Here is a 144,179-nt window from a genome sequence, read left to right on the forward strand (position 1 = left end):
AGATGGAAACGCGCTCATTACTTCTTGACTGTTAGAGATGATCTTGTGGAGTCTGAGGTTTGATGTGGATAGCATTTCCTGTGTCCTGGAGAGTAGGTCAATTGCCTCTTCACTTGTGGGCAAGGACTTGAGCCCGTCGTCTACGTAGAAGTTCTTCTCTACGAATTGATGAGCATCGGATCCGTACTCTCTCTCACCTTCCTGGGCTGTCCGTCTCAGTCCGTAGATCGCCACAGCATGTGAAGGACTGTTGCCGAAGACATGGACCTTCATCCGGAAGTCTATGACTTGATTGTTGACATTGTTGTCTTTGTGCCATAGGAACCTAAGATAGTTTCTGCTGTCTTCCTTCATGATGAAGCAATGAAACATCTGCTGGATGTCGGCCATTATAGCAACAGGTTCTTGTCTGAAGCGGATCAATACTCCAAGGAGGCTGTTGTTCAGGTTGGGTCCAGTTAGTAGCAGGTTGTTGAGAGAGGCCTTCATACTGAGTACTGGAGTCAAACACCACTCTGATCTGGTTAGGCTTGCGAGGATGATAGACACCAAAGGATGGAAGGTACCAACATTCTTCTCCTTCCTTCAGTGGTGGCGCAGGTTCAGCATGATCTTTGTCAAAGATGTTCTGCATAAAGTCAATGAAATGCTTCTCCATCTCTGGTTTCCTCTTTAGGGTACGTTTTAAGGATGAGAACCTTGCAGTTGCTTGCTGCAGGTTGTTTGGCAACCTCGCTCTTGGGAAACGAAAGGGTAAAGGAGCTAACTGTTGGAGTCATCTTGAACAAATTCTTTGTCCATAACCTTTATGAATTCTTTATCTTCCCTTGTGGGTGCTAACTTGTTGTCTTCACTTGTGGAATCGAACACTGTTGACCCGAGGTTTTCGTCCCAGGGCTGGAGCATGTTCATGTTGTTGAAGGATTCCTGTTGCCTCTTGGTGTTGCTCACTTTCTCTTTCACCCAGTAATGATGTGGGCATGGCTGAAAATGAGTGCTGCGACCATTTGGCAAGATGTGTGTTTTGTAAGAGGAGATGTTATTAGATCTCTTCATCTTGTGTATGCAAACATCGCCTATAATTACCCAGCCTAGATCAAAGCGTTGGGCAAATGGTGCGTCGTGTGGTCCGTTAATTTGCTGACGTACCTTGTGCAGCCGGAGAATGTCTCTGCCAAGCAGAATCAGGATATCTGCGCTGTTGTTGAGGGCTGGTATCTTGTTTGCTATCCCCTTGAGATGTGGGTGATGAAGAGCAGCCTCTGGCGTTGGGATCTCTTCTCGATTGGATGGAATCTGGTTGCACTCGACAAGTGTAGGTAAGGGTATCTCCACAGTGTTGTCGAGGGATGTCGCTATGAGACTACTGGCCCTTCTCCCAGAGACCTCTGTAACACCGCTGCAGGTACCTATGGTGTAAGGGTAAGCATTTCCCTTTAAGTTAAACATATCAAAGAGTTCTGACCTTGCAAGTGATCGGTTGCTCTGATCATCCAAGAGGACGTACACCTTCACGGCTTTCTCTGGGTGACCGTTGGGATATACGTTCACCAGGCAAATCTTCGCACAGGACTTGTCCCAGAGATCTTCTCCGCAGACTTCTGTGCATGAAGAAGATATTGTGGTATGACTTGCAGTTTGAGCTGCGTCCTCCCCGCCATGGCTATTGGTGGGGGAAGGAGTACGTGTAGAGTCAGGACGGTATGGGTGGAGTGCTTGTACGTGATCCTCACTGTCACACTCCATACACTTAATTGTAGTTTTACAGTCTTTAGCAAGGTGTTCAGTAGAAGCACAACATCTGTAGCATACTCCGAACTTCTTTAGAAGTTCCTTGCGTTCTTGGAGCGGTTTCTTCCTGAAGCCTATGCACTTTTTTAAGGGATGTGGCTTCTTGTGGATGGGACACTCATGATTTGGGTTCTCTATCTTTTCAGCCTTGTTGCTCTTGCCTGGGGCTGATGTTGGTAAGGGAAGAATATCCGTCTTCTTCACTGACACTGGACCGCTGCGGTTTCTGTCATTCGAGCGTGTGCTCACGTATTTAGAGGGAGGTGAAGCTGGGCCACTGGATTCTCCGTAGGAGAAGCTTGGGTCGTTCTTACGCTCTGCAATGTCTTTTATAAACTCACAGAAGTAGGAGAACGGAGGAAATGACACTTGACGGTCTTTCTTGTATTTTGACCCTATTGCTGTCCACTTCTCTTGTACATTGTATGGTAGCTTGGAGATAATGGGGTTTACTCCACGAGCAGTGTCCAGGTAGCTAAGGCCAGGTAGGTGGGTGTCTGCCTTGGCCAGCTGGAGCTCTAACAGCAGGTCACTGAGCTCTAGGAACTTTGAACTGTCCTTGCTTGATATCTTTGGAAAACTCTGTAGTCGCTTGAACAGTGCATCCTCTATGGCTTCTGGACTGCCAAAGTTTCTCTCTAGTCTTTCCCATGCAGCCATGAGACCAGCCGTTGGATTACTGATATGTACAGACCTGAGTCTCTTGACACGCTCTGTGGATTGTGGTCCTAACCATCTGATCAGCAGGTCCAGCTCTTCCACAGCAGTGATGCCGAGGTCACCAGTTACGGTTCTAAAGGCACTTTTCCAACCTCTGTAATTTTCAGGTTGGTCGTCGAACCTTGTGAGACCGGTTTTAGTAAGTTCACGGCGAATCATGTACCTTGCGAAGTCGGACATGTCTGTTCTTTCTGACTTAGGATGCACAATTGTAGGCTGAGCGGCGTTGTACATAGGGGTGGAGACGTCTTGGCCTTGAAACATGGGGAAGTATGGAGTGGCATATGCATTTAGTCCAGCAACTGGTTTGGTGGGTATAGTTTCTGCTACATGTGGAGGTGGCACTGTGTGGTTGTCGAGGGTATAATGACCTTGAATGCAGGATTCTGTAAGTGGATCGGCATCCTGGTGCTCTAGAGAAGCGTCAACACCATCAAGAGTGTTAGTGATGATCTGCGGTTCGCCATCTTGGCTTAGCACGTAGTCTCTTGTGCGTTCAATAGGGTCTTCTGCCTCCATTTCACACAAACTGACGCTGTCTCTTTGACTCCCACTGACAGCCTGCTCCAGTACCTTTAATTCTGCCATGGCTGTTGCATGCTCACATTCCTTCTCTAGAGCTTCCTTTTCCGCTTTCACGCGTGCCGCTTCTGCATCCATTTCTGCTCTCTTTTGTGCAAAGGCAGCTTGTACCTTAGTAGTTTCAGCCTTAGCACGTGCTCTTATAAGCTGCTCAGTAAGAGTAGAATATTTTGATGAACTTGACCTAGATGAACGTTTTGAGTGCTTACACGATTTGGATGAGCGAGTTGATGCATCTGGTGTCCGTGCGATTCTAGCCTCTATCTTGGCTTTAATGTCACGTACAGTGCAGTCTCTTTCAGAATTAAGCTGCTGGAAACCTTGCAATTCGTTTAAAGTCTCTGGGAGATTCAGTTTCTTCAGGAGAATAATGTATTGGTCACTCTTTTGCATATACATTTGGTATGCTGTGCATAATTGTTCTAGGACTCCCTCTGGTGGTAACTCATGAGAAGCAGGCCTTGATACAGTGTCTATGTGACTCAGCACTTTCTTCCATACTGAAGACACATCACTATATAATTCACATTTTGCAGTCTCTAAATTCTCCATGACTTTCCATGTGGGTTTGACTGTACATTTTCCCCTTTCGCTAGATGGTGGATGGGGGTCTGGGTCTCTTTCCTGTGCTTGTAAGTCTGGTAGGGACATTGTATTCCTTGCTTCAGACATGATTAGATTGCAGGCAGGAAGAGTTGATGATGGGGGTTATACTTCCTACTGTTCAGCAACAGGAAATACACAGAGACTCTGCACAGAGTTGATACTTTGTATCTAATGCTGGAGCAGCTGCAGGGTCCTGTGTAATGATGGGAGTTATATTCCTCTCTGTTCAGCTGCCGTGTGTAGCTTCTATGCATGCTGGGGTCTGGCTGGAACTGGGTTACAGTCTATCTGGGAAATGTCCTTTTCCACTGAGATTTAGCACAGACCTTGAGTTACTGTCTCTGAAGGCAGGTTATTCCTTTTTACTATTCTGACTCATGGATATGTAGAACGTATGGTGCCTGGATAGACCTCTCTTTCTGGGCCCCTTCCGTATCGACCTGTACTCACGTTCATACCGATTAATCAGACAGCTTAACTCAGCCACGATCTCATGTAAGAAGACTCCAGGAAAAGAGGGATGGTTTAACTGAAATTCTTGTATTATGATGAAAGCAGCAGGTAAAAAGGAATATTCTTCAGAGGACATGTAACAGGATGCATACAGATGGAGAGACGATCACAAATTGGAGAATAAAGGAGGGAACAAACATACATCACAGGACTACAGGGAGAGAGTTGGAACAAAATACAGGGAAAGGCAGACTTCTGCCTAGCAACAGAGATGCAACACAAACAATGCAAATATTAAATGATTTCCCAAGTCGTGGGACATGACAGTTCCATTTATATACTCTGTTCGTAGAATAGTCGTCTGAATCACATTGAAATTTCTGCCTTTTCCGTTCCTGTAGGGATTTTTGGTACTCGGACAGGATTTTCTCAGTTTTGGTTTTCAGAGAGGTCCACTCCGTAGAGGAAATAGAGGTAGATAATTGTGCTTCAATGGCCTGTATATTCTGCTTAGTTTCCACTATAGCTTTTTGGAGATACTCTACAGTTAGTATAATAATATCTAGAGAACATTTATTGAGCATTTTTTTGCATTTCTCGCAATACTCTGGATTATCAGAGAAGAGAGTAGGGCGGAGATTGCTCCTGAGCCCTCTTGGAATCTTATTCTGTCTATGATATTCTGCTAACGTAGTGCAATGCAGATCGTAAGAAATCAATATGCGTTTTGTTTTCTCGTAATCTCGAGTCCTCAGTTCCTGGACTCCGCCCCCTGGACTCTTCTATATGTTTAGCCTAACATACCCTTATTAAACCCAATTATATATGTGCCAATAACTATTCTGTTCATACACATACTCTTATTTACAGGTTGCCCGGTATATCTATCTGTCCCATATGAGCCATGACATTCCAACAACCATTGTTGTTGCTCCACCCCCTGGACTCTTCTATATGTTTAGTCTAACTTTTATTAAACCCAATTATCTATATACATACTGTCCCACATGAGCCATGACAGTCCAATAACCATGCCGCTACCTTGGTTTTTTATAACATACGTACTTATTCAATCCAGGGAGACGCTGCCCTGTTTATACACACTCACACAGTTTAACAACTAAGTCCCTGAGTCTGCGCAGTGGAGACACAGCGCTAGCCTGCACATAACACTGGCGCGACGTCACTTCCGGTCCGGACACCTCACTTCCGGCCAGATACTGCTACTGACGCACATATAAAAATCGCCCAACGCTAGGAACAGATGTATACCGCCATTGCAGCCAGGCACGAGAGCGCCACTTTACACTATAAAGAATCAGGTACTTTGCATTCTGTGGGCGGATACCTTGTTAAGCAGCGCTAGACTGGTAAAGTGGAGAGGACTGCTCCACATATGCATGATATACACAACAGTGCCCTACTGGGTAGACTTTGGGCAGTTATCCTATTTGGCAACACTAAACTGAATGGAAGCAGTGCTCCTTTGCACTGTATTTACTTCACCTATCAGTGCTATTTTGACTACATGTACACACATGACTATGGCAACTCTATTATATGTCTATTTTTGGACCACAATAATAGTATAATATATAGCCCAACATAGCGCTGCAATATTATAATAATCCATATGGGATAGAGATATATATAACCATGGTACATATAGCACATATAAGCTAAACTATAATTCTGACCATTCCTTTCAGCCACCCTTTTTGGGCATTCTCTTGGGGAGTTCTACTCTTCCTTCTGCATCTTATCCGACTCTGAATTAAGGTAATCCCTTCTTTCTCATTTTCAAAATGGTGCTTGCTCACTAGGCTGTTATTGTATAAAAATGGAACATTTGTGTGTATATATATATATATATATATACTGTATATATATATGTTTTTATCACTGTTATACACCGGGACAGTTGTCATAATTTTTTTTATGCTGGTCTTTCTATTATCTTATTTTTGGTCTGTTGATTATTTATTTTTCTTTTGTTCACAGCGATAAAGTGAAAAAGGCTCTGGCAGAGCCGAAACGTCTGTTTATATCGCTTCACTATATATTCTTGTTTGGCTCCCATATTTTGTTTATAATAAAATGGACACGTTCTTGCATGTAATCCATTTGAGTGTGCGGTGAATTAGATTGCTCTCCCTGAAACACAGCGTCACTGGTGACTTTCATTTCAGGGGCAGGGCTAGTCCCTGCTCTGTAACTGTACAATGCACACAATGACAGTGCACCCTCTTGCTGGCTCAGATCAGGAGAAACGGTATGGCAAAACAGCGGACTGCGTTGTAAAGCGAATACTCGGCATTCAAAGACCAGCACTGCAAGCGACCTCCCTTTTTTAGTGCCTGTTCTATTTTTGAAGATTTCTTAAAGGGGTTATTCGGGACTATTTTATTTTTTTACTATGGGCCTAGGAACTAAAAGGCAGGTAGTTGCTAAGTACGTATCTGTTCTGCCATTCGCCGATCACCATCGGTTCAGAGCTTCTGCTGATGTCACGTCGACATAGCATCTGCTTCTCTTCCGTTCTGCTCTGTTGGTGGGGCGTGACTGCTGATGTCATACTGATTGATAGCCTGCTCCTAGCTGCAGAAAGCCGGCACAATTTTCACATTGTTAGTACCATGATGACAGATGCGCTCTCCGCTGCAGTGCTATGGTGTCCATGCCGGTGTGGCTCTCGCCACTTTATTTTCTATGGGAGTTCCAAAATAGCCTAAATGTATAGAGACAGGTGCAGCATATCCTGTCAATGTGACATAAATGTCCAAAGGTGTGCATCCCCCCCACCCCCGGTACCAGAAAAGCATCCCTGCCACCTTGTGGCCTGCTCTTGCTGCTGCTTCTTTCCTAATTCAAAGGCCTTTCTAACCTGTCCCTTCCAAACATAAAATAATGAGCGTTATACCTGTATTATCACTAATGGATGTTTGATGGGGCAGTGCAGGTCTACGATTATTTTCTTATGCTGATTCGGCACAATAGAAAAATCTCAGCATGCCACTATTGCACCCAATATTCAGGTCACATGCACCCATTAAAGTCTATGGAGGCATGTGAAACATCGGACTGCACCCGGATGACATCTGAGAGCATACCAAATAGTAGAAAAGACAGCTCCTCAAACGTTGGATCGAAACGTTGCCACAGGAGGCAGAATAAAATGTGAATTCTTTTTCACCAACGTTTGAGGCGCTGTCTTTTCTACTATTTGGTATGGACTTTTTTCCGGGATGAACTCCCTGGATGTGACGTGCGTCTTTATTAGTGTCCTGTAGGACCTTGGCTATATGAGGTGCAGTTTAACTTATAATTTTTGATTGACATCTGAGAGCAGTCTGATGTGTTGTGAGTTCATTTTCCCCTCCGTCACTGAGGCCTGGTGAACTCCCTATTCTAGTGAAGGAAGGTAGTGAGCCTGATTATCAGACACTTGGGACTAATGAAGACGATTGGCTGAGTGGAGTCACTGACTGAATTTAAGGCAGCCTACGCCCTTTCTGCCCTGTGGGTGATTTCTCTGTGGACTCTTGGACTCCAGTCTGATTCCTGCTCTCCTAAAGCTAAGTTTTCTGTTTTGCCTTTTGCATTTAAGATTTGTTTTTGTTTTTCTTGCTTTTTGGATTCTGCCACTCCCTGCTGGAGTGTGCAGTGTTCCTTGAGCTCTGTCTTCTGAAAGTCCCTGAGCGCTGATTTAGTTTTTGAAGCTTAGTTGCTTCAGGGCCATTTTTATATCAGCTTGTTGGCTTTTGTCTCTGATAGGGTTTTGGCAGATTGCAGACAGCAGCCTTCCTATCCGTTCCTATCTAGGTAGTTTTTGGGCCCCGTCTTTGCTCAGCCTGTCTTTCTGTCTGTGTAAGTGTTTTCATCTTGCTTCACCGTCATTATATGTGGGGGGCTGCCTATTGCTTTGGGGTCTGCTTTGGGGCAGTTAGATTTCCCCTTTCCTTCTTTAGGCCTATATATCTCTCCGGCTGTGATCGAGGGGTCTAGGTCATCGTAGGAACCCCCCACGGCTACTGCTAGTTGTGTTGATAGGTTCAGGGGTCTGCAATCTGATAGTTGCCAACTTCTCTGGTTTTCAGGACTTAGCTAGCATTTCTGTTTTTGCCTCCTACGGTGACTCAATCATAACACTGATGTATGTGCACACTGACAATTGAGAAGATGGAGATATTACATTCTTAGTCTTCTCAGCTGTGACAGACAATCAGAGCACACTCAGAAGACACTCGGATGGACAGAGTTTGAGTCGAGTATAATTAGTATAATCGTCCCTTTTCTCTTGTTTAAAAGTAAATATGCTCGTGTGACCGTACCCTAACACTCAAGAGGAATGGCAAATGAAGCATAAGGTGGGAATAATTTATTTTTCTTATTTTAGAACCTCCTGTGTATTTGTATTTATTTTTTAATCCATGGGCAGAAAGCCCCTGTAACTTATGACCTTCGATTTGCAATTGCAATCATATATATAATGTCAGTTAAAGTGGTAAGTCACCAGTCTTTACACAGTGACTCAGGACATAGTCTCTTCAAATGTGAAGCTAGACGAGATTACTGAAGTATTTGCAGTAGGTGTACTTACATCACTCATTTTCTTGCATTTTTTTATAGTACCATTAGTGGCAAATCTACCTGTAGCATTTAGCTGCTGAAGACAAGCTGGCGGGCCGCTACTCACAATATTTTAAGATGGGCAAATATATCTCCAGGGTCAGTACAAATCTTTTGACAAACACAGGATGTGATCCACATCATTTTCCAAGAGAAAGAACCCTCATGTGGACACTGGAAATGGATAGTAATCATTTTGGATTTGTTGGGGATGCAGCATCTCCGATCTGTGCACATTCCGCAGTATGAGGGCCGATAGCTTCGGACTGTAGAACACTCAGATAAAGTCAGTTTAACAGGCTGGGGGTCTTGAAACGTAGGCTGGCAGGTTTTTCCTTTCGGAATCTATAAAATGACAAAAGTTTGATAACTTTTTAGCATTGCACACATTTACATTCCCCATGTGGTTTTATATTTCAATAATAATAATTTGCTAATACTGATTGTTAAAATGTTGTAGCATAAACAATAACATCATTTTCCGTATTTGATGCAGGTTTGTGGTGAAGTTTTTGCTCCCAGATTTGAATTAATTTTGACTATAATTTAAGTGAACGGGGGTTTCAAGACTCCACACGTTGAGGATTTGCTTGCAGATGTGATCATGCCGTGTATATTTTTCAATCTGCAACTTGCACAATATTTTGCAGATCATATGGATTAATATGAATTTTTTTTACTCCATAACAGAATCCGCATCTAATCTTTTACAAAATTAGCAAATGTAGCATGTAGATTTACACTACCGTTCAAAAGTTTAGGGTCACTTAGAAATTTCCTTATTTTTGAAAGAAAAGGGCAGTTTTTTCCAATGAAGCTAACATTAAATGATTCAGAAATACACTCTATACATTGCTAATGTGGTAAATGACTATTCTAGCTGCAAACGTCTGGTTTGTAATGCAATATCTTCATAGGTGTATAGAGGCCCATTTCCAACAACCATCACTCCAGTGTTCTTATGGTACTTTGTGTTTGCTAACTGTGTAAGAAAGCTAATGGATGGTTAGAATACCCTTGAAAACCGTTGTGCAAATATGTTATCACAGCTGAAAACAGTTTGGCTGATTAGAGAAGCTATAAACCTGATCTACATTTGAGCTAGTTGAGAATCTGTTGGTTCCATTAAACTCTCAAAATGGCCAGAAAAAAAGAACTTTCATGTGAAACTCGACAGTCTATTCTTATTCTTAGAAATGAAGGTTATTCCATGCGAGAAATTGCCGAGAAACTGAAGATTTCCTACAATGGTGTGTACTACTCCATTCAAAGAAGAAAACAAACAGGCCCTAACCAGAGTAGAAAGAGGAGTGGGAGGCCCCTCTGCACAACTGAGCAACAAGACAAGTACATTAGAGTCTGTAGTTTGAGAAATCGACACCTCACAGGTCCTCAACTGGCAGCTTCATTAAATAGTACACGCAAAACGCCAGTATCAACGTCTACAGTGAAGAGACGACTCCGGGTTGCTGGCCTTCAGGGCAGAGTGGCAAAGAAAAAGCCATATCTGAGACTGCCTAATAAAAGGAAAAGACTAATATGGGCAAAAGAACACAGACATTGGACAAAGGAAGAATGCAAAAAAGTGTTATAGACAGACGAATCCAAGTTTGAGGTGTTTGGATCACACAGAAGCACATTTGTGAGATGCAGAACAACTGAAAAGATGCTGGAAGAGTGCCTGACGCCATCTGTCAAGCATGGTGGAGGTAATGTGATGGTCTGGGGTTGCTTTGGTGCTGGTAAAGTGGGAGATTTGTACAAGGCAAAAGGGATTTGGAGTAAGGAAGACTATCACTCTATTTTGCAACGCCATGCCATACCCTGTGGACAGTGCTTGATTGGAGCCAATTTCATACTACAACAGGACAATGACCCAAAGCACACCTCCAATTATACAAGAAATATTCTATCTGTAATGGAGTGGCCAGCACAATCAACAGATCTCAACCCCATTGAGCTGTTGTAGGAGTAGCTTAGCCGTATGGTATGCAAAAAGTGCCCATCAAGCCAAACCAACTTGTGGGAGGGGCTTCTGGAAGCAAGGGGTGAAATTTCTCCAGATTACCTCAGCAAATTAACTGCCAGAATGCCAAAGGTCTGCAATGCTGTAATTGCTGCAAAGGGAGCATTCTTTGACGAAAGCAAAGTTTGAAGGAGAAAATTATTTTCAAATAAAAATCTTTTTTTCGAACCTCGTCAATGTCTGGACTAGATTTTAAATTCATTTGGCCACTCATTTGATTAATAAAAGTGTGAGTTTTCATGGAAAACACAAAATTGTCTGGGTGACCCCAAAATTTTGAACAGTAGAGTAGGTGGAGATAATCTGGAACTGATTATTTTCAGCAGCATATAATTAGCCCTCATAACATTGTTCGGATTTTTGGCATTTAACAGTTAGCATTTAATAGCAAGCTTCAGTAACTTATAGAATGTTGGAGTTGTAAGCGACCTCCAGGGTCATCGTGTCCAAACCCCCTGCTCCATGCAGAGCAGGATTCACTAAATTATCTCAGACAGATGTCTGCGTTAGCAATGTGCTCGGTAGTGGGAGTGAATGGCAACGTTAACGGATTGCATTACATCGCGTTATGCCGCGGTGTAACGCAATCCGTTAAACGGACTAGATTAACGCAGTATGAACCCAGCCTAATATCTAATCTGTATATTCTTCCTTTCAGTTTTATTCCACAGATTCTTGTATTTCCATGTGCAAATGAGAATAAGGATGATCCCTCTACAGTAGACCGGAGCAAAGTGTGGCCTGTGGGCCACATCCGGCCCTCTGGCTGTTCCAGTCCGGCCTGCGGACAGAGACCACCAAGGAGCTGAAAACACCGTGCCTGCTCTTTGTCTTCGCCTGCCCGCTGTCTCCGCAGTGAGTCTCCATCCACGCTGACTGCACTGGTGGAGGAGGGGACTCCAGAGTTTCCTCCCAATCAGCATGTGAAACAGCTGATGCGATGAAGTAATGTCATTGCGTCAGCTGTGTACTGCGGTGAGTCAGTGCACCGGAGACAGAAGCAGAGGCAGAGTGCCGGGGGAACGGTAGAAAGGTTAGTATGTGTTTTTTTTAATTATGTGGATGGGCAGGGGTGGACTCTGACAGCTTGGGGCCCCTGTGCAAAAAATGTGTCTGGGCCCCCTTCCTTTTATGGTGACAAAGCTATATATATAGATATATATACAGTATATATATATATATATATATATATATAGCCACACGCACATACAGTACATATGTATATATTACATAGTCTCCTTTTTATTGCTGTCCTTTAAACAGTGCCCTCTCTTGTTAGGTACAGCACCGTCCCATATATGCGGGATTATATAGAGCCCTGTTTTGTATTACATACCATCCTGTCTTGTTAGCTGTATAATGCAGTGATGGCTGATGGAGCATGGGAAAGTTTCCTTTCTAATGGAGAAGCTGATGGACTGGTAGTCTGGTCACCGGCTGCCCCATCAGCAGTCATTTTATATCTAAAAAGAGAGGGGACTATGTAATAAAAGAGGGCGCTGTGAATAACAAAATTATCAAAAATACACTATGTAAGAGACAGCACAATACATAACAGCAGAGGAAGCTATATAATGGGGGACGGTACCATATATAACTAGAGAGGATAGTACGTGATAAGGGACAGTGTTATACATAATAAAAGAGGAAACTATGTAACTAAGGATGGTGTTATACATAAGTGAGTACACCATATTCTAAGGAACTGTGTTAGAACTCTGCAAAGGAATACGTTGATTTCGTCCGCGCTGCCCAAATGATGAAATTCCAGAAGGTTGATAAAGTTTGACAGTGGTTTATTCTACGCGTTTCAAGGTTTTTTGCAACCAGGTGGTATTTCCTGAATAAGAGGTTGCAAAAAACCTTGAAACGCGTAGAATAAACCACTGTCAAACTTTATCAACCTTCTGGAATTTCATCATTTGGGCAGCGCGGACGAAATCCACGTATTCCTTTGCAGAGTTCTGTTTCAGATAGTCGGTGACCGACTTGTGGATCTGCAGCAGCCCTTATCTATACATGCTTTGAATACCTACTACCAGGTGAGCAGTTTTTTGTCAAACCGCTTACTTTATTTGTGGGATAAGTCCCTATATTGCGCTTGTGTCTCCCTCTTTCCTCACAATACTAAGGGACTGTGTTAGACATAATAAGTGAGTACACTATATACTAAGGGACTGTGTTATACATAATAAGTACGTACACTATATACTAAGGGACTGTGCTAGACATAATAAGCGATAATAATGTCTTCCTCCACCTCCCCCTGTTCCTAAGACCATTATAAGTCTTCCTTCCTCCCATCCAAATACCCCACACTCCTCATTGTCCACTTCCCCCGCATCCCATTATTCTCCTTTCCCCCACCCCAACATTGCCCTATTCACCACCTCCATCATTGCCTTCTCCCCACCACTATCACTGCTTTGTCCCCTGCCACCCCATCATTGCCCATTCTACCATCTCCATCATTTCCTCCTCCCCCACCACCCCCATCTTGTCTCTTCCCCCACCACTCCCATCATTGCCCATTCCACCGCCTCCATCATTTCCTCCTCCCTCACACCCCCATTATTGCCCTTTCCACCACCTCATCATTGCCTTCTCCTCCACCACCCCCATCATTGTCTCTTTCCCCATCACTCCCATCATTGTCTTTTCCACTACCACCATCATTTCCTTCTCCCCCACCCCCATCGTCCTTTCCACCACCTCCATCATTGCCTTCTCCACATCACCTCCATCATTGCCTCCTTCCCATCACCCCCATCATTGCCTTCTCCGCATCACCCCATCACTGCCTTCTCCCCATCACCCCCATCATTGCCTTCTCCCCATCATCCCCATCATTGCCTCCTCCTCATCATCCCCATCATTACCTTCTCCGCATCACCCCATCACTGCCTTCTCATCACCCCGATCATTGCCTTCTCCCCATCATCCCCAATATTGCATTCTCCCCATCATCCCCATCATTACCTTCTCCCCATCACCCCCATCATTGCCTTCTCCATCACCCTATCATTGCCTTCTCATCACCCCATCATTGCCTTCCCCATCACCCCATCATTGTCTTCTCCATCACCCCCATCATAACCTTCTCTCCATCACCCCCATCATTGCCTTCTCCCCATCACCCCCATCATTGGCTTCTACATCACCCCATCATTGCCTTCTCCCCATCACCCCCAATATTGCCTTCTCCCCATCACCCCCAATATTGCCTTCTCCCCATCTCACGTACATACAAAATACACACACTCACACACACACACAGCACCTTTCACTTGTCTGCAGCCGCAGCATCGCCATCGCCAGCTGCTTCCTCACTCTGGCGCAACCGGCCACTGAATGATAACATCATCCAGCGGCACTGCTGTCTGTGTCAGAGACAGGAAGCGTGGGCGCTGAGCAGGAAGCAGGACGGATCCCTGCAGCTCCGCTCCTGCTATTTTCTCTTGTAGGCAGTGGATCTGCTGAGATCGCTCCCTGCCTACCGCACATGAGGGCAATCTGACCAGGGGCCCCTCAAGCCCAGAGAAACAGGCCAGATTGCCCTCATTATTAGCCACCCTGCAGGGGCCCCCCTCCACCTCTGGGCTCCGATGCAGCCGCACAGGCGGTATGTCCGCCTATCTGGATGGGATGATTGACTGCACGTGGAGAGGCTATGGAGTCTTATCATGGACATGGGGAGGCTATATGGGTCTTTCATGGACATGGGGAGGCTATATGGGTCTCATCATAGACATGGGCATGCTATGGCTGTGTGGGCCTCATATGGTGGGAGGCTGTGAGTCTCATGCTGGACATGGGACAGAGGGAGGCTTTGTGAGTCTCAGATGCTGGACAGGGGGAGGCTGTGTGGGCCTCAGAGGTTGGAATTAGGGAGGTGGTGTGCGCCTCAAACACTGGACATGAGGAGGCTGTGTGGGCCTCAGATGCTTGACATGGGGAGGCTCCGTTGGCCTCAGATGCTGACCCTGGTGAGGATGTGTGGGCCTCAGATGCTGGCTCTGGGGAGGCTGTGTGGGCCTCAGATGCTGGCCCTGGGGAGGCTGTGTGGGCCTCAGGTGCTGGCCCTGGGAAGGCTGTGTGGGCCTCAGGTGCTGGCCCTGGGAAGGCTGTTTAAGTGTCAGGTGCTGGTCCTGGAGAGGTTGTGTGGGCCTCAGGTGCTGGCCCTGGGGAGGTTGTGTGGGCCACAGGTGCTGGTCCTGGGGAGGCTATGTGGGCCTCATACGATATATTAAAGGAGCTGTATTCGAGTTCAAACGGTATATAGACGGATGTCAGCATACTTAATTCTGCTCAACATTAATATAATTAACATTAATATAATAATTATAATTAACATGATGATATTCATATTGAGCCTAATTAATTTCAGCCTATTGGTTCGGCCCTCCACAACAGTCACTGTCTCTCACGTGGCCCTTTGGTAAAAACTAATTGCCCACCCTTGCTCTACAGTGTGACATCCCTTCAGATATTTGTAGACCGCTATTAAGTCTCCCGTGCAAGGAGAGCTCCATGATAACTGATTAGTCTGAAAGAGTTTCAAAAAACAAAAAAATTGTGCCCGCACATCTTTAGTATTAAATTAATGTACAGGTACACAAATATGCTATGTGGCCAATATACAAACAAATGTAGTGGGTGAAATAAGTTTTGAACACATCAACAATTTTTGAAGCAAATATATTTTTAACAGTACTGTTGACATAAAATTCTCACCAGAAATCAAACCATGGATGTCTATAAATCATATATACATATAAATTATGTGTAATAACGAGAATTGACACATGGAAAAAGTATTGAACACATGAAGAAAGAGATGTGCTAAAATCCATGGAAAGCCATGACAACAGCTAAAATCTATCAGTAATGAGAAAGCATTCATGCCACTTAGTGAAAAATAATATCATCTGGTTCGACTGATGGCCTACAAACAGGTGTCTCATTACCAAGGTGCCAAACAAACATAAACACCCATAAATTAGGCTCTCATCACTACAGAAATGCCAAACATGTGGATGATATATGTGGTCTAGGTACACTGTGGGGCTCAGAAGGGAGGGGGGTATTTGAATTTGGGAGTGCAGAATTTCTTTTGGCGGGTGAGAACCCATTTCTCGTTTCCAGAGCCTTTGTGCTACCAGTAACTTCGAAGCCCCCTATATTTCTGTTAACAGATGATGGAACTGAGTGAGAACTTGCTTTTTTTTGTGGAATGAGTTGAAGTTTTTATTGGGAACATTTTACAAAACGTTTGGGATCACATTTATCCGGCGCTCTATGCTGAGCACTTACTTTGAGGTTTCTATCTAAATCTCTGAATGACGTGACAGATGAAACCCCCAATCCTTTCACTATCATGAGGCAGCAGAGTTACTCTGGACTCCATCTGTCCTCTGTTCAGCTGTGTCCTTCTTTTCAGAGGTGCCCAAAACTGGCTGACTGCACTTTTATGTATGACTAAAAAGGCAGACACAGCCAGATCACAGGTCTTATGGAGTCCACAGTGTCTCCATCTGCCTCATTATAGAGAATCTTCCACCGGGGTTACATCTGAATCACCTATTTCAGAGATTTACAAGGAAACCCGGTGTAAGTGCTCAGCACAGAGCGCAGGATAAATGTGTGCCGAGCCTTACTGCGATCTTTGGGAGGCAGAATGAAAAAAACAGCAGCATGTGTAGAATTAGTTTTATTTTTTACGCCGTTCCTCGTGCAGTATAAGTGATTAGGTGACTTTGTTGTTCGGGTCGATGCGATTACAGTGATACCAGATTTATTTCGGGTTTTTATGTTTGTCTGCTGTCACACTTAAAGACGCTTTTCATTGCAAAAACAAGTTTTTGCATCCCTATATTTTGAGAGCTATAATTTTTCCATATTTCGTCCGACAGAGTTAAGTGACAGTTTGTTTTTTGTGGGTTGAGCTGACTTTTTCATTGGTACCATTTTCGGGCACATGAAAATTTTTGAACGCTTTCTATTCCGATTTTTGGGAGACAGAATGATCAAACACAAGGAATTCAGGGGTTTTTTTTTAATGACGTTCCGTGTGTAGTAAAATTAATAAGGCAGCTTTATTCTTCAGGTCAGTACGATGACAGTGATACCACATTTATATTTTTTTTACATTTTGCCGCTTTTCACAATAAAAACTATTTTATAGACAATAGAATTGTTTTTGCATCACTTTATTCTGAAAGCTATAACTTTTTTATTTTTCCTCTGTTGGAGCTGTATGGCAGCTTGTCTTTTGCGCAACAAGATGACATTTTCATCGCTACCATTTTGACTTTTTGCTCATGTTTTATTCTACTTTTTGTGTGGCAACATGATGAAAAAGCAAAGGTTTTTGCTTTTTTTTTTTTTTAAATTTTTTTAACGGTGTGCACCAAAGGAGTGAGCAAGTGTGACCGTTTTATAGGTTGGCTTGTTCCAGACGCGGCGATACCAAATATGTGAACTTGGCGACGTTTCAGATATGGCAATCCTTTCTCAAGCCATATCAAGGCGCCGCGAAACCACCCACCGTAGACAAACGTCGGCGCTGCACAAAGCCCTGCTAGCGCCGGCATATATCTACTATGGGTGATCACAAAGAGGTTAATGTAGTGGCAGCAAACCTATGGCATGCGAAGCCATGCATACCAGGACAGGGATAAGGAGCCATCCAGACAAGGATGGGATGAGGAGCCATGCATACAAGGATGATGATGAGGAACCATGCATACCAGAATAGGGATTAGGGGATACCCGGCTTATACTCGAGTCAATAAGTTTGCCCAGTTTTTTGTGTCAAAATTAGGTGCCTCGGCTTATACTGAGGTTGGCTTATACATGAGTATATACTTTTTTATGTGAGGCCATGATACTGTATGGAGCATTATGTGGGCACATTATACAATAATGCCACTTAGTGAAAAATAATATCATCTGGTTCGACTGATGGCCTACAAACAGGTGTCTCATTACCAAGGTGCCAAACAAACATAAACACCCATAAATTAGGCTCTCATCACTACAGAAATGCCAAACATGTGGATGATATATGTGGTCTAGGTACACTGTGGGGCTCAGAAGGGAGGGGGGTATTTGAATTTGGGAGTGCAGAATTTCTTTTGGCGGGTGAGAACCCATTTCTCGTTTCCAGAGCCTTTGTGCTACCAGTAACTTCGAAGCCCCCTATATTTCTGTTAACAGATGATGGAACTGAGTGAGAACTTGCTTTTTTTTGTGGAATGAGTTGAAGTTTTTATTGGGAACATTTTACAAAACGTTTGGGATCACATTTATCCGGCGCTCTATGCTGAGCACTTACTTTGAGGTTTCTATCTAAATCTCTGAATGACGTGACAGATGAAACCCCCAATCCTTTCACTATCATGAGGCAGCAGAGTTACTCTGGACTCCATCTGTCCTCTGTTCAGCTGTGTCCTTCTTTTCAGAGGTGCCCAAAACTGGCTGACTGCACTTTTATGTATGACTAAAAAGGCAGACACAGCCAGATCACAGGTCTTATGGAGTCCACAGTGTCTCCATCTGCCTCATTATAGAGAATCTTCCACCGGGGTTACATCTGAATCACCTATTTCAGAGATTTACAAGGAAACCCGGTGTAAGTGCTCAGCACAGAGCGCAGGATAAATGTGTGCCGAGCCTTACTGCGATCTTTGGGAGGCAGAATGAAAAAAACAGCAGCATGTGTAGAATTAGTTTTATTTTTTACGCCGTTCCTCGTGCAGTATAAGTGATTAGGTGACTTTGTTGTTCGGGTCGATGCGATTACAGTGATACCAGATTTATTTCGGGTTTTTATGTTTGTCTGCTGTCACACTTAAAGACGCTTTTCATTGCAAAAACAAGTTTTTGCATCCCTATATTTTGAGAGCTATAATTTTTCCATATTTCGTCCGACAGAGTTAAGTGACAGTTTGTTTTTTGTGGGTTGAGCTGACTTTTTCATTGGTACCATTTTCGGGCACATGAAAATTTTTGAACGCTTTCTATTCCGATTTTTGGGAGACAGAATGATCAAACACAAGGAATTCAGGGGGTTTTTTTTAATGACGTTCCGTGTGTAGTAAAATTAATAAGGCAGCTTTATTCTTCAGGTCAGTACGATGACAGTGATACCACATTTATATTTTTTTTTACATTTTGCCGCTTTTCACAATAAAAACTATTTTATAGACAATAGAATTGTTTTTGCATCACTTTATTCTGAAAGCTATAACTTTTTTATTTTTCCTCTGTTGGAGCTGTATGGCAGCTTGTCTTTTGCGCAACAAGATGACATTTTCATCGCTACCATTTTGACTTTTTGCTCATGTTTTATTCTACTTTTTGTGTGGCAACATGATGAAAAAGCAAAGGTTTTTGCATTTTTTTTTTTTTAAATTTTTTTAACGGTGTGCACCAAAGGAGTGAGCAAGTGTGACCGTTTTATAGGTTGGCTTGTTCCAGACGCGGCGATACCAAATATGTGAACTTGGCGACGTTTCAGATATGGCAATCCTTTCTCAAGCCATATCAAGGCTTGAGAAAGGATTGCCATATCTGAAACATCGCCACGCCACTAGGCTATTAAGCAGTTCACACCACTACTATTTTGGTGCTGCTTTTTTTTTATATATAGAGTATATACATATGTATTTATTGGTTTAATATTTTTTATTTTTTTATTTACTTTGTTATTTTTTATTAATAGTTTTAAAACTTTTTTTTACTTTAACTTTTTTACTTAGTCCATGTATGGGACTTCAATTTTTATTTGGCTGATCACTGGTCCTTTACAATGCAATGCACATGTACTGCATTGTATGAGACCTGTGAGTGTTACACAGGCAGATCGCTTGTTAGGCCGGGGTCACACTGGCGAGGAATACGGCCGAGTGAGAGGCGCAAAAAGCACGCATTAGACACGGACCAATGATTCTCTATGGGGTCCCTCGCACCAGCCGTATATTTCTCATCTGTATTCTATGGTCCGTGCCAATCGCAGCATGCTGCGATTGTCAGCGTACTACAGCCGTAGTACGCCAATGCAAGTCTATGGGTGCGCAAAAAATACGGATTACACACGGACCAGACGTGTGACCTGCGATCAATATGCAGGTCTTTTGGCTGGTGACAGGAAATGGGCCAATCCATCATCAGGAAGCCTAGACATGCAAATAAGCACAAAAAGCGCTCCAGACATCCAGGAAGTACGCCTCCACGGAGTACAGCAGCATCATGGCGTCCACTTACATTAATGTGGAAATGTTAATAGTCCTGGTGCAGGAGCGTCCTGAACTCTGGGACCAACGTGATGCCCATTATTCCAACCGGGCAAGAAAGGAGGCGTCATGGAGGCGCATCTGTCGCCAGATGTACCATGACTTTGGTGATCGGCCACGTGAGGAGCAGCATAAAATTCGTAAGTACAAGCCAAAACATGAGTAACCTTAGCGCACAACAAAAAAGGAATATAGAATCAGCACCCCCCTTCCTGTGCTTGTACTTTTTTCCTCATGAGGCCGTTAGATTTGGATGTGACACGTGGATTCACACAGCCATAATTTGGGTTTAGGCCACAAGCTCCTCATCCTCCTAGACAAACCAATTATTAAGTGTAGCTATTTAATACGTCAACTAAAGAGACCCTGTGTATCTGCCTAATTAGATATGCCACCATGGGTAGAAAGCACACCCCAGAAGGCCCCATGCCTAGACTACTGGTGGCAAATGTGACCTATCAAATATGTGATTTTGACAATATTTCCTGTCACATTGCAGTGGAAGATGTGATGAGACGCTGGCGAAGCATCCGGGACCAATACCGCCGGGAACGCCAGCAGCGGTCCAGGAGTGGGGATGCTGGCTACGTTAAAAGAAAATATATATATTACGACCGCCTCTCCTTCCTCGCCCCAATTCTGGATCTGAGACCGTAAGTAGATACCTCACACCACATTACACAGATACTTTACAGGGCCAAAAATAGGTATTTATTTTTGGCTCTGTTCTATTTCTTCACAGAACTCAGTCCAACCTTACGGACAGAGGCACTGGCTCGGATACAGAGGCCATCATTGATCCTGGGTCTGCAGGGGAAGAGGTGGCTGGCCCATCTTCTCCCCCTACTAGGAGCAGGGGTGAAGACTCGAGTCAGGATGTGCCATTGCCTGCGCCCCAAAGTCCACCACCAGGACCATCTGGTGCTGCTGCTGCATCAGCACCAGCAGAGGATCAGGGCAATATCAGCAGCAGCCCAACTGGCCACATCCGGGGCTCCCCTCAGCCTGCTGCCACATCCCGGCGAGGAAGAAGCCGAAGACGGTAAATACCTGCCCCTGATACCCGCACTAATGTGGACACTGGGGTCCTGAATTATCTAGCCAGAGTTAACACTGATGATGGGGAGGAGGCATACTCTCGCAGCCTGGCCAATTATCTCCGTGCCCTTTCCCGTGAGGTCAGGCTCCGTATTAGAGGATGCTTTCAGATCCTGCTTGATGCCTGAACATACCCCAATATGCCCTACGAACTATTTGAATACATTGAGAGGTGGCAGCTTTCAACACAAAATCTCATGCGCCTTAGGCACCCCCCACAAATGCAAACTCAAGCAGGATCTGAGGATCCTCAAATACGTGGGCCTACACCTCACCCCCTTCCTCCCACTACCCAACCTTCTATTCAGCAGCCACAAATGTCAGCCTCTAGCCAACCCCACCAATGTGGCCACTTGTACCCACCCAGTGTTGGAGGCTGGTCCCAACCTGGTTGGGGACGATATGGCTATCTTGGTGGGTATGAGCCACGTGCCTACCACAGCCAACAAGATGCCCCTCCCCATCATTACTCTGGCCAGTACCCCCAAGATTCCCAGGAGGCAGGACAATTCCCACATCATGGGCAACAGTATGGCCCCACACAGGGCGATGTTGGCCACAGTGTCCAGCAGCACCCACAGGCTGCTCTTCCATGTTCCCCTTCCCCAACCTATGAGGATTTATAAGTCTGATGGCCGTAGATGTTCAGTGCGGTTTCACTGGTGCTACAAATACAAAGGAAAAAACAGGTGGTCTCCATCTCCAAACTTTGTTTAAAAATTTAACATTCAAATTTTTGAACAATGTTTTCCAATCATATTAAGAATCCATCATAACAGGCAAGGTTACCTCACGCCTTTCAGACAGATATTACATGTCTGTACAAAAGAGAATATTTAAACAACCCTATACTGTAAAGTCAAAGGATGAAAAGACACTACTCACTTGCTAATGCCTAGGAAAGGCATGCTGGCCTTAGTGAAGTAGTCACCTTTTTTGCTAGCAATCTATAGTAACAAATCAAGGCGACCAGCCTTCAGAATATCACGCTCTCTCTATGTCTTAACAAGTGATTTTTGTTTTTTCATCCTTTCCAGTATAGCATGGTTAAATATTCTCTGTTCTACAAACAGGTAATATCTGTCTGAAAGCCTTGAGGTAGCCTTGCCTGTCATGGTGGAATATTTCTATGATTGGAAAACATTCTGAAGAAATGTGAGTGTTATCTTTTAGCATTAATTTTGTTTATGGTGATCACCTATTTTTTGCCTTTGTATTTAAATATTCTCATGCAGCAATGTTGTTATTGCCTAATGTTTTTTCAGGTTATGTTATATAATGTTACTTTTCAAAAAAGTTTAATAATGCAAAAAGGGCAATTTTGCCCATTGCCAAAATTTTCATATGGCAATATTATGTTTGCCTTTAAGATATAAAAAAAAGCAAAAAGGCAAAACTAAAAATTTGTCTACTACAGTTAACGTCTCTGTATGATTTCTCAAAAACCCTGTCAATATACTAACATACACTAACCAATGCAATGAAACAGTCATAGAATCATAAGGGGTTGAGTAATATATATTTAGACACACTTAAAGAAACAAATTATAACATGACACGGCATGGTCTTGCCAAGAAGTTGCCCCCTCAGGTGAGATAAAGTAATTAGTGAAAATATCACGCACTTTGAGGCCAGAGAGCGGTCTATGTTGAGGGTTCATAGGTGGTCTCACCCTGAGCACATTGTCTGGCCTACGCACAACACCAGCAGAGGAGGAACAATCATGTATTCTGGTGTAGTTATGAAGAACCACACAGGCTTTCACAACTTCATTAACATTCTGTTCACTCAACTGAATGGCAGACTGGAGTACCCGCCATTTGGCACAAAGAATGCCAAAGGAACACTCCACCAGTCGCCTAGCACGTGATAGGCGCAAGTTAAAAATTCTGCGCCTGTGGTCAAGGTTGCGCCGGGGATATGGCCTCATGACATTGCGCCATAACTGAAACGCCTCATCTGCCACAAGGACATAAGGGACTGATTCCTGGTAGCTGGCGTGGTGTTGGTAGATCCAACTGGTTGGTGCGTAGCCGTCGAGCCATTATGGAAGTATTGAAGACTCTAGAGTCTCCCGTCCTTCCATAGGCCCCAATGTCAACAATTATAAACTTGTATTGAGGGTCTACCAGAGCCACCAATACAACAGAAAAGTATTGTTTATAATTGAAGAATTGGGAGCCAGAGTTCGACGGCTTACGCACCCGGATATGTTTGCCATCCAGGGCCCCAATACAATTAGGAAACTGGCAGTCCTCCTCAAAGTCCCTTGATATCCTCAACCAGTCTTCCATCCTGGGCTCGGGCATGACCACTTGATGGAGTCTTGTCCAGATTTCTGTACATGTAGACCTCACTATGCCTGAAATGGTTGATCTTCCAATGAGAAACTCATGGTGGAGGGCGGCATAAGACAGGCCAGTGGACAGGAAGCTGTAGAACAACAGAAATTGATAATTTTAGAATGCATAAAGTCCAAAAACATCAGTTACATGCCGACCAAACTTGGTAGGAATTGAGATAGAATAACACACACATATTTGGTTGCACAATGACTAAGTGATATGCAGTACATATTAGAGCTAACATTCTGGTGTGTAAGTTGAACCATATTTTGAGTAAGATGAGGGCATTAAACTTAGTCCAAGAAGGCAAAAAACATACTATAGGCCACACATTATGAACATAGAGAATGTGGCTGTGTAGTACATACCGTATTGTGAGTAGAAGTCGCTCCTCTGCAGATATAGCTTTGCGCATCCTTGTGCCCTGAAAGGTTATCCCAGGGCGCACTGTCTCCAAGAGTCGATCAAATGTGGAAATGCTCATGCGACAGTATTGGTAAAACTTCAGTGGATGCTCCGGCAGAGAAGAATAGAGGCATGAAAATGACCTCTTGTGAGTCGTTGCCTCAAAAGTGGATGTACCCACATGCGTCTCCTCCTCCGCGGATCCACTATCACTGGGTATGGTTGCCCAAAGCGCCGTGACAAAAGCCAGTTGAAGAGAACCTGCTCAGTTGTATTGAAACTCAGACCCTCTGCCATGTTGCACATACAACACCAACACACCTAGTGAAGGCAAGGTCACAAATGGACAGAATGGAGGCAGCCACCTGTTCCTGAGCCAATAAATAGGGTGGAGGCTAATGATTTAAATTGTTAGCAGGCCTCAAAACCGTTAAATGTCCATTTTGCAAGGCTGCGAGAAAATCTCGCCATACGGATTGCATACGGATGCCATACGGATTACATACGGATGCTCACATGCGCAAAATACGCGACCGCACTTTGCTTACGGATGACCTACGGACCACTATTTAGAGGTCATTCATCCGCATTACGCCTGTAAACTACGGACCGTATTTTGCGCAGGTTAGTGTGACCCCGGCCTTAGACTCCGCTGCAGGCTGAGCCTAACAAGTCACCATAGCAGTAGACCCCGAGCTCATCACGTAACTTCCTGCTGCCAGGACAACGCTGATCTCATCACGGGGGGGGGCGTCAAAGAGGTGAGTATAGCAGGCGTCTCCTCCTACTATCTTCTAAATGCCGTGATCGCGGCATCTAGAAGATAGCAAAGGGTTAACATCATTGGGACCTGATCTAATCAGGTCCATGATGTCTCCTGTCAGAGCAACCGCTCTGCACAGGAATCGCAGTGCTTGCAGGACCCTGGGGGTCCTGAGCGCCGCGAAACCACCCACCGTAGACAAACGTCGGCGCTGCACAAAGCCCTGCTAGCGCCGGCATATATCTACTATGGGTGATCACAAAGAGGTTAATGTAGTGGCAGCAAACCTATGGCATGCGAAGCCATGCATACCAGGACAGGGATAAGGAGCCATCCAGACAAGGATGGGATGAGGAGCCATGCATACAAGGATGATGATGAGGAACCATGCATACCAGAATAGGGATTAGGGGATACCCGGCTTATACTCGAGTCAATAAGTTTGCCCAGTTTTTTGTGTCAAAATTAGGTGCCTCGGCTTATACTGAGGTTGGCTTATACATGAGTATATACTTTTTTATGTGAGGCCATGATACTGTATGGAGCATTATGTGGGCACATTATACAATATGGAGCATCATGTGGGGCCATTATACAGTATGGAGCATTGTTTGGGGCCATTATACAGTATGGAGGATCGTGTGGGGCCATTATACAGTATGGAGGACTATGTGAGGCCATTATACAATATGTAGCACTATATGGGGCCATTTTATAGTATGGAGCATCGTGTGGGGCCATTATACTGCATGGAGCACTATGTGGGGCCCATTATACTTTATGCAGGACTATGTGGGGGCGATTACACTGTATGGAGGACTATATGGAGCCATTATACTTTATGGAGATCTATGTGGAGCCATTGTACTGTATGGTGGACTTTATGTGCCCATTATACTGTATGAAGGGCTGTGTGGTGATTACAGTTGGAGAATTTTACTATGATGGTGTCACCATTCTTTCTTGGGGTAACTGAGGGAGGGGGGTACAGTAGGGTCATCATACTGTTTGTGTGGAGGAGTTCACTGTGAGGGCATCATACTGTGTTTGGGGGCACTTTTGTTTCCATCATACTTTATTATCTGTTTTATTCAAGGTTTTTTATCCTTTGTTATTACATATGTAAATTAGGCCATTGGGACATATGCTTTTTACTGCTGTTACATAATATATATTATTGCACTATAATTCCAAAAGCTAATAGTTTTATTTGATAAGGAAAAACGTCCTCACTTGTAGACATTTTTTTTTATCAAAGAACAAGGTTGGCCTGCAACTTTCTGCAAGCTTTTAATTTTGACCCTCTGTGTATTTGAGTTTGATATCCCTGCCTTATAGGTTTTGTTCTCATCATGATAAAGGGTTACAATTGCATACAGGTTGTGAAAACAAACAACTTTGCAATTTTATTTTTGATTAAAAATCATCTCCATTCTCAAAAACAGACCTTCACTACAATTGGTGGCTAGTATCTTAGGCTTGGAGTGCAGCGCTTACAAGCTCTTTGATATTGACTATAGCGCGCTAATGTACGAGTTGTCTTTCTAATCTAAAACCTTTTTTTGGGTTTTGGATTGCAGTTTGGACACTCGATCTCTAAAAGGTTCGCCATCACTGACTTAATGTATGGACATCTATAGTTTGATTTATTTTACTGTGTGGATTGGATGGGTGGATATCAACACCTGATAAGAATTTGATGAAAATAGCACCTTTACAAATATATTTACTTAATTTACCTGCTGTACATGCACAATGTAAAGTGCGAGTATATGAACTTCACTATTACTATAGATGTTAAAAATGTAACATACTTAAAGGGAATCCGTCAAGAAATTTTTTTGCTTACCATACTAATATATAGTATCCTGAAATAGGGCTTGGGTAGCCCTTTCAGGATATGCACCTTTTATTGCTGCAAGTTGCCCCCTTGTGTCCTGGAAATTTGTAGTCAGACACTGACTGTATGATCTCATAGTAACATAGTAACATGGTTAGTAAGGCCGAAAAAAGACATTAGTCCTTCCAGTTCAGCCTATAAAATTCTGTCAGAATAAATCCCCAGATCTACGTCCTTCTAAAGAACCTAACAATAACTGTAAGATACAATATTGTTACGCTCCAGAAAGACATCCAGGCCTCTCTTGAACCCTTTGACTGAGTTCGCCATCACCACCTCCTCAGGCAGGGAATTCCAGATTCTCACTGCCCTAACAGTAAAGAATCCTCTTCTACGTTGGTGGAAAAACCTTTTCTCCTCCAGACGCAGAGAATGCTCCCTTGTGACCGTCACTTTCCTTGGTATAAACAGATCCTCGGAGAGATATTTGTATTGTCCCCTTATATACTTATACATGGTTATTAGATCGCCCCTCAGTCGTCTTTTTTCTAGACTAAATAATGATAATTTTGCTAATCTCTCTGGGTATTGTAGTTCCCCCCATCCCCTTTATTAAATTTGTTGCCCTCCTTTCTACCCGCTCTAGTTCCATTATATCCTTCCTGAGCACCGGTGCCCAAAACTGTACACAGTACCAAGTGCAGTCTAACCAGAGATTTGTACAGAAGCAGTATAATGCTCTCATCATGTGTATCCAGACCTCTTTTAATGCACCCCATGATCCTGTTTGCCTTGGCAGCCGCTGCCTGGCACTGGCTGCTCCAGGTAAGTTTATCATTAACTAGGATCCCCAAGTCCTTCTCCATGTCAGATTTACCCAGTGGTTTACCGTTCAGTGTGTAATAGTGATATTGATTCCTTCTTCCCATGTGTATAACCTTACATTTATCATTGTTAAACTGCATCTGCCACCTTTTGGCCCAAGTTCCCAACTTATCCAGATCCATCTGTAGCAGAATACTATCTTCTCTTGTATTGACTGCTTTACATAGTTTTGTATCATCTGCAAATATCGATATTTTACTGTGCAAACCTTCTACCAGATCGTTAATAAATATGTTGAAGAGAATAAGTCCCAACACCGACCCATGCGGTACCCCACTAGTCACAGCGACCCAGTTAGAGAATATACGATTTATAACCACCCTCTGCTTTCTATCACTAAGCCAGTTACTTACCCATTTACACACATTTTCCCCCAGACCCAGCATTCTCATTTTGTGTACCAACCTCTTGTGTGGCACTGTATCAAACGCTTTGGAAAAATCAAGATATACCACATCCAATGACTCACCTTGGTCCAATCTATAGTTTACCTCTTCATAAAAACTGATTAGATTGGTTTGACAGGAGCGATTCCTCATAAACCCATGCTGATATGGCGTTAAACAGTTATTCTCATTGAGATAATCCAGAATAACATCCCTCAGAAACCCTTCAAATATTTTACCAACACTAGAGGTTAGAATTAATGGCCTATAATTTCCAGGTTCACTTTTAGAGCCCTTTTTGAATATTGGTACCACATTTGCTATGCGGCTGTGGAACAGACCCCGTCGCTATAGAGTCTCTAAATATTAGAAATAATGGTTTGTCTATTACATTACTTAGTTCTCTTAGTACTCGTGGGTGAATGCCATCCGGACCCGGAGATTTATCTATTTTAATCTTATTTAGCCGGTTTTGCACCTCTTCTTGGGTTAGATTGGTGACCCTTAATATAGGGTTTTCTTTGTCTCTCGACATTTCACCTAGCATTTCATTTTTCACCGTGAATACCGTGGAGAAGAAGGTGTTTAATATATTAGCTTTTTCCTCATCATCTACAACCATACTTTCCTCACAATTTTTTAATGGGCCTACACTTTCACTTTTGATTCTTTTACTATTGATATAGTTGAAGAACAGATTGGGATTAGTTTTTCTCTCCTTAGCAATGTGCTTCTCTGTTTCCTTTTTGGCAGCTTTAATTATTTTTTTAGATAAAGAATTTTTCTCCTTATAGTTTTTTAGTGCTTCAACGGTGCCATCCTGCTTTAGTAGTTTAAATGCTTTCTTTTTACTGCCAATTGCCCCTCTTACTTTTTTGTCTAGCCACATTGGGTTTTTCCTATTTCTTGTCCTTTTATTCCCACAAGGTATAAACCTCTTAAAGTGCCTATTAAGGATGTTCTTAAACATTTCACATTTATTTTCTGTATTCTTATTTCTGAGGACATTGTCCCAGTCAACCAGATTATGGGCATCTCTAAGCTGGTCAAACTTTGCCTTCCTAAAGTTCAGTGTTTTTGTGACTCCCTGACATGTCCCCCTAGTGAAAGACAAGTGAAACTGTACAATATTGTGGTCGCTATTTCCTAGATGCCCAACAACCTGCAGATTTGTTATTCTGTCAGGTCTGTTAGATAGTATTAGGTCTAAAAGTGCTGCTCCTCTGGTTGGATTCTGCACCAATTGTGAAAGATAATTATTCTTGGCTATTAGCAGAAACCTGCTGCCTTTATGGGTTTCGCAGATCTCTGTTTCCCAGTTAATATCCGGATAGTTAAAATCTCCCATAACACGGACCTCATTATGGGTTGCAGCTTCATCTATCTGCCTTAGTAGTAAACTTGCCATGATTTCTGTTATATTTGGGGGTTTGTAACAGACCCCAAAGAGAATTTTGTTACTATTTTTCCCTCCATGTATTTCGACCCATATGGACTCGACATCCTCATTCCCTTCGCTAATATCTTCCCTTAAAGTGGACTTTAGACAAGACTTTACATAAAGACAAACCCCTCCTCCACTCCGATTTTTACGATCCTTTCTAAACAGACTGTAACCCTGTAAGTTAACTGCCCAGTCATAGCTTTCATCTAACCATGTCTCGGTCATTCCCACTATGTCATAGTTACCTGTAGATATTTCTGCTTCTAGTTCTTCCATCTTGTTTGTTAGAGAATTTTGCTTTGTTCCAATCTCCTCCCTGTTGATTGTTTTAGAAATTTTCTTACCTCCCTTCTGAGTATGTTCTCTTGGATCTTCTTTGCCACACCTCATATCATTCATCAGTATAATATCTGGTTTCATGTTCGTGTCTAATGTTTTTCTTCCCATCCCCTCTTCTTCTAGTTTAACGCTCTCCTGATGAGTGTAGCGAGTCTTCTGGCAAATGTGTCTTTCCCAGGTTTGTTGAGGTGTAGTCCGTCTCTGGCGAGGAGTCCATCGTACAGGTAATTCGCACCGTGGTCCAGGAATCCGAATCCTTGTTGTCTGCACCATCGTCTTAGGCAGTTGTTCGAGTCAAGGATCCTGTTCCATCTCCTGGTGCCATGCCCGTCTACTGGAAGGATAGAAGAAAAAACTACCTGTGCATCCAGTTCCTTTACTTTCTTCCCCAACTCTTCAAAGTCCTTGCAGATTGTCGGTAGGTCCTTCCTTGCCGTGTCATTGGTGCCTACATGTATCAGAAGAAATGGGTGGACATCCTTGGAACTGATGAGCTTTGGTATCCTTTCGGTCACATCCTTGATCTTCGCACCTGGGAGGCAGCATACTTCTCTTGCGGTTATATCCGGTCTGCAGATGGCTGCTTCTGTGCCTCTCAGTAGTGAGTCTCCCACCACTACCACTCTTCTTCACTTCTTGGCTGTACTTTTTGTTGTCACTTCTGGGTGTTGCTGTGTGCCCTTTTCTTTTTTGCTTGCAGGTTGTGCCTCATCCTTAGGTGTATCATTGTCATCCTCCGCAAGGCCTTGGTATCGGTTTGTCAGTTGTGTGGTTGGTGATGTCTCTATGGTCTTCTTGCTTCTTTTGGTCACATGCTTCCACTCGTCTGCTTTTGGAGGTTCTCTGACACTTTCTTCACCTTCTGTGACAAGTAGAGATGCTTCTGTTCTGTCTAGGAAGTCTTCATTTTTTTTGATGAGTTTCAAAGTTGCAATTCTTTTTTCCAGACCACGCACCTTTTCTTCTAAAAGGGCCACTAATCTACACTTCTGGCAGGTGAAGTTGGATTCTTCTTCTGGTCGATCTGTGAACATGTAGCACATGTTGCAGCTCACCATGTAGGTTGTCACATCTGCCATGTTGCTCCTACAGTTGTGGCCAAAAGTATTCACACCCCTGCAATTCTGTCAGATAATACTCAGTTTCTTCCTGAAAATGATTGCAAACACAAATTCTTTGGTATTATTATCTTCATTTAATTTGTCTTAAATGAAAACACACAAAAAGAATTGTCCTAAAGCCAAATTGGATATAATTCCACACCAAACATAAAAAAGAGGGTGGACAAAAGTATTGGCACTGTTCGAAAAATCATGTGATGCTTCTCTAATTTGTGTAATTATCAGCACCTGTAACTTACCTGTGGCACCTAACAGGTGTTGGCAATAACTAAATCACACTTGCAGCCAGTTGACATGGATTAAAGTTGACTCAACCTCTGTCCTGTGTCCTTGTGTGTACCACATTGAGCATGGAGAAAAGAAAGAAGACCAAAGAACTGTCTGAGGACTTGAGAAACCAAATTGTGAGGAAGCATGAGCAATCTCAAGGCTACAAGTCCATCTCCAAAGACCTGAATGTTCCTGTGTCTACCATGCACAGTGTCATCAAAAAGTTTAAAGCCCATGGCACAGTGGCTAACCTCCCTAGATGTGGACGGAAAAGAAAAATTGACAAGAGATTTCAACGCAAGATTGTGCGGATGTTGGATAAAGAACCTCGACTAACATCCAAGCAAGTTCAAGCTGCCCTGCAGTCCGAGGGTACAACAGTGTCAACCCGTACTATCCGTCGGCATCTGAATGAAAAGGAACTGTATGGTAGGAGACCCAGGAAGACCCCACTTCTTACCCCGAGACATAAAAAAGCCAGGCTGGAGTTTGCCAAAACTTACCTGAAAAAGCCTAAAACATTTTGGAAGAATGTTCTCTGGTCAGATGAGGCAAAAGTAGAGCTTTTTGGGCAAAGGCATCAACATAGAGTTTACAGGAGAAAAAAAGAGGCATTCAAAGAAAAGAACACGGTCCCTACTGTCAAACATGGCAGAGGTTCCCTGATGTTTTGGGGTTGCTTTGCTGCCTCTGGCACTGGACTGCTTGACCGTATGCATGGCATTATGAAGTCTGAAGACTACCAACAAGTTTTGCAGCATAATGTAGGGCCTAGTGTGAGAAAGCTGGGTCTCCCTCAGAGGTCATGGGTCTTCCAGCAGGACAATGACCCAAAACACACTTCAAAAAGCACTAGAAAATGGTTTGAGAGAAAGCACTGGAGACTTCTAAGGTGGCCAGCAATGAGTCCAGACCTGAATCCCATAGAACACCTGTAGAGAGATCTAAAAATGGCAGTTTGGAGAAGGCATCCTTCAAATATCAGGGACCTGGAGCAGTTTGCTAAAGAAGAATGGTCTAAAATTAAAGCAGAGCATTGTAAGAAACTCATTGATGGTTACCGGAAGCGGTTGGTCGCAGTTATTTTGGCTAAAGGTTGTGCAACCAAGTATTAGGCTGAGGGTGCCAATACTTTTGTCTGGACCATTTTTGGAGTTTTGTGTGAAATGATCAATGTTTTGCTTTTTGCTTCATTCTCTTTTGTGTTTTTTCATTTAAGACAAATTAAATGAAGATAATAATACCAAAGAATTTGTGTTTGCAATCATTTTCAGGAAGAAACTGAGTATTATCTGACAGAATTGCAGGGGTGTCAATACTTTTGGCCACAACTTTAGATCCTGCTGACTTGCTGAGTGTCTTCCTTCTTGTGTAATCTACTCAATCAGGCAAGCTTTCTTGCAATTATGTCCTAGAGGCGCGCGGTTCGGCGATGCTTTCCAAGCAGCTGGTCCCGGCTGTATCCAACGATCCTCTTGCTTAGGGAGTCTCTTCGCTTTTCCCAGAAGGCACCTGGAATATGCAAATTATCTTCCTCAAGCTTCAATCCCTTCAATTTCAATTAGGTATGTTTGACCCTGACATGCAATGGCGTTTCCGAGACAAACATTTTTTAAAAGTCTGCCTATGCACATACAGTATAGGCAGAGACCTGTCAATCCAGGGAAGCAAGGAGGGAGAAGCCCCTGGGAATCCACCTGTCCAAATAGTCTATATAGACAGCACTAGGATATCCACTTCCCAAATTGTATAACCAGCCAATGGATAGAATAATTAAAATATACCTTTTATTAGTTTATATAAAATAAAGTGCAAGGTGCTCAAGTAACGTTAAACACAACAAAGAAGAACGCATAAATGAAAAAAGCTAGTATTGCCCATCGTTACTAAGTATCCCACTTATCAAGCATATTTTTTGGGTGCTTGGGATAAATCAAAGACAGCCAGCCTCTTCTAAAGACATAGAATACATAGTTCTCAAAATAGTCTCTAGGCTTATCATATCATAGCATTGGCCGTCTTTTATTGGAAACCGGTGTCATGTATTTATGCGTTCTTCTTTGTTGTGTTTAACGTTACTTGAGCACCTTGCACTTTATTTTATATAAACTAATAAAAGGTATATTTTAATTAGCCTGTCCAAATAGTCTCCAGCATGGTTCAGTCTCCGTTGGCTTTTAAAGTATGTTTTTATCTTAAGGCTGAGTTCACGCGTGGCGTTTTTTTCGCATTTCCGCTGCGGTTTTAACCGCGCGATTTTGCCACGAAAACGCGAAAAATAAGCATCCCATGGATTCCTATGGGATTCCGCAATGCTGTGCTAATGCTTCGGTTTTTACCGCTGTGGAATCGCTTCGTGGTAAAAAACGCAGCATGCTCATTAATTTCGCGGAATCGCGGTGATCCTGCACCCATAAGAATGCATTGTTCTGCTTACTTTCCGCATGTGGCTGTGCACACCATGCGAAAAGTAAGCAGAACATTTGCGGATGGTACCCACGTTCCGGAGGAGAGGAGACTGTCCTCCGGGCTTTGGGTACCATATCCCTGTAAAAAATAGAATTTAAAATAAAAAATATTGTTATTCTCACCTTCCGACGTCCCGCGCAGCCTTCCCGCCTCTCTCCACGCTCCCGGTCCCAGTAAGCCTTTGCGAGCGATGACGTCCGTTCTCGCGGGATCGCGAAGTCTTGCGGTCATTCGTGAGACATCATCGCGAATGCCCGCGAGACGTCGCGATCCCGCGAGAACAGACGTCATCGCGGTAATTGTCGCAAAGGATTACTGGGACCGGGAGCGTGGAGAGAGGCGGGAAGGCTGCGTGGGACGTCGGAAGGTGAGAATAACAATATCTTTTTTTTATTATTATTATTTTTTACATTCTATCTTTTACTATTGATGCCGCATAGGCAGCCTCAATAGTAAAAAGTTGGTCACACTCGTCAAACACTATGTTTGACGAGTGTGACCAACCTGTCAATCAGTTCTCCAAGCGATGCTCCAGATCGCTTGGAAAATGCTAGCAATTCTGCAATCTAATTACGCTTGCAAAATGCTAGTTTTTTCGTGGGAAAATCACAGGAATTTAAAATGCGATTTTCCCGCGGAATGGAATTCCGGAATTCTCGCTGTAATTTCCGCGAGAGTTCCGCTGCATATGAACCCAGCCTAAATGCCCAAGCATTTCAAAGTCAAACATACATGACAGAGATCATGATTGAGTTCTGGATGCATGCTGTCCGTGGACTGGGCAGCACTTTACAGCCATCAGGACTTTACAGCTATCAGGTTCACTTTAATAACTCAAAATTCTTCGGTGAAAAGTGTGCTTTCCAGAATGAACAGCCAATAATAGCCAATGCCAAAGTGGATAAACATTGATAACTATACCATTATAGCCATTATAATATTTAAGTAAAGGAACAGGTGAGGTTATGCACACATGAACACAATGACTGTATCCACAAGTGGCATAGACATCTGGACCACATATATTCAGAAAGCATTAAATTGAAACTGCCAGAAGGATCAACCCTCCTAAGCCATCTTTATCGGCTTGTAGGTCATAGGAAGCTGAATAAAATGATACCTTGATATCTGTGATGTGCTGAATTATTGAAAATGAGCTGTTCAGTGCTATGGGCCGGACACTGATCTGCATGAGACTGTGCCTCCAGAGCTTAATTTTATTAAAAGGGAGCATTATCAGTGTGAGTCATGAATAGTAGAACTGAACTTTGTCTCCTTACAAACACTTTAGCTGCAAGCTTTCTGAGCTCTACTCTATTGCAACTCTGGCTGCCTATGAGCTTGAAACTAAAGCACTAAGGCTGGTTTCACACTTGCGTTTTTTTTCGCGGTATTTTAGCGCTAAATAGCGCATGCGTTTTTTTTTCCTATACTTTGCATGGGATGCGCTTATGTGCGCATACACATGCGTTTGTACGCGTTTTACCGCGCATGCGTTTTTTTGCGGTATGCGCTCGGGCGCACAAAATGCATCCTGTTGCATTTTTTTTTTGCGTCCGACTTGCCTCAAAAAAACGCATGCGCGCGCAATGCGTTTTTTTACAGCAAGACACCCATTATAGTCTATGGGTGCGCATATGTGCGCATTGGCATGCTTATGTATGTGTTTTTTTGCACATGCGTTTTTTTTTGTTAACCATGGAATTTAGGGGTTTGGGTTAGAGCTAGGGTTAGTTAAGGGGGTTTAGGGTTAGGGTCAGGGTTAGGGTTAGGTTTAGGGTCAGGGTTAGGGTTAGTTAGGGTTTAGGGTTTGGGTTAGGGTTAAGTATGGTTTGGTTAAGGGTTAGGGTCAGGGTTAGGGTTAGGTTTAGGGTCAGGGTTAGGGTTAGCTAGGGTTTGGGTTAGGGTTAAGTATGGTTTGGTTAAGGGTTAGGGTCAGGGTTAGGGTTAGGTTTAGGGTCAGGGTTAGGGTTAGTTAGGGTTTGGGTTAGGGTTAAGTATGGTTTGGTTAAGGGTTAGGGTTAGGCTCAGGGTTAGGGTTAGTTAGGGTTTGGGTTAGGGTTAAGTATGGTTTGGTTAAGGGTTAGGGTCAGGGTTAGGGTCAGGGTTAGGGTTAGGGTCACGGTTAGGGTTAGTTAGGGTTTAGGGTTTGGGTTAGGGTTAAGTATGGTTTGGTTAAGGGTCAGGGTTAGGGTTAGGGTCAGGGTTAGGGTTAGTAAAGTCATGGTTTGGGTTAGTGTGAGGGGTCACCTAATGTTTGGAAAAAACGCAAACGCGGTAAAAACGCATACAAACGCATAAAAACGCTGCGTTTTTTTCATGCATGCTCATAAAAATGCTTGAAAAAAACGCAGCAGTTGTATGCTTTTGTATGCGTTTTTTCAATGCGTTTTTTTGCGGGAAAAACGCGCTGCAAAAAAAAGCAAGTGTGAAACCAGCCTAAGAGGAACCTGAAAATGTGTCAGTTATAATCACACACACAGATCTGCAGTGAGAGCAGAGAGCGGCCAATGCACACCACACCGGTAAGACCACCTTCAATTTAAAACAAGTTCAGGAGGCAAATTCTCATGCAAATCATTAGCCTGCCCACATAGCCAGCCTTACTTATTTGAGACCACTGGGGTTACACTGGGCACCGGCCAACAAACATCAGAGGGGAGCCCACAGGGAGACAGAAACTCAGTTTAATTTGCTGCTCTTGCTCTCTGGAAGGCAGACTGCAGTGAGCAACTTCCCCCCTCACTCTGTGCTCTGCTATCTGTCCTGGACTCTCAACAGCCTGCAACAGAGAGAGGGGGAAGTGCTGCCTGCACTGCTATGGCTGGAAAAACTGGTGCCAAACACTGCATTCATGAAGTCCCATGAAGGGAAAGGCTTCCAAATAGGTAATTATAATGTGGTGTGTGTGCTTGTTATGTTATCTTTATGTGTCATGTCTAAGATATATTTGTGCTATGCAACTATGGGCCTTTGATAGGCCCCTGGATGTAGAGTATGTGCAGGGCATGTGTATGTAGTAATATATGCAGCTCCTTTGACTGTATGTTGTGGGTTCACAGCAACAGCTTCCAAATGCAAATGCCACACATGGAATCTGTTAGACGTTGGGTTCCTGTCGCTGCACAGCGGGAATCCCGAGCCTTGCTTCCGGCGGTCTCCCATTCCTCTCCAGCCGCAGAGGAGGTTGCTCAGCAGACTCGTCGGTCCCGGCGCTCTGCCCAGACTATCTCCATGGGTTTGGTTGCTGCTGCCACCTCTGGTCCAGCTATAGCAATGCATGCTGGTCAGCAGCGAGCTACTCCAGGGACTAAGTCCTCCTTTTGGTCCACTGAGCATGCCCTTGGGACGATCTCATTGGAGATCGGAGGTCACATGCTCAGGTCCTTCTCCAGCTCGTATTTGACCGTCAGGAAGGTCCCGGAAGGACGCTGCTATAAAAGGTTCGCATGGCCGCTCGGCCATGCGCTAGTATAGACTGCATTACCAGACTATGAGGAGTGAGTGTTGTATTCAAGTATGAATGTCTCTGGTGACTAACTCATTTGAAACCCCCACCCTTGGTAGGCATGTGTTGTGCAGCCTAACCTGTTAAGCGCCCAGGCTTAGGTGTAGGTAGAGGCAGAGATTGAGACTAACATCAGTGTCCACCGGTGGCTCTGCACGCCACGGTGCACGTGCTCGACACTCCACTTTAGTAAGTAGCTATAGTGGCTCAGTAGGTCTAGAGGGACTCAGACCTCATGTCCTTGGGGCTGAGTTCTGTGACCGCATACTGAGCGCTCTCTTGCCGAGTGCTGTGATTTTAACATGCTCCGGCATTTATGTTCAGTGGTGGCGCAGCTCTGTGTCGTAACAGAGTTCGCTTCTGTTCACACTGGGTGACGTTAACCCACGTGTGACCCCTTGTATACCGCTTTATACTTCCGCCATTACTAAGCAACAGTTTACCACCCCTGCACAGTGGACCCCGGGCTGCGAACGCACCTTACTTTTATTTTATTATTTGGTGCATTCCGCCAGCCCTAACGGAATCAGCTGCAGACCTTTTACCTGCTTAATTGACGATGGATGAGGGAAAAGCCCATGCAGCCCATTAACCCCCTTCGCACCCGAGCCTGTTTTTGCCTTCGTGACCGGGCCAATTTTTTCCATTCTGACCAGTGTCACTTTATGAGGTCATAACTCTAGAACGCTTCAATGGATCCTACTGATTCTGACATTGTTTTCTCATGACATATTGTACTTCATGATGGTGGTAAAAATTTTTAGATATGATCTGCGCTTATTTGTTAAAAAAATCAAAATTTGGCGAAAATTAAGAAAATTTTGCAATTTTCAAACTTTTAATTTTTATGCCCTTAAATCAGAGAGTGATATCGCACAAAATAGTTAATAAATAACATTTCCCACATGTCTACTTACATCTGCACAATTTTGGAAACATAATTTTTTTTTTTAGGAAGTTATAAGGGTTAAAATTTGACCAGCAATTTCTCATTTTTACAACAAAATTTGCAACACCATTTTTTTTAGGGACCACCTCACATTTGAAGTGAGTTTGGGGGGTCAATATGACAGAAAATACCCAAAAGTGACACCATTCTAAAAACTGCACCTCTCAATGTACTCAAAACCACATTCAAGAAGTTTATTAACCCTTCAGGTGCTTCACATGAATGAATGGAATATGGAAGGAAAAAATAAACATTTAACTTTTTTTCACAAACATTTTACTTCAAAACCATTTTTTTTTATTTTCACAAGTGTAAAAAGAGAAAATGAACCACAAAATTTTTTGTGCAATTTCTCCCGAATACGCCAATACCCCGTATGTGGGGCTAAACCACTGTTTGAGCACACGGCAGAGCTCAGAACGGAAGGAGTGCCGTTTGACTTTTTCAATGCAGAATTGGCTGGAATTGAGATCGGATGCCATGTCGCATTTGGAGAGCCCCTGATGTACCTAAACAGTGGAAACCCCCCACAAGTGACCCCATTTTGGAAATTAGACCCCCCCCAAGGGACTTATCTAGATGTGTGGTGAGCACTTTGAACCCCCAAGTGTTTCACTAAAGTTTATAATGTAGAGCCGTGAAAATTTAAAAAATCATTTTTTTTCCACAAAAATGATCTTTTAGCCTCCAATTTTTATTTTCCTAAGGGTAACAGGAGAAATTGGACCCCAAAAGTTGTTGTCCAATTTGTCCTGAGTACGTTGGTACCCTATATGTGGGAGAAAACTACTGTTTGGGCACACGGTGGGGCTCGGAAGGGAAGTAGTGACGTTCTGAAATGCAGACTTTGATGGAATGGTCTGCGGGTGTCATGTCACGTTTGCAGAGCCCCTGATGTACCTAAACAGTGGAAACCCCCCACAAGTGACCCCATTTTGGAAACTAGACACCCCAAGGAACTTATCTAGATGTGTGGTGAGCACTTTAAACCCCCAAGTGTTTCAGTAAAGTTTATAATGTAGAGGCGTGAAAATAAAAAAATAATTTTTTTTCCACAAAAATGATCTTTTAGCCCCCAATTTTTATTTTCACAAGGGTAACAGGAGAAATTGGACCCTAAGAGTTGTTGTCCAATTTGTCCTGAGTACGCTGGTACCCCACATGTGGGAGAAAACTACTGTTTGGGCACACGGTGGGGCTCGGAAGGGAAGTAGTGACGTTCTGAAATGCAGACTTTCATGGAATGGTCTGCGGGCGTCATATTGCATTTACAGAGCCCCTGATGTACCTAAACAGTGGAAACCCCCAATTCTAATTCCAACCCTAACACCAACACACCCATAACCTTAATCCCAGCCCTAGCCCTAACCCTAGCCCTAACCCTAGCTCTAGCCCTAACCTGTGTACCTGCTTTTTTTTTCTTTACTTTTTTTTATTTTTGTGACAAGATCGCTGCCCTGCGATCTGACTCATAGTAACGCCACTTCTCCTCTGATCTCACACTGACAGATGATCAGAGGTGAAGCAGCGTTACTATGTGACAAGATCGCTGCCTGGCACATAATAACGCGACTTCTCCTCTGATCTCACATTGACAGATGATCAGAGGTGAAGCAGCGTTAGTGTGTGACTAGATCGCTGCCTGGCACAGCTGTGCCAGGCAGCGATCTAGTCACACACTAACGCTGCTTCACCTCTGATCATCTGTCAGTGTGAGATCAGAGGAGAAGCCACGTTACAATGAGTGAGATCGCCGGGAAACAAGCAGCTTTCCCAGCGATCGCTCCCATTGGCTGCTGTGACGCTGACGTCATCAGGACCTGAACCAATCAGGTCTCGATGACGTCGGGGGTCCCAGCATGCATTGTGCACCAGGATCCCCGCGTTGTAAGGTATGTGGGGGTCCCGGGGGGCACAAAACCGCCGACAGTAGATAAACATCCGCGCTGCACAAAGCCCAGCAAGCGCCAACGTTTATCTACAGTGGGCGGTCGGGAAGCGGTTAAAGAACTTTCGAGATAATTGTCCAATTACTTATGGTCCCTCTAAAAAGGCAGCTACATATTAAAGAGCTGTAATTCCTCAACCCTTACTCTAGTTAGAATGTGAATACCCAAGAAGTAAAGCTGAAAGTCTGCAATTTAAGCCCATATTTATTATAGAACTCTATCTTGAATATGTTTTTTAAAAGGTTAAAATGCCAAAACTTGAGTCACTGCCCAAATATTTCAGGGTATAATTAGATATATGTGTCAAGTATAGATTGCAATATGTATGTGTGTAATATATGTGACATTAGCAATCCAAATGCTAAAGGTGGACTCTGTTAGTATTTCAATCTTCTTGCCAATTCGACTGGTCGTCACATGATCACTCAGATACGATTTGCAGACTTGTGGTCATGTACCTACTAACGTCTCCACCTGCTTCTCTCAAACACCTTTAGGATTCGCCATATCAATTTAAACTTGCAGAAGTACATACAGGAGCATCTCATAAAATTAGAATATCATCAAAAAGTTAATTTATTTAATGAAAACCCAAAAGTCATTATCTCAGTAAATTGGAATAATTTAAAAAAACACCTGCAAAGGCTTCCTAAGCATTTAGAAAGGTCCCTTAGTCTGTTTTCGTAGGCTCCACAATCATGGAGAAGACTGTTGACTTGACAGATGCCCGGAAGGCTGTCATTGACACACTCCACAAGGAGGGTAAGCCACAAAGGGACATTGCTAAAGAAGCTGGCTGTTCACAGAGTGCTGTATCCAAGCATATTAATGGAAAGTTGAGTGGAAGGAAAAAGTGTGGTAGAAAAAGGTGCACAAGCAATCTGTGATAACTACAGCCTTGAAGGATTGTTAAGAAAAGGCCATTAAATTTTTGGGAGATTCAAAAGGAGTGGACTACTGCTGGAGTCATTGCTTCAAGAGCTACCACACACAGGTGTATCCAGCACATGGGCTACAAATGTCGCATTCCTTGTGTCAAGCCACTCATGATCAATAGCCAATGCCAGAAGCATTGCAGAGTATTAGATCAGCAATCTGCCAGTATACAGACACTGTCCCATCCTGTAAAAATACATTTATTTATGTAAAAAAACGGAATGACCCGACCCATAAAACTGTCCAGCTAGTTAACCCCTTTAGTGAACATCATAAAAAAAATAACTAAAAAACGAGGCAAAAAACTATGCTTTATCATCATACTGCCCAAGCAAAAAAGTGTAATTAAACTCGATCAAAAAGACGAATGTAAATAATGCTATGTCTGAAAATGTAATCTTGTCCCGCAAAAACACAAACTGCCATACACAGCTTTGTCAGCAAAAAAATAAAAAAGTTATAGGTCTCAATCTAAAGCGATGCAAAAAAATCTTTTTTCCATAAAATATTTTTTATTGTGTAAACGCGCCAAAACATAAAAAGATATATAAATGTGTAATCGTACTGACCTGAAGAATAAAACTGCCTTATCAATATTACCACACATAGAACGGCATAAAAACGAACAACGGTATAAAAAACCACAACATATTGGGCACTACAACATACTGGTGTCTACGACGTACTGGTCACTACAATGGCAGTTTGCAATTTTCACTCAGCAACATCCACTGCTGCTTGTTTCTGGAAAACACCCATGGAGTCAAAGTCATCACTACATCTGTAGATATATTCCCAAAGGAGTATAATTTCCAAAATGGGGTCACATGGTGTCCATATGATCTCTGCACCCGTAAATTAATTCATTGAGAGGTGTAGTTGTAAAATTGGGTCACTTATGGGGGTTTCTACTATTCTGGCACCTCAGGGACTTTACCAGTGAGACATGGCTCCTTCAAACTAGTCCAACAAAATCTGTGTTCCAAAACGTCAAAGATTTTGGGACTTTAGAAATCCTGATTGTGTCACAGCTGCTGTGAACCCAGTAAAGTAAGTGATATATTGATGGAATCAGGATCTCTTTACCTACATTATGCTGCCTTCCAGATGAGATAGCAAAATCCTGGTGACAGATTCCCTTTAAGTACTGTGTAAAAATAAGTGACAGAAACCACACTGGATTACCTTTACATTACTTAGCAGAGTTGCATTACATGGCCTTAGGAAGCAGAGTCGTCTGTCCTTTCTCATTTCACATTTGCTGTTCTCATTGGTAACCCGTATAGATATTCCCATTCCACACGTCTTAGAACATGGACTCCAACCAGTTGCCTGTACAAGACATTTTCTTTTCCAAACAAGGGGTAGAATCCTTGACACTGAAATACAGTGTGACATGGTTATTACAGACATCAATGCACTGTGATGATGCACAGAATTTCTAGACTTTCCTCTCGGTGCAGTGGTTAATAAGAGGTTATATTACCACATGGTTGCGCTAAAATGCCAAGCAGCATGAATGGTTTCTTTGCGCATGCAAACTCCAGCGCATCGACATACATGATTAGCAGTAATTATACAATTAAAAGCATCTCAAATACCCTCTCATTGTGGAGGACAAGATTAACGTCTCTGTAAAAGTGCTTTTGTAAGTTAACACAACATCTAAAGCAACGATGGGCGGCAAACATGATTCAATGTTTTTGTTCAGAGAGCACAAGTAAACCTATCATGATCACTGCACATAAAAATCTGAAGATCATGAATAGCACTATTCAAAAAAGTTTTCTATCTGTGAGGTCTGAGAGTGGAGATGTTCTGGGCTCCAGGCAGTGTATGCTTACTCAGGCCATCATAGCAAATAAATTGCTGATATTTTTTAAAGTCCATAATTATATCTAGCGTTTTTTTAAAGATTTTGGTCTTTAAACTCTTTTTTGTCAATCATTGATGACTTTTACCTTGCCTTACATTTTACCTGTTTATTACAAAAATGTATCCCCAAGAACTACCGTACATTGCACCAAATTCCTTGGGAGTCAGGACAGCAAAGTAACAAGACCCAATGCACATCCTTGTTAATGATGACGTGTATATTATCCATAATAAAAAAAAGTGAATGAGGCTATAAAGCCCTTATGCACAACTGTTTGTCATCTACTGATTTGGGAAGAATCAATATCCATCTCATGTGAATAGGGGCTTTCCAACTAATGTTGGGGGAGATAAAGATTAGGTTGATTAAACTCAAGCAATGATCATTTTGGCTTACACTACTCTCCCTATAGACAATTTTTGAACAATTGTCCAAGAAAATCCAGAGAGACAGTTATTTTCCGAAAGACAAGTTTGGCCAACAGCTACTGTAAGTAAGGTGGACTCCTTACATAAATAGCAATATGCAAACAGATCTAATACATGTCATATAGCAATATCAATAAAGTGCTAGTCTGAAAACCTTTCATTTAAAAGCAAAATTCAGTAAAAAGACAATGGCTACTCAATATTACAATAAAACGATATAGAACTGATTCAAGAAATGACTTGATGCATTTTGGCCAAATCTATTGTGTACCTGAAAGGGAGACATAGGTGTAAAGCTGTCAGAGCAGGAAGCGGGTTAAAAGCCAGATATATCTGCAATACACAAAGGCATGTTATATTATTGCATATGTAACAGAGTATTTGCCCATGCCAGCAGCATACAAAGCGAAAGCTGTCATATGACAATGCTGACAAAATACTATAGGTGATAAAATATACATAAAGGTAAGAGTGATGGCTGATACGCTACTCAATCTAAAGTTCATTTTAGTAAGATGCACCAAACTTATTCTGAGACAATGGGGCATATTTATCAATGCTGTATAATCCTTATACGGTGCACACTGTGACTAGACGGTCTTTGAATGTGTCAAATTTATCTAGTTTGAAAAATTGAGGACACCTTTACATTTTCTAGTCTAGGTTTACATCACATATTCGTTGACTAGAAAATTTGGAGCACAAAGTCTGACATAAACCATGCCACCTTTAGAGAGGCCACACCTCCATGTTAGACTAAAACACGAAAAAGTACATAAACATATGATAAATATGGTGCAAGCCATGAAAGATAGTTTTTGGGACAAATTGCTCCAGAATTGTGATGCATTTAGCTTGAACTTATCTTCCATGCTGCGATTTGTTTCTTATACAGCTGAGAAAAAAATGCACAGATCTGAACTACTTCATAGAATAACATTATTCATTAGTGTAATCTAATTTTTTTTATCAGATTGCACTGGTCTGACTTATACGCAAGAGTGAGTGAACCCTTAGTGTAAGCATGGTCACATGGGCCAGAAGAGGATTGGAGCTGCGCTGGAAACTGGGGACGTTGGTGATTGGTTAGTATTTTAATACACTATATTACATACTTAATTAGGGATGATTAGGGAACCAAAGTTGCTGAGAAATCATCTTTAGAGAGAATCTGCAGCCTAGTAATTACTGTTCTCTTTATGGCGGCATCCAGTATTAATATCCCACAGTAACCAGCGTCAAATGTAGCACCAAGGACCCACCAGTAACATTGACTCTGGGGGAACAATGTTCAGCTACATGCAAGTGTTCCTGTTAGGCGTCAAATTCCTGCCACTGCACAGCAGGAATCCAGAGCCTTGCACTCGGCGGTCTCCCATTCTCCTTTGGCCGCAGAGGAGCCTGCTCAGCAGACTCATAGTTCCCAGCGCTCTGCTCAGACCAGCACTGTGGGCTTGCTGGCTGCTGCCACTCCTGGTCCACATATAGCAATGCAGGCTGGACAGCAGTGAGTCTCTCCAGGGGCTAAGTCCTCCTTTCGGTCCACTGAGCATGCCCGTGGAGTGATCTCCCATAGGAGACCGAAGGTCACGTGCTCAGGTCCTTCTCCAGCTCATATTGGTCCATCCGAAGGGCCAGGAAGGTCCCAGAAGCACGCGGCTATAAAAGGTTCGCATGGCCTATTGGCCATGCGCTAGTATAGACTGCATTATCAGACTATGAGGAGTGAGTTTTGTATGCATGTATGAATGTCTCTGGTGAATGACTCATTAAGAAACCCCTACCCTTGGTACGTAAGTGTTGTGCAGCCTAGCCTGTTAAGCACCCAGGCTTAGGTGTAGGTAGAACAGAGTCTGAGACAGGCATCAGACTCCACCAGTGACTCGACACGCCTCAGTGCACATGCTCTACATTCCGTAGTCAGTGTCTATAGCGGCGTCCGCAGTTGCGACGCCGCGCACTCAGAAGGTCTAGAGGGACTCTGACCCCGTGTCCTTGGGTCAGAGTTCTGTGACCGATTTCTGTACGCTCCTTGGCCGGGCCCTGTGAGCTAAACAGGCTCCAGCATTTATGTTCAGTGGTAGTGCGGCTCTGTGAGTTAACAGAGTTCGCTGCTGTTCACACTGGGTGACGTTAACCCACATGTGACCTTTCCACACCGCTTTATACTCCCGCCATTACCTAGCAGCAGTGTACCACCTCTGCACGGTGGACCCTGGGCTGCGAACGCACCTACTATTATTTTATAATTTGGTGCGTTCCGTCAGCCCTAACAGTTCTATGACTCTCGTTCACAAATTTACCTATGTTTTTATATAATAATACACTGGATAATTTGTTATGTGAATGATGAGATGTCACCTTTGTCTGTACATAGAGAATCAAGTGTATTGTGTCAACTATTGCTTGTATAGGGGGTGGGAGACCCACTTTTGTACAAGGACCCACAGGGGAAGTCACGTATTTGCCTGTCAGCCAGTGTGTAGCTCATGTAGAAATTTGCTGTATTTTGCCTAAATGCACATCATTACTAGAGATAAGCGACTTTGCCTTTTTTAGGGTCGAGTCGGGTTTCATGAAACCCGACTTTCTCAAAAGTCGAGTCGAACGAAATCGGCCGACTATAGGGAAAAGTCTGAGGTCCGACTGAAACACGAAATCTCTCTCTCTTTCTCTCTCTCTCTCGTTGCTCACAGTGTACGTCTTGCTCATTGGCTGAAAAAAAAGTCATGTGCAAGCACTCTGTGAAATCCGACTTTGGCGCTTGGGTCGACGACCGCATGGCCGACCTTACGCTTTGGCGAAAGTCGGCGACTTTTGAATCTGACCAACCTGTTTCGCTCAACTCTACTAGTTACAACACTCTGTGATTACTCGAAATTGGCATATTCATGGGATGAGAACTTTCTTTGCCCACTCACTGATGCTTGACTGCTTTCTTTCTTTTGCTGTGAATAGGGATAACTTATCTAATTACACACAATGGTTAATTCATTATTCCTATTATTTTCCTAGATTGGCAAATAGCCAATCTCAAAACTCGTAATACATTTTGCCAATGCATTTTTGTGCCCAGCGGATGTTAAACTAGACAGGTACATAAATACTGGAGATTAGTGAATCGAATGAATGTAAATCAAATTTGTATTAAATTTGTGGAAAATCACCTGGCAAATTTGAACAATTTGTGATTCGATTCACGCAAATTGCCAAAAATGCCCACCACTATTCTAACACAATATAGAAGATTACATCAGCAAAAAAAGGCTTCACATGACCTAGGGTGAGAAAGAGAGGGCATCACAATACTTCCTTTCAACTACCACATCACATTTTATAGCACAGCCTACTGTAGCCAGTATAAAAGCCAAGGCAAGGAATGCAACAAAGCAACCATTTTAGGGTGAATCTGATTAGTGAGAGGATGTCACAGCTCACAGTTTACCAATTGAAACAAAGAGAAAAAGCCTATAAACTGTGAATAACCTTTGTGATAGTGTTTGAAAAGGATTCAGTACATCCAAGGAAACCTCAGAGTTGTTATATACATCTTTCAAGTGATTGGAGTACCTGCAATTTGGAAAAATGTGCCAAAGCTGACAAATTTGAATTCCAAAAGATTGCAGCTAGATAGATAATAAAAATTGACAGATAATATAGAGAGATAGCATAAATTAGATTATTCGTACCTGGTATGAATGTGTAGTCTGTCGTATCTGGGTTCTTTTCCAATGCACAGTTTGTTAGTTCAGTCTTTTTTTTCATGAGTTGTGTGGCATCTGTACAGCGGCTATCGGACTGCTTGGAATTAGGTATAGGGGTGCATCCGATGGTGTCACTTATACAAAGACATGCGTAAAAAGGACTGGGCTGGAAGGACTGGCCATTTTGATAAAGCACCCCATTGAGTTCACATCCAACAGCAAATATATCTAAAGTTTAAGAAAAATCTATGAATAATAACTGGTATTTAGTAGCAACCTACAATAACATACACTGGTGACTTCAATTAAAAGTGCACCTTTATCTAAAGAAGCTATCTATCTAACGCTACCCTATTAAAGTGTTTCAGGTGACATAAAGACTTGTATGTACACAATTGAGAAAGATTTCCTTCACACAAGGTTGTGTAATGAATTCAGAAATGAGCTGAAGATGGCAAGCCATTTGGCAGTTCTACATCTGGACAATGCTGAGAGGCAGCTATGGAAAGTTGTAACCAATAAGTAAACTCATGATTTTACAAAAATGGATTGAAAAATGACATACGGTAAATGGCATTTGATCAACCATGATGAAAATCAGTTAAATCTCAGGTGTTAGTACCATACAATAGATCTCCACCAGTCATGTTCATAAATCTCTTTTTGTGAAAGATATAAAATATACCCCTCAACCCATTCATGACCGTAGGTATTTTTTGTTTTTGCATTTTCATTCATGACCAGAAATATTTTTAGTTTTGCATTTTCGTTTTTTGTTCCCCTTCTTCTCAGAGCCATATCTTTTTTATTTTTTTAGTCAATATGGCCGTGTGATGGCTTGTTTTTTGCAGGACGAGTTATACTTTTGAACAACGCCATTGGTTTTACTTTGTCATGTACTAGAAAACGGGAAAAAAATTCCAAGTGTGGTGAAACTGCAAAAAAAGTGCAATCCCACACTTGTTTTTTGCTTGGCTTTTTTTTTACTAGGTTCACTAAACGCTAAAACTGACCTGCCATTATGATTTTCCAGGTCATTACAAGTTCATAGACACCAAACATGTCTAGGTTCTTTTTAATCTAAGTGCTGAAAAAAATTCCAAAGTTTGTTTTAAAAAAGCACCATATTCCGATACCCATAACGTCTCCATTTTTCATGATCTTGAGTTGTGTGAGTGCTTATTTTTTGAGCACCAAGCTGACGTTTTTATTATTACCATTTTGGTGCAGATGTGATCTTGGTGCCCGTTATTGCATTTTAATTCAATGTTGTAGCGACCAAAAAAATATAATTCTGGCGTCTTGACTTTTTTTCTCATTACGCCGTTTAGCAATTGGGTTAATTATTTTCTTATATTGATAGATCGGGCGATTCTGAATGCGGCAATACCAAATGCAGTATGTGTATGTTTTGATTTTTTTTATTGTTTTATTTTGAATGTGGTGAAAGAGGGGTGATTTGAAATTTTATATTTGTGAAAATATTGGTAATTACTAAAAAATGTTGAAAATTATTCAGTTTCAAATGTTTGATTGTTATGTCACACAAAATAGTTAAACATTTCCCACATGTTTATTTTATATTGGCACAATTTCTGAACTATATATTTTTTTTGTTCGGAAGTTAGAAGGGTTAAAAGTTAATCAAAATTTCTCATTTTTCCAACAAAATTTACAAATTTACATTTTTTTAGGGATCATATCACATTTGAAGTGACTTTGGGGGATCTATATGAAAGAAAATATCCAAAAGTGACACCATTCTAAAAACTGCACCTCTCAAAACCACATTCAAGAAGTTTAAAACCTTCACAGGAACTGAAGCAATATGGAAGGAAAAAATAAGCATTTAACTTTTTTTACAGAAATTTTACTTTAACCCCAAATTTTTTGTTTTCCCAAGGGCAAAAGGAGAAAATGGAAATCAAAGTTCGGTTCCCCCCTTCCTGAGTATACCCCATATGTGGGGGTATAAATACTGTTTGAACGCATGGCAGGGCTCGTAAAGGAAAGACCACCATTTGACTTTTTAAATGCAAAAATGCCTGAAATCAAGTGCGGATGCCATGTTGCGTTAGGAGAACCCCTGATTTGCCTAAAAAGTGGAAACCCCCTAAAAGTTACCTCATTTTGGAAACTAGACTCCTCATGGAATATATCTAGATGTGTGGTGAGCACCTCGAACAGCCAGGTGCTTCACAGAAGTTTATAACGTAGAGCTGTGAAAATAAAAAATCAAATTTTTTTCCCCAAAAATGTACTTTTAGCACAATTTTTTTTATTTTCATAAGGATAAAAGGAGAAAATTGACCCTAAAATTTGTTGTTTAATTTCTCTTAAGAACGCTGATAGCACATATGTGGGGGAAAACTGCTGTTTTGGTGCATGGCAGGGCTCGGAAGGGATAGAGCACCATTTGACTTTTTGAACGCAGAAATGGCTGGAATTGACAGCTGACGCCATGTTACATTTGGAGAGCCCCTGATGTGCCTAAACAGGGTAACCCTACCCACAAGTGACCCCATTTGCTAAACTATACTGTGACGACTCCTGGAGTGGACCCTCTGGGTCGTGACACCAACCCTCCCAGGGCGAGCTGACCTAGTGAAGACCACCCCCTATACAGGGAGTGTCAGGGGGGTGAGGCACCACGACTGCTGGCACCAGGCGGCCGGCTCACAGGAGACATGAGTGGGTGAGTGTGTCTGCAGGAACGTGTAAAGCGTGGACACGGGAACACGTGGTATACAGAGACTTCGTTCGTCCCGGTGTGAGTGAAGCAGGCGTGCCAGGAGGTGTAACAGAGTACAGGAGCAGGGTGTGTGCCAGAGAGCACAGCTGAGCATAAGACAGAGCGCAGGATTGGTACGTGTGCCAGGAGGCACAACAGAGTAAGAGACTGAGTACAGGGTAAGAGCGTGTGCCAGGAGGCACAACCGAGTACGAGACAGAGCACAGGGTCAGAGTGTGTGCCAAGAGGCACAACCAAGTACAAAGTAGAGTGCAGATTCAGAGCGTGTGCCAAGAGGCACAACAGAGTGCAAGGCAGGGGACCTGAATACAGCGCACAGCCAGGCAGGGACACGGCAGACCAAGCCAGGAAGCACAACAATAATCAGGCACCTCCCCTTGGGGGAGGTCGTCTGATATAGCACATGACTACTACTGGTTCCGGGTCAGGACCTAGCCAGAAGGCACATGACCACTACAGGTTCCGGGTCAGGTCCTCCATTACCATAGAGAGGACCGAGCCCTATACAGCACTGACAGGAGTGCGCAAGCACAAACGTGACATGTAGGGGGAGACCCGGGGACGAGAGCTGCGCGTGCGCACCCGACGGGACCCCCGGAGTGACCGCGGCTCCGGAAGAGATGACGTCGGGACCGAGGTCCCTCCCCCAGGTGAGCACAGCGTGACAGTACCCTCCCTTTACGCCCCCTCTTTCTAAAACTGGAGAGGAACTTAGACAAAATCTGGGGTGCATGGATATTCTCCCTGGGTTCCCATAACCTCTCCTCGGGCCAAAACCCTTCCAATCGACCAAGAACATGGTTCCCCCTTACCTTCTTCATGGCCAAAATGTCATTCACCTCAAACTCATCCCCCAAGCCAACAGGCTGGGGTGTGTGGCCTGGAGAAGGATGAAATCGGTTAAGAACCACAGGTTTTAGGAGAGATACATGAAAGGAATTGGGGATACGGAGTGAAGGAGGCAGCTTCAATTTGTAAGCAACATCATTAATCCGCCTGAGGACCTCAAAAGGACCAATGTAATGGGGACCCAGTTTGTAAGATGGTACCTTAAGGCGGACGTATTTGGTGGAGAGCCACACCTTGTCACCAGGGAGAAATGGAGGAACGTCCAGGCGCCTCTTGTCAGCGTGTAATTTCATTCTGTCCCGTGCTTTCTCGAGAGCGGTTTTGGTCTCCTGCCATACCCTGGAGAACTCCACAGACAGAGAATCGGCAGCAGGTACCCCCGAGACAGGAAGTACCGGTAGAGGCACATTGGGATGCTGTCCAAAGACGATGAAGAAAGGAGACTTGGTAGACGATTCACTGGAGTGATTATTGTAGGCGAACTCAGCCCAAGGAAGTAGACCGACCCAGTCATTCTGATGAGCATTAGAAAAATGCCGGAGGTAGGATGTAAGGATCTGGTTGGTACGTTCCACCTGCCCATTGGTTTGGGGGTGATAGGCGGAAGAGAAATCCAATGACACTTTCATGAGTCCGCATAGAGCTCTCCAGAATCGGGAGGTGAATTGGACCCCTCTGTCTGACACGATGTGCTGGGGAAGCCGTGAATCCTGAAGATATGGGAAATGAAGATCTTCGCCAAGTCAGGAGCAGAGGGTAGTCCGGGAAGAGGAATGAAGTGGGCCATCTTTGAAAATCGGTCTACAACCACCAAGACCACAGTACAACCGGAAGAACAAGGCAGATCAGTAATGAAATCCATGGCTATGTGCTGCCATGGAGCCGACGGAACGGGAAGCGGGAACAGAAGACCGGAGGGTGGTTGTCTGGGTATCTTGTTCTGGGCACAGGACGGGCAAGATGCTACAAAGTCTTTAACATCCTGGGAGAGTGAAGCCACCAATAATGGCGAGAAATTAAGTCCAAAGTATTTTTGACACCAACGTGGCCGGCAATCTTGGAAGAATGTCCCCAATTTAGCACTCGTTTTCGGTTATTCTCAGCCACAAAGGTTCTTCCCGGAGGTAACGTGGTTAACTTGACAGGAGCCACAGTAATTACTTTGGATATATCAATGATATGAGAGGGTTCTTCCTCTGCATCAGACGACAGGAATGATCTTGACAACGCATCCGCTCTAACGTTCTTATCGCCGGGCCGAAAATGTAGCTCAAAGTCAAAGCGGGCGAAGAATAGGGACCACCTGGCTTGCCGAGGATTGAGCCTCTGTGCGGACTGGATGTATGCCAGGTTCTTATGGTCCGTGAAGATCTTGAATGGATGTATGGCACCTTCCAGTAAGAACCTCCACTCCTCCAAGGCCAACTTAATGGCCAATAGCTCTTTGTCGCCAATGGAGTAGTTCTGTTCAGTGGAGGAAAATACTTTAGAAAAGAAGCCACAGGTGACAAAACGTCCAGAAGACGATTTCTGCAGAAGGACTGCGCCAGCCCCAGTAGAGGATGCATCCACCTCGAGAGTGAAAGGTCTACTAACCTCAGGTCGGTGAAGCGCCGGAGCAGCGGCGAGGGCTTGTTTCAACGACTGGAAGGCCTCTTCAGCCTCAGAGGGCCAAGCCTTTGGGTTAGCTCCCTTGCAGATAAGGGACGAGATGGGGCGAACCAACGAGGAAAAATGAGGAACGAACTGTCGGTAGTAGTTCGCAAAACCAAGGAAGCGTTGGATTGCCTTCACCCCATGGGGTTGTGGCCAATCGAGGACGGCGGACACCTTTGCCGGATCCATGCGTAGACCTGATTCTGAGATAATGTACCCCAAGAATGGCAGGGACGTTAGCTCGAAGGCACATTTCTCGAGCTTGGCATAAAGGCGGTTCTCCCTCAAGCGCTGGAGGACTTGACGCACGTTCATTCTGTGGGCGGAGAGGTCTGGAGAAAAAACGAGGATGTCATCCAGATAGACTACCACGCAGGAGTACAGCATATCCCGGAAGACGTCATTTACGAACTCCTGGAACACCGCTGGGGCATTGCAGAGGCCGAAGGGCATGACCAAGTACTCATAGTGACCGTCTCTGGTGTTAAAGGCGGTCTTCCACTCATCCCCGGAACGAATGCGGATCAAGTTGTAGGCCCCACGAAGATCCAGTTTGGTGAAAATTCGAGCTCCTCTAAGTCGGTCAAAGAGCTCCGGGATCAATGGCAATGGGTACTTGTTCTTGACCGTGATATCGTTCAGGCCTCGGTAGTCTATGCAAGGACGGAGGGAGCCGTCCTTCTTTTTTACAAAGAAAAATCCCGCTCCCGCGGGCGAGGAGGACTTACGGTTAAAACCTCTTGCAAGGTTCTCCTGGATATAGTCAGACATAGCTTGGGTCTCAGCAGGGGATAGCGGGTATATCCTACCCCTGGGTGGCGTAGAACCAGGAATGAGGTCAATCGGACAGTCATATGGCCGATGGAGGGGCAGAGTCTCGGCCTCCTTCTTGTCGAAGACATCTGCAAAGGACCAGTAAGCCGACGGCAGACCTGTAGGTGCCGGGGATGGACCGGCAGAGTTCATCGGACGGGCAGCAGGCACTTCTCCTGACAGAATGGTCCCCACCGGAGTATCTCGCCCGACCGCCAGTCCAGGCTTGGCTCATGAGTCCGTAGCCAAGGAAGGCCTAGAAGAAGTGTGTAAGACATGGTAGACAAGACGAGGAAGGAGATCTTCTCCAGGTGCAGGGCTCCGATCTGCAGCTCGATCTCTTCGGTGGCCTGGGTAACGGTTTCCTGCATGGACGTACCATTGACCGAAACAATCGACCGAGGAGTCTCCAGGGATCTGACAGGAATCCGGTATTTTTAAACCGCCTCGAGTGTGATAAAATTCCCCTCCGCGCCAGAATCCAGAAAAGCCTCCTCAGAATAACGCTTGGCACCGAGATTCAATAATACAGACACGAGCAGGGGAGGAGAGGAATCACATACACCTAGGGAGGCCTCTCCTATCAACCCTAGGCGGAGAAGTTTCCCGGCTTCTTGAAGTAGGAACGGAGGAGGTGAGAGGAGCTCCTCTCTCTGGCTAATTCACGGGCACGTTCCTGAAATCGCAGGTCAATGCGTGTCGCCAGAGAGATCAGATCCTCTAAAGAGGTGGGGGTATCCCGACCTGCCAGTACGTCTTTGATCCGACCGGACAGGCCACGCCAAAAGATCCCTACGAGAGCCTCGTTGTTCCAACCGAGTTCGGAGGCCAAGGTACGAAAACGGATGGCATACTGTCCCACCGGTAGCGTACCCTGATGGAGGTTAAAGAGGGACTCGGTGATAGAGGCCAGCCGACCCGGCTCGTCGAACACCTTGCGGAAAGTGTCCAAAAAGGTGGAAAGCTGAGAGACGAGTGGGTCATTGCGCTCCCAGAGGGGGTTCACCCATGCTAACACCTCCCCCTCTAAGTGTGAAACAAGAAACAATAAAGGCAATTTGGGCGCGCTCAGTGGGATAGTGCTGCGGCAAAAGCTCAAAATGTAACCGGCATTGGTTCAGAAATCCTCGACAAAACTTAGAGTCCCCGCTATATCGGGGTGGCTTGCCGAGGCGCGGCATCAGGTGCGGGGCCGAGGACTGGGCAGAAACGGATTGTATGGCCGACAAACAGGACTCCATGGATTTCAAAAAGGCCATAATCCTGGTCTGACTCTCCCGTAGGAACACCAGTTCCTTTTGGATGGAGGTGGTGGTACCAGCGGGGTCCATGGCCTGATTATACTGTGACGACTCCTGGAGTGGACCCTCTGGGTCGTGACACCAACCCTCCCAGGGCGAGCTGACCTAGTGAAGACCACCCCCTATACAGGGAGTGTCAGGGGCAAGCCCCAGGGGGTGAGGCACCACGACTGCTGGCACCAGGCGGCCGGCTCACAGGAGACACGAGTGGGTGAGTGTGTCTGCAGGAACGTGTAAAGCGTGGACACGGGAACACGTGGTATACAGAGACTTCGTTCGTCCCGGTGTGAGTGAAGCAGGCGTGCCAGGAGGTGTAACAGAGTACAGGAGCAGGGTGTGTGCCAGAGAGCACAGCTGAGCATAAGACAGAGCGCAGGATTGGTACGTGTGCCAGGAGGCACAACAGAGTAAGAGACTGAGTACAGGGTAAGAGCGTGTGCCAGGAGGCACAACCGAGTACGAGACAGAGCACAGGGTCAGACTGTGTGCCAAGAGGCACAACCAAGTACAAAGTAGAGTGCAGATTCAGAGTGTGTGTCAAGAGGCACAACAGAGTGCAAGGCAGGGGACCTGAATACAGCACACAGCCAGGCAGGGACACGGCAGACCAAGCCAGGAAGCACAACAATAATCAGACACCTCCCCTAGGGGGAGGTCGTCTGATATAGCACATGACTACTACTGGTTCCGGGTCAGGACCTAGCCAGAAGGCACATGACCACTACAGGTTCCAGGTCAGGTCCTCCATTACCATAGAGAGGACCGAGCCCTATACAGCACTGACAGGAGTGCGCAAGCGCAAACGTGACATGTAGGGGGAGACCCGGGGACGAGAGCTGCGCGTGCGCACCCGACGGGACCCCCGGAGTGACCGCGGCTCCGGAAGAGATGACGTCGGGACCGAGGTCCCGCCCCCAGGTGAGCACAGCGTGACATATACCCCTCATGGAATGTGTCTACATGTGTGATGAGCAGCTAAAAACCCCAGGTGCTTCACTGAAGTTTAGAACATAGAGCCATGAAAGTAAAAAAAAAATCACATTGTTCTCACAAAAATGTACTTTTAGCTCCTTTTTTAATTTCACAAGGATAACAGGAGGAAAATGGACCATAAAATGTGTTGTGCAATTTCTGCTGAGTACGCCGATACCCCATATGTGTGGGAAAAGTGCTACTCCCTGTACTCTCTCCTCTGAACAGGTCACAGAATATGTCTAGAAAATTCTGCTATAAAAGATAATGAGTAATCTCTAAAGTACTGTCATCTATGGTGTTTGTAGCTCCGGTAAAGGGTATCTTTAGATACTATTACAGACACCCTAATTCTAGCACTGTGTAACCCATGTGTTTTCTTACAGAAGTTTTTATACCATAATATTACTGTATGTCATGTTCATAATTTTTCATGTGTTGCAGCTCACCACATGCCACTGCTTAATGAGAGCATTTACCTTATGCAAAGTTCCAGGTGAAAACTGTCAATCGGTGTCAGGTGGGCGGAGGAGCTGCAGTTTATAAATACTTAGGACTCCACAGATACAGCTGAAAATTCACTAGGTATTACGATATTTAATTAAATAACTTGTCTAAAATACTATATTTGGGATTGTTAAATTCTAAATATAATACTATCATCATAACAGTACATGTGACGAGACATTGTATATGTACAATCTAATTGTCACGATCCCAGTGCAGGTTTTTGAGCTGCACGTCAGGGGTTAATGTCTGGAGCTCAGTGCAGGTTTTGACCTGCACACCTGGGGTTAATGATTGTGACCTCTTTTTAGTTCTGGGAGAGCTTCTTAAACCCCTGGGAAGCTCCAATCCCTGACAGTTATACTTTTGCCTTTCTCCGAGTGTGGTGACCTCTGTGTGCCTGTTCGTTGTTATAGCTTGTTTATATGGTTCTGACCCGGTTCTGTTTCCCATTGTGAGTTTGCCTGTTGATTCTGTACTGTGCTATCCTCTCTGTGTATGACTCATTGCCTGTGATCTGACAACTCTCTGCTCACCCCTCTTGTACCTTGCAGCTATCGCTGTGTATGACTCATTGGCTACGTCCTGACTATCCTCCCTGTATATGCCCCTTGGTAACTTTGTCTCGCAGTTACCCTGCTAGGAGTTCTCTTGCAGCTCCTAGCTCTCTGGAGTTTAGGCCACGCCCCTAGCAGTCACGTGCTTCAGGTCCTGCTGTTCTGAAGTACGCATCTACTCGGCTGCTGCCCTCTCCACAGGTATCTTTGAGCACAGTTCGCTTTACTCAGGACACGCGCACTGGCTCAGTGAGCAAGTTCAGTGCAGTGTTTCTGACACTAATGTTATTTATTTTTTTTGCACAATGTCTTTGATAACATTTTATATCTGCCTGACAACATTTTTCTAAATTATTACAAATTGTAAAAATATCTTACAATTTAATAAAATCATCACATGTACCAAAAACAGGATATCATAAACTGACGTTAAAGGGAACTGACAGTGGATGCATGTTGCACAATCCGGGGGAAGCATATATCAGGCACTGGCTGTATGATTTCAGCCGGGTATGTTTGACTCTGAAACGGCGCAGCATTCGAGAGAGAAACATACCTTAAAAACTTCTCCATTTTGCTAATATAAATATACAATTTGATTAATAGTTACTCAATTCACTAATGAGACTGAACCTATAGTTGAAAGGGGTTCTCTGAGAAATAATGCAAAGTGGCCTATTTCCGTTTGCAGTCCATCCTAGGCAAGAATTAGAATGGGTTGCAACATGAGGAAAGGTATTTTTGAGCTACTATATAACAGAGTAAGTTCTTTTCATTTTGAAGAGCAGAATCATGGACGATAACTGGATACCTCCCAACTGCCCCAAATGCAGCAAGACAGTCCCGAATTTGGAGAGCTGTCCTGCTATCCCAGGACGTCCTTGACTTCAATTCCTGAGGACACACATAGAGTTAAATATGGTGAAGAAGACATCAGATTCTTGCCCCACCATTCTAACTGGGTAGCGACCAAAGGAACCTTCAGATCAAGTGATATTCTCAGACTAGATGACTGGGCAGCAGAGCCCAGCTTAGTAGCAGGGGAGCAGGAATATGACAGGACTTCCAGGCGTTTGGGATTCTGGTATGGGGGCCACTGTGATATCACTGTGTGCGAGCATCATACTGTGTGTTGGTGGTCTGCAACGGCATTACACTAGGTAGGGGACTATGAGGGTATCATATTATTTGAGGAAAGGGCACAGTGGCGGCATTATATTGTGCATAGATACACCTTGTGAGCATTACATGTGTGGGTGGTTTTGTGGCCTGCTCTGCTTAGTGCGTTTCCATGCTCTGCTGTAAGCTGCCATATTGACAGTGGTTTGTGGTAGAATAAAATTGAGTTTACAGCAGATCATTGGGGCTCACTGAATAGAGTGGGCTATTTTCCTCTTGGTTGTATCTTGTTGTGACCCTATCAAGGTGAGTGAGAAGGTAAGCTGTGCTCGTTCACAAAGCTGCTCTACAGCTGCCCAGAACTTACCCTACTATACAGTACAGTACAGAACTTACCCTACTATACAGTACAGTGCAAAACTTACCCTACTATACAGTACAGTACAGAACTTACCCTACTATACAGTACAGTGCAAAACTTACCGTACTATACAGTACAGTACAGAACTTACCCTACTATACAGTACAGTGCAAAACCTACCCTACTATACAGTACAGTACAGAACTTACCCTACTATACAGTACAGTACAGAACTTACCCTACTATACAGTACAATGCAGAACATACCCTACTATAAAGTACAGTACAGAACCTACCCTACTATACAGTACAGTGGTGCAAAACTTACCCTACTATACAGTACAGTACTTACCCTACTATACAGTACAGAACAAAACTTACCCTACTCTGCAGTACAGAACTTACCCTACTATACAGTACAGTACAGAACTTACCCTACTATACAGTACAGTACTTACCCTACTATACAGTACAAAACTTACCCTACTATACAGTACAGAACTTACCCTACTATACAGTACAGAACTTACCCTACTATACAGTACAGTACAGAACTTACCCTACTATACAGTACAGTACTTACCCTACTATGCAGTACAGTACAAAACTTACCCCACTATACAGTACAGAACTTATCCTACTATACAGTAGAGTACAGAACTTACCCTACCATACAGTACAGAACTTACCCTACTATACAGTACAGTACAGAACTTAACCTACTATACAGTACAGAACTTACCCTACTATACAGTACAGTACAGAACTTACCCTACTATACAGTACAGTGCAGAACTTACCCTACTATACAGTACAGTACAGAACTTACCCTACTATACAGTACAGTGCAGAACTTACCCTACTATACAGTACAGTACAGAACTTACCCTACTATACAGTACAGTGCAAAACCTACTATACAGTACAGTACAGAACTTACCCTACTATACAGTACAGTACAGAACTTACCCTACTATACGGTACAGTACAGAACTTACCCTACTATACAGTACAGTACAGAACTTACCCTACTATACAGTACAATGCAGAATATACCCTACTATAAAGTACAGTACAGAACCTACCCTACTATACAGTACAGTGGTGCAAAACTTACCCTACTATACAGTACAGTACTTACCCTACTATACAGTACAGTACAAAACTTACCCTACTATACAGTACAAAACTTACCCTACTATGCAGTACAGAACTTACCCTACTATACAGTACAGTACAGAACTTACCCTACTATACAGTACAGTGCAGAACTTAACCTACTATACGGTACAGTACAGAACTTACCCTACTATATAGTACAGTACAGAACTTACCCTACTATACAGAACAGCACAGAACTTACCCTACTATACAGTACAGTGCAGAACTTACCCTACTATGCGGTACAGTACAGAACTTACCCTACTATACAGTACAGAACTTACCCTACTATACAGTACAGTGCAGAACTTACCCTACTATAAGGTACAGTACAGAACTTACCCTACTATACAGTACAGAACTTACCCTACTATACAGTACAGTTCAGAACTTACCCTACTATACGGTACAGTACAGAAATTACCCTACTATACAGTACAGTGCAGAACTTACCCTACTATACAGTACAGTACAGAACTTACCCTACTATACAGTACAGTACAGAACTTACCCTACTATACGGTACAGTACAGAACTTACCCTACTATACAGTACAGTACAGAACTTACCCTACTATACAGTATAATGCAGAACATACCCTACTATAAAGTACAGTACAGAACCTACCCTACTATACAGTACAGTGGTGCAAAACTTACCCTACTGTACAGTACAGTACTTACCCTACTATACAGTACAGTACAAAACTTACCCTACTATACAGTACAAAACTTACCCTACTATGCAGTACAGAACTTACCCTACTATACAGTACAGTACAGAACTTACCCTACTATACAGTACAGTACAGAACTTACCCTACTATACAGTACAGTGCAGAACTTAACCTACTATACGGTACAGTACATAACTTACCCTACTATATAGTACATTACAGAACTTACCCTACTATACAGTACAGAACTTACCCTACTATACAGAACAGCACAGAACTTACCCTACTATACAGTACAGTGCAGAACTTACCCTACTATACGGTACAGTACAGAACTTACCCTACTATACAGTACAGAACTTACCCTACTATACAGTACAGTGCAGAACTTACCCTACTATAAGGTACAGTACAGAACTTACCCTACTATACAGTACAGAACTTACCCTACTATACAGTACAGTGCAGAACTTACCCTACTATACGGTACAGTACAGAACTTACCCTACTATACAGTACAGAACTTACCCGACTATACAGTACAGTGCAGAACTTATCCTACTATAAGGTACAGTACAGAACTTACCCTACTATACAGTACAGAACTTACCCTACTATACGGTACAGTACAGAACTTACCCTACTATACAGTACAGAACTTACCTGACTATACAGTACAGTGCAGAACTTACCCTACTATAAGGTACTGTACAGAACTTACCCTACTATACAGTAGAGAACTTACCCTAATATACGGTACAGTACAGAACTTACCCTACTATACAGTAGCTCAGAGACACCTGTCCCCAGCAGCTTTTCCTTTTCTTCTGTCACCTGTGCTAATATGTGCCTAGGAGGGGTAGCAGCCTGAAATAAATGATGGCAGTCATCTTGGATTACTTCTCAGAGATTCCCTTGAAGCATTTGATACAAAGAGCCATTGGGATATTTTGTAAAATAGCCACTTACATTTGCATATCCCAACTTCATACTTGGGTGCATCAGCAGAGTAGTCACAATACAGACCTCTGTGGTGATCACATACTTCTGCTTCATTACAACTTTCCCCCAATTGTTTAGCGCAAATTTTACAGCATCCACAGCCATCTTTGACTAGGCTTACACCCAATGGGCATGAACGCTTATGTGAGCATTTGCATGGCCAGTGACAAAATTCCCTCCTCTGGAAGACATCTGACTCTGCTGGTTTGTCCATTGTCATAACTGAATTTGCAGTTTCTTCAATGCTGCAAACAAACTGCAAAGAAACTTAAATAAATTAACTGAAATGATGCAAACAACATGGATTAGCAATGTGTTTTTTCAGAGTTTTTGTTAACAGAACCTTGGAGTATTGCTGTTTTTTTGGAGCAGTGTACATTATATACAAAATGATTCCAGAAGTATTTGGACAGGGACATCATTTTCATAATTTAGCCTCTTAAATCAGTACAAATCCGTTAAGATATAACTGAAGTGTAGACTTTATATTTTTAAATTAAGGGATTTTACAAAATATAGCATTAGCCATTAGTTTTTTGCAGCCACTCACTCCATTTGGTCCCTCCATTTTTACAGGCTCATACGTAATTGGACTATTGACAAACCTATCAGAGATAGCAGAGACTTTAATAATGTTAAATCAAGAATGTGGCACATTCTTAAAAAAGAAGAAATGCACTAGTTAATCACCAACACCAAAAGGACAGGAAGAGAACAGACAACAACTAAAGTTGAATATTGCAAGAATTCTTTCCTTGTTAAAAAAAAATCTTCACATCTAACCAAATTAAAGAAACCCTCTCATGATTTATTTTTACTACTACTACTGTGCATATGTGCATGTACTGTAGTGTATGTATCTGTTAATATCTTCACCTGCCGCCACCTTTTCTGGGATCCAGCGCCGTTCTGCTCCTCTTAGTGACATCACTGCTCTTCAGAGTCTGCTGGTCACACTGTACTCTGCATAACCTGGAAGTTGCTTTTGCAATGTAAGTCTATGAACTTGCAGATCAAGACTCCATGACTTATATTGAAAAGAGACTTCCTGCTCACGCATAGACTGTGCCAGAGGATCTGAAGAAGAGTGACTTCACTGAGAAGAGAAGTAGAACAATGCTGGATCCCAGAGAAAGCTCCGGCAGGTGAGTATATTAATACACTCACACTACATTACTTACACATCTACACAGATTTAATGAAAAAATATTCATGGGATGGCTTCTTTAATGGATAATGACTCAAATCATACATCAATATAAAGCAACACTAAAACTTCTAAACTAACCTAATTGAAAAACTCTTGAATGCAGGAGTCAATCAACTGACCTCAACCTTGTTGAGCATGCTTACTGAAGGCGAAAGATATAGAGAGCCTAAAACAAACAGAAACTATAGGCAACTACAATAAAGGCGTGGTAAAGCATTCCCATGAGAATAAATCCTCAGTATTTAGTGATATCCATGAGGTGCTGTCACCAAGCAGCCACTGGCTGCAAAGTATTTTCATCCAAGTATTAAAATACTTCTAATTAAGATAGTGTCAAGCTGGGTGAGGGAGAAGCAAGGTTTACAACAGCACAACAAGAAGAAGAGGGAGAGGAAACCAAAACACTAGGGAAGGGGGGAGTGGAAATCTAACAACACCATGTCTTCCTTAAACATCCTTAAATAGATTCTGCACCTATTGCCGAGAAGGAACCTAATCCCTGCCTGACCCTATCGATAGGCCCTAGCTAGGGAGAGGACGGGGTGAGCGCTAGTCAGCCTCCACTAAACTAAAGAGAAAGAGGGTGAACAAATGAGGGGATACACTTAGCTAGACAAGACCACTGCGATATCACACCAGCAATCCTCCAAGAGTACTCCAAGGAGACACTAGCTGACTGCTAGTATTTCCAACCAGAGAGAGGGAAATTGAGCTAACACCAGCACCCTGCTGCAGAAACTGAATGTATTTAAACTTTCAGCAAAGGTGTGTTAATTAGCAGCAGAAGGTGGAGATAACTGCTGGGTCCTAGAGGGAGGAGGATATCATTCCATAACAGAGATGCAAAAATGAAACAGGTGCTTGAAGAGCTAAACACAATGACTTTCTACATTCGGATCCAGGATGACTGTCTGTCACATCTGACACACCCGTGACAGATAGTTTGTCTTGTTTTTTCTTTTTAGCATGTGAAAATGGAGGGACTGTGTAATTCCTAAAAGGGGAATTATTGTTACCGGAATAACTACCACGGTTGCGGAGGTCGCCATCAGGTCTGTGTGCAGCAATACACGCTCCCAGCTAATCAGAGACCATCAGCTGACGTCGGAGGGTGTTTGACTGGGGGTGCATGGTAGTGATGTCATGCGCTCATGGATTGCCCACAGTGGGGATACTCAGTATCGGGCCACTTCTTAAAGGGGCAGTGTCACGGCAGCAGTGACCCTGTCCGTGGCCCTGGGCGTCCAATAAAAGGGAATATTTACAGGGGAAAAATAAGAGTTTGTTAAGTATTTCTGACGCCACTCGTGGTTTCTGGTCAGGGGTGACCAGCGCTGCAGGGCAGGTCCTCTGGGAGTGATGGTGATGCAGCATGAGCAGAGCTTTGTCCCAGGGCAGTTGTGGTAGTAAAGATGTTGTGTTTGATGATGATAGATGTAGCAGAGTTGGATAGGTGACGCAGGAATAATTAGAGGACACAGCAGGGTGAAGTTTCCTTTACCTTTTACTGAGCTGTGCAGGTACAGTCCAGGGCTCAGGTTACAGATGGTTCTGGAGTCGGTCAGCCCAGAAGCAATTTGGGAATCTCCTCATTCAGCGGGGTTGTGAAGCCTCCTTTCTAGGGCTATTTTCTGAAGTACTTGCTGTTGTGAACTTTATTCAAGTCCCTCTCTCTGTTTGCTATTTAGGTAGAACTCCACTCGCATGACAGGCAGCTGTAGCCTGCTTCAAGGATCGCTCCTGTTTGGCGTCTCCGGCTCACACGTACTGCTGTGTCGTCGAGTATCAGTTGGGGGACAGAGGATCTTTGGTCTTCTGTCCTCCGGATTCTGCTTCTGGGGCTTTAGTACCCAGACAGCTTCGGAACCCGGGGTCCGGTCTCTGGCACTCAAGCCTGAGGGTGAGCTCAGCTATAGCTCCTGTCCCCAGCTTCTCTCCGCACATCCTGTCTCAACCCTGCTCAGGTACTAACTACTACTAACTTTCTTCTCCTGACCAGAGAGAGCAGCTCCCCTGAAGTCGGGTTTAGAGCTCCCCCTGCTGGCCTGGAGCAGGAACTGTGTTGTATGCTGGAACTACTTGATAAGGGAATTCTTTCTTTGCTTCCAGGTATGACATCACTCCCCCTGGAGGGAGGCAAGGCCACTGTGGCAACCGAACTCCTGGGGTGCCACACTCTCATTGCTTGCATGCTGAAATTAGCTGCTGGCTTCAGAAGAGGGCGCTGTGCGGCAGGAAAGCAGAGAAAAGGTAAGTATTTACTTTCTATTTTTTTAAATCAGTGACCATATGGTGGCCATACGACTACATGGATGACTATGGGCTGTGCGTTATACTACATCAATGACTATGGGCTGTGTGTTATAATACATGGATGACTAAGGGCTGTGCATTTTATTGTATAAAGGATATGGGCTGTGTATTATACTAATATGGAGGACTATCTGCTGTGATTTATATTATATGAAGGATATGGGCTGTGTATTTTACTAATATGGCTGTGCATTATGTAACGGGAGTGGTGGAACCAATGTGCTGTGGTTTGAGGACAGTCCGGGGGGGCATGATTAGGTGAGCACCTGACTTCAGTAGCTTACATGTGACTATCTGGAAATGGAGAGTAAAGTTGAAGAGGGCAAAGAACAGAGAGCACCTTTCCTTTTGTGGATTAAGCTGCTGCAGATAGGCTAGATTCTTTTGGTCGATGTAGGTAACCACCGGATGCATCGCTCCTTCAAGCAAAAATCGCCACTTCTCCAGAGCCAGTTTTATTGCTCTCAGTTCTCGATCACCTGTCCAGTAGTTGCATTCTGGAGCTGTGAAGATTTTGGAAAAGAAGCCACAGGTCACCATGCAGCCAGAAGGAGTCTTCTGGGTAAGAAAGGTACTGGCTCAAGAGGAACAAGCATCTACTTCCAAGAAGAACTGCTTATTATTGTCTGGTCGATGCAGCACCAGAGCTGAGGAGAAGGCGTGTTTCAAAGACAAAGAGGCGTTCTCTGCTTCAGGAGACGATACCTTAGGGTTGCCCCCTTGCGGGTCAAGGCAGAAATAAGAGCGGTCCGAGATGAAAAATGCGGGATGAACTGGCGGAAGTAGTTCATGGATCCAAAAAACCTCTGGATAGCTTTAAGTCCTTCTGGACAGGGCCACTTCAAGACAGAGGACACTTTCTCAAAATTTATTTTCAGACCGGACTCAGAGATGATGGTACAGAAACAGAAGAGAAGTTTGCTTGAAGGCGCACTTTTCATACTTGGCGTACAGATGTTTTTTCCTTAATCTCTGCAGAACCTGGAAAACATCCCTCTGGTGTGTGGGCAGATGAGGAGAAGACACCAAGATGTCATCTAGGTAAACTACACATGTGTAGCAGAAAATGTCGTTCACAAGTTCTTGAAAGACTGCAGGAGAATTACAGAGTCCAAAGGGAATTACACAATAATCATAGTGGCAAACATGGGTATTAAAAGCCGTCTTTCATTCATCCCCCTGGCATATTTGGATCAGGTTGTACTCCCCCGGAGGTCAAGTTTTGTGAAGATTCAGTGTGAAGAATATTGGAGATATAATTTCATGACAATCATTGGTATCCTATTTGTCCTGGGAATACAAAACTCTCTTTCCTTTGTTCAGCATGGACTCATCAGGTAGTCCAATATTCTCCAAGCTTCAAGGAGAAAGCTGACACCTAGCTCAGCAGGGGACTCAAACCTCCAAAGGCAGTGAGTGACAGATCTCACAACTTGATCCAGCTCTCAGCAGGACAAAGGCTTGCTTGCAATATAGAGTCATGTGAAAGCTGCCAAACAACATTCTAGAAACATAATTCTATGAGGAGTTATGGAGATACTATACGTCCTAGTCATGCATCGTATATATTTCCGAGATCTCCAGAACATGGCGATCATTCTAGCACCATATATTATCAAGAAAGAATATCCTAAAAAGATACTTTATTGATTAAAATGGTTATACACCAAAAACAGTGACAAAAACAATAACAAAAAATGTGTTCAACCGAAACCCATAGAGGGGATAACTAGGAATCCCTGGTGTATCACCTAAGCTTACACCTGCCTGGCCACGGAGGTTGGCACCCTAGGGGGGAACGTTGTGTCGCCCCCCGCTCAATGATGGCTAGCCCTAGGGGCCCTGATATACCCTACTGCCAACCTCTGTGGCCAGGCAGGTGTAAGCTTAGGTGATTCACCAGGGATTCCTAGTTATCTCCACTATGAGTTTCGGTTGAACACATTTTTTGTTATTGTTTTTGTCACGGTTTTTGGTGTGTAACCATTTTGTTTTTTTAATCAATCAAGTATCTATTTAAGGTATTCTTTCATGATAATATATTAAGGCCCTTGTTAATTATAATTTGAGTTTGCGATCATTCTAGCACCCGAGCGAAGGGAGTTATGTAGAATGGCTAGTAGGAACAAGATAGCAAAGATGTGTTTAGCCTCAATGCATAGCAGGGGCCTGGCCTGATCCAATGGCACCAAAACCGCCTCCCTAGGACCGTCCATTAAAGAGTTATGACTCATCTTATGTTTTGGAGTTTTTAGCTACTAGAGGCAAAGGGAAGGGATTTTGGTTCAGCCCAGAGGGCAGGAAGGGAATGACTCAAAGGTGATAAAGGCTAGTGTAAGGCCATGTGATCTCTCTCGCTGTTATGCGTGTGGTCCACTTCAAAAGGGGGGGCACGTGGAATAAAGTGCTGTGCCTGACCTAAAACCCAGATTGCAGCTCATTTCTCCTGTGGCCTAGCACACAAATGGTTGTGTTGGCATATGCAACAGCTGTGGACTTCTTAATGTAAAGGCGGACTTTATGCTGATCTGACAATAGATGGCAATGTTGTGTAAAGTTTCCTTGCTTAATGTACTGTATGAGAAAAGGTCTCTCTTGTTACTTTCAGTTTTGTTTTTGTACTACTTCCTTAGGCCTCTTTCACACTTCAGTTTTTTAGCATCAGTTCAAATCCGCCAAAAAGTCAGAGAAGCGGATCCGTTCTGAACTGATGCGAACGGATGGCACAGGATCCGTTTTCAGACGGATCCTGAAAATGAGGAAATATAAAGGAACTGCTGGAGAGAGAGAGAGAGAGGAGAGAGAGAGAGAGAATCCGTTTTTTTCAAAACCTGGCGGATTGTGACTGATTGTAAAAAACGGAAGTGTGAAAGAGGCCTTATGCAGCATTGTATGACTGTGCATTTTTCCCTTTTCCTCTTGTTCTGGCAGGTAAAAGCTTGTTATCCCATGTAATCTGCTCTGTGAAGTTTTCTACTGCAACTGTGGGTATCCAAGAGCTATACATCAGCCTGGCAATTGACATGATCCATCTGCTTATATATTTTGTCCTAACACTTTTGTATTTGCATATCTGACCATTGTTTATGTATAACCATTGTGTACAGTTGTGGCCAAAAGTATTGACACCCCTGCAATTCTGTCAGATAACACTCAGTTTCTTCCTGAAAATGATTGCAAACACAAATTCTTTGGTATTATTATCTTCATTTAATTTGTCTTAAATGAAAAAACACAAAAGAGAATGAAGCAAAAAGCAAAACATTGATCATTTCACACAAAACTCCAAAAATGGGCCAGACAAAAGTATTGGCACCCTCAGCCTAATACTTGGTTGCACAACCTTTAGCCAAAATAACTGCGACCAATCGCTTCCGGTAACCATCAATGAGTTTCTTACAATGCTCTGCTGGAATTTTAGACCATTCTTCTTTAGCAAACTGCTCCAGGTCCCTGATATTTGAAGGGTGTCTTCTCCAAACTGCCATTTTTAGATCTCTCCACAGGTGTTCTATGGGATTCAGGTCTGGACTCATTGCTGGCCACCTTAGAAGTCTCCAGTGCTTTCTCTCAAACCATTTTCTAGTGCTTTTTGAAGTGTGTTTTGGGTCATTGTCCTGCTGGAAGACCCATGACCTCTGAGGGAGACCCAGCTTTCTCACACTGGGCCCTACATTATGCTGCAAAATTTGTTGGTAGTCTTCAGACTTCATAATGCCATGGACACAGTCAAGCAGTCCAGTGCCAGAGGCAGCAAAGCAACCCCAAAACATCAGGGAACCTCCGCCATGTTTGACTGTAGGGACCGTGTTCTTTTCTTTGAATGCCTCTTTTTTTCTCCTGTAAACTCTATGTTGATGCCTTTGCCCAAAAAGCTCTACTTTTGTCTCATCTGACCAGAGAACATTCTTCCAAAACGTTTTAGGCTTTTTCAGGTAAGTTTTGGCAAACTCCAGCCTGACTTTTTTATGTCTCGGGGTAAGAAGTGGGGTCTTCCTGGGTCTCCTACCATACAGTACCTTTTCATTCAGACGCTGACGGATAGTACGGGTTGACACTGTTGTACCCTCGGACTGCAGGGCAGCTTGAACTTGTTTGAATGTTAGTCGAGGTTCTTTATCCAACATCTGCACAATCTTGTGTTGAAATCTCTTGTCAATTTTTCTTTTCCGTCCACATCTAGGGAGGTTAGCCACAGTGCCATGAGCTTTAAACTTCTTGATGACACTGCGCACGGTAGACACAGGAACATTCAGGTCTTTGGAGATGGACTTGTAGCCTTGAGATTGCTCATGCTTCACTCACAATTTGGTTTCTCAAGTCCTCAGACAGTTCTTTGGTCTTCTTTCTTTTCTCCATGCTCAATGTGGTACACACAAGGACACAGGACAGAGGTTGAGTCAACTTTAATCCATGTCAACTGGCTGCAAGTGTGATTTAGTTATTGCCAACACCTGTTAGGTGCCACAGGTAAGTTACAGGTGCTGTTAATTATACAAATTAGAGAAGCATCACATGATTTTTCGAACAGTGCCAATACTTTTGTCCACCCTCTTTTTTATGTTTGTTGTGGAATTATATCCAATTTGGCTTTAGGACAATTCTTTTTGTGTTTTTTCATTTAAGACAAATTAAATGAAGATAATAATACCAAAGAATTTGTGTTTGCAATCATTTTCAGGAAGAAACTGAGTATTATCTGACAGAATTGCAGGGGTGTCAATACTTTTGGCCACAACTGTATATAGTGTATTGTATAGTGTGCTCTTAAGGCAATTAAAAAGATAATTTAACCTTGGGCTAATCTTTTACCTCGATTCACAAATCAACACGTCCATTTCTCGGTTAAACTTTCCATGCTACCGGTACTGGTTTCTGGCCCGATATAATCCCGGTCTGTTAACAGGATTATATCTAATGAGGAACTGGTAGCAATGCTACCGGACTGGCAGTGCTCTGCTTCACTGGTGCTAGTGAAAGGCGCCTCTCAGCCTGTCAGGGTTGTGAGTGAATGTTGTGCCACATCAGTGACTGTGTGGGCCACATCCTCTCACTCTCTATGCCGCTCTGGGCCTGTGTGGACAGGGGGCATCTGTGTAAAACTGTACCAAGCTGACTTAACATGTCCCCTGGGGGTGCAGAACATCACATTGGTTAAAGTGGGGAGACCACATTATGTGATCTGTCTAACAGAATAGTGATGTCAGGCAGGGTGGAGAGATGAAGGGTTCATAACATGTGGTGGCAGCAGTGGGAGTCTGCGTGATCCTAACAGTCCCATCTAGTCATGAGCGAGTATACTCGTTGCTCGGGTCTCCCTGAGCATGTTCTGTGGTCTCTGAGTATTTTGGTGTGCTTGGAGATTTAGCTTTCGTCACCTCAGCTGCATGATTTGTGACTGCTAGACAGCTTGAATACATGTGTGGAATGCCTGTTTGTTAGGGAATTCCCACATGTATTCAGCCTGTCTACAAGTCGCAAATAATGCAGCTGAGACTACGAAAACTAAGTCTCCGAGCACGACAAAATACTCGGAGATCACCCGAGCATGCTTGGGGAGACCCGAGTAACAATGCTACTCGCCCAACACTAGTGCCATCTTTCACACTTGGGAACCTTTTAGATGATCAAACAGCTTGGAGATGAGAGGCAGAGAATACTTATTTTTGCTCTTTAGTTGATTCAGACCCCTATAGTTGATACAGGATTGAAGTGAGCTGTCCTCTTGCTTCACAAAGAAGAATTCTGCTTTGGCCGGGGAGTGAGACTTTAGGATAAATTCCCGGGATAGATTCTCTTCAATGTGTCATGATCCAGGTTGGATTATGACAGATTTTGCACAAGTAAGGCTGGTTTCACATTCGCGCTTTTTAAGCGCACGCACGGCCGGGGGTAGCTCCGCCCCCGATCCGGCTCTCTGCCCGGCGTGCCCGCCCCTTCCTTGTAGCGCCGCCTCCTAGCGCACAGCGGCGCCTGCGATCGGCGCACCCTATCTTTAGCATAGGGTGCGCAGATCGTGCGCAGGCCGTGCGCTAGTTGCGCTTTGACCTGCGCTGCGCACTTTTGACGGTGCGCCGTGCGCGCCAAAATCAAACTTTTTTTTTTTTCCTTTAAGCTGTTTGCTTAAAGTTAGTTTTGCCCCCGGTGGCCATTAGGGTCATTTCACTCTGGTTACTTTAGTTTTTGTTGCCCCCGGTGGCCACTAGTGTTATTGCACGTGATTATGAAGCAGGTGTGATTCCCTGGCTCCTATCTATAAAGGAGTTGCAGGTGGTCTCACTCACTGTTGGTGATATTGCTCATTTCCAACCAAGTCTGGTGAAGGAACTACAGAGAGGAGTTCCTGGCAGCTCAGGGGAGCTCTGCTGTAATAGCTTCAGGCGGAAGCTGAATTCAGGTGTCGAGCTTCAGGGGTGAAGCTGAACTTTGGTGTTGTACTCTGTTGCTTCGAGCAATAGCAACAGAGCAAAGCTAAGTGGTGTTTTTCCCTGTTTGTGACTTTTCTTTTGTGTGTATTAGTGCAGTGGTGGGATTAGTTTCTGCACCATCCAGTTCACTAGAAAGGGATAGGTGCAGGGTGAGCTAGGGATTTGAGGTATCCAACTCGTCGCCAGGTGCGGAACTGGCCTAGGGATCATCAGGAGTGTGGGGACACTGACTCAGGGGAGTGCAGGAGGTCTCCACATCCCCGTTCACTATTGCAGGGCCCTCCATTGTAACGGTTTCCCCGGTGTTCCCCTTAACTCTGTTTAAATTCACCCTGCTGGAGGCGGTGTATCTAAGGGTCACGGGTGTTATAGAAATTCGCCCTGCTGGAGGCAGTGTATCCAGTCACACGTGATATCACATTATCACCAACCATAACATTTTTCTCTGGTGAGCCATGGGCCAAGTTCAGACCGGTGAGCAGTTGCTGCTGGCCCTCACTAAGATGAGTGAGGAGCTGAATGATGTGTTTAAGCAGCACCTGCAGCGGAATTATGGGTCTGGTCTAAGGCCTACCCTCTGCCTCAACTAGAGGGTCCATTTGCGGCTTTGGTGAAGATGAGCCTTGGAGTCCCTGCTGGGGAGCAGGACTTGCTTATACATGCGGACGTACCCAGACAGGTGAGAGGAGTTGGTGTCCCCATGGTGCTGCCTGGTGTTCCCCAAGGTGAAGGGGTACGTCCCTGTAGTGAGCAGACTAATGATTTAGTCCTTGGCGCTCACGCCGAAACTTCTGTACTGTCAGAGAAGCCGTGTCCCCCTGGTCATGTGGAGAAAGACGACCCGGGAGTGTATATTTCCTCCTCGCCCTCAGATGGTACTATGTCAGCAGAGGTGATGGTTGGCGAGGTACCTGAGGGCATACCGGTGCTTGTTAACAGTGGAGCAGAAGTCAGTCCGGTGGATGCTCAGTTTGTCCAGACTCATGGTCTGAGGTGTGAGATGCCGGACAAACCCATAAGCGTCCAAGCCATTAACTCTGTCCCACGGAGCCAGGGGGGTTAAACCAGGTTGTAGAAGACATTGTGCTGCATAGTGGACATCATGATGATTCCCAGTCATACTACGTCTTGGAGTAAAAGCCAGCGCCTATTGTTGTGGGCCCCCCTTGGTCTAAAAAACACAACCCGGTCTTAGATTGGCGGACTAGGGAAGTAGTCAGCTGGGAGCAGTCGTGTGAGGGCTGCTGCCTAGGGGCTACTGTCTCTGCCGTCTCTCTACAATCGTCCCCTTCCTCTCCAGTGAGAGCAGCGGAGGTACTGCAGAAGAGTAGGGGCAAGGCTTAACCCTCGCCATTAGCCAACCCTGAGAGGCGCAGACCTCGTAGTAGGAGGGGTTGGAGGGTGGTGTGTCCCTTGGTGAATTGCGGGGGTGTGGGTGTGGTGACACAGGGAGATGCCTCTGTTGTCAGTTCCAGAAAGAGTTCACCGTATTGTGACAAACGAATGTATGGCAATAAACGTTCAGGTCCGGACCTGTGTGTGAACGAGCATGTATGGGTGGCCACCAAAAACATCCAGTGGAAGTATGTTGCGGGGGTCTGGAATTCTCAGGTGATCGGGCTGTATCTGGTGTCGGCTATCCAGGGCCCGGAGACTTACCAGCTGGAGTTACCCACAAACTTGCCCGTACACCACTCGTTCCCCATATCGGCGCTTTGGAGATGGGTGGTGCCCCCGGAACATACATTGTCAATACCAGCGGTGCACATTTGTCATAAACCTGAAGTTCAGGTAGTTGTTGGGGTGAACTCTGGATCTGGGCGTCCCCACTGTAGGTGTTTTTTTTTTTTTTTGGTGAAGAGCGGTCTTGAGGATCCAGAGGCCCCTCATTGAGGGAGGGTACTGTCATGATCCAGGTTGGATTATGAGAGATTTTTCACAAGTAACCTTTTTTATCCTTTAAGCTGTTTGCTTAAAGTTAATTTTGCCCCCCGGTGGCCATTAGGGTCATTTCACTCTGGTTACTTTAGTTTAGTTGCCCCCGGTGGCCGCTAGTGTTATTGCACGTGATTATGAAGCAGGTGTGATTCCCTGGCTCCTACCTATAAAAGAGTTGCAGGTGGTCTCACTCACTGTTGGTGATATTGCTCATTTCCAACCAAGTCTGGTGAAGGAAGGAACTACAGAGAGGAGTTCCTGGCAGCTCAGGGGAGCTCTGGTGTAATAGCTTCAGGCGGAAGCTGAATTCAGGTGTTGAGCTTCAGGGGTGAAGCTGAACTTTGGTGTTGTACTCTGTTGCTGGGAGCAATAGCAACAGAGCAAAGCTAAGTGGTCTTTTTCCCTGTTTGTGATTTTCCTTGTGTGTGTATTAGTGCAGTGGTGGGATTAGTTTCTGCACCATCCAGTTCGCTAGAAAGGGATAGGTGCAGGGCGAGCTAGGGATTTGAGGTATCCAGCTCGTCGCCAGGTGCGGTACCTGCCTAGGGATCGTTAGCAGTGTAGGGACACTGACTCAGGGGAGTGCAGAAGGTCTCCATGTCCCCACGTCCCCGTTCCCTATTGCAGGGCCCTCCATTGTAACGGTTTCCCCGGTGTTCCCCTTAACTTAATTCGCCCTGCTGGAGGCGGTGTATCCAGGGTCATGGGTGTTATAGAAATTCGCCCTGCTGGAGGCGGTGTATCCAGTCACACGTGACATCACACAATGTACTTGGACATGGCTTGAGTCTCAGCCTGAAACACGGGGTAGATATGGCTTCATGGAAGAGAGGATCCAGGGAGAAGGTCGATAGGACAGTTATACAGTCTATGAGGTAGTAATGTCTCAGCCACCCTCTTGTTGAAGACATCAGCGTACACCCAATATGCATCAGGCATGCCAGGCAAATTTGATGGAGAATCCAGAGTTCAAGCAGTACGAATGGAAACAAGGCAATTTTTGTGGCATTCCTCTCCCCAATGGAGTACGTCTCTGGATTTCTAATCGAAGACTGGTTCGTGTCTCTGCAGCCATGGCAGACCTAGAAGCAGAGGGTGAGACAGACTTGATAGCACATAGAGAGGAATTTTGGGGATCAACAAGATGTTTTCTGGCAAAACTGAGATAAGACTTTTTGTCCTTATTCCTCAGAAGTGGTTTTCGTTTTGGAACTCTGCCATGTATGCCATTTTTGCCCAGTCTCTTTCTTATGGAGTCAAGAACACTGATCTTAAATGAGGCAAGTAAGGCCTTCACTTCTTTGCATGTTGTTGTGGGGTCTTTGTGACCTCTTGGAGGAATTGTCGCTGAGCTATTGTGGTAATTTTGGTCTGCTAGCCACTCCTGGGAAGGTTCACCACTGTTCCATGCTTTTTGCCATTTGTGGATAGTGGCTCTCACTGTGGTTTGCTGGAGTCCCAAAGCTATAGAAATGGCTTTATATCCTTTTCAAGACTGATAGATCTCAATTGCTTTGTTTCTCATTTGTTCCATAATTTCTTTGGATCGCGGCATGGTGTCTAGCTTTTGAGGACCTTTTGGTCTACTTCACTTTGTCAGGCAGCTCCTATTTAAGTGATTTCTTGATTATGAAAATATGAGGCCGTAATTAGGCATGGGTGTGGCTAGGGAATTTAAGCTCTGCTTCCCATAGATGTGATAAACCATAGTTAATTTTTTCACTTTTTCATACAGTGCCCTGTAGGTTAAGATTTCTTTTTCCCTTAATAATAAACCTTTATTTAAAAAACTGCATTTTGTGTTTACTTGTGTCATCTTTGTCTAATATTAAAATTTGTTTGGTCATCTGAAACATTTAATTGTGACAAACATGCAAAAGATTTAAAATCTGGGAGGGGGCAAATACTTTCTCACACCACTGTGTACAGAAGCTGATTTATGAGAATTTTGTCACTCACTGTCCAAATCCTTCTGGATCCCGCTGTGTGTGTTTGTGTGTTTATATACTTCTTATAAATAGTGTTTAAATATTATCATTTATTAAATAACAAATATAAAAACACATAAGATGTAACTAAAAATGAAAACTCCTCAAGGCAGTGAAAGACAGCACAGTATACAGCTCCTGGCAATAACTTTATACTGGTATTCATAGACACAGCATGTAAGATGCATTTATCGCTATGACTTAATAATATGTTAAGATGTAATATCCATCTCACTCTCAAAAAAACAATAGGTGCAGGATGAATGTCTTAAGAATGATTTTATTCAATGGCGTGTATATGTGGCGCCCCCAGGAGTATGGTCGCCACACTGGCTGCCTTCCTCCAGGGGAGGGTAATGCCAGGCTTGGAGGCAATGATGGGTCTCTCTCGCAGTCAATCCATACATGCAACACAGTTCCACTCCAGGCCAGCAGGGGGAACTCTGAACCGGGATTAAAGGGAGGAGTGGTCTCTGAGGGCCAAGAGAAAGGAGTGGTCAGTTAGTCTGCAGAGGGTGAAGTGTGCAGACGTGTAGAGAGAAGCTAGAGGTTGAGCTAGGAAAGGAGAGCTCCCTCACAGTGAGAGCGCATGAACTGGAGCCTGGTCTCCACGGTTGTACGGATACTAACGGTCCTGCAACAGACACCAGAGGAGTAGGAGGCTGTAAATGCCCTACTCCCATCTAAGACTTGAGGGCACAACAGCAGCTTGGATAGTGAGCCAGGACTCAGGAGAAAGGAGTCCCCAAGAGAAGCTACAGCTATCTGCCGTGCAAGTAAGGTTCTTGTGAACATCTGACAGGAGGAACTTCAGTGTAACTCAGTACTTGGAGTACTTCATTCAACAAGCGCTAGGAAGGAGACTGCACAGCCCATCTGCTGAGAGAGAATCCCTGAATTGCTTCCAGGCTAGCCTGCTCCGTTACCATCTGTAATCAGGACCCTGGACTGCAGTTATAAAGTAAAGGTACAGAAATAGCACCCCGCTGTGTCTTGTCTGCTTCCTACCTTTCCGGCACTGCTACATCCCCATGCCAGCCACATCTACACTGCCCTGGGACTATAGCTTCACCTGTGGGGAGCTTTTACATCTTTGCTGCACCATACCATCAGTCCCAGAGGATCTGTTGCAGCGTCGGCTTAACACCTCCCTTGCCGAACACCACAGGTGGCGTCACGAACTATTCATCTAACTACATTCCACCATTCACATCTCCCTATTACTTGGGTGCCCAGGGCCACGGTCCGGTTCACTGCTGCTGTGACACATCCCACTGATACCGGCCCGGTACCGAGTACCCCACAGCCCTGGGAGGGTGACCCAATTTGGCATCACGACAGTGGCGGGCTGGGCCGGGTGGCAGGGAGGAATTTGCCCCCCGGGCCGGTTAATTGGCAGAAGGACAGGGCCACAGCGCTTGTTGTGTACATAATAGTACTGTCGGCATCATCAGAGGACTGGAGACAGGAGGAGGAGAGCGGCCGCCGCACTAGCAGCTGCAGACACAGGGGGGCCGGGCGGGCTGCCTGCCACACAGACATAGCATAGGCATAGGCTAGCATTAGCTCAGACAGGGTTGCTGGGCGGGTGGCCGGGCACTACTGCAGCCACACACACATAGGCTATGTGTGTGCGGCTCCCCGCCCACTCGCCCTCCCTCCATGTGTCTGCTAAATGATATGTGACATTATCATAGCATTAGCAGACACGGGGGGGCGGGCCGCCGCACACACATAGCACATTAACTGACACAGGAGGGGTGGGCGGGCCACGGCAGCACACATAGGTTGCATCATTCATTATAGTACTGTGTAGCAGTACAGAGACATGGGGAGGGGAGGGGAGGGGCACTCAGTCACTGCACACAGAGTCAGACTGTCACTGCAGGCTGACTGAGACAGTGAGACAGCACAGACGTGGCAGCCTGTGATTGGAGGATCTGGCCGAGGTTCAGAGAGAGGGGGGTGGGTGGGTCATGTGTACAGCGTGCTACGTAAGCACGTCTCTGAACCGTCCCCAGCCATATCTGAGAGAAGAGGCAGAGATCAGCCGCCATTGCTCACACAGTGACAGCCTCAGCCCTCAGCCAGGCCTCAAACTGTCCACTCGAGACTCGCTCCACTGAGTGCACTACTGATCGTGTGTCCTCCAGCCCAGGCAGGCTCCTCCAGCACAGCAAGTATGGGAAAATGTGTTTTAGCCACATTCACAGACTTCAATAATGTGGATGTGGCCCTCTAAAATGTTAATGTGACTGTGACTGATGTGTCCCTCTAAGGCCTGTTTCACACGTCAGTTTTTTCTTGTCAGTTACAATCCGCCAAAATGGCGGAAAGTGGATCCGTTCGTAACTGATGCAAACGGACGGCAGCGGACCGTTTTTTTTTACGGATCCGTTCGCTGAAGAATTTTTAAGGAACCGCAGTTTGGGGAAGAGAAAGAGAGAGAAAGAGAGAGAGAGAGAATTTTTCCGTGCGCCAGAAAGTATTTCAGGGTTAAATTGCCAGCTGAGTTCATGCCTCCGGGCATGCGCAATACAAAAATGCGGATCATTCAGCCAAAAAAACGTTACATGCTCCGTCTGGGCATGTCGGCGGACGGTAAAAAAATGGCGGATCCGCAAAAAAAACGGATTCAACGGATGGCCATCCCCATCCGTCAAGATCCGCCAGTAATGCAAGTCAATGGGAAAAAAAACTGATCTGCCAAACAAAATGGCGGATCCGTTTTTTTAGGAAAACGGCGGATCTTGACTGATGGCAAAAAATTGACATGTGAAACAGGCCTAAGGCAACTTTCAGATTTGCGTTCGGAGGTGCAGGGCCACCGCTAAGCTCTGCCCCCGTCCCACCTCCTCTGCTCGCATGACGCAGCATGTAATCAGCGTACCCTATAGTTAGCGTTGGGTATGCTGGTCATGCGCTGGTACATTTTTGCTGGTGCTTGCGCGTTTTTGGCGCTGCGGCAAGTGCACAAAAATGCGCCGTGTTGCTTTTTTGTGCACTTAGCTGATTTCATCACACCAAGCTGTTTGCCTATTGCAGATTCAGTCTTCCCAGGCTGGTGCAGGGCTACAATTTTGTTTCTGCTGTCCTCCGACAGCTCTTTGGTCTTCACCATAGTGGAGTTTGGAACGTGACTGTTTGAGGTTGTGGACAGGTGTCTTTTATACTGATAACAAGTTCAAACAGCTGCCATTACTACAGGTAATGAGTGGAGGCCAGAGGAGCCTCTTAAAGAAGAAGTTACAGGTCTGTGAGAGCCAGAAATCTTGCATGTTTCTTATGTTCCGCCATAGTTTGCAAAATAAATCTTGCCAAATCAGACAAGGTGATTTTCTGGATTTGTTTTCTCATTTTGACTCTGTGGTCTACCTATGATGTCAATTACAGGCCTCTCTCATCTTTTTAAGTGGGAGAACTTGCACAATTGGTGGCTGACTAAATCCTTTTTTCCCCACTGTATGATACGTATAGGACAGTGAGGACCTTCATACTATATATAGGGGGCAGTGGGGACATCATATTGTATAAAGGGGCTATGTAGCCATTTTACTATATATAGGGAGCTCTGGGGTCCTCAATGTATTATAAAGGGCTTTGGGGAAAATCATATTGTGTATTGAGGGCTGTAGGACTATCATTCTGTATATACAGAGCTGTGTGGGTACTCAAAGGACATTATTTGTTATAAAAGGAGACATTAGTTTTGATAGGGGCACTCAGTTCCCATTATTTATTTTTGTTGGGGTGGCATTATTAACTTTAAGTGGACACTCAAGAGTATTTGTTGCTGGAAGGGGGCACTTGGGATATTATATAGAATTTTTTGGGGAGGGAGTAATCCTAATAATGCCATAATTTTTTAAATATTGGGGTCAGTGCTCCACACCGCAAGTGCACGCAGAGTGGGGAGTTTTTGTAGGTTGGAAATAGATGGCTACGTCGCTTTAAATGTGTTTTTATTGTAATCTGTGCAGACAAGCTGTGGCTGGAGAAGTGGTAATGGAGGTCTGGAGGTCTGGAGATCCAGTCTTTTCCAGATGGAAAAGACTGGAAAAGTGAACAACCCGAATCAGAAAGAACGTCATGTGTAACTTAAACTGTACTGTAATCATGTGTATGTTCTGTGGGGCTGGTATATACCAATATACAGTTACTGTAAGGTGGTAAGATTGCTCTTTTTAGTAGTGTTTTTATTTTTTTTATTTAGTAACAGGTTAATGTGTTTCAGTCATTATGTAGTAGAAGGTGTATGGTGGTATCATTGGTCTTTGTATAGAGTGTTTTGTTATGTAGAGATAATGGTCATATTATTATGTATTCTCTGTGTATTGGTGATGATAGTGGACATTGTGTAGCCGTATTGTTTGGTCTTTTGTAGTAGTCATTTTGATAATATTGGTCTTTGCATTGTGTGTTGTTGGCTAGCAACAGTGATATACTGTAATTACAGATGCTATTTTATATGGATATAGGGCGGTCATATGGGGAAACATGCACTTTGGGGCTTGGACCCCTGGTCTTTTAGGACCCTAGCAACACCCCTGTGTACTGTGTGTTTACATGTCCGTGTTTCCGGAGTTGTATGTTTGAAGGTAAGCTCAGTTATGGTACCATATCTAAGCAGTAAGCTTGGTTCTGGTACTGTATCGATGTAGTAATCTAGATTCTGGTACCATATGTATGCCATAAGCTTGGTATTGTTCCCGCATTTATGTAGTAGACTTAGTAATCTCGGTTCAGCTCCCATATCTCTGGAGTAAGCTCTGTTCTGCTCCCATATCTCTGTAGTAAACTCTGTTCTGCTCCCATATCTCGGTAGTAAGCTCATTTCTGCTCCCATATCTCTCTAGTAAGCTCGGATCTGCTCCCATAACTCTGTAGTAAGCTCAGTTCTACTCGCTTATCTCTGTAGTATGCTTGGTTCTGCTCCCTTATCGCTGTAGTAAGCTCGTTTCAGTTCCCTTATCTAAGTAGTATTCTTGGTTCCGTTCTTGTGTCTATGTAGTTAGCTTGCTTCTGTTACTGTATCTATGTAGGCAGTAAGCTTGGTTCTACTCCCATATCTATGCAGCAAGCTTTGTTCTGTTCGCATATCTATGTACCAGCCTGTCTTTAAAGCTTGTCATTGCTGCTGCTTTAATGCAGCGGCCAGAGATAAGCAGGGCAGAGGTGGGCCACCACAATTCGAGGGCCACTGCCTTGTGATTGCCCCCCAGGCTGAAAAGTGCCAGCCAGCCCCTGCATCACGAACAGGATTACGGAGCCCGGTATCCCCAGGTCCTGTGTGCCATAGACTGTGTTTGTGAAAAAGACTGTGTGTTTGTTTAAAGTATTTCCTCTGTCTGAAAGCCAGAAAGTGAATATCCTGATTGAACAGCTAACGGGTGCAGCACAGAGAGAGGTGAAAGCCTGGCAGGACACTTATAAAGAGACTGTTGCAAAGATCCTGGCCAAGCTGAGAAGCACCTTTGACACACGCACTGTAGCTGAAATCAAGATGAGGTTCTTTGGCTGTAAACAGAAGGCGCAGGATAGTATCAGGGACTATGCTCTCAACCTGCAGGAGGCGCTGCGAGCAGTTAAGCAAGTTGATCCTGACAGTGTGAAAGAGGAAGATAAACTGTTAAAGGAGCAGTTCATTGAAGGACTCCTGTCCAGTACCCACAGAGGACAGTTGCGTATTATAACCCTGCAAAACCCTGATCTTGACTTTGCTGATTTTAAGGACAGGGCTATTCGGGTACTGCAGGAGTCCACTGACAGCCATTCAGCACCCCCAAGGCGCCCAGCAATCACCTACCATCAGGAAGCAACATCTTTCCCTTCGCTCCCGGTAGAGGCTGATGCACAGACCCTGGATAAAGATCCAACTGAGGAGCTGCGTCTTCAGGTCCAGGAGTTGACCAAAGGGATGGCTGCACTTACCAAAACCGTGCAGTCCCTGCAGGTGTCCACCAAAGAAAAGATCCAGCTTGCTTCAAGTCCAGAGGATGTCCCGTGGCTCCGGAGGAGGAGAGCCCCCGCCACTTCGAGGGAGGAACAACGATCGCTATGACCAGGACGGACGTCCCATCTGTCGTCGCTGCTACAAGGCCGGTCATCTTGCAAGATTTTGTCCTTTAAAAGAGCAACCCCTGGGGCAGAGGGCCAACCCCCAGGAGTAGGACCACAACGCCCAAGGAACTGGCGAGCCAAGTATGTGGGAGGGAGACCGATCCTTCCTGTGGTGATTCACGGCATCCCCATGAACGTTTTGCTGGACACTGGCTTCCAGGTGACCACTATGCCGTACATTCTTTACAAGAGGTATTGGGCTGATTCAGAACTTACCCGTGGCCGAACTGACAGTAGATGCTAGTAATGGTCAGTCTTTACCGCAGATAGCATGTAAAGAAGTTACTGTTAAAGTGGGGCGGGTAGAGCTAAAGTCTCAAGGTTTAATAGTTGTTGATATTGATTGACGTGAATGTAATCCCATGATGACTCTTAGTACAAATGTAGTTGAAAACTGTCTGTCCAAGGTTATTGTCTTGTTGCAACAGGTGGCTGAGACTGCTGGTTCCAGTGAACAACGAGTCCTGCAGAAGGAGATCAGAGCCCTGATGCAAAGACAACAGGTAGAACTCTGGCGGAGAAATTGGCAGTGTCAGGTAAGTCACCCCTTCCCCATTGCAATACCCCCTAGATGTGAAATGTTGCTTTGGTGTCGGGCAGCTATAGGTCTTAGAGGGAGAGATCACCAGGCGTTGTAGAACCAGTATACTCCAAGAGCAGGCCCACTGTCCTGACAGCCAGAGGGGTGGTTGACATACGAAAGGGGAGAGTACCTGTACGCCTTTTGAATTGTGGGGAAGAGGAGGCCACGATACCTCGGTACGTCACAGTTGCTAAGCTGCTCACTGTCAATAACAACTCTTTGCAGGCAGCAGAGCCCTTGGTCTCATCCGATCAGGTGGAGGACGATGGCTCTGTGAAGCAGCCGGAGGAGTGGTGCCAGCAACTGCAGGTGGGGACTGACTCTACACCTTCATACCAGAAATATGGGGTTTACAGAGTGACAGAAGAGTATGAGTGGGTATTCAGCAAACACCCACTAGATTTTGGGCAAGCAAAAGGGGTTCAACATCATATCCCTACTGGAGACCATCCACCCATAAAGGAGAGGTACAGACCCATACCCCCAACACAATACCAATGTGCTAAGAGTATGTTGAGAGAGATGAAGGACGCTGGGGTTATCAGAGACAGTTGTAGCCCATGGACAACTCCAATAGTTTTTGTAAAGAAAAAGGATGGTACCATGAGAATGTGTGTTGATTACAGAAAAATTAACAGTATTACACATAAAGATGCCTACCCACTACCTAGAATTGAGGAATCATTAGCTGCACTTAAAACTGCTAATTACTTTTCCACCTTGGATCTCACCAGTGGGTATTGGCAGGTTCCCGTGGCAGAGGCAGACAAGGAGAAAACAGCATTTACCACTCCAATGGGTCTCTGTGAGTTCAATTATATGCCATTTGGGCTCTGCACTGCTCCAGGAACATTTCAACGGCTGATGGAGTGCTGCCTGGGACACATGAACTTTGAGACAGTCCTGTTGTACCTGGATGATGTCATTGTTTTCTCCAAAACCTATGAAGATCATCTGGAACACCTGGCTGAAGTGTTTGAAGCTTTGTCCAATTTTGGCCTGAAGGTGAAGCCTTCCAAGTGCCACCTTCTGAAGCCCAAGGTGCAGTACCTCGGTCATGTGGTCAGTGCAGAAGGTGTGGCACCAGATCCGGATAAGGTCACAGTCATCCGGGACTGGCCGAAGCCCAGCAACCTTCATGAAGTGTGCCAATTCCTTGGACTGGTAGGCTACTACTGAAGATTCATCAAGGGCTTTACTGAAATAGCCACCCCTATGCAAAATCTTCTGGTGGGGCAGTCCAAGAAGACCAAACAGAAAAATTCCACCTTTGAATGGACTGAAGAGTTGGAGAGATCCTTCACCAGACTGAAGATGGATCTCACAGGAGATGAAGTTCTGACCTACCCAGATTATGATAAACACTGATGCCAGCAACGTGGGACTAGGAGCAGTACTGTCGCAGGTACAGAATGGAAAGGAAAGAGTGATCTCCTACGCCAGCAGGAAGCTGCACCCCACTGAAAGGAACCCTGATAACTACAGTTCTTTCAAGCTGGAGTTCCTTGCCATAGTCTGGGCTGTCACCAAATGGTTCAAACATTACCTAGCCTCCACCAAGTTCACTATCTTCACGGACAACAACCCGTTAACGCACTTGGTGCACTGGAACAGCGATGGATGGCTCGGCTATCTAACTATGAGTTTACTATCAAGTACCGGGCAGGGCACAAGAATGCCAATGCTGATGCGCTGTCCAGAATGCCTAACCTACCAGATGCAGGAGAAGACCCTGAGGCTCTTGAAGAAATAGAGTTACCGCCCTTCCATCGGCCACTTGCGGCCCAGTGTGCTCAAGGAGTGAGAAACAGATGGTCTGGCTTGAAGGAGGTCACCCTGAATCCATTGCCCCATCATGATTGGGCAGAAACGCAAGATAGTGACCCTGCAGTCCGCCTGGTGAAGGAGCTGCTGACACGAGCTGACTCACGTCCAGAGTCGGATGCTCCTGAAGAAACTCAGCAGTTGTGGAAGGAGAGAGGCCGGCTGTTCATTTATGAATGGAAGCTGTGTCGGAGAAGTATCAATGCCCGCACTCATGAGCTGGTTTGGCAGGTGATAGTCCCAAAGAGAGAGGCATCAATGGTCCTGGAAGCATACCACAATGGAGCTGGACATTTCGGATGGAAGAAGTTGGAAGCATTGCTCCGAGAGAGGTTCTACTGGGCTGGTATGAGGAAAGCAATTGAGAGGTGGTGCCGGGAGTGTGGACAATGTAACCTGCGCAGAAAGGATCGAGACAGCCAGGGAGCTCCCCTCCAGCCCATAATAACCAAACAGCCACTTGAGTTGGCAGCCCTGGACCATGTGAAGCTGGTTCCAAGCCGGTCAGGCTACATCTATGCTCTTACCATTGCGGACCACTACTCAAGATTCCTGGTAGTTGTGCCGGTCAAAGATCTAACTGCCAGGACAGCAGCCAGAGCATTCCAACAACATTTTTGTAGACCACATGGGTATCCTGAGAGAGTGCTTACTGATCAAGGTCCAGCTTTCGAGGCAGAAGTGTTCCAAGAATTCTGTAACTTGTATGGTTGTAAGAAGATCCGGACAACACCGTACCACCCACAGACCAATGGCATGTGCGAGAAGATGAACCAGGTAGTGATTGACCTCCTGAAGACTTTGCCCTTGGAGGAGAGGAATCTGTGGCCAGAGAAGTTGCCAGATCTGGTAGACCTCTACAACCATATTCCAGTGAACTCTACCAACTGTACCCCAGCCTACTTAATGAGAGCAAGACCTGGTAAACTGCCTATTGACTTGGACATGGGAGTCCTTACGCCCGAAGTAACGTCACCAGATGCTGACTGGGACACAGAGAGGCAGCAACAGTACAGAAGAGTTCAAGAATGCGAGGAGAGGAGTCTGGCTCAGGCAAGACAAACGCAGGAGAAGCTTTACAATCAAAATGCACCTGACATTCCTTTGTCGCCGGGAGAGCAAGTCTTGAAAAGGAAGAGAAGATTGCACAAATTGGATGATCAATGGGAAGCTGAACCTTATACCATTCTGCCCTCGAACTTTGATAATACTAAGGTATGCCTTGTTAGCAAAGATGGAGGAGAGACCTCAACAGCGGTATCGAGAGATCATTTGAAGTTATGCCCTGACCAGTTAAAAGAAAGAAAAGAAGAACCAGATAACATCCAGCCCATAGTGGAAGAAGAGAAGGTCAGCACAGTGCTTGGGGAATTCCCTGCGAATTGGACTAAAGTAAATAATGCTATATTGGTGCCCGTGTTGATATTTCCCCAATTGGTAGCACAGGAAGACGTGACTCAAGGAAATCCTGAGGATCAGGAAAATCAGGCAGCAGATGCCGCACCAGCAGTGGAGTCAGAGAACCCTCACCCTGCCAGTGGTGAACCTGTTATGCCCTTTGTGAGTCTAGGAGTTCACAGACAATCTGGGATCCCTGTACCATACAGAAACCCCAGTAGTGTATGCAGTACATTACCCACTACACCAGTGTTACGTAGGTCTACCCGCATTACACAAGGGATATCACCCATCAGATATATAGACAAATGTTAATGTTGAAATTGTATGTGTAAATATGTAACTGTTTTTCAAGTTTTGTGTCTACAGGTAACCTGTAAGAGTTTCCTTTGGAATTGCTAGTTTTATTTTATGGATATTGTACCACAGGACCTGTGTGGTCAAAAACTTTCCCTGTAAATATTTCACCATTTGCCCAGGAATGGACCATGGACATTAATGCTGGACTTATCATCATAGTACCATTTTTGAAGCACTTGGTTTTTGTAACTTTTTCATTTTTAACCCTTGTAAAATTATTATTTTTTAACTGTTTATATGTTTCATGTTTTTTGTTCAGCCCAGGAGTGCTGACTTGCACTAGGGGGGAATGTGGCACCCCCAGGAGTATGGTCGCCACACTGGCTGCCTTCCTCCAGGGGAGGGTAATGCCAGGCTTGGAGGCAATGATGGGTCTCTCTCGCAGTCAATCCATACATGCAACACAGTTCCACTCCAGGCCAGCAGGGGGAACTCTGAACCAGGATAAAGGGGAGGAGTGCTCTCTGAGGGCCAAGAGGAAGGAGTGGTCAGCTAGTCTGCGGAGGGTGAAGTGTGCAGACGTGTAGAGAGAAGCTAGAGGTTGAGCTAGGAATGGAGAGCTCCCTCACAGTGAGAGTGCATGAACTGGAGCCTGGTCTCCACGGTTGTACGGATACTAACGGTCCTGCAACAGACACCAGAGGAGTAGGAGGCTGTAAATGCCCTACTCCCATCTAAGACTTGAGGGCACAACAGCAGCTTGGATAGAGAGCCAGGACTCAGGAGAAAGGAATCCCCGAGAGAGGCTACAGCTGTCTGCCGTGCAAGTAAGGTTCTTGGGAACATCTGACAGGAGGAACTTCAGTGTAACTCAGTACTTGGAGTACTTCATTCAAACAAGCGCTAGGAAGGACACTGCACAGCCCATCTGCTGAGAGAGAATCCCTGAATTGCTTCCAGGCTAGCCTGCTCCGTTACCATCTGTAATCAGGACCCTGGACTGCAGTTATCAAGTAAAGGTACAGAAATTGCACCCCGCTGTGTCTTGTCTGCTTCCTACCTTTCCGGCACTGCTACATCCCCGTGCCAGCCACATCTACACTGCCCTGGGACTATAGCTTCACCTGTGGGGAGCTTTTACATCTTTGCTGCACCATACCATCAGTCCCAGAGGATCTCTTGCAACGTCGGCTTAGCACCTCCCTTGCCGAACACCACAGGTGGCGTCACGAACTATTCATCTAACTACATTCCACCATTCACATCTCCCTATTACTTGGGCGCCCAGGGCAACGGTCCGGGTCACTGCTGCTGTGACACATCCCACTGATACCGGCCCGGTACCGAGTACCCCACAGCCCTGGGAGGGCGACCCATATACATTAAGGAAAGGTGAATCAGATGAGATAAAAAATAACGGGATGCGCCTGCGTGACTACACATTGCTTCTCAGCTGAACTGTCCATATCCAGTATTGTACCACACAAGTCTAAATCTCCAAACTCTACATTTATGCAAATGTATGGAAAGCGAAGTCGAGTCCACTGGCCTGGTGTATGTATTAATCATATGTACCCTCAATTCCCCAGTCTGAAACTGGCGATTCCCCGCAGCGCACAGTGCGTGTGCTGGGGGGACTCATACGTCACACAGAGTGACTGCAGACTCGGTTTTGACCAGAAAACCCCTTTAATGTATATACATAATTGAATAAAATCATTTTGAAGAATGCAATACTGCAGCAATTGTTTTTTTCGAGAGTGCAGTTTATATTGAATCTTAGACGTTTTGGGACCACAGCCCTCTCCTCCAACATCTTTGTTGAGTGCAGACCATTCCTCTGTATTTAATAATATGTTATGCATTGCTACTTAAAAAAGAACCTCTGTCCCTGTTCAAAGGGCTTAAATGAAATCTGTCACCAGGTATTTGCCACCCAAACTGAGAGAAGCGTAATGTAGAGACCCTAATTCCAGTGGTGTGTCAGTTACTGGGCTGTCTGCTGTAGTTGTGATATAATTACTATTTTGTCAGTAGGAGATTATTACTAGAGGACTAGTAAATATGCTGCCATGTAGTCCCCCATATTCATAAGTTCTGTATAACCCAGCCCACATTACTGATTGGCAGCTTTTTGCCTATGCCCAGTGTACACAGAAAGCTGTCAATAAGTTTGTGGGCTGGGTTATTCATAGCTCAGCATTTAGAAAACTGGTAAATTTGCAGATATAGCAAACAAAGGTCTGCGCTATTGAAATAAATGGTACCATGACTAAGTACAGTTCTATGTCCAAAATGTGTCAGTTTTTGCCTTGATACAACATTTTTAATGTGCTGGAACCTTTTAAGCTGTCTTAAAATTGCTGAAGCTTTATATTCAAATGGCTGGATACTTCCATTTGTTTTGTCTGAATCTCAAGTCAAGCAGGGACTTTTACTTTCCTTGCCCAAGATCTTTACAGCCAATTTATGGGAGCTGGAGAACTTTGCATTTTGTGCTTTTCAATTGTTGGGTCTGCTGTAGAAAACAGTGATTTTATCAAAACTGCAGCAAGCAGCCCAGTAAGTGACACATTGCTGGAATCAGGGTCTCTGCCCCTTTATAATGCTGAGCTTAGTCATATGGGGTAAGAGAAACTTGATGATATATTCTTTTTAAAGGGAACGTTTCATATGAAAAAACGTTATTAACCTGCAGATATGGGATTAATCTGCAGGTTAACCTGCCCGGCGTCCGCAATTAGAGCCTCGCTGGCAGAAGGAAATGACCTTTCTTGTTCCCAGCAGCGTTCAAGTTTCAGTCATGGCACAGGCACAGCTTCAGTCACAGCTCTGTTTAAAGACTCACAATGACTGACAGCCAGCCCTAATACTGAGCTGCTGTCAGTCAGTGCTGGGGGCGTGTTTACAGCTGCTGCTCTCTATATACTGAGCGGTGACTGATCCCGCTTCGGCACCATCCCTGTGATTGGAAGCTGAACTCTTCCAGGGTAAATAACGATAATTTCCTAATGACAACGGGGCTCTTAACGCTGGCGCCGGGCAGGTTCAGAACACTATTGAACTGCAGATTAACCCCATATCTGCAGGTTAGTGTTTTATCACATGACAGGTTACCTTTAAGAAAAAATGAACAGCATTCCATCCAGGTGAAGATAAAGTATCTTATGACATCTTTATTCTGCCAAATGCAACGTTTCGACCCTTTAAGGTCAGAGACATAGACATAGTATCTAATATCTCTGATAATTTAGAATTTTGACATTATTATGTGATTTATAAATACATTCCTTGTTTATTAGGGAACATTTGTAATAATATTGGATACAGGCAGCATGAATCTTTCTGCAATTTAAGCCTATTTTGTGATCCCGACAGCAGTGATGAAGAGCTAAGGCTGGTTTCACATTAGCGTTAAAACAACGCTGCGCACTGCGTCGGTAAGCCCCGCCCCGATCCGGCTCCCTGCCCGCCCCATCCGGGATCACCGCCTGCAGCATGTTGCATTTCGGCGCGCACGGCGCACCGTCAAAAGTGCGCAGCACGCTACTTTCACACTGGCAGCGCATGATCTGCGCACCCTATGCTAAAGATAGGGTGCGCCGATCGCATGCGTGCAAATGCGATAGTAGGCGGTGATCCCGGATGGGGCGGGCAGGGAGCCGGATCGGGGCGGGGCTTACCGACGCAGTGCGCAGCGTTGTTTTAACGCTAATGTGAAACCAGCCTTACAGTCATATTAAGCAACATATGTACTTGACATTACAGGAATTGACACCACAATGATACTTATACCCCCCACCCCCGCCTCACCTTCTCCCAAACCTAAAACATATTGCAACACATGCTGGAAAGTGAGCGTTTAGAATATGGACTCAAAACGCATACACAATAAACTGAATTGGCTTGTGGTCACACTTCCTCAGCTGTCAAAATAATGATTTGTCAAAAGTCATAACTCCCCCAGTACAGATCGGCATAAGTTTTAGGCCGGGCTCACACATGGCTGAGTCTCACATGTTAATACCCGGAAGTGCCGCCGGCACTCAGGAGCAGAGCGTGTGGCTCCATGTATTGCTATGTGGCCGCACGCTCTGCTCCTGAGTGCCGGCAGCCCGGTATTAACATGTGAGACTTGGCCGTATTTCTCGCATGTGTGAACCCAGCCTTATACTGGATCTCTAACATGTAAAATAATGTCCACTCGATAGTCACCGCCATACTGGCCTGTGACGGTGCAGGTTGGTAAAATCTTCAGAAACAAGCCGTGCTCTTCTGTGCAAGCAATGTTGATGCGAATGTACATGATTACGTTAACAACTATTCAAAAAAAAGCAGAAAGAAAGAAGCAAAGAGGCATAGTAAAGGAAAGTCTGAGCGAGAGCGCACTGTGGAAACACTAAGCCGTTACAAAAGGCCTTTTCAAGGTTGTTCAGTACTTTTGTAAGCGCTTAGTTCAGTCTAAACCTACCGAGATATAGAAAAATAATGACTTGTGGGGCCACTTACCTGCTGATACAATGTGGCTAGGAGAGTAATGAGAAGCCACTGCATGTTCCTAAAGCTTGAAATAGAACTGAGAGATAGAAACTGTGCAGGAGGGATGTGAGCGAGCACACAAAGCTCCCCTCTGTCTCCTCCGCCAGTCTTACCTTTCCCTAAGCACACATAGACTCTCACACACTTACATTCTGGAATACAGTCATCTGCGTCATTAACCCGCAGCCTCAGGGGCCTTCACACTAAACTCTTTGCTTTTCCTTTATTTTTGTATTTTACCGCAATATGTTTACCCAAACATCCAGAATTCAACAAATAAGTAAGCAAACAGTATGATACTCTCCGAATAAGGATATTTATTATATTTATTTATTCATTTATTTGTTGCTGCTTTTACTATGATTTTGATTCATTTATCGGATGGATCTATATATTGTGAATATTGGATTATTATAACTACATTATTGAAACATTAGAAAATTATATACTGGTGAAAGCCTCGGTAGACACATTCTTTACACAAGTGGTTTAAGAATAGAAGATGTAGAGTAGAGGCTGAGATCATACATAACACTTTTCTCTAGGAAAACCCAAAATGACACAGACTTTGCAGCTGAACTATTGTTAAGGGTTTTCCGCTATTATATCACTATAATTATTTCCTTCCCTGTCCCTAACGCTAGGGGCGCCTTAGCTCGCCCTGTTCCCCGGATTACTTCTGATGGCGAAGACCCCGGGGCCATGTACCTTGCCTTAGCTCCTGAATCTGCCCTCTGTCTGTACCCTTCCCCCACTGTTTAAAAGTACCTCACATCAAAAAAGGCATTTAGAATCAGCCCCCCCTTCCTGTGCTTGGACTTTTTGCCTCATGAGGAGGGTAGATTTTTATGTGACCCATGGTTTTACACTGCCATAATTTGCCATAATTTGGCCCAGGCCACAAGCTCCTCATCCTCCTAGTCAACCAAGTTATTAAGTGTAGTTACTTGATACCTGAACTAATTGTGACCCAGTGTATCTGGCCTGGATGCCCCAATTATATATGCCACCCTGGATAGAAAGCACACCCTAGAAGGCCACATGCCTAGGCTACTGGTAGCAAATTTTACCTAGCAAATATGTGAAATTGAGAATATTTCCTGTCACATTGCAGTGGAAGATGTGATGAGACGCTGGCGCAGCATCCGCGATCAATACAGGAGGGAACGTCAGCAATACAGGCGGGAACGTCAGCAGCGGTCCAGGAGTGGTGATGCAGGCCACCTAAAGAGGAAATATATTTATTATGACCGCCTCTCCTTCCTCGAACCAATTCTGGATCTGAGACCGTAAGTAAATACCTCACACCACATTACACAGATACTTTACAGGGCCAAAAAAAAATATTTATTTTTGGCTGTGTTCTATTTCATAACAGAACTCAGTCCAACCTTATGGAGAGAGAAACTGGCTCAGATACGAGCCCATCATAGATTCTGGGTCTGTAGGTGAAGAGGTGGCTGGCCCATCTTCTCCCCCTCCAAGAAGCATGGGTGAAGATTCCTCTCAGGAAAACTCAGTGCCTGCACCACATACCCCACCACCAGGACCACATCCACAAGCAGGACCATCTGCTGCTGCACCATCAGCCATACAGGAGGAGCAGGGCAACATCAGCAGCAGCCCAACTGCCCAGATCCGGGGCTCCCCACAGCCTGCTGGACCATCCCGGCGAGGAAGAAGGTGCCAGATCCCTGCCCAAGATACCCGTACCATTGTTGACACAGGGGTACTGAACTATCTGGCTAGAGTCAATAATGATGGCGAGGAGGCATACTCACGCAGCCTGGCCCTTTATCTTCGTGCCCTTTCCCCTGAGGTGAGGCTACGTATTCGAGGATGTTTTCAGATCCTGCTTGATGCAAGCACACACCCCAATACCCCATATGAGTTATTTGAATATCTGGAGAGGTGGCAGCTTTCCCCCAGGAATCTGATGCGCCTTAGACACCCCACATACATGCTTGCTCAAGCAGGCTCTGAGGATCCTCAAATACGTGGGCCTACACCTCACCCCCTTTCTCCCCCTACCCAACCTTTCCTACAGCAGCCACATATGTCTGGCTCTAGCCAACCTCACCAATATGGCCACTTGTTGCCACCTAGTGTTGGAGGCTGGTCCCAACCTGGTTGGGGACGACATGGCTATTTTGATGGGTATGAGACACGGGCCTACCAGCCCCAACAAGAGGCCCCTCTCCAGTATCACTCTGGCCAGTACCAACCACAATCACAGGAGGCAGTACACTACCCACATCATGGGCAGCAGTATGCCCCCACACAGGGCGCTGGCCTTCTCCTCCCCCGACCTACCAAAATTTATAATGTTGCCATTTTGGTATTGCCTAATGGTTATGTGGTTGTTTTGTTTGTCCGAAAATGTTATTTGTACCCAATTTTCACATCTGCACAAAAGCCAATATGGCCCATTGCCACATTTTTCATATGGCAATAATATGTTTTTCTTAAAAAAAAAACAAAAAACGCAAAAGTAAACATTTGTCTACTACATTTTACGTCTCTGTCTCAATTCTAAAAAAAAAAGGTGTCAGCATACTAACATACGCTTACCAATGCAATTAAACAGTTAAAGAATCATAAGGGGTTTAATTATATATATTTAGACAGGCATAAAACAAAAAATTATAACATAGACACAGCATGCTCTTGCCAAGAAGTTTCCCCCTCAGGTGACAAAGTAATTTGTGAAAATATCACGCACTTTGAGCCCAGAGAGCGGTCTACGTTCAGGGTTGATAGGTGGTCTCGCCCTACGCACATTGTCCAACCCACGCACAACACCAGCAGAGGAGGAACAATCATGTATCCTGGTGAAGTTATGAAGAACCACACAGGCTTTAACAACTTCATTAACATTTTGTTCACTCAGCTGAATGGCAGACTGGAGTACCCGCCATTTGGCACAAAGAATGCCAAAGGAACACTCCACCAGTCGCCGAGCACGTGATAGGCACAAGTTAAAAATTCTGCGCCGGTGGTCCAGGTTGCGACGGGGATATGGCCTCATGACATTGCGCGTTAACTGAAACGCCTCATCTGCCACAAGGACATAAGGGACTGATTCTTGAGTGGAGCCTTGTAGCTGGCGTGGTGGTGGTAGATCCAACTGGTTTGTGCGTAGCCGCCGACCCATAATGGAAGTATTGAAGACTCTAGAGTCTCGCGTCCTTCCATAGGCCCCAATGTCAACAATTATAAACTTGTATTGAGGGTCGGCCAGAGCCAACAATACAACAGAAAAGTATTGTTTATAATTGAAGAATTGGGAGCCAGAGTTCGGCGGCTTATGCAGCCGGATATGTTTGCCATCAAGGGCCCCAATACAATTAGGAAACTGGCATTCCTCCTCAAAGTCCCTTATTATCCTTAACCAGTCTTCCATCCTGGGCTCGGGCATGACGAGTTGATGTAGTCTTGACCATATTTCACTACATATCGACCTGACTATGCCAGAAATGGTAGATCTTCCAATGAGAAACTCATGGTGGAGGGCGGCAGAAGACAGGCCAGTGGACAGGAAGCTGAAGAACAACAGAAATGGAACATTTTAGAATGTACAAATTAACAAAAGACCAGGTACATACATACCAAACTTGTTAGTGATTCAGATATACTAACACACATATATTTGGTCGCACAATGACTAAGTGATATTCAGTACATATTACACATAACATTCTGGTCTGTAAGTTTAAACATATCTGGAATAAGATGAGGGCATTAAACTTAGTCCAAAAAGCAAAAAATACATACCTTGGGCAACACATCATGTGGTTGTAGTTGTATAGTACATACCGTAATGTGAGTAGAAGTCGCTCCTCTGCAGATATAGCTTTGCGCATCCTTGTGTCCTGAAAGGTTATCCCAGGGCGCACAAGTAGATCAAATGTTGCAAGGCTCATGGTAAAATTTTTCAGGATGATACCGCAGAGAAGAATAGAGGCAGTGGAAATGACCTCTTGTGAGTCGTTGGTTCAAAAGTGGATGGACCCACATGCGTCTCCTCCTCTGCGGACCCACTATCACTGGGTATGGTTGACCAAAGCGACGTGACAAAAGCCAGTTGAAGAGAACCTGCTCAGTTGTGTTGAAAGTCAGACTGTCTGCCATGTTGCACATAAACTGTGTTCCAAATTATTATGCAAAAAGAGTTTCGGAGTGATAAGGTTAGAGTTTTTTTGTTTGTCATTTACACTCATTGATGGTGATGTGTGTCAGGGCTCTTTATATCACTGAAAGCAATTGCAGATACCTGTGCACATTAGTTTGGCAGGTGTGTCCAAATAAAGGCAAGACTACTTAAGAAGGCTGTTCCACATTATTAAGCAGCCTACATTTTTTGCCAAAATGGGAAAGAAAAAGGATGTGTCGGCTGCTGAGAAGCAACAAATTGTGGAGTATTTAGGTCAAGGCATGACTACAATCAACATTGCCAAGACACTTCATCGTGATCATCGCACAATCAAGAAGTATGTAGCTGATTCCCAGCACACACGTGTGCGTGCTGATAAGGAAAAATTGAGGACTCTTTCCAACAGGCAATTGCGTCAGGTTAAAAGAGCAGCTGCAAAAATGCCTTGTCATAGCAGCAGACAAGTTTTTGAAGCTGCTGGTGCCTCCAACGTCCCCCGAACAACAAGATGCAGGGTCCTTCAGAGGTTTGCAGCTGTGCGTAAGCCATCCTGTCGACCACCTCTATCCACTGCACACAAGCAGAAACGGCTCCAGTGGGCCAAACGATACATGAAGACTGACTTCCAAACTGTTGTGTTCACCGATGAGTGCCGTGCAACGCTCGATGGTCCAGATGAATGGAATGGAGGATGGCTGGTTGATGGACACTCCATGAAAACACGGCTAAGGCGCCAACAAGGAGGAGCTGGAGTAATGTTTTGAGCTGGAATCATGGGGAGAGAGATTGTCGGCCCCTTTAGGATCCCTGAAGGGGTAAAGATGAACTCCATAATCTATGTGGAGTTTCTAAAACAGCACTTCCTGCCATGGTTCAAGAGGAAGAGCCGTGCTTTCCGCACTAAGATCATTTTCATGCCTGATAATGCACCGTCTCATGCTGCAAATAACACATCTGCATCTCTGGCTGCTATGGGCATAAAAGAGGACAAACTTATGGTGTGGCCACCATCTTCCCCTGACCTCAACCCCATTGAGAACCTATGGAGCATCATCAAAAGGAGTGTCTATGATGGCGGGAGGCAGTTCACATCTAAGCAACAGCTCTGGGAGGGTGTTCTGTCCACAGGCAAAACAATTGAAGCACAAACCTTCCAAAAACTGACAAATTCAATGGACGAGAGAGTTCAGAAGCTTCTTTCCAACAAGGGGTCCTATGTGCAAATGTAACATCACCGAGAATAAAGTTTTGACTTGAATACTGTTTGATTTCATTTTGTAATAAGCTGATAATGCTTATAATTTCACAATTGACCATTTTTTTGGTTCAAAATAAAAATAAAAAGGTTGAAAACTCTGCTGTGCATAATAATTTGGAACATGCATTTTGAGTGTTTCTTATTTTTAAAAATATACTGTTTTCATAGGCAGTTTGTTCAAAAACATTGCAATTATACTAGAATAGTAGATGACTGGAAAATAACAATGACTGCAATTCATATAGGTAATTTAGAGAAAATAGGAGGAAATATTTTTTGCATAATAATTTGGAACACAGTGTACAACAACAACAACAACACACCTAGTCAAGGCAAGGTCACAAATGGACAGAATGGAGGCAGCCACCTGTTCCTGAGGCAATAAATAGGGTGCAGGCTAATGATTTAAATAGTTTGCAGGCCTCAAAACCGTTAAATGTCCATTTTGCAAGCCTGCGAGAAAATCTCGCCATACGGATTACATACGGATGCTGACATGCGCAAAATCCGTGACCACACCACACGGAGCACTATTTAGGGGTCATTCATCCGTATTACGCATGTAAAATACGGACTGTATTTTGCGTCGGTTAGTGTGACCCTGGCCTAATATGACTGTGAAAGCTGTGTGAGCAGGTTGCGGGATGCAGTAACGGACAGGAGGCAGAGCAAGGTTAACGTTAATTTTGCTTGAACAAGGGAATACTCCACGCAGGGAGGAGAAAAGGAGAGACAGGGTATGGCAGATGATATGAGCACAATAGGTGTGCTGAGTGAGGTATCAATGACAATATGTATAGCAGCTGTTCATTAAGGGTTAACTTATCAGTCCGACAGCTTCCTGACTGCAGTCCTAGGTTCAAACGGTGATGAACCTAACGCTGTTAGCACGTGATGAATCCAGTGTCGTCCTGTAGGTGTTGTTAATCCGGTTCCTGGCGGTGACAGTGAGTCCTCGACGTATTGTGCAGGGTCTTGGGTCCAGGGTACAGGTTGCAAAGTGAAGTGCAGTCTCCAACACTGCCGGAGCTTCACAAAGCTCGGCAGAAGTATGCGGGTGAGAGAGGGAACAGTTCTCAGTGAGTCACCCGGTCTTTCTTAGGAGGCACGCGTGCAATATTTACTGACCCGGAGCGTAGGGTATCTTCCTCAGCGGGAGCCACCGGACAAAAGGCAGTTCTCTGGTTACAGTCTCTGTAATTGGCAGCGGGAGTTTTATAGCATGGGCCTGCACTTCCCCTGCTGCATGCTGCGTGTTCCAGCCAAGACTAACTCCTTTCTCCTTTTTCACATGCTCTGTCCTTTTTTGCCTAGCTACGCCCCCTGCTGTTGAGTTCAAACGTCGGTCCGGGTTTCTAAGCTTTCCCCCAAACAGCAAAGGTGACAGTTCCGACAGTTCCGGTCCCGACACAAGAGAGGTACCCCCGGTCCGGTCCTTCTTCTTACACTCCCCCTCTCCTTTTGCTCACCATTCCACGAGCGAGAGTTCTTGTATTATGCGTTGACATTCTCCTAGTCCTTGAATGATTTGTTGCCAAATAAATTGGTCTTGATCGTATGTGTTGGGGGGTATCCAGGCTGTGGCCCGTTCAGAGTGCCGTAAGTCAGAAGGAGTAGTTGAGTCAGGTTGGGTAGTCAAGTCGGGCTGAACAGACAAGGGAGGGGACACGCCCATTTCCAACGGAGAAACCACTTCAGAAACTTCAGGAACTTGTCCCTCTCCTGGATTTATAGGTGACAGATTAGGCAACTCTTCTTCTTCACAAATAGCAATGGGATATTTAAGGAGCACTTTGCACCTCTTCAATTTGGTCAGGATCTCTCGACAAACAGGGACGTAGCATATTCCAGTGAACTACTCGAGTGGGAGCATTTTCTCCCCCTTCAGATTAAACTTCATAGATCGGCCCTTCAGAGCTGATTCTCCGCTTCACCCGATACAGGGTTTTTTCCCATCGGTACTCCAGTTTGTCCCTAGGACGCTTATCTCGGACCAACACACGGTCCCCGGCTTGAAGAGCTGTCCCTCACAGAGGGGCTTCTGTGGATGCTCAAGTTACCAAAACTTGGTCTGCACCAGGCGATGTAGTGGCTGCAGACGATGCTGATGTTCTCGGACCCAGGTGGACACCCCCGTCCATGGGTAGTCCTCCTCTGGATCCAACTCCAGCTTGGGAATCTCTCTTCCTGGCCAGCCGAACAGAAGGGTATATGGAGTGTAACCGGTAGAGTGATGTGCTTTGTTGTGTACACCCACACTAGTGATGAGCAAGTATACTCGTTGCTCAAGTCTCTCTGAGCATGCTCGGGTGATCTCCGAGTATTTTGGAGTGCTCGGAGATTTAGTTTTCATCGCCTCAGCTACATGATTTGCGACAGCTTGACAGCTTGAACACATGTGTGGAATGCCTGTTAGTTAGGGAATTCCCACATGTATTCAGCCTGTCTACAAGTCACAAATCATGCAGCTGAGACAACGAAAAATAAATCTCCGAGCACGCCAAAATACTCAGAGGTCACCGAGCATGCTCGGGAAGACCCGAGCAACAATGCTACTCGCCCATCACTAACACACACTAACTCAGCTACAAATTCAGGCCACCCAGCTTTTCAGTCTTCCTCCAGTGTCTTTAACATCTGGATAAGAGTCAGATTTAACCATTCACAGGCTCCATTTCCCTTAGGGTGGTAAGGCGTCGCCCGAGATTTTTCGATCTGATACAGGAGGTGCAGTTCTTCCATCACTCTCCCTAGAAAACAGGCACCTTGATCGGAGTGAATTCTCTTCAGGAAGATGTACACTTGAATGAAATTCTAGCAGATGGCATGTGCTGCTGATTCAGCAGTTTGGTCACGTGTCGGAGTCACAAAAGCGAACTTAGTGAAGTGGTCCGTCATTACCAGACAATGCTCATATCCTTGATGGGAAAGACCTATTCTCAGATAATCTATCATTAATACTTCTAGAGGAGCAGAAGTCACGATGGTCTGTGTGGGTGCTCTCTGCTCCGGAGGTTTAGCTAATTCGCAGCTTCTACATTGCTGACAGGCCTCTTCCCCAGTGGCTCTCAAACGAGCATGGTAAACTAGCTTTTGCAGCCACTGAAAGGTCTTTTCTTGACCGAAGTGAGCTCCTCTTTCATCTGCTTCGGTGGCCACCTTAGGTAGCACCACCTCGGGGATCACCACCTGCCAGGTGACACCCGGTTCCCGTTGTAACTGGACCTTTTGGTACAATAGCCCATTCTTCATTTGTAGTCTTTCCCACTGTTGAAGGATCTGCAGAATCCCTGAAGACAGGGCGTCTCTCTCTCTTTGACTGCGAAGTTGTTTTAGAGTTACTCATTGTCTCATTGTCTTCTTGTTGTAGCCAGACCCACTCATCACGGGACCATCCCAGTATGCATTCCCGAGTCACTGCCTGTACCTGTTCCTGCATAGCTGCCAACGTCCTGGCAGAATCCCGGAACTCAGGGACTTCTTCAGCCTCCAGCTCTTCATCACGGTTAGGCCCAGGCTTTTCTTGTGTCACTCTGGATAAGGCGTCCGCATGAGTATTTTAAGCTCCCCTCTTGTAGGTGATTTTATATTGAAACTTTGCCATTCGAGCCACGCAACGCGCTCCATAAAATCTGGCTCTATCTGTATCTCGACTCCTTCCAGAGGGGTACAAGCTTGGATGGGCAGAGTAAGCACGGTCTTCCCTGGTGGTTGAACCAGGTTGGCTGCAGCTGGAACAATCACTTTCCCCAACATCTTCCCATCACTAGAGGTTTCTTTAGCTTGGGCCGTACGCATTAGCTGCTGGAACACTCTCCTCTGGGGAGTGCGATGGCTCCACTGTTTTAGGAACACATCTGGGGACTCGTTGATGAGAAGACTTCCAAATTCCTTCAATATGTTCATCCCTAGAGTGACAGCATGTCGGTTACCTGCGTCTCCGACAGTCAGCACCACTGCCTTCCGACCCAGGTCTTTACAACAGACGGTGATTGCATCCAGACCACCCCTGCGACCAGGATGGGAAAGTGATTAGCAGCTGTCAACTTTATCACCAGGCCCATTCAGGCCGCATTGCTTCAGGGAAATGTTGTCGGTAGTATGTTTCCGGCATCGTGGTCACCTGTGAGCCGGTGTCAACCAATCATCAGACAGCCAGACCATCCATTTCGGCCTAGACGAGAGGTTCACATGGAAACTAGACTTGTAGGACTTCTGATTCTCCTTCTTGACTGTTCAGGCTCCGGGCGATTTCCCCCAGTCTCGGAGCCTCCTAGTTTCACAGACGGTGCTGCGGGGGTCGCCCTCGCCATATACAACCCCAAGCTAAATGTCCAATCTCACCACAGTTGTAGCAGGTAGGAAGTTCTTCTCTGCGGGACGTTCTCACTTCGCGACGAGGTTCAGAACCAGTTCTACCCCTGAGTGGGTTTGATGCGGCTGGTTTCCTCTTTGAAACAGATAATTCTTGTCGTATTCCCTAGATTTCTTTCCGCAACTCTTCTACCCATCTTGGTTCAGTTGCCATTGTCACAGATTCCTCTTTGCTCCGGACCTTCCCCGCTGGGACTGTCACCCCCTGCTCCTGCTAGAGGGTGCGTGCTTCACTCCCCACTTCAGAAAAGGTAATGAGTGGATTTATCCGCAAGCGCTCGCGCAAGGTCTGTTTCAGCAGTACGTCTCGCAAGCCTTTCGCCAATTGATCTCGCATTGTTATGTCAGTAGATCCTATGCCTATGCCGTCTTTTCTAGTAATGACGTTGTGGATCTCCTGTAGCGCGTTCATGTACTGGGTCACAGTCTCCCCCTCCCATTGAACCAGGCAAAATGAACGCATGCGTAACTCCACTACGTCTGTGGGGTCTCCGTGTGTTTCTTCCAGTATCTGTAATACCTTATTAAAAGTGTCCCGTTCTCGAGGGGAGTGTAGCATAACAGAATCCCTCGCCTCTCCATCTAAAGTCATCATGGCAACCTCCACCTCTAATGCAGGATTCATTGGGTGCATCCTCATCATTCCTCGGATCCGTTCAGTCCAGCTCCATAGCATGGTGTTGTTCCCAGTAAACTTCGGGAGGTTACTCAACATTGCCCTAAGGGCTGGACCTTGGGCCCCCCAACTGCTTGGTCTGCCACCTCTATGCTGTTTGCATCCTGCTGACTACGCCAAGTGTGAGCAGATTGCGGGATGCAGTAACGAACAGGAGGCAGAGCAAGGGTTAACGTTAATTTTATTTGAACAAGGGAATACTTGACGCAGTGAGGAGAAAAGACAGACAGGGGTATGGCAGATAAGAGCACAATAGGTGTGCTGAGTGAGGTAAAAATGACAATAAGTATAGCAACTGTTCATTAAGGGTTAACGTATCAGTCCGACGGCTTCCTGACTGCAGAGTGCTAGGTTCAAACGGTGATGTCAACGCTGTTAGCACATGATGAATCCGATGTCGTCCTGTAGGCGTTGTTGATCCGGTTCCTGGCGGTGACGATGAGTCCTCGACGTCTTGTGCAGGGTCCTGGGTCCAGAGTATGGGTTGCAAAGTGAAGTGCAGTCTCCAACACTGCCGGAGCTTGGTGAAGCTCAGCAGAAGTATGCGGGTGAGAGAGGGAACAGTTCTCGGTGAGTCACCCGGTCTTTCTTAGGAGGCATGCGCACAGTATTTACTGACCCGGAGCATAGGGTACCTTCCGCAGCGGGAGCCGCCAGGCAAAAGGCAGTTCTCTGGTCACAGTCTTTGTAAGTGGCAGCGGGGGTTCTATAGCATGGGCCTGCACTGTTACGGTGCTCAGAAGACGGAGCACCAAACTTCCCCTGCTGCACGCTGCGTATTCCAGCCAAGTCTGACTCCTTTTTCACGCGCTCTGCTCTTTTTAGCCTAGCTACGTCCCCTGCTGTCGAGTGCAAAGGTCGGTCCGGGTTTCTAAGCTTTCCCCCAGACAACAAAGGTGACAGCCCCGACAGTTCCGGACCTGGTGCAAGAGAGGTACCCCCGGTCCGGTCCTTCTTACAGCTGCACATGGGGGCATTATAACTTTCTAGTGTCAAAATGTGGACACTGCTTTCTAGGGCATTTGCACAGGGCAATATTGTTTTCTAGGAGGTAATTTTACCATGTAGAGGGCACAAAGGAGACATTTAACTTTGTAAGGGGCAAAGTGGTGGCATTATTATGTGGGGTGGTAAGAGGAGCCCTGTTTTTATGCCAAACAGAATTTGCGGCAATAGGAACACATATAGCAGCAGCGGCGGCTCAGTATTGGGGTATCAGCAGGATGAGGATTTTTCTTGCAAGTTGGGAATAGATGAGAATGGTGCTGCAAATTGAGAAGTCAAATGTGTCTTTGTCTGTGTCCTGGATGAAAGAAGTTATGTCTGTCTGGACCAGATGTAAAAGACTGGAAAAGTGAACGACTCCATAAGAAAGAATGTCAGCACGTTCTGCAGGACTGGTAGCTACCACCATATGGTCACCATATGGCAGTAATATCTGTGTTCTCTGTAAAGAGATTTATTTTCTATAACACCATAGTCATTTGCTGCAGTTCTTCTATACCCACAATTAGGGTGTGCCACAGAGTTGTAATCAGGGTTACCTGGTTAGGGGCCCAGTCTGATGTCCCCCCCCTTTCCCTGAGCTGAACCTCAAGCTATGCCTCTTCCAGGAATAGCCTCCTGACAATTACCTGGTATTGAAGACAATTGTCTACTATATAGAACATAGCTGAATGTATTTATTACAACTAGCAGCTATTTTTTTGTTGAGGGACAAAATACTGAGGTATGTTTAGTATGTTGTGCCAAATTTGGCAGCATTGAAATGTTAAATGTGGCCTTACTGAATCTAACTTATTATGTAAAAAAATATGATTGCATCCTTATATTTTTCAAGCAGTAAGCATTATAAACAAGTAACATGTTAAGCTGGTGATTGACGGTGTTCAATATCTTATTTAAAAAGCTTCAAGTAATACATTAAGTATCCAAATTATGACTAAGTGCAGTCTGACACCTGCTGGAAATAAATGGAAAGTTATTCTTTTCACACGGTGTAAAGTTTTCTGAAGAAAGCATATGACCTAGGAAATATTATAGGAAGTCTAATAGCACAATTTACAATGCTAAACAAATTTAAAAGATTGATAGGTTTAATAAAAATAAAGATCATGATATACTATATGGAGGAGCATTATATGGGGCCCATGATATACTGTATGGAGGCGTATTCTATGGGGCCCATAATATACTGTATGACTGAGCATTACATGGGGCCCATAATGTACTGTATGGAGGAGCATTACATGGGGCCCGTGATATACTGTATGACTGAGCATTACATGGGGCCCATGATGTAGTGTATGGAGGAGCATTATATGGGGCTTATGATGTACTGTATGAAGGAGCATTATATGGGACTCATGATATACTGTATGACAGAGCATTACATGGGGCCCATGTTGTAGTGTATGGAGGAGCATTACTTGGGGCCCATGATGTACTGTATGAAGGAGCATTATATGTGGCCCATGATGTACTGTATTGAGGAGCATTACATGGGGCCCATGATGTGCTATATGGAGCAGCATTACAAGGAGCCCATCATGTACTATATGGAGGAGCATTACATGGGGTCCATGATGTACTGTATGGAGGAGTATTACATGGGGCCCTTGATATACTGTATGGAGGAGCATTATATGGGGCTTATGATGTACTGTATGGAGGAGCATTATATGTGGCCCATGATGTACTGTATGGAGGAGCATTATATGGGGCCCATGATATACTGTATTGAGGTGCATTCTATGGGGCCCATGATATACTGTATGAATGAGCTTTACATGGGGTCCATGATATGCTGTATCGAGGAGCATTATATGGGGCCCATGATATACTGTATGGAGGTGAATTCTATGGGGCCCATGATATACTGTATGAATGAGCATTATATGGAGTCTATTATATACTGTTGTGAATTCTCTTACTTCTGAGTTGGGGCTCCCTCTGGTGGTTACTGGGGGTAGTGGAGCTGGCCAGATTGACAGAGGTCATGATTGGAGATCTGGGGTTACTGATTGGGAGTATTTAAGTGAGCAGGCTTCCCTCAATTGTTGCTGGTGATTTGTTATTCCTGTGCAACTTGAGGTATGCTGTCTCCTGCCTGATCCTGCATTTTTCAGCTAAGTTGTTCATTTGCTAATCCTTTGCTTCTGATCTGTTTTGCCCCTTTCTGCTTTGCTTTGCGGGTTCAGCGTGCTCCCTGCTGTGGATGTGCTGGACCCTGATCCATATGTTACAGCTTGTGTCAGTTCGTTCAGTCCCCCGATATATTAGCCTCTTTTGCTTTGCTGCCAGTTTACACCAGAATGTTGATATAGTGGGGGAGAGGTCGTGTTGGATTTTTTAGGGTTTTTGCGTGATTTCAGACAGTGTCTTTCCTTTCCTATATAGACAGTTTGGGCCCCATCATTTGCTCAGTCTATTTTCTGCCTGTGTTTGTCCCTCATCTGGTCTCACCGACAATATATGTTTGGGGGTTATCTATTTCTTTAGGGTTCTATTCTGGGACAGTTTAGATTTCACCTTTCTTGCTTTAGGCCTAGTTAGTTCTCCGGCTGTATTGAGGAGTCTAGGGCATCGTAGGTACGCTCCACGGCTACTGTTAGTTGTGTTGTAAGGATTAGGGGTCTGCAATCTGCTAAGTTACCAACCTTTCTGGTTTCCGCATGGCTTAGCCTATTCCTGCCATCCTCCTCGGTGACCTGTTCATAACAATACTGTGCGGAAGAACATTATATTGGGCCCTTGATACACTGTATGAAAGAGCATTATATAGGGCCCATTATATACTGTATGGAGGACTATGTGGTTTCCCATAATACTGTATTGAGGACTATGTGGTGCCCATTATACTGTATGGAAGACTAGGAGGTACCGATAATACTGTAAAGAGGACTATGTGGTGCCCATAATTGTACTATACCTGTATTTCTTATCAGTGCATCAGCAATCGTGGTATGTGTTAAAGGGGCCCACTGAGACTCTTTCAAAAACCTATAGCTGGTCCTGGTGATGATGCCCCTCAAGATAAATGCTGGCTGCAGCTGTGAGAGGCCGTGCGTTGACGTCACATAACAGTTACGTTAAATAGCTAGGAGAAGAAAAAAATTGGGCTATAAGCCCTAGCCAGCTCTCCAACTACTGCCGAAGCATGTAACGTAAGTTACTTCAGCTTTTCAATGTAAGTTACCTGCTTTTCAATTTTTGGACAACACTACAGTCAGCGTTTTGAAATAATTAAATACTATCATAATTTTGATGTTCATTTTACTTTATATAAGGTCATTCTTTGTATTTTTAGGCTAAGTGCACACGTACCGGAACTCTCGCGGTAATTACCGCGAGAATTCCGGAATTCCAGTCCGCAGGAAAATCGCATTTTAAATTCCCGCGATTTTCCCGCGGAAAAACTAGCATTTTGCAAGCGTATTTAGCTTGCAAAATGCTAGCGTTTTCCAAGCGATCTGTAGCATCGCTTGGAGAACTGATTGACAGGTTGGTCACACTCGTCAAACATAGTGTTTGACGAGTGTGACCAACTTTTTACTACTGAGGCCGCCTATGCAGCATCAGTAGTAAAAGATAGAATGTAAAAAAAAATAAAAAATAGTGTTATTCTCACCCTCCGACGTCCCGCGCATCCGTTCCCAGTAATCCTTTGCGAAAATGCCCGCGATGACGTCAGTTCTCGCGGGATCACGACGTCTCGCGGTAATTCGCGATGACGTCGCGCGAATGACCGCGAGACTTCGCGATCCCGCGAGAAGGGACGTAATCGTGAGCATTTTCGCAAAGGACTACTGGGAACGAGAGCGTGAAGAGAAGCGGGAAGGCTGCGTGGGACGCCGGAGGGTGAGAATAACAATATTTTTTATTTTTAAATTCTATTTTTTACAGGGATATGGTACCCAAAGCCCGGAGGACAGTCTTCCCTCCTCCGGACCATGGGTACCATCCGCAATTGTTCTGCTTACTTTCCGCATGGTGTGCACAGCCACATGCGGGAAATAAGCGGAACAATGCATTCCTATGGGTGCGGGATCGCCGCGATTCCGCAAATTAATGAGCATGCTGCGGTTTTTACCGCGAAGCGATTCCGCCGCGGTAAAAACCGCAGCATTAGCACAGCATTGCGGAACCCCATAGGAATGCATGGGATGCTTATTTTTCGCGTTTTCGCGGCAAAATCGCGCGGTTAAAACCGCCGCGGAAACGCGAAAAAAACGCCACGTGTGAACTCAACCTTAGAGTCACAATGCCATTAATGCCAGCTGAAAAGATGAAGAGACGACAGTAGTATAATGCAGGGTGTGCTGTAAATATTTTCATAAGAAATTGGGAAAGTTATGAAATGTCCTATAAATGTCTGTTCTGTTCCTGATCTGAGGATCTCCGCTTTTAATGGAGATGAATCTGTGCTGCACTTTATGGACATGCTCAGTAGTGACCAGTGCTGTGGAGTAGTAGTTGAGATGAATCTGTGCTGCACTTCATGTACCTGCTCAGTAGTGACTAGAGTTGTGGAGTCGGAGGTGAGATGAATCTGTGCTGCACTTTATGTACATGCTCGTTAGTGAGGCAGGGCTCTGGGGTCAGAGTTGAGGTGAATCTGTGCTGCACATTATGTACATGCTCAGTAGTGACCAGGGCTGTGGGGTTGGAGGTGAAATGAATCTGTGCTGCACTTTATGTGCATGCTCAGTAGTGATCAGTGCTGTGGAGTCGAAGGTGAGATGAATGTGTGCTGCACTTTATGTACATGCTTAGTAGTGACCAGGGCTGTGGGGTAGGAGGTGAGATGAATCTGTTCTGCACTTTATGTACATGCTCAGAAGTGATCAGTGCTGTGGAGTCGAAGGTGAGATGAATTTGTGCTGCATTTTATGTACATGCTCAGTAGTGACCAGGGCTGTGGAGTCAGAGGTGAGATGAATCTGTGCTGCACTTTATGTACATGCTCAGTAGTGACCAGGGCTGTGGAGTCAGAGTTGAGATGAATCTGTGCTGCACTTTATGTACATGCTCAGTAGTGAGGCTGGGCTGTGGAGTCGGAGGTGAGGTGAATCTATGCTGCACTTTATGTACATGCTTAGTAGTGACCATGGCTGTGGGGTTGGAGGTGAGATGAATCTGTGCTGCACTTTATGTACATGTGTAACAACCCTTCTGGGTGGCGCCTGAACTCTCTGGTTCTTATGCAGTCAGGGTGCACCTGGCTAATGGGTCCCTGACCAATCACCTAGAGCCCTGGGCTATTTTACCCTGCCACAACCACTGGAACATTGCCTGAGCAATGTCTAATCTCAGTTAGTATCTTGCTGCTGAGGAAGCCAGGCCCCGTTCTGTGTATTTCCTCCTTCTCTGTACTCTGTCCTGCCTTAGTCTCCCTTTCTCCTTGTCCGTGGCTTCCTTCCTTGCTGTGTCTTTCCTTGTGTCCTCCCTATCTGTGCATCTGCACCCTTGCAGCTCTGTCTGTGCATCTGCGCCCTTGCAGCTCTGTCTGTGCATCTGCACCCTTGCAGCTCTGTCTGTGAATCTGCACCCTTGCAGCTCTGCCTGCACGGCTCTCTAGCCGCTCTGCCTGCACGGCTCTCTAGCCGCTCTGCCTGCACGGCTCTCTAGCCGCTCTGCCTGCACGGCTCCCTTGCCGCTCTGCCTGCATGGCTCCCTTGCCGCCCAGCCTACTCCGCACTCCTACCTATATCCATACCTGCACCTCCTGTGTGAACAAGTCCAAATCCTGTTCCAACATACACCACTCCTTCCTGTCTGCACCTGCTGTGTGAACAGGTCCCTACCTGCCCCTTCTCATACCACGCCAGTCTGTCCTGTGTCTCCAAGCCGTGCCCGCCTGTCCTGTGTCTCCAAGCCGTGCCCGCCTGTCCTGTGTCTCCAAGCCGTGCCCGCCTGTCCTGTGTCTCCAAGCCGTGCCCGCCTGTCCTGTGTCTCCAAGCCGTGCCCGCCTGTCCTGTGTCTCCAAGCCGTGCCCGCCTGTCCTGTGTCTCCAAGCCACGCCTGCTTTTTACCAACCCAGAGGAAAAGGTCCAGTTCTCTTCTGATAACGGTCAAAGGATGGATCCAGTGTGGGTACCCTCAACTTCTAGTTGGCCGGCTAATGAAGATACTAAGGAGGAGGTCCAATTTACTTGGGATATCAGGCTGAAGTTGGACTCAGTGGAGGTCTCTTCTGTTTCCAGCTGGCCGGCTGATGTAGGGGTCAAGTCTGAGGCTTCCAGGTCCCTGCTTTCTGCTACCCAGGAGGAAGAAATCCAAGTCCTTATACCCTCTGTGTTGGAAGATGACTCCATCAGGCACCAAGAAGCTTGGCACTCTGGGATTCCTGATGGCACACATATTCCACCCTACCTGAAGGATGTCGTGTCAACCTGGACTGTGTGTGGTCCCGTACTCCTTCTTCTGGTCATTCTTGCAGGCTTGAGGAAGAGGGGCCGTAAAGGGGGGGTACTGTAACAACCCTGCTGGCATCACTGCATGGCCTCCCATCCCCCGCACACCAAATTACTTTCTGCTTCAAGCCATGCTGTGAATTCTGTCTGTTGCCAGCTCTGTGCCTCTGCTCTCCATGTTTCCTGACTGTGTGTATAGGGGGGTGGCGCCTGAACTCTCTGGTTCTTTTGCAGTCAGGGTGCACCTGGCTAATGGGTCCCTGACCAATCACCTAGAGCCCTGGGCTATTTTACCCTGCCACACCCACTGGAACATGGCCTGAGCAATGTCTAATCTCAGTTAGTATCTTGCTGCTGAGGAAGCCAGGCCCCATTCTGTGTATTTCCTCCTTCTCTGGAGGAGTGCTTCTTGTCTTGCCTTGTACCTTGTCGGCCTGCCAGGAGGCTGAGTGTCCTGGCCCTTGAGTCTTGGTTCCAGTGCCTTGTCTGTACTCTGTCCTGCCTTAGTCTCCCTTTCTCCTTGTCCGTGGCTTCCTTCCTTGCTGTGTCTTTCCTTGTGTCCTCCCTATCTGTGCATCTGCACCCTTGCAGCTCTGTCTGTGCATCTGCGCCCTTGCAGCTCTGTCTGTGCATCTGCACCCTTCCAGGTCTGCCTGCACGGCTCCCTAGCCGCTTTGCCTGCACGGCTCCCTAGCCGCTCTGCCTGCACGGCTCCCTAGCCGCTCTGCCTGCACGGCTCCCTAGCCGCTCTGCCTGCCCGGCTCCCTTGCCGCTCTGCCTGCCCGGCTCCCTTGCCGCTCTGCCTACTCCCCACTCCTGCGGCTCTGCCTACGTCACACTCCTGCCTATATCCATACCTGCACCTCCTGTGTGAACAGATCCAAATCCTGTTCCAACATACACCACTCCTTCCTGCCTGCACCTGCTGTGTGAACAGGTCCCTACCTGCCCCTTCTCATACCACGTCAGTCTGTCCTGTGTCTCCAAGCCGTGCCCGCCTGTCCTGTGTCTCCAAGCCGTGCCCGCCTGTCCTGTGTCTCCAAGCCACGCCTGCTTGCCCAGTGTCTCAGCCGTGTCTGTCGTGTCTACCCGCCTGCCTGTCTATAGCTTCTGTCAAAGTGACTTGTCCCCGAGTGGGATCAGCAGCCACAGCCAGACACCACCCTGGAGTGGCACCCGGCAGCTACCTGCCGCACAAACCTGACCTCCCATCAGAGGCTCCAGTGAAGACCGAGGTAGCTGCCGTAGTTTCGCCCCTTCCAGGGTAGTCTGGTTTGTGGCAAAAAGTGGTGTTTTTGCAACACCATTTTATTTTTACGGACCACATCACATTTGAAGCCACTTTGAGGGGTCTATATGATAGAAAATACCCAAAAGTGACACCATTCTAAAAACTGCACCCCTTAAGGTGCTCAAAACCACATTCAAGAAGTTTATTAACCCTTTAGATGCATCACAGGAATTTTTTGAATGAACATCTAACTTTTTTTCACAAAAAAATACTTCAGGTTCAATTTTTTTTATTTTACCAAGGGTAACAGGAGAAATTGGACTGCAAAAGTTATTGTGCAATTTGTCCTGAGTACGCTGATACCTGATATGTTGGGGGGAACCACTGTTTCGGTGCATGGCAGAGCTCAGAAGGGAAGGAGCGCAGTTTGACTTTTTCAATGCAAAATTGGCTGGAATTCAGATCGGACACCATGTCGCGTTTGGAAAGCCCCTGATGTACCAAAACAGTGGAAACCCCCCACAAATGACACCATTTTGGAAACTAGACCCCCCAAGGAACTTATCTAGATGTGTGGTGAGCACTTTGACCCCTCCAGTGCTTCACAGAAGTTTATAACGCCCGTGCGTGAAAATAAATTTGTATTTTTTCCACAAACATGATCTTTTAGTCACCAATTTTTTAATTTTCTCAAGGGTACCAGGAGAAATTGGACCCCAAAAGTTGTTTTCCAATTTGTCCTGAGTACACTGATACCCCATATGTGAGAGAAAACTATTGTATGGGCACACGTCGGGGCTCGGAAGAGAAGTAGTGACGTTTTGGAATGCAGAATTTGATGGAATGGTCTGCGGGTGTCATGTGCGTTTGGAGAGCCCCTGATGTACCTAAAGTATTGAAACTCCCCACAAGTGACCCCATTTTGGACACTAGACCCCCCACGGAACTTATCTAGATGTGTGGTGAGCACTTTGATCCCCCAAGTGCTTCACAGAAGTTTATAACGCCCGGGCGTGAAAATAAAAATATCATTTTTTTCCACAAAAATAATATTTTTGCCCCCAATTTTTTATTTTCCTAACGGTAACAGGAGAAATTAGACCCCAAAAGTTGTTTTGCAATTTGTCCTGAGTAGGCTGATACCCTACATGTGGGGGTAAAACATGTTCCTTTTGGAGAGCACCTGATGTGCCCAAACAGTGGAAACCCCCAATTCTAACTCCAACCACAACGCCAACACACCCCTAACCCTAATCTCAGCCCTAACCCTAGCCCTAGCCCTAACCCTAATGGGAAAATGGAAATAAATACATTTTCTTTTAATTTTATTGTTTTTCCCTATCTTAGGCTGGTTTCACACTTGCGTTTTTTTTCGCGGGATTTTAGCGCTAAAAAACGCATGCGTTTTTTTTCCTATACTTTGCATGGGATGCGCTTATGTGCGTATACACATGCGTTTGTATGCGTTTTTCCGCGCATGCGTTTTTTTGCGGTATGCGCTCGGGCGCACAAAATGCATCCTGTTGCATTTTTTGGGCGTCCGACTTGCCTCAAAAAAACGCATGCGAGCGCAATGTGTTTTTTTTACAGCAGGACACCCATTATAAGTCTATGGGTGCGCATATGTGCGCATTGGCATGCTTATGTATGCGTTTTTTTGCGCATGCGTTTTTTTTTTTACCATTAGTTTGACAATGGAATTTAGGGGTTTGGGTTAGTGTTAGGGTCAGTTAGGGTTAGGGTTAGGGTTAGTATGGTTTGGTTAAGGGTTAGGGTTAGGGTCAGGGTTAGGGTCAGGGTTATGGTTAGTATGGTTTGGTTAAGGGTTAGGGTCAGGGTTAGGGTCAGGGTTAGTATGGTTTGGTTAAGGGTTAGGGTTAGGGTCAGGGTTAGGGTCAGGGTTAGGGTTAGGGTTAGTATGGTTTGGTTAAGGGTTAGGGTTAGGGTCAGGGTTAGGGTCAGGGTTAGGGTTAGTATGGTTTGGTTAAGGGTTAGGGTCAGGGTTAGGGTTAGGGTCAGGGTTAGGGTTAGGGTCAGGGTTAGAGTTAGGGTTAGGGTTAGTAAAGTCATGGTTTGGGTTAGTGTGAGGGGCCACCTAATGTTGGAAAAAAACGCAAACGCGGTAAAAACGCACTAAAAACGCATACAAACGCATAAAAACGCTGCATTTTTTTCATGCATGCTCATAAAAATGCTTGAAAAAAACGCAGCATTTGTATGCGTTTGTATGCGTTTTTTCAATGCGTTTTTTTGCGGAAAAAACGCACTGCAAAAAAAAGCAAGTGTGAAATTAGCCTAAGGGGGTGATAACGGGGGTTTTGATTTACTATTTATGGCGGTTTTTATATTTGGCAGCTGTCATACGCTAAAAGACGCTTTTTATTGTAAAAATAGTTTTTGCATCACCACATATTGAGAGCTATAATTTTTCCGTATTTTGACTCACTGAGTCATGTGAGGTCTTATTTTTTGCAGGACGAGTTGACGTTTTATTGGTACCATTTTCGGGCACGTGACATTTTTTGATCGCTTTTTATTCTGATTTTTGGGACGCAGAATGAACAAAAACCAGCGTTTCATGAATTTCTTTTGGGAGGGTGCGTTTACACCGTTCCGTGTGCGGTAAAATTGATAAAGCGGTTTTATTCTTCGGGTCAGTACAGTTACTGCGATACCTCATTTAGGTCGTTTTTTATGTTTTGTCGGTTTTATGCAATGAAAACTATTTTATATAAAAAATAATTATTTTTGCATCGCTTTATTCTGCAAGCTATAAAACTTTTATTTTTTCGCTGATGATGCTGTGTGGATGCTCGTTTTTTGCGGGACAAGATGACGTTTTCAGCGGTACCATGGATATTTATATGCGTCTTTTTGATTGCGCGTTATTGCACTTTTTGTTTGGCGGTATGATAATAAATCATTATTTTTTGCTTCGTTTTTTATTTTTATTTTTTAAGGGGTTCGCTAAAGGGATTAACTAATGGGACAGTTTTATAGGGCGGGTCGTTACGGACGCGGTGATACGTAATATGTGTACTTTTATTGTTTTTTTTTTATTTCCAAAAAATGGATTTATTGGGGGAATTTTTTTTTTTCCTCTAATTTATTTGGCGATTTTTTTAAAATTATTTTAACACTTTTTTTCTAACTTTATTACATAGTCCCAGGTGGGACATCACTGTCCTGTGACAGATCGCTGATCTGTCACATCACAGATCAGCGATCTGTCACAGGCAGTGCAGCAGGCTTCCTCCCTGCAGGCCCCCGAAGGCCCCCGTCGCCATCTTGGATTTGGGGGCCTGCAGGGAAGGAGCCCCCCGCAGCAGCGCTGCACATTGCGCTGCCGTGGGGGGCTCAGGGAAGCATGGAGGGAGCCCCCTCCCTGCCGATGCTTCCCTTTAACCCCTGGTACACCGCGATCATGTTTGATCGTGGTGTACAAACGGTTAACGTGTCGGGGGCTGTCCGTGACCGCCCCTGACACATTGTGCTGGGTATCAGCTGTGATAATTAGCTGACACCCGGCCGCGATCAGCGGCGCTCACCACGTGGGCGCCGCTTATCGCTGAGACGTACTATCCCGTCTATGGGCATAGGGGTCCGGGTCCCATGGACGGGATAGTACGTCTGATGTCAGGAAGGGGTTAAACAACTGAATGAACATCCTCCAAGGCTAGTGATGCCATAATTTTTGCCAGGGGTTGTATGCTGCCCATACATCCCCTCACATGGTATGATGAACCCCAATAATCCTTGTATAATTGCCCCTACTGCCCCACACACCAAATATGACTCCCTCACAGCCCCTCACACAGTATAATGGATGCTGCAGTTACTCCACTCCATGTATGATGGTCTCCACAGCATCTGACAGTATGAAGGACCCAAAGAAATCCCAGGACCATGCATTATGTCCCCACAGCCCATGGCACAGTAAATTAGTGATGAGCGAGTATACTCGTTGCTCGGGTCTCCCCAAGCATGCTCGGGTGGTCTCCGAGTATTTTGGCTTGCTGGGAGATTTAGTTTTCATCGCCTCAGCTGCATGATTTGCGACTGAAAGACAGCTTAAAGGGAATCTGTCACCCCTTTTTTGAGATATCATATAATGAGATCATTCAATTGTGTGTCACATAAGGATTCTCTTAGTACTTTTGCTTACTCCTGACCCCGCACCTTTTATGCATAAATATGTTTTTTATATCGGTTGAGATGTATGTAAACTGCCACGGTCCGGTCCGATGGACGGGGCTTATTCAATGCTCCCCCTCCCCGTCTTGCTCTACACAAGAAGAAATGCGTAGAGAAAGACAGGGAGGGGGGGCAGGTGAATAAGCCCCGCCCAGCGGGCCGGACAGCGGCAGTTTACGTACATCTGAACCGATATAAACAAGGTATTTATGCATGAAAGGTGCAGAGTCAGGGGGAAGCAAAAGTACTAAGAGAATCCTTATGTGACGCACAATTGAATGATATTATATGATATTTCAAAAAAGGGGTGACAGATTCCCTTTAAATACTGTACTTGTGGAATGTGTGGAATGCCTGTTTGTCTGCACCAGGCGATGTAGTGGCTGCAGATGATGCTGATGTTCTCGGACCCAGGTGGACACCCCCGTCCATGGGTAGTCCTCCTCTGGATCCAACTCCAGCTTGGGAATCTCTCTTCCTGGCCAGCCGAACAAAAGGGTATATGGAGTGTAACCGGTAGAGTGATGTGCTTTGTTGTTGAACACCCACACTAGTGATGAGCAAGTATACTCGTTGCTCAAGTCTCTCTGAGCATGCTCGGGTGATCTCCGAGTATTTTGGAGTGCTCGGAGATTTAGTTTTCATCGCCTTAGGCCGGTTTCACATTAGCGCTTTTTCAGCGTGCGCACGGCCGGGGGTAGCTCCGCCCCCGAGCCGGCTCTCTGCCCAGCGTGCCCGCCCCTTGCTTGTAGCGCCGCCTACTAGCGGACAGCGGCGCCTGCGATCGGCGCACCCTATCTTTAGCATAGGGTGCGCAGATCGTGCGCAGGCCGTGCGCTAGTTGCGCTTTGACCTGCGCTGCGCACTTTTGACGGTGCGCCGTGCGCGCCAAAATCAAACTTTTCGCAGTATTTTGGATACCCACAGCTTTCCCACACCATGTATGATGGGCAACGCATCTCTTCAAACAGCAAGATGGATCCACACAGCTCTCTTACACAATGTATGATGGCCCAGACAGCGTCTCACACAATATGATGGACTCCAAAGCCCCCACACACCATATATGATGGACCCAACAGCTCCTCAAGAACATGTATTATGTCTCAACAACATCTCACAAAGTATGATTCACCCTGCAGACCATGGTTCTGGAATGGTCATCTCAGTCTCCTGACCTCAATATCATTGATCCACTCTGGGAGATCCCAAGCATGTAGTTCATGCTAGACAGGCCAGGAATTTACAGGAACTGGTGGGTTTTTGCCAAGAAAAGTGGGCAGCTTTACCATCTGAGAAAATAAAGAACTTTATCCAAAACTACCACAAAAGAATTCAAGCTGTCACTGATGTTAGAGGGGGCAATACATGGTATTAAGAAATGGTGTATGTGACCTTTTGACCAGGGTCATTTGGATATTTTGGGTTGTCATTATGATTTAAAAAGAGAAAACACAGTAGTTTGTCAATAAATGGCTTCACCCAACCACTAACCATAAGTGAAGAAAAAGTTTTGGTGTTATCATTCATATTCTCGGAAAAAAGGCCAAGAAAACAAATTCTGCCAGGGTATGTAAACTTTTGAGCACAACTGTATAATCTAGTTTTTAATCCAACTGGGTGTGGCCATCAAGTCTTCTCTGTAGGTGGTCTTCTTGAGGACCACACGCATTTAATTAAAGAAAAATCACATATAGATAAGAAGTGGTCATATCTCAGGAACAGAGAATCACAGGAACAAAAGAAAAACAACACCTGATTCAGGAGAACAGCATTAGTTATTTACATTAGTAAAAAAAAAAACATACATAATGTCAAGGTCCTCTTTAAAAAATAGTATACATTTCCAAGTTCTGCTGTTACACCAGCTACCAAGCAACAATACAATTTCATATTATTTGCAATTTAGGTTGTTGAATCCATTGGATATCTAGATGTAAGGCCCAAACATCAGAACCATAAAGTGAGGAAAGGATTACGCTTACAAGCCGCTGATTGAACGGTTGAGAGTGATTGAGTTCAGTTTGTGCTGCGCCTTCCTGCTGAGACTAATAGAAAAAGAGTTAATTGAGAGCCACTAGAACTACTGATGGAGTCATTTTGACTCCTTTCGTTTTTTATTTCTCTTCTGTGACTACATTTTTCAGAATTCCGGCTTGAAACTCGGTGACTTTTCCTCAAATATGATGTGAAAAAAGATTTTGTGAGAATAAATAATTTTGGTGAAAAATTTGCGCGTTTTTTTCAAAATTTACCAAGAACTACTGAAGGGAGTCATTTTGACTCCCTACTATATTTTGAGGTCCTTTTGTCACTAAATGTTGCTATAAAGTTTTGTGCATAATTTTTTCACTCTGTCTTATTTACCCTGATGTTCATATAGATGTAGTTCAATTTACATGTCAACTTTTCACATTTTCCTTGTGTTTTACCTGCTTGTATTACTGTGTAATACTGAACAAAATAGCTTGTTTACTCTAGGCTCTTATCTTATCAGATTTGATGAGAAATCTACTCGATCGGAGAGACTGCAAACGGACAAGTTTGCTCTATTTTCTACTGTGTGGGACAGGTTTATTGAAAATTGTATTGCGTGTTACAAACCTGACCCATACATAACGGTGGATGAGCAACTTTTCCCAAGCAAAACTAGGTGTCCATTCACGCAGTACATGCCTTCCAAACCAGATAAATATGGCCACAAATATTGGCTAGCTGTTGATAAGGAGAGCAAATATCTGGCAAATGGCTTCCCTTATCTAGGCAAAAGATGACACACGCCGTGCTGAGGACCGTTTAGCTGACCATGTGGTAATGAAGTTATTGGACCCGTTTTTGAAAAAAGGTCGCAATGTTACAACCGATAATTATTTTACTTCAGTAAAATTAGCTAAACAGCTAAAAAGCAAAGGAACAACCATCGTGGGAACACTGAACAAGATAAGGCGAGAAGTGCCTAAAGAAATAAAATCCATGAAAGAGGAATTGTACAACACTAAAGTGTTTAGAAATGAAGACAATTTTACACTTACAGTATATCAAGGAAAGCCCAACAAAAATGTTGTCATTTTGAGTTCCGTCCATCCAGATGTTGTTGTTGCGTCTGATTCCGCTAAAAAAACTCCAGAAACGGTAAAGTTTTACAATGAAACAAAATATGGAGTAGATGTAGTGGATCAGATGGCACGAAAATATACCACACGAACATGCACAAGGAGATGGCCTGTTCATGCATTTGAAAATGCCTTAGACTTTGCGGGTATAAATGCATGGATAATATTCAAGGAGATTACCCACCAAAAAATGTCACGCAAGGCATTTTTGCAAACGCTTGTGAGAGAGTTGAGTGGTCCTTATGTCACAGATAGGGAAAAGGGTTCCACGTCCCAAGTTTCTACATGCTCAGAAGTGATGGTTCAAACAAAATTTTGCCAGATCAAAGAAAAGTGCAAGAAAAATAGATCTGTCGGCAATTGTAAGACTTGTGGTAAGTCTTTGTGTGGGCAATGTACTGCCATAAATCAAAGGCAATGCCTAAAATGCGAAACACCAAATGTTTAGAAGGTGAATTCTGCGCCATATTTTCATTTTTATGCTCCTCCACCTACATTTTCTCTGCTTTTTGTTCTTCAGTTGTTGTTTATATGTGTGCACTTGAATAAAAAAAAATGTTTGAAAAACGTCTATTATAATTATTGTTATTTTCTGTAGAAAAATAAGAAAAGCAGAAAAAAAACAATCAAAAGCATTACTGTTGGATCTCACAATAATAATACATTACAAAAAATATAATTATTAATAAATAACCACAAATGAAACTCTAAAAATAAACGAAAACAAGCAAGGAGTCAAAATGACTCCTTTCAGTAGTTCTAGGCGGGGTCACGAGTCCAGTAGTCCTAGTGTTAATGTTCTGCACATTGCTGTCATAGATATTACACAGTGTGAAATAATAGACACAAAATCAACATTTTTCATGGGTCTGAAAACAGTTTATATATTTTTTTTTTCGTTTATAATCTCTTCCAGGATTCAGACATAAGAATCATTCCTAGTCTGCCCCATTTCTTCTTCCTTCCTGTGAACTTTGGTCTGACAAAGCTTCCTTTTGCCTTGGTAGTTTTCCAGAATAAAGTGGATTTTAAAAGAATTTTACTGAAGAGACAAGATAAACCTTAAGGAAAATTTGGGGACTGATGAAGAGGAACATGCTAAATCCCTGCAGGAAATTCATTGCATTATATCCATCATCATGCCTAAGGCCTTCTTTCATAAAAGTAAACATGAGTATATTTTTCCCCATACAATGCTCCTCTGCTTGACTACTCATGAAAGGACATCTGAAAGAAAACTGCTTTATTCCAGTCCTACAATGCGAGCCAAGTGATCTCAGTAAGAAATTTGTATTTTTTCTCATTCTTCTCCCAGGCACGTTCATAATCAAATCTGTCACACACTGTTATAATTCAATGACTAATGCTCCTCTTAGGCATTGAAAAATGGCACTTTAATGAAACGTACTGTGGGGAATTATTCAGCAAGACACTCTACAGAATACTAGTATTGCAAAAAAATAATTCATAGTCAGTATGAAAGTCACACTTGAGTCTCTAAAATTCCTGTAACAAATCTTAGGAGATGGATCCAAAATTGTACAAGTAAAAAAGATGAGAATAAGCAATGCTGAAAAAATTGCAGTCATAAAAGTGATATCAATCATTACCTTTATTTGGCATATTACAATTTTTTAATATAATAAAAGAAGTGTTCTGTACCCTACTGAAATGTTGCAGATAGTGATGAGCGAGAGTGTTCGCCACTGATTGATTCTCCATCGTGCATTGGGGTATCAATAACCAGCCAAGGTAAGACAGACAGCTGTGGGCTTATATTATCAGCCTGGGAAGGTCCATGGATATTGCTCCCTTCCAAGCCTAAAAATGCAAGCCTGCAGCAACCCCAGAATAGGCGCATTATATTAGATGTGCCAATTCTGGTGCTTTTCCCAGCTTCTTCCGATTGCCCTGGTGGTGGCAATCAGGGTAATACTTGTGGGGTTGATGTCAGCTGTGTAATGTCAGCTGGCATCAATCCCAGGGGCTAGTAAAGGAGAGGTGTCTATCAGACACTCCCATTACTAACCCGGTAATAAAAAATAAAATCAGACACAGAAAAAAAAAGACTCCACTACACTATCCCTTGTTCACTAATTTATTTAAAAAAATGTTCCCACAAAGCTCCTCCGATGTTAACGACTGTGAATAAAGTAAAGTATAACTATTCATAGGTGCCAGGTCATGTAAACAACTCTCATCAGAGCCACCGTCTCAACTCTGCACTCAGCAGCGAGTGCCTGTGAAAATCTGTACTTTACTGCTATTCACAGACGCTGGAGTCGGATGCATGGAATGTGGACTACATAAGAGGAGTTTCGTGGGAACATTTTTTATAAGAAATTGGTGAAAGAGGGATAGTATGGGGGAGTCTGTATTCAAATAAAGCGTTTTTTTCTGTGTGGAAAAATCAAGAGAATGCTTGAGTCCAGATCTACCTTAAAAAATGCAATTTTTGTTAATGACAAACAGGCACATGTGTAAGGAACAAGACAAGTATAATAGTAAAATTGACATTGAGTTAATAGCCCGGAGCCAAAATGGAAAACAAACCAGCAACCAAATAATTAGTGTAGGACCACTCAGGACAACTACAGGAGCAATTCAAAAATGCAGGTGGATTTTGTAGGGATTCTCTGCTAAGGGTGATCAATCCTATAAATATCGCACTTAGCCCAAATAGTATAAAGCACTGGTGCTATGGTGGGGAATGCAGACCCCGCTGCTGTGAGTTCATTTTCCCCTTCACCATTGAGGTCTGATGAACTCCCTCTTCTGGTGAAGGAAGGTAGTGAGGCTGATTACCAAGCATCTGGGCAGGATGATGATGACTGGGTGACGGGAATTGCTGACTGGATATAAGGCAGCCGACGCCCTTTTGCCTTGCTGGTGATCTCTCTGAGGGATTCTAGGAGACCAGTCTGATTCCTGCTCCTCAAAAGCTAAGTTTTCTGCCCTGCTTTTTGCATTTGTGTTTTGGTTTTGTTTTTCCTTGTTTTTCTGGATTTCTGCCATTCCCTGCTGGGGTGTGCTGAATTCCTTTTTGCTCTGTCTTCAGAAAATACCTGAGTTCTGATATAGTCTTTTTGAAGCCTAGCGTCTTCAGGGCTTTTTTCCCTATCAGCTGTTGGCTCTTGTTTTGATAGGGTTTTGGCGGATTACAGACAGCAGCTTTTCTATCCTGTCCTATGTAGTTAGTTTGGGCCCCATCGTTTGCTCAGCCTATCTTTCTATCTGCTTGAGTGTTTTTTCATCTTGCTTCACCGTCATTATATGTTGGGGGCTGCCTATTGCTTTGGGGTCTGCTCTGGGGCAGTTTAGATTTCCCTTTCTGTCTTTAGGCTATGTAGTTCTCCGGCTGTGATCGAGGGGTCTAGGGCACCGTAGTAACCCCCCACGGCTACTGCTAGTTGTTGTTGATAGGTTCAGGGGTCTGTAATCCGATAGCTGCCAACTTCTCTGGTTTTCTGGACTTAGCTAGTATTTCTGTTTTTGCCTCCTACGGTGACTCATTCATAACACCCCGCTGGCGCAGAGTGCCAATAGCATGCGTGGTTTCCAGTGAAATTGTATCAGCTGAGGCGATAAACTCCACCACAGGACCAGTACTGTGCAACCATAATGACAAGTGCCTGAACATATCAGGGCAGAGAGGCCACTAAAATAAATAAATAGCAAAGCCACTGAAGAAGACTCAGGTCTTCAAAAATTCATTTTTATACAACAAGCAAAAAGGCAGCAACACTTACCTGCCCAGGTCTAAGAACAAATGCACTGCAGGGTGCAGCCAGCCCATATAGCAAGATGTTAACAACACAGGTGCAAAATACTAGATTAACAGCCACTCTCCACATACCCATTCCTGGAGGGGGTGACTGCCCAGTATACAATTGCACAATAAAGGCCCGCATAGGGTGCTGTTCACACAAGGGAACTGCATGGTGTCTGGTTCACAGCCTATTAATAACGCCCCTACTATTCGACTAGGCGGGCTGGCCAGCACCTCCTCAATGCATCCCAGTGTGAACACCCCTCATACGAGACCAAACGTGTCTGGGCTCGGCTGCACCCTGAAAAATGTAGTGCAAAAAATACACAAGTGAGGTATTAGCTGATATTTTGGCCAAAATAATTTATTTTAGTGTAGGGACCCGTAAGCGTGGGGAACTTTGGCGCAGTTTACGGGCTCACGTATTTTGGCCAAAATATCAGATAATACCTCACTAATTGTGTATTTTTTGCACTACATTTTTCAGGGTGCAGCCGAGCCCAGACACGTTTGGTCTCGTATGAGGGGTGTTCACACTGGGATGCATTGAGGAGGTGCTGGCCAGCCCGCCTAGTCGAATAGTAGGGGCGTTATTAATAGGCTGTGAACCAGACACCATGCAGTTCCCTTGTGTGAACAGCACCCTATGCGGGCCTTTATTGTGCAATTGTATACTGGGCAGTCACCCCCTCCAGGAATGGGTATGTGGAGAGTGGCTGTTAATCTAGTATTTTGCACCTGTGTTGTTAACATCTTGCTATATGGGCTGGCTGCACTCTGCAGTGCATTTGTTCTTAGACCTGGGCAGGTAAGTGTTGCTGCCTTTTTGCTTGTTGTACAGAGAGGCCACTAACTGCATAACGCGGTGTAATGCAGTCCGTTAACACTGCCATTGTCCCCCATTATTGGGCGCATCGCGACGCATGCCATAAACGGGCAGGTTAACGCAATATGAACCTGGCCTAACACTTGCAGCAAGTATTACAGTCTTTGGGTGAGACCAGTGGTTAGATAACTCTAAGAAACCCAAACCTACATATCACTGTAGGTCCAAGGAAGAACAAAAGCATAAATGGCCTAAGAAGTGAATCACAGACTAGAATTGCCACTTGTTTATGGCACTCACAAGGGCATCTGCTAAGCCACCACTTCTATTAAACTTTAATTATATTTTTAGTCCCACTCCACAAGGAGAAACATTACTCATCAGTCCCACTAGGGGAATTCACAATTAAATCTATTGATTGTTTTTATAATGATTTTAAATACTCAGCATCCTATCTAGTGTCCTAGATACCAATAGCTCCTGACTCATGCATTTCAGAGGATAATGCAGCTGTGATCTCCTGCTGGGTCTTCTCTCTGACCACCACTGTGCAGTACAGCAGTCTAGAAAAAAGAAAAAAATCCCAGCTTCTGGGATTTTTTTATTTTTTCTGGATTAATCACACGCTGGACTACGTGATCCCGTGCTCCCACACACCACAGGCTGTTACAGGTGAGCTGGTTGGATTTCTCTTTTCTAGTACAGTAGTCTTCACAGAGCTTGCAGAGTGCAGCTGGCACACTTAGAGTACCTATCACCAATATGGGGCTGCTTTTATCTATCACCAATATGGGGCTGCTTAGCAAAGTCTAAGGTTCTAGCAGGAACGTGGGATGCAGTGATGAGCAGGAGGCAGAGCAAGAGTTAACGGGTTGTTTATAAAGAGTTATTATAACAGTGAACACTCCACGCAGGGAGACAGAGGATAAGGGAATATAGGTGAACAAAGTGTATACAATTATAGAGCAATAGTATGGATTCAAATAACGGGTTAACTTATCAGTCTGTGATTCCCGGACAGAGGAGGCTGGAAAATCCCACGATGGTGCCGTAAGTGACGCGTGAAGCTCCCAAACTGGTCCCGGAGAAAGCCTTCCCACGAGTAGTCTTGGGGTCCTGAAACAGGGTACTGCTCGAATGGGTATCTGCAGCACAGCGATTGGTGAAAGAGTGGAGGTTGCAATCACGCTAACTGCTTCAGCGTGCACTGTTTGGTGAGCACTGTGTTGCGGCCTGGCAGCAGTCAGCGGTAGAGAACAGTTTGACCAAGTCATGCCAGGGACAACAGGAGTAAGGGTCTCTAGAGGTACACAGTCTCTATGCGTGGGAATGAGAGAGCGCAAAGCGTGCCTGCTAGTTGGCATCGGTCTGCAGAGAGGGAGTCAACCTTCTCCTGTGACACACGCTGTCTTCCCACCAAAGGCCCAGTTCTGGCGCGCCCCGTCCCTTTTATATCAGACCCGCCCCCTCCAGTCAGGTGCAAAGGTCTCCTCCAGTCAGAAAGTCCTTCCTCCGTCACCAATGGTGATAGTCCCGATAGTTCTGGCACTGACACGGGAGAGATACCATTAGCCCGGTCCATCTCCCAACTCTCCCCAACTCCTTTTGCTCGCCATTCCACTGGCGAGGATCTTTGTGAAACATGTGGCCGTTTTCCTTTTCCTTGAACAGTTTGCTGCCAAATAAACCGATCCTGGTCATAACGATTGGGGGGGGTTTGCCGGCTGTTGTTCGTTCGATGCGTCGTAAGTTGGGAGGAGTAGTTGAGTCCCCTTGAATGGTAGAGTCAGGTTGCATAGGAGAGAGTGATGGTTTGTCCATTTCCTCTGGGACAGATTCTTCAGGGACCCCGGATCTTTGTCTTGCTTGTCCATACTTGGGCAGTCGTTCAGAACTTTTTTCTTCTTCTTCCTCCTCTACTACCGTGGGAGTACTTTCAAGAGTTTCTGGTGCCTTTCCCACTTGAGCCAGACCTTTTGATAGACAAGGCCAAAGCATATTCTGGTGAACAATCTGAGTGGGAGAGCTTCCTCAGGTTGATTTTCACACATAGGCCCTTCAGAACTGACTCGTCGCTTTACCCAATATGGGTCCCTTTCCCACAGATTTTCCAGTTTGTCCCGAGGACATCTTTCTCGTACTAAGACATGGTCCCCAACCTGGAGATCTGTCCCCTGCCGCGGAGTCTTCTCAGCATGCTCCAACTCTCGAAGCCTGGTCTGTTCCAGGTGATGCAAAGTCTGCAGTCGAGGGTGATGTTCTCGAACCCAGGAGGACACCCCCATCCATGGGTAGTCCTCGTCTGTATTCAACTCTAGCTCAGCAATTCCTTTTACTGCACAGCCGAATAAGAGGGTATAGGGAGTATAACCAGTGGTTTGGTGCACTTGATTGTTGTAAACCCATACTAATTCTGACACATACTCAGGCCTCCTCCAGGGTCCTCAACATTTGAATTAATGTCCGGTTGAACAGTTCACAGGCGCTGTTCCACTGAGGGTGATATGGTGTGGTGTGAGACTTCTCAATTTGGCACATACGATGCAACTTGTTAGCGCCGCTCCCGCTGCCATACTCACCGCTCCTGCTTCTGCCCCGACTCTCTCCTCTGACGCGTCCTGCGCGCGCCTCCGCTCTCCTTGCTTTCCGGCGGCCGGCGTCCCGACGTTCTCCTCCACTTCCCTCGGCCGCGCGCACTGTGCCTCTGCGCACGCGCCGGAGGGATAAGCCGCACGCTCCTACCGGCAGCCACCTGTCTGCCGTGACCTGACCCGGACCGGCCCCCCGACCTATCAGAGGCCACCACCAGGTATTTCAGGCCGCCCTCCCTTACTGGAGGCGCCTGACTATTGAGTTGCCTCTCGGTTGTCTAGGCCGCGCTCCCTGCTGCTTGTTCCTTGCTAGCTGAGCTCTAGTTTATTCCTTGTGTCTTGTGCCTCCTGTTAGTTACTGTGTCTTCTGCCTGTGTCCTCAGTGTTCCTCTGTCCCTCCGGTCCGTTCCTCCTGCATAACCCCTGTGTCTCCTTCCTTTTCAGTTCGCCTCTTCCTGGACCCCCGCCTTCCTCCGTCCTTCTTCCTCTTCCGCAGCCTCTGGACCCTGGTCACCCTGGTTCCTCTCTGGACCTTCCTCTGTTCATCATCACTTGTTCACCCTCCTGAGCTGACCCCTGGTCCTGGCTGCCGTGGCGCTAGAACTTCCCGAGTCTGTTCCCTAACGGTCCCTGTATAGGGGTCGGTCCACTTGGTGCGCTCGCTCGGGGAGAGCTCGGCGCCACGGTCCAGTGGGTCCACTCTCGTCACCTGTGTCCACAGCGTAACAGTATAGTCAGGCCATGGACCCCGCCGGGGCCGCTACCCAAAAGGAGTTGGTTTTCCTTAGGGAGAACCAGACCCGTATTATGTCTTTCATGAAGACCATGGATTCCCGCTTGTCGGCCTTGCAGGCCGCTGATCCTGGTAACGCCTCCCAACTGGCCAGTCTCCAGCAGGAGCTGGTTCAACAACGGGACACCCAATCCCATATTCTTTCGTATATGGCTTCGGTCGACGATCGGCTGCTTTCCCTTCAATCGGCCGCCGGACGCGATTCGTCCCGCAGTTCAGATCCCGGACCCTCTCCGCCTCCCAGGCTTGGTAGACCGCCTCGGTATGGCGGCGACCCCAAGTTGTGCAGAGGCTTCTTGAATCAGTGCAGGTTGCACTTCGAACTCCTGCCCCAACAATACCCCACCGATCGGGCCAAGGTTGCCTTCATTGTCTCCCATTTGGAGGGAGAGGCACTCTCCTGGGTAAATCCCCTGTGGGAGCGGGACGATCTCGTGGTCTCCAGTCTCCAGACCTTCACTGACACATTCCGTAGGGTCTTTGACGAGCCCGGACGGTTGGCTTCCGCCACGGAGTCTCTTTTTTGCCTCTCCCAGGGCGCTCTTACGGTCGGACAATACGCCATCCGGTTCCGTACCTTGGCCTCCGAGGTGGGGTGGAATAACGAGGCTTTGGTTGGGGCCTTCTGGCGTGGCCTCTCAGGCAAAATTAAAGATGAGCTGGCAGGGCGAGACACCCCAACCTCCTTGGAGGATTTAATTTCGTTGGCCACACGCATCGACCTTCGGTTCCAGGAACGCGCTAGAGAGACTGCTAGGGACAGGAGACCGCTGAGACCATCTGCTTCTTTTCACAGGCCGTCCAGTCCACATCCGCCTGGGGCATCCTCCAGTCCGGCGTCTGAGCCAATGCAGGTGGATCGGGTCAAGTTGGCAGAACGGCGCCGTAAGGAGAGAATGATGGAGGGTCTGTGCCTGTATTGCGGCAGCGCGTCTCACTTCCTACGCTTCTGTCCTGAGAGACCGGGAAACTCCTCCACCTAGGGCAGGTAAGAGAGGCCGATCTAGGTGTGTCTCACTCCTCTCACCCCCTTACCCTTTCAGTTCAGTTGGTTTTGGGTCAGAGACGTGGTTCGGAGGTGGCCTATGTGGACTCGGGCGCGGCAGATTCCTGTGATCTCCCTGAAGACTCCACGTGTCATCGCCTCAGTAGATGGTAGACCCCTACGTGAATCCGTGTTCCTGGTAACAGAGGAGGTGTGTCTGCAAATTGGGGCCTTGCACCAGGAGCGGATCGCTTTCTACGTCCTTCCCAACCTTTCCCATGCTGTGCTGCTAGGTCTTCCGTGGCTTAGGACTCATGAACCTGTCTTGGATTGGCGTTCCGGTGAGGTCCTCCGCTGGGGCATCCCTGCCAAGAGAAGTGTCTGGGGCCTGTCCGCCCGGCTAACCCTCCACCAGCCTCCTCGGGTCCCGAGGCTCTACCAGCCGCATACTGGGCATTCTCTGACGTATTTGACAAGAAGGAGGCAGAGGTTCTTCCCCCGCATCGCCTGTATGACTGCCCTATTGATCTGCGACCCGGGACCACTCCGCCCCGAGGGCGAATTTATCCCTTGTCCCCTGCAGAGACTACGGCCATGTCCGAGTATATTCGTGAGAATTTAGCTCGAGGGTTCATACGGAAATCTTCTTCCCCGGCCGGAGCCGGGTTTTTCTTTGTAAAGAAGAAAGACGGTTCTCTCCGTCCTTGTATTGTTTTCCGGGGCCTGAACGACATTACTGTGAAGAACAAATATCCGTTGCCTCTCATTCCTGAACTCTTTGACCGGTTACGGGGAGCCCGCATTTTCTCTAAGTTGGATCTACGCGGGGCTTACAACCTCATCCGCATTCGCCCTGGTGACGAATGGAAGACCGCCTTTAACACCCGGGACGGGCATTACGAATACCTGGTTATGCCCTTCGGTCTCTGCAACGCTCCCGCGGTCTTTCAGGAGTTTGTCAATGATATCTTCCGAGACTTGTTGTACTCCTGCGTGGGGGTGTATCTGGACGACATCCTTATTTTTTCCCCGGATCTGGCGTCCCATAGGAGGAGTGTTCGTCTGGTCTTACAACGTCTGCGGGAGAATCGCCTCTACGCGAAGCTTGAGAAGTGTCTCTTTGAGCAGTCTTCCTTGCCTTTCTTGGGCTACATCGTTTCAGATTCTGGGCTGGAGATGGATCCTGAGAAACTGTCGGCTATTCTTCGATGGCCTCGCCCTGTGGGCGTCAAGGCGATTCAAAGGTTCCTCGGCTTCGCCAACTATTACCGTCAATTTGTGCCACATTTTTCGTCCATCATCAAACCCATCTCCAGTCTCACTCGCAAGAGCGTCAACTCCTCGTCCTGGCCTCCGGAGGCTGAAGAGGCCTTTTCCTGCCTGAAGCAAGCCTTCGCGACCGCACCTGTTCTACACCGACCCGAGGCTAGTAAGCCATTCATCCTGGAGGTAGACGCCTCTTCCACCGGAGCAGGTGCAGTGCTCTCACAGAGGTCCCCGTCCGGCCGCCTGATTACCTGCGGGTTCTTTTCAAAGGCCTTCTCGCCGGCTGAGTGTAACTACGCCATCGGGGATCGCGAGCTGTTGGCCATAAAGTTGGCGCTCGAGGAGTGGCGTTACCTCCTTGAGGGCTCGGTCCATCCGTTTACCATCTTTACCGACCACAAGAACCTTGCATATCTCCAGTCAGCCCAGAGACTTAACCCTCGGCAGGCCAGATGGTCCCTCTTCTTTGGTCGGTTCGATTTTGAATTGCGTTTCCGTCCCGGGCCAAAGAACATCAAGGCGGACGCATTGTCCCGGTCTCTGCAACCCTCTGATCTGATGGAGGAACCAACTCACATTATCGATCCCGCTAAGATCATCACTGTGGCCCCGGTGAGACTGATTACTCCTCCCCCCGGCAAGACCTACGTCCCTGATGCTGAAAGAGAAAAGGTACTGCATTGGGGACATTCCTCTAAAGTTTCCGGACATGTCGGAGTCAAGAAGACATTTGAGCTCATCGCTCGTTTTTACTGGTGGCCCTCACTCCGCCAGGATGTGACAGACTTCACGGCCTCCTGTCCCTCTTGCGCCAAGGTCAAGATTCCTAGGCGACCACCCGCTGGCCTTCTGCTTCCTCTCCCGATTCCTTCGGTTCCATGGCAACATATTGGTTTGGATTTCATCACGGATCTGCCTAAGTCTTCCGGATCTACGACTATCCTGGTAGCTGTCGACCGCTTCTCCAAGATGGCCCATTTTGTTCCTCTACCTGCGCTGCCCTCCGCTCCAGAGTTGGCGAAGATTTTTATCCAGCACATCTTCCGCCTCCACGGCTTTCCACAGCATATTGTTTCCGATCGATGGGTACAGTTCACCTCTCGGTTTTGGAGGGCCTTGTGTAAACTTCTAGAGATAAAACTGGACTTTTCATCTGCATACCATCCCCAGTCCAATGGTCAGGTTGAACGCGTTAATCAGGCACTAGCGTCTTACTTACGGCAGTTCTCTAACGCTCATCAGGATAACTGGGTCCATCTACTTCCCTGGGCAGAGTTCTCCTACAATAACCATCCCAGCGAGTCATCAGCCAAGTCTCCATTTTTCGTAGTCTTTGGCATGCACCCTGGTGTTCCTCTACCTTTGTCCGGTTCCTCCGGTGTGCCTGCAGCCGACTCCCTGACCCAAGAGTTCTCTAGGATCTGGTCCGAAACTAAGGAGGCCCTCCGGAGGTCTGGGGAACGCATGAAGAGGCACGCTGACAAAAGACGCTTGGATGCTCCAAACTACCTCCCAGGTCAACAAGTTTGGTTGTCGGCCAAGTACATTAGGCTAAAGCTCCCTTACTACAAGTTGGGACCGCGCTACATTGGGCCTTTCAAGATTCTCAAACGTCTGAACAACGTATCTTACAAACTGGAGTTGCCTGCGTCGCTTCGGGTTCCCAACTCCTTCCACGTCTCTCTCCTTAAACCGGTTGTCCTGAATCGGTTTCACCCGGCCCCGAACCTTTCTCCTCTTCCTGTTACGTCTGATGACGTCTTCGAGGTAAAAGACATCCTGGCCTCGAAAAAAGTTAGAGGTAAAACCTTTTTTTTGATCGACTGGAAGGGTTTTGGTCCCGAGGAGAGATCCTGGGAGCCGCAGGAGAATATCAATGCTCCACGCATTCTTAAGAGGTTTTTAGCCAGACGCAGTGGAGGGGAGTGTAAGAGAGGGGGTACTGTTAGCGCCGCTCCCGCTGCCATACTCACCGCTCCTGCTTCTGCCCCGACTCTCTCCTCTGACGCGTCCTGCGCGCGCGCCTCCGCTCTCCTTGCTTTCCGGCGGCCGGCGTCCCGACGTTCTTCTCCACTTCCCTCGGCCGCGCGCACTGTGCCTCTGCGCACGCGCCGGAGGGATAAGCCGCACGCTCCTACTGGCAGCCACCTGTCTGCCGTGACCTGACCCGGACCGGCCCCCCGACCTATCAGAGGCCACCACCAGGTATTTCAGGCCGCCCTCCCTTAGTGGAGGCGCCTGACTATTGAGTTGCCTCTCAGTTGTCTAGGCCGCTCTCCCTGCTGCTTGTTCCTTGCTAGCTGAGCTCTAGTTTATTCCTTGTGTCTTGTGCCTCCTGTTAGTTACTGTGTCTTCTGCCTGTGTCCTCAGTGTTCCTCTGTCCCTCCGGTCCGTTCCTCCTGCCTAACCCCTGTGTCTCCTTCCTTTTCAGTTCGCCTCTTCCTGGACCCCCGCCTTCCTCCGTCCTTCTTCCTCTTCCGCAGCCTCTGGACCCTGGTCACCCTGGTTCCTCTCTGGACCTTCCTCTGTTCCTCATCACTTGTTCACCCTCCTGAGCCGACCCCTGGTCCTGGCTGCCGTGGCGCTAGAACTTCCCGAGTCTGTTCCCTAACGGTCCCTGTATAGGGGTCGGTCCACTTGGTGCGCTCGCTCGGGGAGAGCTCGGCGCCACGGTCCAGTGGGTCCACTCTCGTCACCTGTGTCCACAGCGTAACACAACTCCTCCATCACTTTTCCTTAAAAACAGGATCTATGATCAGAATGGATTCGCCTCGGACTGCCGTAAACTTGAATAAAAATTTTGCAGATGGCATGTGCAGTCAACTCGGCGGTCTGATGTCGAGTAGGAGTCATGACGGCAAACATCGTGAAGTGATCAACCATTACTAAACAATATTCATACCCTTGATGGACCGGCCCGATGGACAAATAGTCTATCATTAGCAGTTCCAGGGGAGCGGACATCACAATAGTCTGTGTGGGGGCTCTCTGCTCCGGTGGTTTGGCCAACTCACATGTCCGGCATAGCCTGCAAGTCTCTTCCACTACAGCCTTCAGCCGAGGATGATAAACAAATTGCTGTAACCACTGAAAAGATTTTTCCTGACAGAAGTGTGCTCCTTTTCGTGTGCCTCGGAGGCTCTAACAACAGCGTTTCTGGGACTGAGACCTACTGACTGCGCCAAATGTAAGGTTCTAGCAAGAACGTGGGATGCAGTGATGAGCAGGAGGCAGAGCAAGAGTTAACAGGTTGTTTATAAAGAGTTATTATAACAGTGAATACTCCACGCAGGGAGAGAGAGGATAAGGGAACATAAGTTATAACTGTATATGCTTTGATCACTTATCAGTCTGTGGTTCCCGGACGGAGGAGGCTGGAAAATCCCACGATGGCGCAGTAGGTGACTCGTGAAGTTCCCAAACTGGTCCCAGAGAAAGGGGAAACATTGTTTCTTAATGAAGGCGATGTATCCTTGCCTTACCACGCATAGTCTTGGGGTCCTGGAACAGAGTACTGCTCGAGTGGGTATCTGCGGCACCGCAATTGGTGAAAGAAGTCCCGTAGTGGAGTCCGCAATCACGCTACCTGCTTCAGCATGCACTGTTTGGTGAGCACTGTGTCGCGGCCCAGCAGCAGTCAGAGATAGAGAACGGTTTGACCTAGTCAAGTCAGGGACGACAGGAGTAAGGGTCTCTGGAGGTTAACAGTCTCTATACGGGGGGGATGAGAGAGCGCAAAGTGGGCCTGCTAGTTGGCGTCAGTCTGCAGAGAGGGAGTCAACCTACTCCTGTAACACACGCTGTCTTCCCACCAAAGGCCCGGTTCTGGCACGCCCCATCCCTTTTATATCAGATCCGCCCCCTACAGTCAGGTACAAAGGTCGCTTCCAGTTAGAAAGTCCTTCCCCCAACAACAATGGTGACAGTCCCAACAGTTCTGGCCCTGACACAGGAGAGATACCATTAGTCAGGTCCATCTCCCTACAAAAGTATGTGGCAATGGTGGGTTATTGCAAAGAGGGGGCTCTTGCTCTTTTACTGCCAGAGTTTATAGGCAGGCTTGAGGGATCTTTCCAGGATCCTACAACCCAGAAATTTAGGCTCTACATGGTAGAAAGTCAGATTCTAGGGGACATTAGAGGCACTTACGTGAACTTTTGACACTAACTTATATTTAATAAAATCATCAGATTGGAGATACTAACTTTTATTAAAGAAGCACTCCCATCAAAATGTTTACCCTCTTAATATATTGCAATCATCATATTAAATATCACTGCATACTTACAATTGCTCATTTTGCCTTTCTACCCAGTTAATTCTTCTCTTTTCCATTAGGTCTATGATATCATGTGATTAAAACCTGACTAGCTGATTCTATCTACGCTCTGTGTAGAAATAGAAAGTCTCTTTCCTGCATGAGTCATCAATGCAAATTATCAAGGAAGGAGAGAGGAGCAGATCAGCAAGGACAGGAATTGATGAGGGGGATGATTCATGCAGGGAAAAGAGATGTCCTCTTTCTACATACAGCAGAGAAAGAGAATATAATTAATTATTCTAAGTATAAGGGTAAAATTAGCAATTGTACTCTAAGTACACAGTGCTATATAATATGATGATTGTAATATATTAAGAGGATACAAACTTTGATGGGAATGCTTCTTTAAATGAAAAGGGCAACCCCAGATTGCCTACAACTATTTTTACACATCAACTGCAATATGAAAATTTCCAAAACAGTTAACACCTTCATGACCCGGGATGGATTTATACATCCAGGTTGGTAGGTACTTACTTACTGACATTGGACATATGGATATTGTAAAGGGGACTTCTGTGCTGTAATACCTCTTACATTACCACCCCGTGTTTTAGGAGGTCCACTCTGCTTTTCCTCACTTCTGGATGAAGGACGCTGGCTCGAAAGGGAACGTATAAAAGATCACTGCTTCTCCACGTATTTCCAGTGTGACAACATTTTACTCACCGGTCTCAGAATATATATACATTCAGAGGACAGGACAATCAATATGTGGCGGGCCAGTAGATAACAGGCTCCAATTAAGATGCCAGACGTACATTACAATAGCCGCAGGTGGCCGGCGACCCCGATCATTTACCGTGGGATTTACAAAGGTGGGGGGAGGTCAGAAGTGGGATATCTCATTTACCTCTGCCCAGGGGGTCGCAGCCGGTCAGTGGCTGCATTAGGGGTATGCATCTCACATTGCACCTATCATACATGCATCTCCTATTCGGGGTGCTGGGGGTTCTGTAACACGGCTCCCCCTTTTCAGCGATGCGATCGGCATACACAGTCTGATCCTTAAAGGATCGGCTTGGGGATGACCGAAGTCTATGGGGTTGGTAGAAGTTCCGTTTGTCGACTTAGTCCATTGGCGTCACCATTTTGTTTTTCCGGGTCTGTAGTGGATGGATGGTGAAGTCTAGAGATTGTAGGGCTAAACTCCACCGCAGTAATCTGGTGTTGTCTCCAGAGACCCGATTAAGCCACACTAGGGGATTATTGTCCGTTAGGAGGGAAAACTGTCGTCTATACAAATATGGTTGTAACTTCTTGAGTGCCCATACTACTGCCAGGCACTCCATCTCAATGGCCGCATAGCTTACTTCGCGGGGCAGTAGTTTCCGACTCAGGTAAGCTACCGAGTGGTCTTGACCGTCCGGCCCGACTTGGCTCAGCACTGCCCCCAGTCCAAACATAGAAGCGTCTGTGTGAAGAAGGAAACGTTTAGTTTGATCAGGTGCAGCCAATACTGGGGTATTTGTGCGGACATTTTTTAGCTGGCGGAAGGCTTCCTCACACTCAGGGGTCCAGGTTACCTGGCGGGGGAGGTTCTTATGGGTCAGATCACTGAGGGGCTTGGCTATGCTGCTGTAATTGGGGACAAATTTCCTATAATACCCTGCTGTCTCTAGAAACGCCATGACCTGGGTTTTAGAGTGTGGGGTGCGCCATTTGGCTATGGCCTCAATCTTGGCTGGTTCTGGTCGCTGTTTCCCACTTCCCACCCAATGTCCTAAATACTGAATCTTTGCTTTGCCCACGTGACACTTGTTGGGGTTCAAGGTGATTACAGCCTTGTGGATCCTGTCCAATACTGTCTCTATGTGATTTAGATGCTCATCCCATGTCGCTCTGTAGATGGCGATGTCATCCAGGTAGGCACAAGCATAGTCCTGAAGACCATCCAGAAGCCGGTCAGCCAGCCTCTGGAAGGTCACAGGGGCATTCTTCATCCCGAATGGCATAACTCGAAACTGGAATAAGCCGAACGGGGTCACAAATGCAGACTTTGAAATAGTGTCAGGACTTAGGGGAATCTGCCAATGGCCTTTGCATAGATCGATGGTGGTCAAATACTTTGCCCCCGCCAGCCGGTCTAACAACTCATCCATACGCGGCATGGGATATGCATCCGTCACCGTTTTCTTATTTAGCTTGCGAGAGTCTACACAAAACCGGGTAGTCCCATCCTTCTTGGGTACTAACACTACGGGGGATGCCCAGGGACTATCTGACTCTTCAATGATCCCTAAACGCAACATCTCTTGTATCTCTTGTCGCATCCCTTCTCGTACAGACTCAGGGACGCGGAAGGGGGGTTGTCTCAGGGGGGTCTGATCCTGGGTCTCAACCTTGTGTTGTGCCAGGCGGGTGTACCCCGGTCTCTCTGAAAACATCCTCTGTCGCTGCCTCAACAACGCCTCCGCCTGCTGTCTCTCCCGGGGCCCTGGGTTTTCTCCCAAGTGTACCTGGTCCCATGTTTTAGACCCAGTCCTCTCCCCTAAGACATCAGGCAAGGGGAGTCCTGATAATCCTCTGCTTAGGGTGCACTGATGGCCACTACCTCTCCAGGGCGCTCCCGGTAGGGCTTCAGCATATTCACGTGGAACTCGCGGATAACCCTGGGGTCGTCACAATCGGCGACATTGTAGGTGGTGTCGGCTATTTTCCCCACTACCTGGTAGGGCCCCTGCCATGCAGCTTTGAACTTGTTCTGCCTAGTTGGTTCTAACACCAGGACCTTCTGTCCTATCTCAAAGGTGCGTTCTCTGGCCCTCCGATCGTACCACACGCGCTGGCGCTGTTAGGCCGCCTGCATGTTCCCACGTACAGCCTGAGTCAGCTCCTGTAGGCAGTCCCAGAATTCCAGCACATAGGGTACAATAGGTATCCCTTCTATGGTTCCCTCCCCTTCCCAGTGTTCTCGCACTAAGTCTAGGGGTCCCCTTACCCACCTCCCGTAGAACAGTTTGAACGGGGAGAACTCCGTGGACTCTTGGGGCACCTCCCGATAGGCAAACAGGAGGTGTGGCAAGAATTTCTCCCAGTCCCTGTAGGTCCTGGAAAAAGTCGCAATGAGTTGCTGTAATGTTCCGTTAAAATGTTCACACAACCCATTGGTTTGCGGGTGGTACAGGGCACTTCTAATGGACTTTACGCCACACAGCTTCCACAGTGGGTTGGTCACCTCTGCTGTGAACTGGGTACCCTGGTCTGAGATAACCTCCTGGGGAAATCCAACTCGTGAGAAAACCTGGAGCAGGGCAGCCGCCACTGTCTCTGCCAGTATGTTAGGTAATGCAAACGCCTCTGGATACCGTGTGGCATAATCTACCACTGTCAATATATACTTTTTCCCTGACGGACTGGGTTTGGATAACAGCCCTATCAGATCGACCTCTACTTGGCTAAATGGCTCCTCCACAATGGGGAGGGGGTGTAATTTGGCCTTGCAGCGATCTCCCCTCTTGCCAATGCGCTGGCAACTGTCACAGGTCTGGCAGTACTGACGAACATCATAGGTTACCCCCGGCCAAAAGAAGTTTTGTGTCAGATGATACCTGGTGCGACTGACACCGAGGTGCCCGGCCAACGGTATGTCATGAATGATTCGCAGTAGCTCCTGGCTATACTTCTTGGGCACTACCAGCTGTTTTATAGTGGGGCTCGTCCCTGTGTGGCACTGCTCTGTAACCCGGTAGAGGAGTCCCTGATGCCATACAAACTGTTCCCCTTCCAGTACTCCTCTCCCCTCCTGTGCCTTCCCACGATACCCCTGTAATGAGGGATCCTCAAGTACCTCCCTTTTAAACTCAGCTGGGGTGGCCCAAGAAATGTGTCTGGCTATGGGAATACGTGTACTGTAGGGCTGGAGTGTCTTACCTGGGCCTCCTCTGAGTGTGATTCCGCCTCCGCAGCTCGAGCTTGTCTCTGTGTGGTCACAGGATAGGTCTCTGCCAGAGGGGCGACCAAGAATGCAGACAAGGGCCCCAAGTCATTTCCCAGCATGACGTCCGCAGGCAAATCCTCCATCAGGCCGACCTCAACAAGGCCATCCCTGATTCTCCAGTTCAGGTGAATCCTGGCAGTGGGCAGTCGATGTATGGCTCCCCCGGCTTTATGGACGGCCACTGTCCGGTCCGTCTTCTCTTGGTCCCGGACGAGATGAGGCTTCACAAGGGTCAAAGTTGCTCCGGAATCTCTTAGTCCCTGCATACGTTTCCCATTAACCCACACCACCTGTCGATGCTGTTGTCGATTATCTTCCCAGGCTGCCTGCACGGGGTCTACTTCATGCAGCATTTCCTCCATCTCTTGCATCCCCGGATTAGTCCTAGCCACCAATGCCGGGTCAGCTTCACCTTGGGCCTTGGTAGTAGTGTACAGCGGCCCGGCTGACGGTAGCCATTCCCGCCTTTGGCCACTGGGTACGCTGAGTCTGGTTGGGACATGGTCTTTGCAGGTGCCCCAGCTGATGGCAGGTGTAGCATCGCGCCCCAGGGGGACTCTGGTAGGCCGGAGTTTTAGCTGGTCCCCTGACAATCTTCTGTGGTTTAGGGGCCTCCAGACCCATGGGAGGGCCCCTAGTGACAGTCTTTGATCCTGGCAACTGAGACCTCCTGGCATCATGATGTTCATCGGCCAGACGAGCGGCCTCCTCAAGAGTCATTGGCCGTGTGACCCGAAGCCATTCTTGTGTCTCGGGGTTTAGTCCAGTAAAGAATCGCTCTAACAAGAAGAGCTGGAGGACGTCCTCCTTAGTGGTTGCTTGGCTCCCTTGTACCCACTGTAGCATTGACTGCTGTAGTTTACAGGCCCATTCAGCGTGGGTAGCTGTTACCTGTTTTATAAGTCCGCGGAACTTTTGGCAGTATGCCTCTGGTGTCAGCGCATACCGGGCCAAGATCACTTCTTTGATCCGCTCATAGTCCATGCAGTTCTCATCAGGTACCGTTCGATAGGTGTCCGCTGCCCGGCCTGTCAGCTTGCTGGCCAGAACCTGAACCCAATCCTCAGGCTTCACTTGATGAAGGGCACATTGCCGCTCAAAGTCCTGCAGAAAGCCATCAATGTCTTCCTCTGCCTCCCCCAACTGTCGGAAAGCATTATACTGGATTTTTTTGTGGCTTACTGCTGACGGTACCTGGGCGGAGGCCAGAGCTCCCCCTACTCGCTGACTCTCCTCTCTCCGCTCTGCCATCTCCATTTTGGCTAGCTCTATCTTGGCTAGCTCTATTTTGGTCCGCTTTGCCACCTCCATCTTGGCTAGCTCTATCCTGATCCGCTCTGCCATCTTTTCCTTCAGATCAATACGCACATCAGCCATCACCTCTCGTACGATCTCTACTGCAGGGTTTGAGCCATAGAATGACAGTCTGCTCTTTACCTCCCTCTGGAATTCAGTCTCTTCCACGTTCACATTGGGAGGCACTGCACTGTTGTGTTCCCTGATGGCTGCTATCAAATCCGCTTTTGTTTTGTTGCTGGCGATTAACCCTCGAGCTTCCACCAGGTCTTTTAATGTATTCCTCTTTAACTTCTGGTAGTTGTTTTCCATTCAGTCCTTTACTCCTATAGGCGGGGTATCATATCCCACTGCTGCCACCAGTGTAATGGGGACTTCTGTGCTGTAATACCTCTTACATTACCACCCCGTGTTTCAGGAGGTCCACTCTGCTTTTCCTCACTTCTGGATGAAGGACACTGGCTCGAAAGACTTTGTAACATGGGAACATATAAAAGATCACCGCTTCTCCACATATTTCCCGTGTGACAACATTTTACTCACCGGTCTCACAATATATATACATACAGAGGACAGGACAATCCATATGTGGCGGGCCAGTAGATAACAGGCTCCAATTAAGACACCAGATGTACATTACAATAGCCGCAGGTGGCCGGCGACCCCGATCATTTACCATGGGATTTACAAAGGTGGGGGGAGGTCAGAAGTGGGATATCTCGTTTTCCTCTGCCCAGGGGTCACAGCCGGTCGGTGGCTGCATTAGGGGTATGCATCTCACATTGCACCTATCATAAATGCATCTCCTATTCGGGGTGCTGGGGGGGGGGGTTCTGTAACATATGTCATATCTTTAATGTGACACCGCGACTGCAGTCACAGTGATCGCATTAATGTGCCTGCTGAATGTTGCAGCAGGGCACCGGGAGTCGACATCCCAGGGGGTGGCGCCACCCCCCTACAACTGCCATCACAGTGATTGGTTGCTCAATTCTGAACAGCCAATCACATCAATTTCAGTGTTTTTCAATGTCCAGCCTATGATCGATGCACCGATCATAGGCTGCAGCCTAGCAATGATGGCATCACCAGGGCCAGCTATGCTTGGTTCATTGACGATAATGTTTATTGCACCGATCTTAGCGCTCAGAGGTGATCTGACCTCATATTTACCTCATTTTAGATTTGAACTTGTGCAGGGTGAACATATTGTTTTCGCTTCATGCTGGGCCTTGTGGTGCCACTTACTTTTTCAACCTTGTGCCATTATTTCTGCTGGTGCTGCTGCTGAAGAAAGAAAAAAGAAAATGATCCTGATCTGTTCCTGATGCCCCCACATTCCCCCCTTTTCCCCTTTGTTCTCCCTCTCACTAATCACCTCCCATCACCCTTCTGTCGCTGAGCACTGATCAGTACTTGATTGCTGATCAGTACTTGATCATTTGATTTGTGGCAGTTTTTTTTTTTTGTGCATCCTGCAGCTGCCAAGTGCTGATCAGTAACGCAAATCACTGATCAGCATCCATGTTTGCTGTTTTCCAGGACTTTTTTTGTCCCTACCTATTCCTCCCCCCTTTACACCACCTCCATACGTGCATATTTTTTACTGAATTTAATCAGGGTTACTGTCAGATATTGCAGAAAAAATGAATCACATATGTGTATGCATCCTACAGCCATCGAGCGCTGATCATCGATACTTCACTGATCAACCTCCGGTTGTTGTTGTTTCTTTTTTGGTGTGAAGAAAAAGAATTAAAGAAAAATAGATTAGATAATAGGACTTTTTTAGAGACGGTAAAAATATACTGTAGTAATCAGCAACTATTACAGTATTTTTATTGAATATAGTCAGGGTTAGATAGTTGTGGGTGCTCAGTAATTCTTTTTTCTACTGTAGTCTGTTTAGTAAGTTTGTTTTTTATTTTACCAAATTTTAATATTCTTTTTATTTTATATTTTTCTTTCTATATTCTTTTCTTATTTTATAAAAACAGTTTACAAACACTCAATGTGCTGCTCGTCCCAATCATGGTATTCAGAGGAGATAGTATACTCCTTTCTTGCCTCCAACACTGAAATTGAGGGAGAGGATGCCACCTTCCTTTATTATTTCAAGTGATACTGAATGACCACTCAGATGCCCCAGGACCGAAAATGAACCAGTGCCCACTTTTATTCACCCCATATGCACTTCAAACCAAAGATTATGAGCCATTGATTCCTGAATTTGTGGCGCAATCAGGAATCAAATTTGATACCACCGGCCTCACAGAAATAGATTTTTTTAAAGTCTTTTTCTCTGAGGATTTTTTAAACCTCATAGTGGCCCAGACAAATTTGCACGTCCAGCAATTTTTGGCACAAAACTGCCCTTCATAATTATCTAACTAGACTCCCATAGACGCAGTAGAAATTATGACATTTTTGGGGGCCTTCACTTGGTGTTAGTGTAGAAGCCAGAGCTTTGTCAACATTGGAGTCTTGACGTTTTGAATAACACCCCATTGTTCCGCATGGCCATGACCCATAAATGATTTGAGGCAATCCAAAAATGTTTGTATTGCAGTGATAATGCCCTCCTTGAGAGGACCGCAAATTTGACTGACTTTTCAAAGTTCGGCTAGTCATTGAGCACTTCAGCAACAAATTCTGCAAAGGAACATCTGCGCGGATAAGTCCTTAATACATTTCAAAAGGGAGTTGTAAATTCTGTCAATACCTGCCCAGCAAGATGGCCAGGTAAGGAATTAAGCTCTACAAACTGTGTGAGAGTAACTCAGAGTACACCCACAGGTTTAGAGTTTATGAAGAGTTTATGAAGGGAAGGACACCTGGATTGAACCCCACAGTACTTCCGGAATTGAAGTTGCTTGCATTGTACCAGGCCAATCGTGAGGCCTATCAAACCACAAAGAAAGGAAGGTCGCAAAAGAGGTGCTGAGTGTGTTACAGAAGGGGATATGTAAGGACACCAGCCCTGAGAAATCTGGCCTGTGTATAAAAGAATGCTTCAAACTGTACCACAAATCCATGGACGTCTAAATTCATTTCTGACTTACATAACTAATGTATGCCAACCTGACATACACTACACAACTCATATATGCCAACCTGATTGTCATGGGGCAATAGTGGGAAAACAGGGAACAAGGAACCTGGGCCCCTGAACTGCCCCTCAGGCTAAGGGGGTGCCCTGACTCTCCTTAACTTGGGGGTACACTCAATGGTAGTGTGGCCCAAGTCACCGACCTGTCCCTATCTCCTGTTTAGCCCTGAGCTAAACCCCCAACCCCCTCCCCAGGAGGTGAAACAGGGAAAAAAGTGAACTGCACCAAAAACCAAAGGAAAGAAGAGACAGACACCTCGGGGTTAAATCAACTAAAAAAAAAAACTTAGCTTTATCTGCTGCAATGCACCTCAGCCAGCTCCTGTCTTGACTACAGTTGGTATCCAAAAGGAAGTGTATCACCAACACCAGTTGATGCCTCAGGTGACTTTTTATAGGAAGGTGGGAGTGGTCACCATCAGCAGACTCAGACTAACCAAACATGTAGTAACACCAGCGGCCACCGGGGGGGGGGGGGAAACTAATAATAATAATAATCTTTATTTATATAGCACCAACATATTCCGCAGCGCTTTACAGTTTAACAGTTTCAAAACACAAGTCATAAGTACCAACGTTAACAATACAATAATTGGCAAAATGAGGCAACCCTGCTCGTGAGAGCTTACAATCTACAATGAGGTGGGGGAGATACAAAGTACAGGTGTGTATTTACAGTGATGTATTTACAATGATGGTCCAGCCAACTTGAGGGAGTGAGGGATGGATGGAGATAGTGAATGGGCTACACATGCACACTTACAAATAGAATGACTTTGATTAGTGAACGTGATAGGCCGCTCTGAACAAATGTGATTTAAGGGAGCGCCTGAAACTAATATTAACCCCCGATGGCTTGAAAGGAAAAAAGTTTATATAAGAGAATCCAGAATCTGACACAGATCCAAAAATGGATCGTAACACTAATACACTCTACACACCTCACATATGTTAACCTGATGCACTCTACACTACTCACTTATTCCACTACATTATTAAATTCACATACCAGGAAACACTAGATCAATTCCAATATTGGGTCACTTGTGGGGAGTTTCCACTGTTTAAGGGCATCAGGCGCTCTCCAAAAGCAACATGACGCCCGTAGACAATTCCATCAAAGTCTGCATTCCAAAATGTCACTCCTTCCTTTCCGAGCCCTGCCATGCGGCCAAACAGCAGTTTTCTCTCACATATGAGGTATTAGCATTTTCACGAGAAATTGCACATCAAATTTTATGGTCCATTTTCTCCTGTTACCCTTGTGAAAAAAAATTGGGGCTAAAAGAACATTTTTGAGGAAAAAAATGTGATTTTTTTTTTTATTTTTACAAGTCAACATTATACATTTCTGTGAAGCACCTGAGGGTTCAAGGTACTCAGCACATATCTACATAAATTCCTTGAGGGATGTAGTTTCCAAAATGGCATCACGAGTGAGGAATTTCCACTGTTTAGACACACCAGGGGCTCTCCAAACATGACATGACATCCGTTCTCAATTCCAGCCAATTTTGCATTCAAAAAGTTAAATGATACTCCTTCCCTTCCAAGCCGAGCTGTGCACCCAAACAGTAGATTTTCCTCACAAATGTGGTGTTGGCGTATTCAGAAGAAATATCAAAATAATTTTAGTGTCCCTTTTCTCCTGTTTCCCTTGTGAAAATAAAAAATTGAGGGCTAAAAGAACTTTTTTTATGTGATTTTTAATCTTAGCGGCTCAAAGTTTTGAATTTCTGTGAAGCACCTTGGAAGTTAAGATGCCCATTACACATCTGAATAAGTTCCTTGAGGAGTCATGTTTCCAAAACTGAGTCAACTGTGGGGATTTTCCCCAGTTTAGACACCTCAGGGGCTCTCCAAATGGGATATGGCATCACCTCTTCATTCCAGCCAATTTTGCATTCTTAAAGTGAAACTGTGCTCCTTGCCTTCCAAGTCCTACCGTGAGCCCAAACAGTAGATTTCACCCACATATTGGGTGTCAACGTGCTCAGGAGAAATTGTACAATAAAATTTAGGGTCCATTGTTTCCTGATACCCTTGTGAAAATGAAAAGAATTGGGTCTGAAATAACATTTTTGTGAAAAAAAAAGTTAAATGTTCATTTTTTCCTTCCACATTGTTTCAGATCATGTGAAGCACATGAAGGGTTCTTGAACTTCTTGAATTTTGTTTTAAGCACCTTGAGTGATGCAGTTTTAGAATGGTGTCTGTTTGGAGTATTTTTGTGATATATGTCCCTCAAAATCACTTCAAATATGATAAGATCCCTAAAAAAATGGTTTTGTAAATTTTGTTTGAAAAATCACTGGTTAAATTTTAACCCTTCTAATTTCCTAACAAAAAAATTATATTTAAAAAAATTATGCTGAAGAATGTTATTTGTTAACTACTTTGTGTTACATAGCTCTTTGGGTTAAAGGCATAAAAATTGAAAATGTGAAAATTGTGAAATTTTTTACATTTTTACCAAATTTCAAAATTGTTCACAAATAAACACAAGTCATATCAAACAAATGTTACCACTATCATGAAGTACGATATGTCACGAAAAAATAATCTCAGAATCTGTGGGATCCGTTGAAGCGTTCAAAGTTATTACCACATAAAGTGGCACTGGTCAGAATTGTAGCATTTTACCTGGTCATGAAGATGAAAACAGGATTGGGGTGAAGGGATTAAAGAAATAACAGCAGACCATTCCAATGTATATAAGTCAATTACCAAGTAGTTAACATTTCCATACTGTGAGGCAGCGACCGGAGTCTTATGTGAGGGTCGCTATGTGTCCCCCAGGATGCGCTCAGAAGCGTATTAGATCTGCTAGAGTGCCTAGTGGTCACAGCAAGGTGCCTGTACCTCACAAGGCGGAATAAAAGTAAGTTGAACCTGGTCAAGTTATTTTTGACCAAGGAGTTTATTCAGGAAAACCAGGCATGGGCTTTTACTTTTGAAACAGACTGCAGGAAGGTAGTGGGGTCCAGTCCGTTTCCTCCAGCCCAGGTCTTATAAGTGGCCTGTGGCCACAGATTGGAGAAAGGAGAAAAAGAACCCTGCAGGAAGAGCTTTGGGTGTGTCAGTTCTGGCTTGCACAGACACAGAGCAGTAGTCTGCAGAGAGTTCCCTGTGTGAGGCAACACAGGGCCAAGCTGAGCCAAAAAGGTCTGGCACCCCTTGCATACCCAGGCAGTGCGGTCGCTCACGGCAACTGGCCACGGACTGTTTTGTTGCTTCCCGGCTGCGATCCGGAGGATACAGCATGTTGTGCACTGTGTGAATTTTTTTGGACATTAAACACACTTTTGTTTTTGAACTTGCTTGGGTCACTGCCTCATGACTGCATAGCATGGACACCGCTGCTTTACAATACATAAAAAGATAACATTCTGAAAAGCAGAGAATATGTGTGTAAAATAATAAGAAAAAACAATTAATCCTTATACACACTTGTCTTTTCATGTTTCCAAAACACAGTCTGTTTTTCATCAGTGCGCTGAATATAATTTTCAACTGTTTTGCTGTCAGCCTAAGGGTATGTGCACATGTTGCGGATCTGCTGCGGATCCGAAGAGGATTTGCCCCTGTGGATCCGTTGCAGATCTGCAAGTGATTTACAGTACAATGTTATACTATGGGGGAAAAAAATGCTGTGGAAACGCAGTGGGTTTTTTTTCCGTAGCATGTCAATTCTTTGTGCGGATTCCGCAGTGTTTTTACACCTATTCCATTATAGGAATCCGCAGGTGTAAAAACGCATGCCAAATCCGCACAAAACCCACAATAAATCCGCATCAAAAACTTGCGGATTTTGACCTGCGGATTCTTCCAAAAGATAATTCAGAGCGGAAAATTCCGCACAGCAATCCGCAATGTGTTCTCATACCCTTAGGCTTCTTTTACACTTGCCGTGTTTTTGCGGGCGGTTTTTGAAGCCACAATAGATTTCTATGAGGCCTCAAAAATTCGTCGGAGCGCCGTACACCGTATGACTGTGAGGGCCGTATTTATGGCCATGAAAAAATATCGAGCCTCCTCTAACAACGGAAGCTTGCCCAGGGTGTTGATTTTGCAGTACACCGTGAAGACTGTATTTGCGGAACGCCGTATTTTTATTAGGACACTCCCATGTACTTCCTGTTTATCACTTCGAAGGCCTGCAGAAATCCGAGAAGACTTTTGTGGCCCATTTTGCGGCAGACTGTGAAAATTACAGCAATACGGCTTGCAAAAAAGGCCCTCAAAAACGGGCCGCAAAAAACACGGTAAGGCCGGGGTCACCCTAACCGACGCAAAATACGGTCCGTAGTTTACAGGCGTAAAACGGATGAATGACCCCTAAATAGTGCTCCATATGTCATCGGTAAGCAAGGTGTGGTCGCGTATTTTGCGCATGTCAGCATCCGTATGGAATCCGTATGGAATCCGTATGGAATCCGTATTGCGAGATTTTCTTGCAGCCTTGCAAAATGGACATTTAACGGTTTTGAGGCCTGCTAACTATTTAAATCATTAGCCTGCACCCTATTTATTGCCTCAGGAACAGGTGGCTGCCTCCATTCTGGCCATTTGTGACCTAGCCTTCACTAGGTGTGTTGCTGTTGTATGTGCAACATGGCAAACAGTCTGAGTTTCAACACAACTGAGCAGGTTCTCTTCAACTGGCTTTTGTCACGGTGCTTTGGCCAACCATACCCAGTGATAGTGGATCCGCGGAGGAGGAGACGCATGTGGGTACATCCACTTTTGAGGCAACGACTCACAAGAGGTCATTTTCACCGCCTCTATTCTTCTATGCGGGAGCATCCTGTAAAATTCTACCAATACTGTTGCATGAGGCTTGAAACATTTGATCGACTCTTGGAGACAGTGTGCCCTGGGATAACCTTCCAGGACACAATGATGCACAAAGCAATATCTGCAGAGGAGCGACTTCTACTCTCAATACGGTATGTACTACAAAACCACATTCTCTATGTTCATGATGTGTTGACCAAAGTATGTATTTTTGGCTTCTTGGACTAAGTTTAATGCCCTCATCTTAGTCCACATATGTTTCAACTTACAGACCAGAATGTTATGTGTAATATGTACTGAATATCACTTAGTAATTGTGCAACCAAATATGTGTGTGTTAGTCGATCTGAATTCCTAACAAGTTTGGTATGTATGTACCTGTTTTTTTTGTAATTTGTGCATTCTAAAATCTTCCTTTTCTGTTGTTCTTCAGCTTCCTGTCCACTGGCCTGTCTTATGCCGCCCTCCATCATGAGTTTCTCATTGGAAGATCTACCATTTCTGGCATAGTCAGGTCAACATGTATTGAAATCTGGACAAGACTACATCAAGTCATTATGCCCGAGCCCAGGATGGAAGACTGGTTGAGGATATCAAGGGACTTTGAGGAGGAATGCCAGTTTCCTAATTGTATTGGGACCCTTGTATTGGGACCCTTGATGGAAAACATATCCGGGTGCGTAAGCCGCCGAACTCTGGCACGCAATTCATCAATTATAAACAATACTTTTCTGTTGTATTGTTGGCTCTGGCCGACCCTCAATACTAGTTTATAATTGTTGACATTGGGGCCGATGGAAAGATGGGAGACTCTACAGTCTTCAATACTTCCATTATGGTTCGGCGGCTACGCACTAACCAGTTGGATCTACCACCACCACGCCAA

At 45.5% G+C, this 144,179-nt stretch overlaps 2 protein-coding genes across 2 annotated transcripts; one reads left to right on the forward strand and one right to left on the reverse strand.

Annotated features, from left to right (window-relative positions):
- Positions 1 to 8,515: 8,515 nt before the first annotated feature.
- Positions 8,516 to 89,201, reverse strand: CCN6 (cellular communication network factor 6). Its single transcript, XM_073576144.1, has 5 exons — positions 89,157 to 89,201; positions 60,513 to 60,801; positions 46,805 to 47,047; positions 41,997 to 42,190; positions 8,516 to 9,126 (listed from the first exon to the last, which is right to left on the reverse strand). Exons 1-5 carry the CDS (start codon positions 89,199 to 89,201, stop codon positions 8,845 to 8,847), a joined length of 1,053 nt encoding a protein of 350 aa, XP_073432245.1. The 3' UTR covers positions 8,516 to 8,844.
- Positions 89,202 to 89,619: 418 nt separating this feature from the next.
- Positions 89,620 to 91,641, forward strand: LOC141089640 (uncharacterized). The gene is made up of 2 exons (XM_073576131.1): positions 89,620 to 90,475; positions 90,565 to 91,641. The coding sequence occupies exon 2, from the start codon at positions 90,676 to 90,678 to the stop codon at positions 91,639 to 91,641; it is 966 nt and encodes a 321-aa protein (XP_073432232.1). The 5' UTR covers positions 89,620 to 90,475; positions 90,565 to 90,675.
- The last annotated feature ends 52,538 nt before the right edge of the window (positions 91,642 to 144,179 follow it).

The sequence above is a fragment of the Dendrobates tinctorius genome, unplaced genomic scaffold (genome assembly GCF_039654945.1).
Source record: "Dendrobates tinctorius isolate UK_male_01 unplaced genomic scaffold, ASM3965494v1 ptg000046l, whole genome shotgun sequence".
NCBI lineage: Eukaryota > Metazoa > Chordata > Amphibia > Anura > Dendrobatidae > Dendrobates > Dendrobates tinctorius.

Excerpts from the sequence above, each read along its gene's own strand:
- CCN6 (XM_073576144.1), bottom strand. The coding sequence starts at position 89,201 with ATGCAGTGGCTTCTCATTACTCTCCTAGCCACATTGTATCAGCAG. Across the intron at positions 47,048-60,512 it reads TGAAGTTGGGATATGCAAAT|ATATATTTGCTGTTGGATGT; the intron begins GTAAGTGGCTAT and ends CTTAAACTTTAG. Across the intron at positions 42,191-46,804 it reads AGACTACACATTCATACCAG|TGTCAAGGATTCTACCCCTT; the intron begins GTACGAATAATC and ends ACTGTATTTCAG.
- LOC141089640 (XM_073576131.1), top strand. The coding sequence starts at position 90,676 with ATGGGTGAAGATTCCTCTCAGGAAAACTCAGTGCCTGCACCACATACC.